The 110,654-nt window shown below is 38.1% G+C and overlaps 1 protein-coding gene and 2 pseudogenes across 5 annotated transcripts; 1 reads left to right on the top strand and 2 right to left on the bottom strand.

The window, feature by feature from the left end:
* Window positions 1–51,262: 51,262 nt before the first annotated feature.
* On the bottom strand, window positions 51,263–100,146 carry AGTR1 (angiotensin II receptor type 1). 5 transcript variants are annotated; one of them, XM_045852034.1, is made up of 3 exons: window positions 99,870–100,146; window positions 69,655–69,835; window positions 51,263–53,273 (listed from the first exon to the last, which is right to left on the bottom strand). In XM_045852034.1, the coding sequence occupies exon 3, from the start codon at window positions 53,224–53,226 to the stop codon at window positions 52,147–52,149; it is 1,080 nt and encodes a 359-aa protein (XP_045707990.1). In that variant the 5' UTR covers window positions 53,227–53,273; window positions 69,655–69,835; window positions 99,870–100,146; the 3' UTR covers window positions 51,263–52,146. The 5 variants fall into 5 exon arrangements, with proteins under 5 accessions (XP_045707990.1, XP_045707989.1, XP_045707991.1 ...); XM_045852033.1 differs by lacking the exon at window positions 69,655–69,835 and having other exon boundaries at window positions 99,870–100,143; XM_045852035.1 differs by lacking the exons at window positions 69,655–69,835; window positions 99,870–100,146 and adding an exon at window positions 99,697–99,842.
* On the top strand, window positions 65,882–66,740 carry LOC123827517 (annotated as a pseudogene).
* Window positions 100,147–103,400: 3,254 nt separating the features above from the next.
* On the bottom strand, window positions 103,401–104,160 carry LOC123827367 (annotated as a pseudogene).
* Between the last annotated feature and the right edge of the window lie 6,494 nt (window positions 104,161–110,654).

Genomic DNA, 110,654 nt, shown 5'->3' with positions numbered 1-110,654 from the left:
ATTTCTTCTGATTGTGTGTCTTTACGTAACAGTGTTTTTTTAAGAAATATATTTTCCCAGTGTTTCTGAGTGAATGTTCTATTATTTCAAAACTTGAATTCTAAAAAGTTTCTGTTTTCAAAGAGACAGTAGGTCTGTTTTCTTTGAGCAGTTTAATGTAAAGTGTGAAATCACATTTTGGTGCTATCGTTTGGAGGCATTTTTATGTTTCAATGTCTGTTGCCAATCTGGTTCTTTAGTAGCATCTGCTCAGATGCAGTGGTTACCAGGACTGGTAAGAACTGCACTTCAAGGACTTTCTGTAGATTTTTAGCTAACACCATAAAATGAGGTCTCTATTTCTGAGGCTAATAAAAGTCTTAATGATATGTGCATCCAACAGATGGGACAGAGGGCTATTTTGGCAGTGGGCAGTTGAAATCTGCCCTCAGTTGTTTGTATAAGGCTCTCACTAAAGTCAATAAAAGGTAATTTTCACACACAATTTAGTTCAGAGTATAAAATGTGGGGAAGAGTAGCTGGTTTAAGTCCAATGGGCATAAGGGTAGCAGTTGGTAAAAGTTTTGTTTGATGGCAAATTGTAACTGGCAGACTGACAAGTTGATCAAGAGAAATACAGTACCAAGTCACATTCTGTGGACAATGGCCGGGCTTTAGAGGCAGAGCAAAGGACGCAGCTGAAGTAGTTATCCCCAATATTGCTGGCATAAGCCTTGGTGTTAAAGAAAGAAACAAAAAAGAAAAAAAAGTCTCTTTTTGTTCCCAATTTCTTCCTTTATCACTTCCTCACTCATGCCCATTTTTGAAACCATTCAGTTATTTGTGTTCCTACTTAGTATTTTAGCAAATAAACAAAATGTTCACGTAAATCAGTACTGTGTTTTAGGAACATCATCTTGGGCATCAGTTACATGCAGAATCTACACTCTGGCCATACAGTGTCAAGTATGCAGCTCAGATCTGACATGAAAGAGGACTCCATAGATTCTTCCTGGTTATGGTGAGGGGATGTCATGATTAATGGATATCAGGCTTCTTGCGACTGAGAAACAATGTGGATAGTAGGTTCATAAGTGCAAATTTTGTGTAGAAACCACCAGTGACTTTGCTCTTTCATGTACTTTTTAAATGATTTGTGAATGATTTATACAGGTTAATAATAGCTTACATGCATTCTGGGAATTAAAAAAAGGTCAGCAAGGTTTCTGACATGCAGTATTTTATCTCATGCTGGTGGTTTCTGAATATGGAAATGTATGTATGGTGACTGTGCAGAACAGCTTCGTGTTCTGGCTCTGATCGTTACATCTTTGAAGGCAGGCACTGTAACTCTGTATGCCAAGGAGACATGACAAATGAGAAATGAGTGGATAGTCATGGAATTAGTGATATTTTGTTAGACTACCACAGGTTTTCTCAATCTTAACACTATTAACACTTTGGGCGGGGCGATTCTTTGTTGTGGGGGCCATTCTGTTCAGTGTAATGTGTTTAGCAGCGTCCCTGGACTCTGCCAGTCAGGCACCAGTGGTTACCCCCCTTGCCCTGACTGAATTGTGATAGCCAAAAATATTTTTAGACATTACCAAATGTCCCCTAGGGGCCTCCAAATCCAACTTAGGCCTCCATGAACTTGAGTAAGGCTGTGGACACAGGTGGCAAAGCAAATCAGAAAAAAGGTATACATGTAGTATGTTTAGATTAGACATTGGCAGTGGTTTTTCATGGCTCTATCGGCATCCCTAAGAACCTATTACAGCATAAATCACAAGACAACATCAGCCACTATGAGATACTTCCTACATGGCAGCATGAAGCCGATGCTCACTCCAACAGATGATTCTCTGGACTGTGCAGAGCAAAGAGTTTGGTGGCCAGGTAGGCAGCTGTGGTTTTGTGAGGTGAGGTGAAACAATTGTAGCCAGGGCAGCAGTAACCTTGAAGCTGGGCCTAAGGAGTGGAAGCTGAGATGTGACAAGCTGGACAGAGATAACAATTGCTTACCAAGAGGGTGGCTATTACTGAGTGGGAGGTTTTCCTTGAATAGAGGTAATTTTATTTCTTTAAAGTTCCTTGTTATTTTTTCCTCTGAACATCTGCAAGTGCTTCCAGTCCCCCAGGGAAACTGGGTTCCTGCACAGTCCACCTGAGCCTACAGGCTGTGGCCACAGCAAGTGGGCCTGGGTGTGCTCCTGCTCTTCCGTGTCCTTCTAGGTGAAGACAGACTGGGGCAGCCAGGAGCTGTACCTTTATTTCCATTTTTTTGTTTTAGTGTTTGATACTATTTTCCCAAAGTGAAGTGAAGAAGAGGAACCCATTTCTTGCTAATTCTTGTGCCTTTGTGCTCCAATTGATTTGGATTAAAAAATCCAAAATGATATTTTTTTATCCTTAGCATCTTTCCATAGATCATAGCATATGATCTGTGGACTTCTGGACTTTGGCCTGCCTGTTAGTAAAAATCTGTGCAAGCACCAGATATTCTTCATGTGTTTCTTTTTCTTTCACCTTTAACACACTTTAAAAAGAAAACTATTCTTTTTAGAATTCTAAAAAACCAATATAATTTACTAATTTCTGAGTTATAGAATTCTTAAAAATATGTAACTGCTCACAGGGTGATTTAAAATAAAGTGTTTCAAGACAAAAGTGAACGGTGTGTTTTCATTTGAAGTGGGACTGCGCTGCAGTGAGGGGGTGAATGTGGGTGCTGAAGTACGTTTCAGAGCTAGGGGGTTGCAGGTGGTTGTTGAGAGGCTGATTAATTGCTCAGATCTTTTTGGTAACAGACTGTCTCCAGTTGGCTTTGGTCTTTCCAGATGCCATAGTTGCCCAAACAGACCAGGTATTTTCAAACATCCATATCTTTGCTCATGCTCTGCCAGCAGCTTGAAATACCTTCCTTTCTGAAATTCCCCTGAGGAAACCCTTCCTCTTCACTGAACCCAAGGCACAGTGTCCCCTATACCCCCAACATATTTTAATGTGCCTCAATTTTTTATGGTTTTTACAATGAACAACGTATCATAATAAACTGGTGACTTTTAAAATTAATTAGTGGTGTGCAAAATAATGGTTTATTGTATAATTGAGGTCAATTTAGATTTGATGAAATGCAGTATAAGAAACTGTACTGTCAATACATTATTCAGTGGAAAGGTGCAGTAGGAGTTGGAAGGAATGGTCTAGGTCTTTAGAGAGGTAAAGGTGTGAAACACATTCACCCACCCCAGCATTCCCGAGTCTCAATTCATTACAGCATCAATAATAATGCCCAAAAGCATACTGTTGAGAAATCATGTAAAATAAGGATTGATGAGTAACCAATGAGGAAGTAAATTTACAGAGCTGTGCAACTATCACCCAAGTCTAATTTTGGAACTACTTTATCACCCCAAATAGATCTCTCATGCCCCTTTGCAGTCAGTCCTTGATCCTATCCCCATTTCTAGGTAATCACTGATCTGCTTTCTATTTCTATACATTTTTATTTTCTGGGCATTTCATATATGTGGAATTTTATGTTATATTATAGAAATGGATTTTTGTATGATTTTATATTATAATTAATATGAACTGGAATTTTATATTATTATGTTATGTTAATGGAATATTATATTTTTCTAACTCTTTTGTACCTGGCTTACTTCATTTAGTATAATGTTTTTGAGGTTCATCCATGTTGTAGCATTTATCAGTAGTTCATTCTTTTTTTTTAGTGCTGAATGCATTTCATTATCTAGATGGACCACATTTTGTTTATGCATTCACCACTTCATGAGCAATTTGTATTTTATTTAATTCATGAACATCCACCTGTAAATCTTTGTGTGGACATATGTTTTCATTCTCTTGGGTAGATACTGAATGATTTCTTTATCAAACTATGAATACCTGTCTCAAAGACATCTTTGAAATTGTCTTTTTTATGTGAGGCTGTATTAAAATTTGGTATTGAGTTATAGACCTAAAAATTAAAAAAACTAATGAGTATGTGAATATGAGAAGTGCAGCTAAAAGGCTGTTCAAATTACTGGTACAATTTACTGTCCTTCACTAGTAATTACCTCCAGTCTTCCTGTCTTAAATAAAAATGGCATACATTATACTAACTACTCTGGTAGTATCAACAAACAGCTTACCAATTGTCATTTCCAGACTGTCTGCTATGAGGTGATATAGCAATCTAATTCTTTAAAACTGTGTCCTTGAGTGTATCATTTTATCTCCTCCCTCTCTGTCCTTTTATGGTAAAAGGACATCTTATATTTGAAAACTAGGATTTAGATTGATTCTTAAAGGGTCAAGGTAAAAAAGTAATTGTTTTAAAACCTTTTCAAATTCTGAACATGCAGGATCATTTATTAATTTATCAGAGAGGTTAAAGAGATAGGAAAATTTCCCTAACCCTGATTTTCTCTGTTTCCTGGCTTCTTATAAAATCTAGAGACCAATTCTATATTTGCCCATTTTTGATAGTAGGAATATAGAAAATGTGATGATGATGAATGTTACTATAACATTAACAATGAAACTTTTCAGGACACTTCTGCTAAATTGGTAGTGATAGGTTAAGACAGAATAACTCACCTATAAGTAGAATCTAATCAACAGAACAAACAAGCAAGCAAAATATAACCAGAGACATTGAAATTAAGAACAAACTGACAGTAACCAGAGGGGAGGTGGGGGGGATATTGGAGTGATTAGGAAGGGTTGTCAAGGAACATGTATAAAGGACACATGGACAAAGTGAAAGGGGGGTAGGATTGAGGGTAGGAGGTGGGGATGGCTGGAGGGGGGAAGTAGTTGGGGGAAAATGGAGACGACTGTACTTGAATAACAATAAAAAAAGGACAGAGTATAGTCCAGTGAACAGAAGTCCTACATCTAAGGGTAAAAAGAAGGCACATCAAGCCTAGTAGAAGGGATGAAGACCTGAAACAGCTGGTCCCACACCAATATGTGGCAGATAAAAATCAAGAGGGATATCTCTACTGTGAATGTTCCCTCCCCACCCTCCGAGGAATGAGGGGTCCTGGCCCTACACCAAGCCCCCCAACCCAGGGTTCCAATGTCAGGAAGATAAATTTCCATAAGTTCTGACTGTAAAAACCAGCAGAGAGTGTGGCTGAGTGAGACAGAAGGCTTTCAGAGTCCCAGGTATTCGTTCCTCTTAAAGGGCCCACGGAGGGATTTGGATTCACTTGCTCTGAGCTCCAGCACTGGGGCATAGAAGCTGGAAAAACATCAAGGGCATAAAAGGATAAACTAAATTGTCTGGCTTTAGGGTGAGAGCTGGAGAGGCAGCTTTCTTTCAAATCGAAGAGCTGGCAGAGGTCATTGTTACTTTTCTGAGCCCCCCCCCCCCACAAAGCCAGCAGGTGGGCACCATTTATGAGTCTCCATCAACCTGGCTAACAGGGTTCACCTGCCCTGGTGAGTCCTTGAAATCCTGCCCCACCCAAATTTCAGGCCCGCCCAAGCTGTTTCCAGTGACTTTTCCATACAAAAAGTGTTGACTTGGCTCATTCTTTGGACTTTCCTGAAATCTCACAAACAAGCAGCATGTGGGATTCAAATGCCCTGTACCTCTCACTAAGTGGCCCCAGGCATGGCACTAGTGGCAGCCAGTTTCACTTCATAGCCTAGCCTCTTTTGGGCACCTCCAAGTCCAGCACAAGTAGCAGTCATCTGCAGATTGCATTGTGGCTTATTCTGGGTGGCCCCAGTTGGGGCACAGGCAGCGGTTGACCTTGACATGCATCTCCCAGGAATGTTCCAGAGCCAGTACACTTGGTGGAAAGTTTCAGACCACTTTGAAGCACCACCCAACCACTTCCACAAGCAACAAATACAAGAGGTAAAGTCAGTAGTCACTAGAGCACTGCAAAATAAGTCCTCTATGAGGTTGGCCTCTGCACAGCTGATCCGTTGTGGTGGTTGGTGGTCACAGCCAGTCTTAGCAATAGGCCTAATGGTTAATTCCTTCCATTGAGGTGCCAGCAGTAGAAAGGTATACACAGCCCACATGAGGGCGTACCTGGGATGCCCAGCTCTGGACACTGTGCCACTGGGTCTTACAGGACATCTATTACAGAAGGCCACCCTGCCAAGCCCAGGAAATGTAGCAGCCCTACTTAATATATTGGACACATGCAGGGAGGCTGCTAAAATGAGGAGACAAAGAAACATGTCCCAAATGAAAGGACAGAGCAAAATTCCAGAAAAAGAAAATTGAGACAAGCAGTCTTCCAGTTGCAGAGTTCAGAACAGTGGTTATACAGATGCTCAATGAATTTAGGGGAAGAGTAGATGAACTTATTGAGAACTTCAACAAAGGGACAGGAAACATAAAATCATATTAGAAAAACATAAAGAACAACCAGTCAGAAGTGAAGAATACACTAACTAAAATGAAGAATGAATTATAGGGAATCAACAGTGGAGTAGATGAAGTAGAATAAGATCAAATCAGAGATTTGGAAGGTAAAGAAGCACAAAACACCCAATCATAACAGAAGAAAAAAGAATACAAAAAAAATGAGGATAGCATAAAGAGCCTCTGGGACAACTTCAAGTTTACCAACATTCACAAAATGAGAGTGCCAGAAGGAGAAGAGAAAGAGCAAAGAATGAAAAAGCTGTGTGAAAAAATGATGATGGAAATCTTCCCTAACATGGTGAAGGAATACAGGTCCAGGAAACCTGTTGCGCGTGGGTCACCGGCCAGCAGTGACCACGGAACGCTGTGGATGGCTCGACGATAAACACGCGAGAAAAAACGACACATGCACAGAGACAAACTAGTTTCTGTGGGGAAGTAGGGACGAGATGGCCACCCCCCCTAGTGGGGAGCGTGCTGATTTACCGTCCATACCTGCTTTTATTGGGCTCATTTTGCATAATAATTCAGGCAAAGTACAGTACTCATTAGGGGGAAGTAAGGAACTATAGAAAACAAAGAACTCTGCCGGTCTATTGAGTTGGGGTCAAAGAGCTGTAAGACTGAGGAACAAAACTAACTTCCTCCTAAGACCCTTCTCATTCAACTGAGAGCATTCTAAACAAAGGAGGTTTCACAGTAATTTACATATTCTTTCTTAGGCCTGATCACCCTGGGGAATCCGCACTTCTCAGTACCGAGCTGCACCACCCTGTCATTGTTTCAGGCTTAGGTGGAGCAAGGGAAATAAGGCAACTGAGAGATAAGGAGATTTTCTTCCAGACACTGAGAACTCAGGCTATGTCAGAGCCAAGGAGCGAGGGTCCATCACCCCCTTTTGCTGCAGCCCCCCAAGTCCTTCTTTTGGGGGGGCCTCCCAAAGTGATTGTGCCTGTCTTAGGTCGTTCCCTCCCGTGGGGAATCTTACCCGTTTTTGGCTAACCGACCAAGCTTTTGGGGGTTCAGTCATGAATAAAGCAGCAGAAGCAGCATTCCTGCCAGGAAGATAAGCTTTTGTCTCCTTGCCGGCTTACGGTTCCAAGGGCGTTCCCTTAGCCTTAGCTAGGTGGGGGTTTCAGCCTCTGATACCAGTCAGGGCGGTTCCCAACAGAAACCCAGAGAGTTTCAAACCCAAATCAAGACATGTCATAACTAAAATGCCAAAAGTTAAAGAGAAAATATTTAAAAACAGCAAGGGAGCTCCCATAAGGCCTTTAACTGATTTCTTACCAGAAACTTTGAAGGCCAGAAGAGATTGGCATGAAATATTCAAAGTGATGAAAAAAACAAGGACCTAAAATCGAGATTACTTTACACAGCAAAGTTATTATTTAGACTTGAAGGACAGATAAAGAGCTTCCCAGAACGGAAGATGCTAAAGGAGTTCACTACCACCAAACCAGTATTATAAGAAATGTTAAGCTGTCTTTTTTAAAAAGAAGGAAAAATAGATAAAATTTTTGAACAATAAAATGACAATAAATACATATCTATTAATAATTACTGTAAATGCCAATGGATAAATGCTCTAGTCAAAAGATATGAAAGCTGAATGAATAACATAATAAAACCAGTACACATGCTGTCTACAAGGGATTCACTTCAGATCAAAAGACATGCACAGACTAAAAATAAAGGGACAGAAAAAGATATTTCATGAAAATGGAAACAAACAAACAAACAGACAAGCAAACAAAAGCTGGGGTAGCAATACTTATACCAGACAAATTAGACTTGAAAACAAAAGCTATAACAAGAGACAATGAAGGACCCAGCAATTCTATTTCTTGGTATTTATCCAAAGAAACCCCAAAAACTAAACCAAAAAACCCATATACATCCACGTGTTCATTGCAGCATTATTTACAATAGCCAAGATATGGAAGCAATAGATGAATGGATAAAAAAAAGAGGTGGTGCATCTATACAATGGAACATGACTCAGCCATTCAAAAAATGAAATCTTGTCATCTGCACAACATGGATGGACCTAAAGGGTTTTATGCTAAATGAAATAAGTCAGACAGAGGAAGACGAATGCTATATGTATGATTTCTCTTATATATGGAACCTCAAAAACAAAATAAACAATTAAGCAGAACAGAAATGAACTTATAGGTAGAACATTTTGGTGGTTGTCAGATGGAAGGGGAATTTTGGGGATGGGTCAATTAGGTGAAGGGATTAAGAAGTACAAATTGGTAGTTACAGAATAGTCATGGGAATGTAAAGTACAGCAAAGAGAATATAGTCAATAATGTTATAACAACTGTGTGTGGTGTCAGATGGGTACTAGATCTGTTGGGGTGTTCACTATATAAGTTTATAATATCTAATGACTGTGTTGTACACCTGCAACTAATATAATACTGTCAACTGTAATGGAAAAATAAAAATTCTTTTAAAAAAACATGGTCTTCATTCATTCATTCAATTAGGTATTCACTAAATTAGCTTTTTATTATTTCTAAAGATACTTATGTGGCATCTTCCATGTGCTAGGCTCTGAGCTAGGCACCTAGACTACAACTTTGAATGGCTGTTCAAATTGTACACAGTAAAGAAAGAAGCTATTTAGCAGATGGTTTTCCCAACTAATTTTTTAAAAATTACTGGTAAGTTGCTTTAGAAGAAGAAATTTACAACTTTGGTTACTTGATTTGAAGCTCTTTGGGGCTTCCCTTCAACTCTGTGGTGTAATTGTTCATTTGGCCTTTTCCTTGAATGACCTGTGGGTTTGGTATTTAGCAGCTTGGAAGACCAGGAGAAACATGACCAAGGACAAGAAGCATCACTCTCTAGGTTGCAAATTCCAGGTCTTTTGAATCCTGCATCTCTTACTGAAACCTAAGAATAAAGATATAAATATTGTTCAAAAATAAAAAAGGTTAGTTACAAGCATTTCAAATAGAAATATTTTCTACCAGCTTGACCTCTGGGAGCAGAAAAGAGTGAAGGGTTGAATCAATTGCTGATGGCTAAGGATCTTAATCAATTATCCCTATGTACTGAAGCCTTCATAAAAGCCCAAAAGGAGAGCTTCTGGGTTGGGGAACACACACCGTTTTGGGGAGAGTGGTGCATCTAGAGAAGCTTTGGCCCCTTCTCACATACATTGCTTTTCCATCTGGCTGTTCCTGAGATATCTTTTATAGTAAACCAGTAATCTAGTAAGCAAAATATTTTTCTGAGTTCTTTCAGCAGCTATAGCAAATTAATCAAACTCAAGGAGGAGGTAATGGGAACCTTCAGTCTACAGCTGGTGGGTCTGAAGCCCAGGTGACAACCAGGACTTGCAATTGGCATCTGAAGCAGGGGAGGGGTCACGTCTTGTAGGACTGAGTCCTTAATCTGCGGAATCTGATACTATCGTCAGGTAGATAGTGTCCGAATTAAGGTAAATGTTAAGATAAGCAGCTGGTGTCACAGAAAATTTCTTAGTTGTGTTAAAACACACACACAAACATCAGAACTATTAACCAATGCCAAATGCATAAGTGCACTTTAAAGAGTCCTTTTCAATGAAATCGTTTTTAAATAGAAACAAACAAATAAACACAGTGGTACTGAAATATGAGCATAGAAATATAACTGTGTTCATTGTCTGCCAGGAATAGGATCAGAGATTATCTGAGTTTCATAAATATGCCTCCACTACCACAGACCCAGCAGAGAAAGTGGGGATTTTAAATATCACAGGAAACAGGCCCTAAGGAACACTCAGCCTCCTGTTTTCTCCTGGTGCTGTGCATATGCTGATGGTGGCCAGGTGGAGGATTTGGCTAGCCCAGCTAATTGCTTCTATCCAGAGGAATAGCGAATAGCGCTGCACCAGTGTGCTGCCCTAGATACAAATTAAACTGCACTGAAGTGTACTTAGAAGAAATTAACAAAGCTTCAGAATGGAAAGTGACTTTAAAAAATTCATTCTCTTTTTATTTCAATTTTACGATTAATGGGAAATGAATAAATGAAAAGACCAAGGAGAGAGAGGAAATAGTAAAGGATTATTACCACAATACAAAGCTTTTACAGATATTATATTTGAGTGTACTAAAGAAAGGAGATGGATTTTTAATCATTTCCCTAGTTTTAAAGATCAATAGTACTTAAAAATATTATTTTGGAAATATGTAGGCTGAACCAATGTACTTTGGATTTTGAAGTACAGAAATGACAAAAATTTAATTTATTCTCCTTCAGAGAAACAGTGCTATAGCAGTCCTCTCTCTCCAGGTGGATGAGTTTTTTCTTTATGTGGTATCAAGGCAGATGATGTAGTCCTAGGCATAATATGAGCTGCTTATACTTGGTGTTAAAATTATACTTCTATCAACTTTGGTGTATAAAAAGTGGCACAGCATTGGGTCACCATTGGCATATATTTTTACCAAATATAAGGAGAACAGAACATATTACTAAACAGGTAAAAGGCATCCCACATTATACAAAATTTAACTATGCTTTCTTCTCATAGTTTGAAATATTATCTGGTCAGTTGGATGGATCAAGTAAACACGATCAACCATTTGTTTATTGAGAACCTAGCCTGTGCCAGGCTCAGTGCTAACAACTTAACATGGATGGTCTATCTTGACTTTCATAACCCCTCTCTTACATTTGGAGAAACTGGGACTTAGAAGAAAGTAAATGCTTATGCTCACACAGTTAGGGGAGCCAAGATTTGAATCAGAGACATCATGTTTATTGTACTTGAAACAACCGGAAGGGAGACCTATGTAGTCTGGAAAGAGATGAATCATCTGGAAAAAGAAGTGTGAATTCAGGTGTGACTTTCACACTTATACTTCTGCCTTCCTCCTGATTTGGTCTTCTTTGTGATGAATTAAGAATAAAATAACACGAAAGACTTCATGTCAGAGTCATGAAGTGATTGGAATAGATCTCATGGGGGGGGCTAGATAGCATAGTATTAAGTGCTTTTCCTCTATTGACGATCTTATAAATTTTCATTTTTTTCTACACAGTTTTCTACCTAGGTGGCTGAATTTTTGTTGCAAAAATAGTTTGGATAGTTTTACACAAAGTTACATTAAGTGCTGTTAACACATGCTTTATTGAAATAAAATATTTAAAATGACATGAATTCCTTTTCCTTATTGATAAGTCTAATCTACCCAGCACAATTAAAAAAAATCATTTATGAATCTCTTGTTTTTGTGTTTATTCAGTATATTTCTTTTAAAAATATTTTATTTATTTATTTTAGACAGAGGGGAAGGGAGGGAGAAAGAGGGAGAGAAACACCAATGCGCGGTTGTCTCTCACACGCCCCCTACAGGGGACCTGACCCGGCCCAGCAACCCAGGCATGTGTCCTGACTGGGAATCAAACTGACGATCCTTTGGTTCATAGGCTTGTGCTCAATCCACTGAACCTCACCACCCAGGAAGAGATACTTATTTCTTTCAGCATATTTCTTTCGCGTGTTACTGAGGGATTTATTAAGGTTGGGCAAAAAGTTCATTTAGTTTTTTTCCATATGAAGACTCTAGTAGTGCTTAGTTGTCTTTAACTTCATTTGAAACAATTTGGTTAGACTGTATTGTGACAGTTTTTTGATAAAAAATCTTATCAAAATTGGTGAATTTTTTGTGCAACCATTTTAATATTGAAGATGGAAGAAAACACACAATATTTTTAGGTGTATTATGCTTCAAGAAAGGTACAAATTCAACTGAAATGCAGAAAAAGATTTGTACAGTGTGCGGAGAGGGTGCTGTGACTGGTTGAACATGTCAGGAGTGGTTTGCAAAGGTTCTTGGTGCTATTGACATTTTGGCCAAATGATTCTCGGCTGTGGGGCTGTCTTATGCATGGGAAGATGTTTAGCAGCACCCCTATCCTCTACCCACTAGAAGCCAATAGTGGGAGAGAGCCGACATCTGCAAAATATCCAAATTAATAAAGTTATTGGTGAAAAATGTGTTTTTTATTTTACAGAAAAACTAAATGACTTTTTGGCCAACCCAATAATAGTCTTCTGGATTACCCAGCATGGTCCAGAGGCCAACCAGAGGATCCAGTGGCCCCTAAGAGAATAATCATATAAGACACTTCTAGAATATTATTTGAGGAGGAGGGTGGTAAGTGTGTGTGTGTAAAGTATTATTACACTTTTGAATGCCAGTGTATGGTTGGGTATTTAAGTTATGTGAATAATAATTTTAAATGTTTAATTTTTCTTACAGTCTTTTTGACTGTCCAGAAATGTTTTTAGGATTTGCTAATACTAATTCCTATTATGATAAGGGATTAGCTAATGTAGCCTTAATTTCTGTAGGAAGAGCTTGATATTTAAATGATAAAAATAATGTCTACAAATATCCTACTTTGGAAACTGGATGACTTTACTGACTGAATATTGACTAAAGATTGCAAGCAATTGTCCATTTTCATTCTGAGCTGTGGAAGCTGCTTTCTTTCTTTTCCTTATAACAAAGAGACCTGGTCTGGAGCAAGCTATATCCATCTCACAACCTGACTGCATTTGAAGGTGCATCTCCCTCTTTGCCCAAACCTTCACTGCTTGCCAGGGAAGACCAATTCAAGGGCCTGTCCCCATGGGCCTCCTCTTGTGCTGAGTGTTTCAAGAAGTGGATTATGGGAAATAAGGAAAGAAAATGAAGTGAAGGAAGGCAGTAGGGGGTGGAAGTAAGGAAAGAATGAAGGGAAGGCAAGTACGAATAAGAATAGCAAGAAACTGCAGGAAAAAGGGGCAGGAAAGGGTGTAAGAGACAGGACACACCTGGGAAATAGAAGAATAGAAAGCAACAAGGAAGACTCTTTTTACTGTAACTTTCTCCTTTTAATTCAGGGTTCTCAACCTGAGATCCATGGAGAAAATATAGGGTCCATGAATTGGGATATGGAAAAAATTACATCCTTATTTTCTCTCACTTCTCATTGAAAGATAGAATTTTCCTCAACTATGAATATAGGCCACATACCACTTTAGTACTAACAACTCTAATGATTTTGTAGAAATAACAAATATTTTTCATGTTACAATTTAATTGTTGCAGATATCTTAAAATATTACTTATAAGTACTTTGAAATCATAGTAGTTACTAGACTTTGTTACTAGATCTCATTTAATACTTTAATGAAAAGCAAATGTACTATATCATGCATTTGGTTTTAAAATATTTTATAACTGTATTCCAATATAATTAGCTCCTTTTCAATCCTATGACATATTTTATGTATTTAAAAATATTCTGAGAATGCACTCATAGGTGCTACCAGATACTTGAAGGGGTCCCTGGTGCACAAAAAATTGGGAGCCTCTGCTGGACAGCAAAGCTGCCATGTGAATGACTTACAGGTTGCCTGAGATATTTCTGCTTTCAGTCCTCAGGGTGGCAGGTTGCAACCCAGGCAGCCTGCCTGACCTCAAACAGCCCTCTGTGTACAAATAGTAACTTTTTGTGTTCTGCAACGTGAGAAAGGTTGGAAATCATTCTTTAAATTACTAGTGATTTGACTCTTTTAACATTGGTCTTCAAAGTAAACCATGCTTTTTCAAATTATACATGGCATTGTTATCTTTTTAAAAAAATTGTTGTTAATTACAGTTGTCCCAATTTCCCCTGTTGCTCTCCTCTGCCTGGTCTCCCTCCCCCACCAGTCAGTCCCTATCCTGTTGTCCATGTCCACGGGCCTTTATACTTGTTCTTTAAGTAGACCCTTCCCCTTCTTTCCTCCCTTATCCCCTTCTACCCTCCCCTCTGGCCCCTGTCAGTCCGTTCCTTGTTTCCATGCCTCTGGTTCTATTTTGCTCATTCGTTTGTTTTGTTCATTAGGTTCCTGTTATAGGTGAGATCATATGGTATTTGTTTTTTGCTGCCTGGCTTATACTTAGTATAATACTCTCCAGTTCCATCCATACTGTTGGCTAATATTCCCTTTATCTTAGGGAGAGAGAAGCTTTATTGCAAAAAGAGGAACAAGGAGCTAGAGCAACAGAAGCTCTCTGGCCGAGGAGGCTCAAGAATTCCTGGGGAGAGTCCCTGGGATAAGAGCAAGAGCACTCACTGCCCAGGGAAAATGCAGGTGCATTAAAGGGGCACTTTTTGGCTTCTTTCATGGGACAGGGTAGATGGTGCACTGATTCTTCCTAAGAAAAGTCCTTCCCTTGAGTCCCAGAGATTCTTTTCTATTTGTTTGGGCATAAAGTCCAAATGACTTCAACTACCCATATTCATATCTGACCTGTAAAATGTTCAGTGTATTAAGTTTCATCTCATAGAGCATAATGGTGACATCATCTTTAAACTTAGGTGGGTATAAAAGGGCTAATTCCTTTTCGATGCCCAAAACTTCTTGTGAGAGTTTCAACTGACGACTTTCTCTTCATGTAGACTTTCCCCTTTTTATGTAATATATAAGCTCAAATTTTAATAAACTCAGAGTCATACTCCACTTGTCATTTGGTAGGCTCTAGTCTAGAATATATATATTCATGCAAATTTTGCCTCAGTCTTTGAAAAATAAAATTATTCTAAAATACGGGCCCATGTATTTGATTGGATTATTGGTTCTTTTTATAGCCATGTAAAGTATTCTTTGTGACACTTGATGTCTGAGTTCCCAACTTTGCAGTAAAAATCTTTCAAAGAAAATGGAACCCTTTTCTCTTTAACTTGTGACGAGCAGTGGCAGTCCAAGGACTATATGGGAAGCGTTATACTCTGAAGTGCAGAACTGGGGTGCAGAGCAGCATCGCTAACTGGCCATCGATGACGTGTTCTGTTTTTCGGTGTCCAGGGGACGAAAACATTTGGTTTCCTTTATCTAGGCCACAGCTGTCTGGGGCCTGATTCCAATTATTTTGATCTGGTGAGGCTTCTTGTTGGCAACGTAAATGCAGTTGAGGAGGGGCTGTAATGACATGGTAGTGACAGCTGAAATGCATCCTCATTGTGATCTAGGTGAATGTTCTCAGTAGTATTGCTGGGGACCATATGCTTATTCTTCTCACACATCTAGGAGAAGCTCTTTTAAAGAGACTGAAAGGTATTTTTTTCTCTATTAAATTCTGGACAAAGAGCAATTATGAGCCAGCGTTTGCTAATCCATCATATTATAAAGTATGAAAATCAATAAACTGAAAAATGCAAAGTACCCCTATGTGCCCACCAAGCCCTCCATCTCCAAGGAATTTGTTCATCAGGAGAGGAAGCGTCACAATAGATTTGTTAGCCTAATTATGATGTATTTCTTTTTAACCAGTTTGCATGCAATAATTGATCAAAAGTCTTCATAACAGGCTTCCCAGAGCAATTCATTAGTTCAGTAAAACAGTGTGAGTAATAGTTGGAGCACGCTTGCTTCATAATCATTTTGTTAGGGAAAAAAGCACAGCAGCTGTGGTTCAGTGTAGATGGCCATCAGAAACAGTTGATTTATCAAAATGAATTGATCTTGGCAGTTTCCATTCTGGGGCTTAGATAGAGCAACACAATTAGAGTTCAGTGCTGCTCACATAGCCAGAACAAAGTAATGTTGGCTCATTTTCCACTAACATAATGGGTTGCACCATGGATAAATAGAAAATTCAGAATTTACCCAGCCATACAGATTAAGCCACACATCTAAGTGATCAAAAAATGGAGTAAAAACATTCCCTGTTTTCCTTCCACAGGAAATTCACAGCTCAATACCTTCTTTTAAACCTGGACCTGCTGTCTTATTCTAAAACACAGAGAGAGCACTGTCAGTAATAGAGCACATTTTGGCATACCAGGAGAACAATGGATGGAGAGAGTTCAAGGTGAGCTTGCACAGTGACCCCCCAGTGAAATGGATTATCACTCTGACTCTCCATAGGGCCATACTTTGGGAAAACCCTCAGTAAATTAGTGCATATAATTCTGATTTTTAACCATCAATCATAGCCCTGCACAGCTGCATATTCAAAAATTCTATCCTTTCCAGTCCACACTGGCTCTCTTCTTGAAAACTGTGGCTTGATTCAATTGGTTTAGCAGCTGCCTCCTTAAGCCACATGCCTCGCAGATACACAGATTACATCAATAACCAGCCATCTGTGCTTGACAGTCACCCTCACCAGCTCCAAATCTTTCTGGCTTCTCTCTCCAAGCTTTCAGTGGGATACTTGACCCTCAGGTATTGGGAGACAGTCAGAAATGCAAAGAGCTTTGGATCATACACAAGGGCTGCAGAGCTGAATGACTCCATGACAGTGGCCTGTATGGCAGTGTGACTTTTTTTTTAATGCAGAGAGAGGCTGCAAGTACCTCAAATTTATTTTCACATTACCTACCTTGTCTTATCTAAGAGGACCAGCCAGTGTTCATTTGTTGTTGCCACTGAACCTTTAAGGTCCAAATCAGGCTCTCCCTTCCACTGCCAGGAAGAATGCTCAGCTGAGTATATTTTGTGCTTCCATCATTTTCTCATTCTGGAGACTCTGTGGACTGTCTAACTAAGTCGTCTTGGGTGCCAAGTCTGTTCTGTGGGGACCAATAGAGGAGCTCAGCAGAGACAATGACCTTGCTCACGTGTTAGAAAAGCCATGGTCACAGGGCTAAGGGAAAACAAACCAAATCCCCAAATCCCGCAGTGAAAAGTCTGTGGTTTGCTGCTGAATTCAGGAGTAAAAGAACCACACTTGGACTCCACTTAGAGGATGGTGTAGCTGAAAGGAATTTCTTGAAGTCCAAGTCTGCTCAGCAGCTCTAGCTTTGGCATTTATTCTACTCCGGGTTAAACAACATTGACCCCCAAGAACTGCCAAGTTTTTATGATCAAGTGTATTCATGAACCACAGTGCAGTGGAGGTGTTAGTGTCTGGCATGAACAGAGAAAAGACTGGAGATTTGATTTGTACACAGTTACTTTGCTCTCTGTAAGAAATGACCATTATTGCACTCTTAGATGTGCAGAAGCCAGTCTCATGACACACATGATTATGAGGACTAAGCCTAGGATTGGAGTCGCAGCCCGCTTCCAGACCTAATCTGGGTTTCCAAACTCCTCTTTGACCAAGAATAAGAGGTAAACTGGGATTTGTGATTACTGAGCAATAATGAGTTTCTCTACTTGAATGTTTTTAGATCATGTGATTTTGGGGTGTTCTTAACATTTCACCCAAATCCTCTGCAGTTGATTAGTAGCTCTTTCTTGCCAATTGATCTCCTCCACTGATGCCCTCCCCCAAAGTAAAATGTCTTCCTGAATGTTTTCCACATATATGAGGGTATCAGTAGTGCCCACCAGAGGAAGGGCAGAGGAAGATGGCATGGCTTGGGGACAGGACAATAATCTAGGGACAAGGTGCACTGGGTATCTGTATGTTGTTGGATGAGCTACTTAACTTTTCTGAACACAGTGTTCTCTGAAAAATGACAGAATTCACTTGGCAGATCTTATTGTGACACTTAGACAGAAAAATCAAACAATGCCTAATACTTTTAGCACATATGACAGAACTACATTAAAGTTTCTAAATATGAGGTACATGTGTTAGCATCAATATAGTATATATAGAAAATAAATATTCTGTCTTGTTATAAAAAGTCAATGTCCTTTTTTGTTTTCATTGTCTTCACATTCTATTTCAATTTTTAGCTCTACTATTTCCCAGGAATTCTGAAGATACTGTTATTGAATATTAGCAAGAATTGGACATAATCAAATATTTCATGGTGTAGTTGTCTTTAGCAGTTTATGAGAAAGGTTATCCTTGGTGATGTGCTTATGGCTTTGCATTCTCATCGTAGTTTAGGGCTATTTCTCACTTCGTCTCTTTCCTTCTCTTCCAGAGCCCCATGTCAGAAGCAATGAATGCTTAAGTAGGCTCTGTCAGAAAAACTCTTGGTGACCCTGGAAACGGTGTTTAACCTTTCCAGGGATCAGCATCCAAATTGCAAAGCAAAAATGACAGGAGCTGCCTCCTTCACAAGTCTCTGAGTTATGACTGAGAAAAGAGATTGTATAACATTCTGAAAATCCTAAATGCTACAGACAGGTCTAGTAATGTTAATAATTCATCAACTTGTGCCTGGCAGCCATCACTAGACTCTTAAAGCCAGTTGTTTTGTGGTAGTCCAGGTCATTTCCTATTGGAAATGGCAAAAACTCCAATGACAGAAACTTTCACCAGCATTAGATGCTTGTTATCAGGAACACCGGATTTCCTGATGTGTATGTGAGGCATGCCAATGCTGTGAGAAAGTGTTTCTCCTGTGGTTAAGCCAAGGTCACGAACACTGTTAGAGTGGCTCCTTTCACCAGCACAAAGTTCGCAAGAGTCTCTTTATAACAAGGTTTTCTTTTCTTTTCTTTTTTTTAGAAGGAGAAGAAAACAGATTTGGCATAAGCTATATGACAACCACAATGAGGCTTTCTTACATGTGAAAGACATTGACAATCAGCCCCACGGGGTTTATGTAATTTGAGAGTATAGCTTTAAAAATCATATTACAGGTGACAGTACTTAAGATTAATACAGAGGCCATTTACCTTTTTATTATATGTCTTATTAGCACTTAGCAGCTTGATTTGTGAAAGAAAAAATTGAATAAGTGTGTCAAAAGATAAAGACCGTACTATAAAAATTAACATAAGAATGTGACACTATACTACTCAGTTTTAGAAGAGAAAGTTGTTGAAAGTTTTCTGCAGAGTGTGGCTGTGTGTTAGGTGGAAGGTGACCTTCCAGGAAGGGCTATTTAAGGAAGAATGTAAGAGAGGACTTCCTTGGGGAGGTGGTGACTGTGGGAAGACCAAAAGGAGCATGTTTGCAGTGGGGTGTGGGAGAAAGTGGAAGCCCAGTACAGAGAAAACATCATATGGAAAGGTCCTAAGGGGAGAAAGAGGTTGGTGTGTTTTGGGAGCAGGTGGAAGAATAGTGTGGTTGGAGCATCAGCAGTAGTGTGGAGCATGGCAAAGTGAAGTTTAAGAGATATGCAGTTAGTGTTTTTATTAAAAATATAGTTTGTAAAGTAAAACCTTACTTTACTTGTGATACACCAAAAATATTGTGTCTATTCAAATTGTCTACATAAATACATAGATTTTAACACAGGATTCCATTTGTAGAGAGATATATACAAGGATGTTATTTTGGTGGTGCTAACTTTAATTTTTGATTATTTTTTGTTTTTTAATAGTTTATTTTTATTGTATTTTCCCCATTACCATCTGTCCCCCTTATACTCTCTTCCACCTCCACCCTCCCCACAACCCTGAAATCACCCCACTGTTGTCCATGTCCATGAGTCCTTTTTCCTTTTCTGCTCGATCTCTCCACCCTTCACCCGCCACCCCACAGCTGGTTAAGTTCTATTTTTTTAATCATGTTTTTTAATACCATATTCTTTCCATTGCATTCTATCAGGTGGCATGTGGTTTAGATTTGTTCCATTACTTAACCATGATTAAAGTGGTATCTGTCAAGATTGTCCACTATAAAAGTACTCTTTATCCCTTTCTACTTAATATGGGTTTTGTAAAGTACTTTGAAACTGTACAAATACCCACCCAATTCCTCTTTAAACTTTCTCCAAGTAGCTTTAGCATTCATTGATGTTTCTTGGCTGAATTAAGCGTTACTGTGATGGTGTCAAATTGTGATTTCTGATTTCTTTATTCTATCTCCATTTAATCATTGACAGTCTACAGTAAGGAAAAGCTTTCCTCACACTTAGATATTCACTTATTATTTACATCATTGTGGACTCATGAATTCATACTTTATTCAGTGGGTTATAATCTGTTGCAGTCATTATTTATTTTGATGCTCAAAGTGTCCAAAATTTGTCTAAGGCTTTATACTGGTGCTTGCTTCTTTGATATTTAACCATGATTCTTTGATCATTTTCTTACTTTCTGTTCCAAAGGTGTTCCAGACTCACCTTATACTTCCCCTACCCCAGCCCTGAAAGCAGTCTTTTCTCCAAGGAGTCCTGGTTCCTCTTTTAGTGGAGAGTGGTTATTTAGAAACAGATCTGAGTATTAAGCGTAACCATTGCTATAATTCTCAGGCCTCACTCACATGTTTATACTTCTACATTTACTTCCCAAACTGTTCATAATCACAACCATGAGTTCTACCAGTACCTTCAATTCCAATCCATCTTATTTTTTCTTTTCATATTTGCCACTCCTTTCTCTGACAATGGGGAAACTGACTCCTATTATCCTCAACATATTGGTTTATTGCATCAGTCCCACCTGTACGTGGCCCAGTTCTCACTGGACACCTGTCTTGTTGAACTCCACCTAATGATTTTTGAATGGGAACATTTATGTTTTTAAAAATTACATTGATTAAATATTTTTATTTCTAGAATTTCTCTTTAGAAAGCACATTTATAGCTAATTTGTTCTTGGCACAGAGTTCTATTTGTTTCTTTATTTCTTAAGTCATTTAACACTTCTATATTTAAAATTTTATTTTGCAATGCTTTATTATCTTCCTTCTTAGGGTTCAAATGGTCCCATTAGTAGCATCTTCCTGCTCCCCTTCAATGGGGCTCATTTCTGTGGGAAGTGCTTGTAATCTTAAACTGTGAGCAATACTTCAGTGGGGGTTGTTTACCTCAGAAGTCCACGTGTCCTGGGTTGTGGAATTGTCCCTGTGGAGTCATTCCTGTGGAATGATTTTGTTTTTCCAAGGATTTATGAGTTTTACTGGTTTGGACAAACTATTCTATTAATTTTTCATGTGGAGCTATCCACACCCTGGGAACATGACCTTCACACCCATGACAAGCACAGGTTTGTGGTTCTGTTTTTCTTTTTCTAATTTTTAAAATTTATTGATGAGAGAAAAAGAGACAGACAGACAGACAGACAAATTGATTTTGATTTGTTGTTCCACTTATTTATGTATTCATTGGTTGATTCTTGTATGTGCCTTGACCTGGGACCGAACCCCCAACCTTGGACTATGATCCAACCTACTGAGTTACACAGCCAGGGCTGTTCTGATCTTCTACTGGTGATTATTTTCCAACCTTATCCCTGTATACACAACCAGCTTCTTTCAGCTTTCCTAGGCTGGCAAGCAGAACTCATAGAATAGAATGCACAGCCCTCCATGGCTCCTGGTTTCAAGCAAAGTTTAGTTCTGACTCTAACGGGTATGGCTTCTCTTCTCCTCTTTCCTAACACCTGTTAAATTTTAGCCTCTAGCCCCTGTAGTCTATATATGATTCTTATACCACTGGTGAGTGGTCTCATCTCCAACATGTCCTTAAGGTTTTTAGTTTTCTCTTGGTTTTTGGAACCTAGAAATTTCCCTATCTTATTTTACAGTGGGCTGCATATTAAAATTTTAAAATTTATTTTTTGTTATACATCAGTGCACATTTTAATGTTTTGACTAGGGAAGTCTGTAATGTTTCTAGTAATGAAATATAGTAAATGACTTAAATATTTAACAACAGTGGACTGCTGAAGTAAATTATAATGTAGTTGTTAGATGGAATAATATATAACTATTACATATAATGTGGTTTAACTATAATCAATTAGATAGGAAATGCTTGTTCTATGCTAGGTTAGAAACCATGATACAAAATTGTAGGATGTTAGTTATATAAAAAAATAACACTAACGTGTAAAAAACGTCTATGAGTATATACTAGAATAGGGGCCCCGAACCCCTGGGCCACAGACTGGTTGGGGCCACAGCCTGGTGGGAACCAGGCTGCAACTGAAGCTGGCCTGAGCACCATTCCCTGTCTCCCCCACTCTCTTTCTCCCCTGCTTCATCCACAGTGGGGGACTGAAACTCACCTGAGCTCTGCCCCCTGTCCCCTTACCACTTGTTCCATGAAACTGGTCCATGGTGCCAAAAAGGTTGGGGACTGCTATACTAGAATAACTGTGTATGGTATCAGGTGGGTATCAGATGTATTGGGGTGTCATTTCATAAGTTATGTGAGGCCTGTCCAGAAAGTATCCATCCATGTAATATGAAACAACAGAGACATTTGTTAAAGATGCAAGATACAAGAAACATTGTACATAGGACAATGATGCCACAGTCCCCTTCAAAGTAGGCACCTTGGGACCTCACACTGTTCTCCTGATCATCATTAGCTGCTCCATCATATTCCTGAATTTCACTAACAGTTACAAGTCTCTTCCCTTTTAAAGATGATTTTAGTTTTGGAAAAAGCCAGAAGTTGCAGGGTACCTAATCAGGGCTGTAGGGGGCTGAGTCACTGGGGTGATTTGATGTTTTGCTAAAAAAATGCTGCAGGAGATGTGATGCATGAGTAGGTACCTTGTCGTGATGAAGCTGCCAATCACTAGCTGCCCACAGCTGTGGCCTTTTGAGTCATCTGAACAGTTTCTGGGGAGGAATGTTCAAGCTTAATGAAAAATTTGATGCAGATTTTTTGCTTTACTTGCTCAGTCATTTTGACTATGACAGCCACTCAGTACACATGCTCATTCAATGGCGTCTCCTGCACTCACTGACTAGTACAGTGAAGTCATCATTGTTCACACATGTGCATTCCAGTCCACTCTCCTTGGCTTCCAGGTTACATGGATGTCATACAAATTGTTATATTAACAATGGTTGGATTTTTCTGGACAGGCTTCGTATAAATGTCTAACTATTATGCTGTTATATCTGAAACTAATATAATATTGCATGCCAATTATAATTGAAAAATTAAAAAATTTATACTGATACCTTCCCAATTACAAAAATAAAGAGAATATACTAAAGTGTTAAGAGTAGCTATAGTTTATGGGGTTATTATCGAATTTTTTTTTCTGTAGGGATAATAGAAAAGTAACCTTGCTGAACATTCCCAAACCAGACTTTCTTGAGTAATAACAGTCACAATACCTGTAGTGATTTATAACTCTAGTATAAGCTAATTATCTGTATATTGGTTGAAATAAAATAAAATAAGGCTGAGGATGAGGGAAAACTAAGAAATTAAATTTGTGATTTGTGAAGTAACTAATCTCATTCTTTCAGTTTTTAACATTATTTTAAAAATAAACAATGAAAAATGCAAAGAATCTTCAAGGACTGTAAAAACTTTATATCTTGAGTAGCTATTTCTTCAAAGTAAAAAAAAAATATTCTAGGAGGTTTAATTGTAAGATTTTACCCGTATTTTGGATTGAAAAAAAATTTTGAAAATGAAGAAGGCATTTTAATTTCAAACCATCGTGAGTATTCTTAAAGGCATTTTATCACTTGAATTTGAATTGAATGTTAATAAGAAATAATCTTTATATGATTATCTAAATTAAGTTTGAATACAAGTCTGTAACTTGGCCAATTTTTTGATTTTCTTAGTGCCCCAGGACAAAAATTTAAATTTTATACTCATTGAAATAAGAAATACTACTAATGATCAGTTCATGAAATAGCATATATATTAGTACTCAAGAGGATTTTTATAGTTACTAATAAAATAATGCATTTTAAAATCTAGCAGTGTAATTAAAAGCTGAATAACTGTGTCCAGTTGGTGATTTCATCTCAGAGTACACTGTAGGGAATGCAATTTTGAGTTGTATAGCTCAAAACCAACCCAACCCCCAAATTTATTTATTTTCCTGTGCATGTATGCTAGAAGCAGATTTGATAATAAAGTAGTTGTTTTAGATACTTTACCATTATTACAGCATTTAAGGTATTTATTTGCTTGTTAAACTCTTAACCCTATTATCTTGCCTGGCAATGCTCACCACTGTAACTCCTATTTCTAATTATTATCCTCTTTTAAATTGCCTCAGTGTTTAAAATCATAGGCAACTGTCTGTTCAGTGACTTTTCTGTCTTCTATTTTAAATTATTCCTCTTATCAACGTTCTGTCCCTGTTGTTTCACAGCCTCTTTGGGTGCTTCCCCACCCTTCTTCATATGTAGGAAATACTACTTGTACACTCTGGGGTCAATGGCAAGGCTGCTTGCTCCAGGAGCCTGAAGCTGAGAGACACTATTTCGGATCACCTGTCGCCTGCTGGCACACCCACACCCTTGGCAGTGGTGTACGGATGGGGAAGCTCAGAATTACTCCATCTTGCCTCTATTTCATTAGGATTTCATCTATGGAGCCTTAAGGTTTTCATTTTTGTACTTGTTAAAATTTTGGAATAAATAAACCAACATTTAAAATGAATAAAAGTATTTAATGAACTAACTATTCAAAGCCTCAAATGCTTATAGCTCTTAAGGTTGGTCAGCACCTATTAATTCATGTCAGTAGTACTCATCCATGTTTATAAGTGAATGGGCGTGGCTTTCCTGGAGTCACTGGGTGTTTGTGGGTGAGGTGTCTTGAGTGATTACAGGAAAAATATTGTCAGCTGAATCTTGAGATCTTGAAGAAATTTACTTTTTAATAAACATGCACACATATTAGATGCTGGTTTTATATGATTATGCTCCCCTTCTCTACTTCCATTTCTTCCCTTCCCTTTACTCTCTCTCTTTTAAATCTAGTTGTTTCAGATATTTAAGGATATGAATAATTTATTTTTTAAATTTTATAATATAGGATTTATTTATTTATTTATTAAGAAAGAACTGTGTCCAGGAACAATTTACAGGAGAAAATAAATTCAAAACCATGTTATTTCACAAAGGAATGCTATGCCCTAATCTAGAATTCATGTGAAATAAAGAAAAAAAAAAGGCTCTTTTAAAGGGAGGCAGGCAGAAGTAAACACTTATTGAGCAACTTTGTCTAGGCACCATCTCAGCTTTTCTTACACAGGGTCTGGCACAAACAATGCCCCTTTTTCATTACAAAATCTTTTATTACAAAATCATAAGCACGTAATTCTGTAACATAACAATACCACACTCCAGCACACCATATGACATTTTAGGTGAAATGTTCAAATTAAAACTATAAATTATTACACTCACATTATTACCCTACCAACCACACTCAAGCAGGCCTTACTTCTGCCAGACCCTGTATATCTTAGCTGTTCCCATTATTACATAATATCAATTATGTACAAATAACATTTTCCATTTTTGCCTGTCAACAAACCACAAATGGAACTGATACCCAAGTTCAATTATGATTTCCCTTTAGTTTCCTTTGTCTATAAGGTTTTTATTTATCTACTTACTTTAAATGTTCCAGTTCATCTGTATTTTTATTATATGTTTCTTCAAATTCTTTTTCTGAAAAAAAATCTAAATAAATAAAATGAGGATTATGATAGATGCTATTGAAGGTAGATTTGGACCAGGAATATTCTATTACTTTATAATGAGAGCATAAAAAGTTACCAGATATTCAAAATTCTCTTTTCAAGCTAGAGAAAACATAATTTAAGGTTTTGGCTCTTCACGAGCATTTTGTAAATTCTAAGATTTGCAGGGGCATTTTCCTCTGAGGGTAAAATATAATAATTTATAACAAATAAGGCTAGACATAATTTGATAAAGGAAAAAAATCTTGGAAAAGATCTTTGTCCTTAGAATGTCTTTGTTTCATCTTAAAAACACCTGTGCAAACTTTGTGAAATAAGGTCTTGAGAAACAAATTCTTTCATTTTGAGTAGAAGCAAGAAATTATAGAGTAATGGAGAGAACAGTAGACTGAGGCTCAGGGGAATAATCTGGAGTGTTTGACAAAAGCACAGACTTTGAAGATAGAAGAACACGGGTTAGAATCCTGAATTTGCTGGTTTACTGGCCACCTGGCCTCATGTAATTTCCATAACTACTGACTCCAATTTTCTTAACTAGGAAAAGAAGAAAATTGTAATTTACTTGGCTGGATTGTTCTGAGATATTAAGTACCTAATTCAGTGCCTTGTCCTTGGTAGGCTCCCCATAAATAGTAGGTGTTATTATTCATTATCAACGAAGCGCTGGTTTAAGTTCTGGTTTTGCCACTGTGTGATCTTGGCCAAATCTGTTTGCTTCTCTGATGAGTTTTATAATTCTGTTTTTAAAAAATATTTTATTTACTTATTTTTAGAAAGTGGGAAAGGGAAGGAAAGGAAAACACATCAATGTGTGGTTGCTTCTCACACAACCCCTACTGGGGACCTGGCCTGTAACCCAGGCATGTGCCCTGACTAGGAATCAAATTGGTGACCCTTTGGTTTGCAGGCTGTCACTCAATCCACTAGGCCACACCAGGAGCTTAAAATTCTTGGCCACGCCTCCCTGGGAAGAATTTTGTGAGGTGAATGTTGAGAATCATGACTGTCTTTTATACATCCGTCTCATGTGTCAAGCGCACCATGGGTAAATCTTGGCTCTGTGGATTTGTGTCCAAGCTCTGACACTCACCAGCCATTTGACGTTGGGCAAGTTGCTTCGCTCTGTGGGTCTCAGTTTCCAAATCTGTGTTATAAGAATAATAACAGCACCTACCTCACAGCATTGTTGTAAAAATTATGTAAGTTCATTTATGAAAGTGGCTAGCACATTATCAATATTTAATAAATCTTAGGCATTAGTGATACTTGAGTCACTTTCAGAGGAATTATTAATGATGGTATTGGAAATCGATGCTGTTATAGAGGAGAGGGCATGAGCTTTGGCATAAGCAGAGTAAGGCTCAAGTTTTTGTGCTATTTTCCAACCTTTCATCAGTTGTCTGTTAAACAGCAATACTATTATTTACTTCTTACAGTGGTTGTGACGGTAACCTCTTGACTTCCTATCACAGTCGTGAAGAAACATACTAGGGGGTAATTCCATTTTCCTGGAACTGGAAAAGTACAATGGGGACAGTAATTCAAACTCAGAGTGACTGAGGCTGTTTGTAATCCAGGATTCATCCTTAAACTCTTTAAGACTGTCCAGGTATGGACATCTTGTTCTCTCACTTTATCAAGTTGAGGCACTAGAAAGGGGGTCCCCTTTGAATTTCTCCTCTGGCTCTCGTGCTTGAAACAGACAGCTATTAATATTACTAACATTCATTAAGGGTCTGGTATCTACCACACATTCTGCCGTATCTTGCTACACTCTATCTTCCTAATAGCCTTGATGATGAGCAGTATCCCTGTTTGACAAATGATTAAACTGAGGCTCAGAGATGAAGTGACTAGCTTTAAGGTTACATGACTCATGGGCAATTGGACAAAGACTTAAATGGAACAGTACTTTGCACCCTGATTCCTTTCTGTGAACCAAACATGAACCTCTCACTGTATCTGCAGGGGCTGTGTCCATCAGTGGGGCCTGCCAGGATAGAAAAATGGAACTCCTGGTATGGACTCTAGATTGAAATAGGCACACTTGCTGTAGAAACTTGAATCCGAGTGGGGCAGCACAAGCTGACTTCTTGCCAGGCAAGAGGATATTTAGCTCAGACAGCAGGTTTGCATCTGCAGACCCCTGTTCTGATGGCACTTTTTATTTTGACCCACTTGAATCTGTTCCCATGTGGTTTTGGAACTCACAGAACCAATGGCAAAAGTGGTTACTTTGGGGGCTGCTCGCCTCCAAAGCAATCAGTGGCAGATGAGATATTGGAAGTAGACCATATAAATTTCTGCTTTATACAGTCAGATGCCCTGGGTTTCCCTCCAGGACAATTCTGTTAGGTTCTACCACAGTACAGTTGTGATGTTATTTTCACATTCAAAACCTGCATTTTGTGCATTCATATTGGGTAATTGGGTGTTTATCTGTTCAATTTGCATAACAGGCATTCTGACATTTTTATGTGTAACAGACGTGACTGTCGTACTCAAGAAAACTGATGCAATTTCAGAATATGGCTTTATGATAATACCACAAATGGTAGACCCTTTTGGCTGTGTGCAGAGTTTTGTGAATACTCAATTAGTAACAAAGGAATGGCTTATTGGCTGAGACATTTTCCACAGAAATATTAGAGTAGAATAATTGGTGGTTCATATTATGTTTTAACATCTGCAGATTTTTAAGTGCAGGTTTATAATATTATTTCTTAATTCAACTATAGGTATAGTCACATGTACCAAGACAGGTTTAATGAAGGATACACTCTATTGTACAGGTTCACTTTTTTGTCCCAGCACTGGACCCTTTGAAGTAGACTCTAAAGTTATATGTTTGTAAATTGTCACTATCTTGTGAATAATACAACTACTGCATTTTTTTTTGTCTTATAAGGATCCATTTACTAAATGTAAAGCTTTAAAATATACCACAATATCAAAAACCCTGTTTTGGCATTCTTTGTGTTTTAGAACACTGGGAGCCTCAAAAATAGAAGAGGCCTGGATCCTTCTTGACCTTGATAAGCTCTGGCTCTCCATTGTTTTGTGTTGTGTATAAATATTATCTCTCTAAATAGAAGCTATATACTTCTGGAAAGCTGGGGCTTTATTTTTATTTGTTTTTGCTCTTTATTATTTTCTTCCTTGTATATGCTTTGGGTTTTTTTACTTTTTTTCATAGTTCATGAAGAGGGAGTATAGATTATTGATTTGAGAGTTTTCCTTTTTATTAATGTATGCACTTAGTGTTATAAATTTGTCTCTTGACACTATTTTACCTATACCCTGCAGATTTTTATATACTTTCATTATTATTCAGTTTAAAGTATTTTTTAAAAATTGTTTCCCTTGAGACTTCTCCTTTGACCCATGGATTATTTAGAAGAATGTTGTTTAGTTACCAAGAGATTGGAGATTTTCCTTCTACCTTTTTGTTACTGATTTCTAGTGTGATTCCACTGTGGTCAGAGACCACGCTGTGTTAGTTTACTAGCACTGCCCAACAAAATACCACAGGCTGCGTGGCTTAACAGAAATTTATTCTCACAGTTCAGGAGGCTGCAAGTCCAATGTCACAGCGCTAGCAGGTTTAGTTCCTTCCGAAGCTTCTCTCCATGGCTTGCAGATAGCCACCCTCTAGTGATCCTCGCATGGACTTGCCTCTGTCAAAACACACATTTGGCACCTCTTTCTCATAAGGATACCAGTCATATTGGGTTAGGGCCTCACTCTTATGATCTCATTTAATGTAATTATTTCTTTAAAGGCCCAATCTCCAAATACAGTCATGTCGGAGGGGATTAGGGCTTCAACATATGAATTTCCAGAGATATGATTAAGTCCATAACACACACTATGTATGATTTCAATTCTTTTAAATTTGTTAAGGTTTATTTTATCGTCCAAGATATGGTTTATCTTGCTACATGTCCTGTGGGCACTGGAGAAGAACGTGTGCTTTCTGCTGTTGTTGAATGGTGTATTCTGTGAACATCAGAATCTTTTGGTTGATGGTGTTGTTTTATACTGTTACTGATTTTCTACCTGTTTTTTTGTTGTTGTTGAAAGAAGGGTGTTGGAATCTCCAGTTATGGTTATGAATTTGTGAATTTCTCCTTTCCATTTTATCAGTTTTGTTTCACATATTTTGCAGCTCTGTTGTTTGGTGTATATACACTTGAGATTGCTACATCTTCTTGGTGGATCAATTCTTTGTTATCTAATATCTTTCACTGTCTCTGGTTATTTTCTATGCTTGTAAGTCTACTTTATCTGATACTAACATAGCCACACTTACTTTCTTGTTTTTTGTTTTAATACCTGAGGATACATTTATTAATTTGAGAGGGAGAGGGAGAGGGAGAGGGAGAGGGGGAGAGAGAGAGAGAGAGAGAGAGAGAGACATCACTAGGTTGCCTCCCATAGGGTCAACACCTGGGTCAACACCTCAACCTAGGTATGTGCCCTGGCTGGGGATTGAACCCGCAACCTTTTTGGTGCATGGAACAGTGCTCCAACAAACTGAGCCACCTGGCCAGGGCTTACTTTGTTTTTATTAATGTTTGCATATATTTTTCCATCCTTTTACTTCTATCTTGCCATATCATTATATTTGAAATGAGTTTCTTATAGACAGCATACAGTTGGTCATACTTTTTTTAAAGAAACCACTCTGTCATTTTCTGTCTTTTATTTGGAACATCTGGACCATTTATATTTGAAGTAGGAACAATAATGCCTCCACATAGATTTCCACATACTAATCCCGAGAACCTGTGAATTCATTATTTTACGTGGCAAAGGGAATTAAGGTAGCAGATGGATTTAATTAAGGTTGTTAATCAGCTGACCTTGATAAGGGATACCTCATTTATCTGAGTGGTAACAATGTAATTACATGGGTCCTTAAAAGTGGAAGACAAAGGCAGAGAGTTCAGAGTGATGCAAAGGGAGAAAGATGTGATTCACCTTGACGATGGAGGACTGAACCACAATGAATGCAAGCAGCCTCTGGAAGCTGGAAAAGGCAAGGAAGTGGATCCTTCACAGCCTACAGAAAAGAATGAAGACTTGCTGACTCCTTGATTTCAGCCCAGTGAAACCTGTCCTGGCTTCTTACCTATAAAATTGCAACATAATGAATTTGTGTTGTTAATGCTGCCAAGTTTGTGGTAACTTTTTACAGCAGCAATAGAAAATCAATACATTTACTATAATTATTCATATGTTAGGGTTTGTTTTTATTTTTTTCTGTTTGTTCTCTCTGTTTTCATTTGTATTATTTCCCCTGAATTCTGTGCATTATTAAACATTTTTAGGAATTACTTTTATTTGTGTAGAGTGTTTATGAGTGTGTCATTGTCTACCTGTTTTTAGTGATCGCTCTAGGTGTTTGTCTGTAACCTAATTTCTCACAGTCCACTACTGTTGTCATTTTATCCTCCCCCAATTACAATTGTCTTGAAAATTTCCTCTACATACATTTGGAGCCACATCAGATAGTGTAATGATATTTCCTTCAGGCTGCCTTAACTTTCCCTTCATTTTTGAAGGACATTGCACTGGGGATAGGATTCAAAACTGACAGTTCTTTTCTTTCAGCACTTGAAAAATGCTGTGCCTTTTCCTTTGGATCTGTGGTTTCCAATGAGAAATCTGCTGTCATTGTAATTATTTTTTCCCATAAGCAAGGTATTGTTTTCCTCTGGCTACTTTCAAGATTTTTAGTTTGTCATCAATTTTCAGAAGTTTGATGCTGTGTTTCTGCACAGATTTCATTAGGTTTATCCTGTTTGCATTTTGCTAGTTTCTTGAATCTGTAAGTTTATGACTCGTGCCAAATATGGAATGTTTTAATCCCTTATTTCTTTGGGTATTTTTCCAGCTCTGCCCTCTTTCTCCTCTCCTTTTGGGGCTCTGGTGACTCAAATGTTAAATCTTCTATAATAGTCCCCTAGTCCTGAGGTTCTATTTACTTAATTTTTATAGTTATTTTTTCACTGTTTTTCAGATTGGGTAAGTTCTATTGTTCTATCTTTCCCTTGTTCTCTCCATTCTGCTGTTGAGATCATCCACTTTTTAAATTTTGATTATTTTTTGGTTGTAAAATTTTCATTTGGTTCTTCTTTATATCTTCTACTTCTTTACTGAAGCTTTAACTTTAAACAATTATTTTAAGGGTATTCAAAATTGCTTTTTAAAACATTCCTATCAAGGCTGCTTTGAAATGATTGTCAGATAATTCTGACATCTTTGTCATCTCAGTGGTGGCAACTATTAATTTGCTTTTTCATTCAATTTCAAATTTCCTGGTTCTTGGTGTGATGAGTAATTTTTGATGGGAACCTGGCCATTTTGCACGTTATATTATGAGGCTCTAAATCTTATTAACCCTCCTGGTCTATCTGGCTTTCTCTGACACTGCTGTGACAGGGAGAGGAAGAATGCTACCTCATTGCTACCAGATGGAGTTAGTCTGGTTCCTATTTTGCCTCTTGACACCTGAGTGGGGAGGCTCTGTCTTACTGCTAAGCCAAGGATGGGATTTCTGGCTCATTGTGTGGAAATGGCCTTGCTATAGTGAAGTTCCTGACTTTCTATTAGGCTTTCACTAATACTACCCCCATGGGGAGGAGTAGGGGTGTCTTATTACTGCTGGGAATGGTGAAATCCCAAGTTCCCCAGTGATCTCTACTGATACTGTGGGAGGACCTTATTCCTGGCTGGTGGGGATTAAAGTCCTAGTTCTTTCAGCTCTCTGACTCTACCCTGGTGGGGTGTGGGGACACTTGGCCCTTGCTGGTGGGTAGGGGTGAGGCCATAGTTTTTTTTTCTGTAGTATTTGGAGTAGAGGTGTTTTTATTTAAAAGTGTTCTGTCTTCCTGTGTTGTGCTTTTCTTAGTCCTTTGGCAAGAGAGAGCAGGGTTTTGGGGGCATATTTTTTTCTGTGCCCATTGCCATTTCTGGGTTGTCATATTATTCAACTCTAAGAGGCAGAAAGAAAACCCAGGATTTATCAGGATGTCTTTTCTAGGGTCCTGAATTCCCTAGCTAGTCTGCCACCTTCTCTCTACTTTTCAGAGTATTTTTGTTTTTATTTATGTATATTATTCAAGGTTTCAGTTTTACTTAGTGGGAAGAAGAGAGAAAAGTACCTCTATAACATCTTCCCAGAAGTGAAAATCATGAGGGGCTATTTTTAAAATTATGTTGGTATATCCAACTATTCCAAATGCATATGCAAAATGCCAAACACTTTTTGAGAAACACTATTTTTATTTAACTTTTTTAAGAAAATTTTTATTGATGTCAGTTAATAAAATTATATAGGTTTCAAGTATACAGTCCTATAACACATCATCTATATATTGTATTGCGCATTTACCATCCAAAGTCAAGTCTCCTTCATCACCATTTATCTCTTCCTTTATCCTCTTCTATCTCCTCCCCTCCCTGCTTTCCCCTCTGGTAATCACCATACTGTTGTCTGTGTCCTGGAGATTTTTTTTTCTTAATCCTCTCACTTTTTCCACCTAGACCCCCTTCCATCTGCTCTCCCCTGACAGCTGCCAGTCTATTCACTGTATCTATGAGTTTGTTTCTATTTTGTTAGTTTATTTTGTTCATTAAATTTCTCATATGAGTGAAATCATATAGTACATATAGTATTTGTCTTTCTCTGACTGGCTTATTTCACTGAGCAAAATTCTCCCCAGTTCCATGCATCCTATAACAAAAGGTAAAACTTTCTTTTTTTTTTTTTAACAACTGAGTAGTATTCCATTGTTTAATTGTACCACTGCTTTTTTATCCACTCATCTACTGATGGGCGCTTGGACTGCTTCCAAATCTTGCCTATTGTAAATAATGCTGCAATGAACATAGGGGTGCATATTCTTTTGAATCAGTGTTTCAGGTTTCTTTGGATATATTTCCAGAAGTGGAATCACTGGGTCATAAGGGAGTTCCATTTTTAATTTTATGAAGTAACTCCATACTACTTTCCACAGTGATTGCACCAATCTGCACTCCCACCAACAATGCACGAGGGTTCCCTTTTCTCCACATCCTTGTCAGCTCTTGTTGTTTGTTGATTTATTGATGATAGTCATTCTACAGGTGTGAAGTGATCTCACTGTGCTTTTAATTTTAATCTCTTTGATGATCCGTGACATTGAGTATGTTTTCATATGTCTATTGGCTCTCTATACATCCTCTTTGGAGAAGTGTCTACTCAGGTCCTTTGCCCATTTTTTAACTCAATTGTTTATTTGGTGTTGACTTGTATAAGTTCTTTATAAAATTTAGATATTAACTTCTTATTAAACGTATCATTGGTGAATATATTTTCCCATTCAGTGGGTTGTATTTTCTTTTTGTTGAGGATTTTCTTTGCTGGTAAAAACATTTTAGTTTGACATAGTCCCATTTGTTTGTTTTTTCTTTTGTTTTCCTTGCCTGCAGGAAATGATAATTTCCCTAGCCAGTCTTTTTCTGACCTAAAAATGAGGGAGTTTGGTAAGTCATCCTGAGCTCACCATTCTCCCTTGTATTCTATAAAGATAACAGACATGAAATCTTATGTACTATACATCAAATATTTTATATTTGTGTACAAGTATAAATCTCTTTGTCTCTGAATGAATCCAGATAATTATCTACAATGATGCTACCTATAGTACAGGCCTTACACTATAAAATCTTCACATTCTCCACATTTTTTGTTTGACATTCTTTTTGTCTGGGATGCTCTTCTCCCAGATATTTCTGTGGCTGACTTCTCATCCCCTTTGCTCAAGGGCACGGTCACAAAGAGCCCTTTGCTGATATTCCCTTATTTTCAACTGAATATTTGCCCCTTCCTCTAAACCAGGGAATTACTATCCTTTTCCCGGTTTTATTTTTCTCCACATAGCACCTATCATTTAGATGTTCTGTGTATTTTATTTCTTATATTCTACCTATTTTACTTATCTCTTATTCATTATCTTCTTTTTCTAGAATGTAATTTCTGTGATTGTAGAAGTTGAAACATTTTTAAATGTTTCTTAGAAGCTGTGCATCCAACAATTTTAACAGTGTCGGGTGCTCAAAAATGTTTGTTGAATGTGTGCACCCTAGAAGGAATTGATCTAATGTGAACCCCAAGAAGGATTTAATATTAAGACAGACTTCTTGTGGTTAACTGGTCTGATTTCAAAATTAGAGTCTAAAGGCTGTTTATTGACCAGGGCCTCTCATGTACTCTGCATACCAAGAAAAACCAGACTGAACTCCCAGCTTTCTGCACTGTGCCTTTCATGTTTGCCTCATCTGAGTCCACCAACTGCAGGGAAGTTCCCTGTTTAGTCATCATCATACTACCTACCACTCAACCAGTAGACTGTAACTTGCCCTGACCAACAAAAGTGCACAGAATGTACCTGTATTTGCATATTCATCAACAGATCCCAACTGTTTGTAGTTGAAGACTACATTTGCATTAAGTGGACCTTGGTGGGAAAATTTGGGTGGAAACTTTTTCTGTAAAAGATGGTCTCCCTTTTTTCTCAGAAAAGCACTCTTCTGGTTTCCCTAGTTGGAAACTGTTTTCTTGAATAAAGTCTCTCTCTCCAATGCCTTTTAGTGAATTTGTTAACAAGGAATGAATAAATTCATGTCTACTTCCCCAATCTAACTTACTTTGTCATCGACAAAGAGAGAGGAAGGGCTGAAGTTCTGAGAGCCTTCTTTTCTTCAGCCTGCAGCTTTGTTTGCCTATATCAGTCACCCTGAACATTGAAGCAGGCTTTGAAGGTGTGATTCATTTAACTGCAATATCAACTTAACATGAGGAAAAAAATTCAAGTGGCTCTTGAGGCACATGAGAACAATATTTATGCCAACAAAATGGACAATATGACAACTATCCACTGAAGCTACAAGATTTTTTATGTCGGACTATGATCTTATGCAAAATGAAAGCACTGATTTACTCAGCACAGAGGATTGTTAGCAGAACTGGCTGTTTTACATGTATATTTCAGCCCTTGGCTACTTCCCTAAAAGTAGGTGCTGAGTAATGGCTGGAGATGTGAAGTGGGCAAGCAGAGTCCTTCTCGGTGTGTGCACAAACATATTTTTATGGACCTAGACACATTACCTGGTGTCCTACCTGCTCATTTGCATCATGCCTTAAAAATGAATTGCTAATCTGTGAACTGCAAATGGCTCAAAGGGAGAGTTGGAACTATGATCTTCTTAATTTGTTTTGAAGTGGGATTTATCTTGTTAATAGTTCTAAACTGTCACATGAATGATGCACTTTGTTTAAAAAAAATGCTGAAGACATAAATGTTCAGGTTTTTAGTCTGGCCACCAACTCTGAGTCTGGTGAACATCTACCTTAAGTGTGTAAGAAAAAAATGTTTTATAAAATAATAAACCTTGATTCCTTTTATGCCAATTTTTCTGATGAGCTCAACATTCTTACTTAGCAGTGCCTAGTCAAATCCTAGGCCTTAACTATGAAATGTGCAGAAAAAAAAAAGAAAGAAAAGAAAGAAACAGAAGCCTAAAGGAGAATCTCCAGTTTATTCTGCATCTGTGCCTTTGGCCTCCTTCCAATTATTCTATGTAAGTTTCTGCTGAGTTTTCAGTAACAAGCAGGGCCTGACACTTCCTTAGCCTCTCCATGAGGTCAGTTTTATTTCTCGTGTAGACTGTTTATCTCATTCATTGCATTAACAAACCATTGGGATGAGAAACAAACTGGTCTGCCCAGAGGAAACTTTTCTAATTCATGTTAGCATATGAGACTAGGTTGCAACATTGCCCTTCTTTACAAAAAAGACCAGTACAACAAAAAACAAAACAAAAAAAACCCAAACCAACCAAACAACAAAACAAAGTCTTCTTGTAAGGATTTTTCAGAATCTCAGTTGTCTTGTGCTGTCCCTCAGTTAGAATGATTTTTGCTTAGCGAGCATTGTACACAGTGAAGCTGTTGGCAGTATTTTCCTTCTGTTTTCATTTCATGGGAAACCAGAGCTTGCAAAAAATAGCATACATCATTCAAAGAAAGACAAATTAGAAATGGAAGCCATCACTAAGTCCTGAAACATGAAATCCTCAGCCTGAACGGTGGCTTAAAAATTTATCATATTCCCTCCTAGGTAATATGACTTGATAAAGCTGGACTGGTAAGCACCTCAGGTCCAAAATGGTGTGTTTATAATTTAACAGGTCATTTCCTTTACTTTCCTAAATATGTTTTCAAATTGGTTTCAAGTTGATCCAGCTGCCTCTAGCTGAGTCTACTGAAAGCATAAATGTCCTGAATATGACAGATAGCTAGCAGCTGTTGTTGAAAACTGACACTCCATTGAAATGATCTTCACAGTGAAGTTGTGCTTTGCAAAGGCTACACACTGAAATATTTGCCGTTGTGATAAGCTTTCACATGAAATCTGTCCTGATGGTAACACAGAGAAGGTACATCCTACCATCTTCAGTTTGTGAGTTATAAATCTTTCCAAGAAAACAAAGTAAACCAAGAGATGTCATATACATTTATCAATTCAGGTTCAACATCTTCTATACTGATTTCACAGATATCTTTGTTTCCTACTCCATATGGCACAATGTGGACTCTATCCCCATTAGCATTAACTACATACATTTGATTTTATGATTTTTGGCTTGATGAATGATTATTTCCATGTGGATAGATGGATGATATGACAATATATAATGCTAAGTGGGTATCTGAGAAAGAAATGGAATTTATAAAAATAATCTGATCCATGTGGATATATTCCAGTTTGTCATGGTGCTCTTTTAATCCAAGCTTTTTCTTAAATGCTGCATTTGCAATTTCACCACCGCCACATGCTGCCACTGCCGTTATAAAGATACATTAGATTGATAGAATGATGCTGCATTCTTCATGACTGGAGAAAATAATGACTTCCTCTGTTCTCTCTAATCATGTTTTTATGGTTTGTTTTCCGAAATACTGCATACTTGACCTTAAAAGGGGGAAAAGACTGCACATTTTATTTAATGAGTAATAAAAAGTTGGGTTCTTATTTTGCATTTAAACCTATGGGGAAAACAATTTACTACAAGATATTTTCATTATGATCCCAGGTCTCAGACAATTCTGGCTGACTCTGGCTGCTTGAGGACTGTATGTCTCAATAATTGAAAATAAATGCAGTGGACATGGGCCTATTTTACTTTTGGTGTCTTCAACTTGAAATCTACTTTCTAGTCTTTCATGAGATTATATGAAGCCACTATTTCAACTAAAAGGAAAACAAAACAAATCTCATGCTTTACTTCACCCCACATCATTATTTACCTTTAATGGTTCTCACTTTAAAATATTATGATAAAGGGTGATAATGGTACTGTCTGTCATACCTTGTTTAAAGAGTTATTTCAATAGCTTTCTGCTTTCAAGTATACATGTATACTTGAAAAGCTGGCTCTCTTCAAACCTTCAAATCTCTTGCATTAGGTAATTTGTGAGTCCGACATCATTCATAAAAATGGGAAAACTCCAAACAGAAATCTTTTAACCAAAATAAAAAGCATAACTACCCCCTTCCTTTGAAAATGAAATAACATTGTAGATAAGACAATAACCTATTTGGAATTTCCCCTTTAGTTATTAAGAACATGGATTCTCTCAATTTTGGCTATGTAGACCTTCTTTTTAAGCTATGAGGTTGAGGGATAGGATAAGGGTTTTTTTTTTCTTTTAATAAAAACACATTCAAAGAATTTTGTACCTGTCAGTTTGGGGCCACAGACTTTTAATAGTACATTACATTTGTGTACTGCACTAAGTTAATTAACTTAGAATCTGTAAAATTAATGTTGATTAACTTAGTATCTACAAAATTTACATATGACTGATAACCCACGTAGTTTAGAATTCTTACCTTAGTTATTGAAGATTGTACAGTAGTCATCCTTGAGAAGTTTTCAGAAAATTGAAGTAATATATTTTAGAAGCCATGTTTAACAGAATCTGTATGTTTTATTTCATTCTGGCTAGCAACAGATTAGTTGCAATTTGATAAATCTATTTGTGTGCTTCTCAAGCTGATGGTAGAAGGGCTCTTCGAGGTTTTGTTACTCTCATTATGCTTCTCTTTGCTTCAGTGCAGTATTGCATCCATGTTCTGTAGCCTCTTTTCAGAATGAATTATCCATTTTAATGAGACGTAAAATATTCATAATTTAGCTAGTTCATTTAATGATCATTCAAGAATTTGATGATTATTTTTACTTTCTAACACTGTAGAAAACATATTTCATTTATCATTAGGATTTATCTGATAAATGCCAACTAATTTTCAAAATATCTAAGTAGTTCAGCCTTAAAATTTAATCAGAAATTAGTGACTAAATTGTCACTCATCTATACATAATCTAGGCAATGCACTTCCACTTTCCAAATAAGTTTTTCAGATTTGTTATGTTAAGTCTTCATAATTGACACTCAATTACAGAAGCTCACTCCATAAAGGAGGGCAAACAGCAAAACATGTTTGGAGGTTTATGTGTGTACGGGAAGGGCAGAAATGGGGAGTGATTTTTTGCTGAGTGTCCGCTATGCTCTTAGCACACTAAATAATTACACAGGTCTCATTTTGTAACATGAAGTTGTATATTTGGAAAGCCTCGACAATTGTAGCTTACCTAATTTTTTTTTCTCAGCTCTGACTGCTGGTTTTCTTACAATAAAATGACAGATTAGGAAGTCATGAGGATTTGTAGATCGAAGGAAGCATTTAGTTATAGTTTCTTGGAGCTGTTAGGAGAAAACCGGGACTCAAGGAGGCTAAGCAACTTGCTCAAGCTTCCACAGTCACTGAGTTGTGGGTTCATTGTACTTCTGGACCATTTCTATGCACTGCAAATGTTACTTCTGTGGTGTGAAGATGGACTTCCCCAGGCCTCGTATCTTGAATTGGATGGAGCCCCGTTCCTCGTTTTGTTTTTAGATGTCCACCTTTGCTTTCAGTGCCAGCCTGTTCTATTTCCTTTGGTAGCAGCTGGGTCTTTGCATAGCTCTCTTGCTGTAGCTATGCTGGGTTGAGAGATTTTGAGAAGTCAAAGTAGAAGTTTTATATTTTCAGACTCTGGTGAAAGTAAATCAGAACTTTTCGAAATGTATACCAGGAGGCTCATTCACAAAGCTGATGGAAAGGCTAAGTCTGAACATACAAGTTTTCCCATGTGTTTCACAATGCATTCTTTTGTGCCTTCATTGCCTATTAAACGTTTATAGGCAATTTTTATTCAGGCCAGAGCTGGAAGAATGAAGAGTTTATGAAAGGATCAAAACATTTATTTCTTAATTTCCTTGAGCCGTAGTTTGAATCCCTTGACATTGGTGAATCTGTTCATAGAAACATGTGTTTGTCAGAGGAAATCACCCAGCATCCAGTCAGCAGAACATTGCTTCTCTGTGTTTATGTGTGTTTGAGTGTATCGAGGAATGATAAATTACTGTTTCCACAAACTCATGCTTTTGGGGGGCTGCCTGAGAGATATAGCTTAACCAGCTACCTTGAATTCATTTTGAAAATAATTTCCCCTGTACTCTTTAACAACTGTATGTTGTAATTTTTATTTCAATAAGTATAAACATTGAAGATATCTTTAAATAGCTCTCTAAGGTATTTGCTACAATACATGAAAACCTTTCTGGTTTTCAGCTTCTATTTCCATGAGGTCCTTTCCTTAGTGGTAGTCGGAGGCATGTCTGTCCTATGGCAGGGCTCTGTGTTTCCACCTTCATATCACATAGTAGGGGGCTGCCCTCTCAAGTGTGTGTGGGTGCGCTCAGAACGGGCCTAGGTTGACACAAATTAATTAGAATTGTAAATTATTACATAACTTTCTGTTTTTCACTGGGAGCTGTAGTTAAATGCTGGCACTGCCTAATTACCAGGCTGGATTCTGCCTTCTGAGTGAGGCTGGGCCATCAAGGATTCGATGCTTTCTTTCCTGAAACAAACAAAAACAGCTTTGGAACTGTCAGGAAGTAACAGCCTCTCTTGAAGGCTAATCATTACCAGCTTTTGTCATATGGTTGTAATTGTTGCATGAATTCTGCTTCAATCAGGGAAAAATATTCTTAAGTGCCAGTAAAAGTTTTTATGCTGCTATGAAATTTTGCAATTTATGGCTTTGTGCAGATCTGCCTGTGTTACTAGGCAACACTGTATGTGTCGTTCACTCAAATTATTCCTTAATCCCCCAGCATTGCGACAAATTCTAGGTGAAAAAAAAATCGCCACCAACAACAAAACCATAATAAAATTTTTTAACACGGGGCTAAATCTGATGACAAAAGTGAAATGGAAGTTGTGATGCTTCAAAAAAGAAGCAGTATTTAAAAAAAAATACACTGGATAGAAAACAAAAAGAATATTAAGAGCTTAACTGTATTCACCTCAGGAAAAAAAAATGTAGCTCCAAATGGATTTAATGATAATGTAGTTCTCTGATTGGCCATTAAGCGGGCCAGGTTTTTGGCACTTAAGCAATCATGTCTGCGATGCTGGTGTTAATTAAGAAGCACACTGCAGGATATTCAATGACCAGGGAAGTGTGGTATTGTTGCTTGCTTGCTGTGTACTCATATGCATTTGAGAGAAGATAAAACCCTGAAACAGATATAAAGGCTCTCTCTCTCCATCTTTAAATAGACAGTCTGCCCGAGATTGTGCATTGCTGCACGGACGCCGTCTTAGAATCTACATGAAGTCTGAGTGTTGTCATTTAAAAGGCCAAGAAATTGCCGTTTGTTTCTCAGAGCAATACCAAATTAAATGACAAGGTTGGAGCCACAGGCCTTTCAGAGAGGTTTGGTGACTGAGCAGTATTAGAGAAACCCTAGAATCAATGTGGGAGCAATTGTAGCAACCTTGATTTGTGGTCTGGAAGTGCTTTCCAGTTTGAATGGTTTTAGTGTTTTGAATTTCTGTTATTCTTCTCAAACAGCCTAAATGATATTTCATAGTCACCATGTCAAAAGTAAAAAACTCAAGTTTCGAGCAGAAGCTCCCCAAGGTTCATTTTAACACAGGTCTCACATGGAGGACATGCTTCTCAGGTGAAAGCACGTGGCTCACATTCCTAAGACATGGGAGATTGGAGTTCAAACTCTAGCTGAACTCTGACCTTCTGTACTGGATCCCCACCTTTAAGTGTGAGAAGCACTGCTCTAGAATCTGACACTTGTAAAGCAGGGCAGGATTCCTCTCTGCCCCTGGCCCTTCGCTTTGCAGGCTGAGTGTCTCAGGAGCTGGGAGTTGTGATTCCTGGGGGCACGTGGAAGTTGTCTCTATCAACTAATGAGGACAGACTGCTACGGAGATGGGTTTGGCTTATTAGAGCAGCTTCCACATGAACCTAGACTTCTTCTTCCTAATTACCTGCAAACCTCCCTTCCCTTCTCCCCTTTCCCAGATTCCCTGGGGAGTGACATATCCTTTCCTTTAATTGCCTGTTCTATTATCAGAGTTGACCTGTGGTGTGATTTTAACAGTCCTAAGAAACATCTTTTGCTCCAAAGTTCTCTCCTCACTTTCTGATATTTAAGAGTCAAAATTCCACTCCTGAAGTTTCTTCCTTGTGAGGCATTGTCCTGTGTGAAGGCAGAAACCCTCAAGGAGGATTTAGTTCACCCTTCAGGGCCTTCGTGTCGTCGTCTGTAAAATGAGGGGGTTGCAGGAGATCATTATCCAATGACATTTTCTTTCCTAAAACTGGTAACACATGAAACTTTATGAGAGTCTTCCTGAAGGAACTGAAACCCACCTAGATAATGGCCAGGAGAAGACAAATTTATAAAAGTAAAGAATTTGGTAAGTAAGTGATCAGCCAAGAAGATTATGAAAAGAATGTAGGGTTCAAGTGAACAAAAATTAATCTTTACCTTCAGGAAGATTAATCACCTGTCACTTCTTTTAAAATGTGAAGTTACATTAACATCAATAATTTTTATGCTTTCATGTGGCAGATAGAGAAAATGATTACTTAGAATGTATACTTACAGGTATTAACTACATGATGATTTATATTTTAAAATAAAAATAGTATTGTCTTAAAACTTTCAAATAACTACAGAATATGAGAACTTCTTAAAAACTAAGGCCAATGAAATGTAAAATGAATATAAGGAGAAAAAACGTTGAGAGGTGGTCCCACTCAAAAATCCATCAGATGAACCCCATGAGAGTGCCTTCATGAATGGATGTTCACAGAGATCATGGGGCCCTCCCATACACAAAGCAGTGGGGAGCAGGCAAGAAGGAACAGCAGGAAGTGACAGATCAGACTGGCAGAAAAACATGAGGATTGATAGAGTATGACTCCTGAATATAAATCAAATTATGAGACCCTCCATTCCCTGATAAATTTTTCTGCTTTCCACTATTAGAACTGGTACTACAGTTCAAGAACAATTAAACTGTCAGTAACAGGGTGAATGTTTCTTTTCTTTTTTTATTATTATTATCATTATTATTTTATTTATTCACTTTTAGAGAGGGAAGGGAGGGAGCATGTACCCTGGCTGGGAATTGAACCTGCGACACTTTGGTTCACAGCCCGCGCTCAATCCACTGAGCTACGCCAGCCAGGGCTGAATGTCTCTTTATATCAGTAATGTGTGCACTGGAATTTCTCCAAGGAAATATCCTGACAATCTGCATGGGGAAGGAGATGAGTCCCTGCCTCAGGTATGGTTGATATTCAGCAGTGGGGAAGTAATGAGATAAATGGCTGGGCTGCTTTATAAGAGAATCTGGGTTTACTTCCCTAAGGAAGGTTGTGATGAAAGAAGAAGAGGTCCAAAGAAGGAGGGGGTGATGTGTGAATGGGGTGCAACTGGGGACTGCCTGGAGTCTAGAGAGGCATCCAGAGGAATGGAGAACTTTTTGGTTCAAAGGTATCCCTGAATGCTTATGAATGTGGTGTGTGCATGAGTGTGTGATGTTTCGCACTAGTATCACATGGAACAGGGATACTCTGCAGCCTGTGTGGAATGGTAGATAGTCTCTAGGCTGAACTGGGAAAAGCAGATGGATGGCTAGAATTAGACCATGGGAATGTGAACCTGCAGGAAATTCTGGAGGTCTTGGACTTCCTCAGGGAGTTTGAGTCAATCTCATTTAGGCTCTAATGGACCCAGAGGTCCCCATTAACATCACAAATATGTCACTCCTCTTATCAAGTACACCATTGGATGATGCTCATATCAGAGTACTGAACACCCTCACATCACCACCTTTGTTGAATTGGTGGTCCCATGCCCTTGGCATTTACAGAAGAACGCTTACAGAAGATGGGTCATAAAGTAACCAGAAAAGAATCAGGCCTAAATGAAAAATGTTGCTTAAAAATGACCCATCATGGGACTCTACATCTCCATCTACAATCCTATGTGAGAACTTCCTTTAGGAATAGAGTGTAAAGAAGGCTGCTCCATTTGGGATCCTGGTTTGCTGTTGCTTTGATAGAAACAGGATATGTGGTGATGTGTTTTCTCATTCCAGCTGCAACAACTTTTAGCGGGCATTATTAGCAGTTTGCTTCTTCTTTTCTGCTGACCTTTTAAAAATTTCTATTATTTTACCTTGTTTAATGTGTTCTTCATTGGAAGCTGCTCATATCCTCTATGGAAATATTTAGAATAAAAATAAAATATATTTTTTATTTTGTTCAATCAAAATTTTTATTAGAATTGAATCAAATGCTAGAAATAGTATAGAGTGTGCTGATTGGAGTGGCCCACTGCACCGTCATGCCCACGTGGTCCATTTCTGCCCTTAGTGTTTTCTCAGGATTAGCTGCTCAGTGTGACTCTCACCTTTACCTCATCTCCCATGGAAGCTGGGGTGCAATAATTCGGCATTACATCGTGCTACCAGCTGTTTTTTCACCTAACACTTATGAGTGAATTTAAATATGCAACTTTTCGCATAACCTTAACAGATTTGCCAACTTTGTCCTGGAAATGACACTGCTCTTTTTCATACAATTTTCCCATGGAATAGATAATTTGAATGAAGTTCACATGCAGTGCAATTTGAGAAGGTGAATGGGAGCACAGAACAAAGAGGGGAGGAAGAGGAATTTAATAGGACATAAAAACCAGAAAAGCCACACTTCTTTATTTCCCACTATGCATGGTCCTATCTCACACTGCTTAAATGGTGCCCTTACCTTCCTTCTCAACCTCAGGTATCCTCAACCTTGGCACTAATGACATGTTGGACTAGCTAATTCTTTTCTGTGTGGAATGTCCTGTGCATTGTATGATGTTTAGCAGTATCCTGGCCTCTACCCATAGGATACCAGTAGTGTGCTCCTCCCCAAAGATATGACAACAAGAAAATGTCTCCAGACATTGCCATGTAACCCCCCAGGGGCAAAATTGTCCCCAGCTGAGAATCACTGAGGTACTTTGCCCAACTTTCTTGTCCGGATAGGCCTCATCACTAGTTTCTGATTCATTTTGGTTGCTGGAACTTTCACAATGTCATGGTCATTCTCTCAGCTTGTGGCTGAATCATCTCATTTTTTCATGTCGCATGGACAGCCACTCTTTTCTACCTGTTCAGAAGCCAGAAGCTAAAGGTGTGGTGGTGGCGTGTTTTGCCTGTGTTGCCACAACACTTCTAACTTTCATGGTCTTGAACAGCAGCACCCGTTTTCTGGAGATTAGTAATGATGCTGCTGGAACTGTCCTCAGAACTCTTGGCTGTGATCTTACCACCTTTATCCTTCTGGTCTCTGGGCACAATTGAAATAAATCACACTTCTGTTTTCCTTATTCCAGGTATATTCTTCATTTAAATTTATTACCAAATCTTAATCACATACCTTAACAATGAATGAGTCTCAGAATGTAATGTAGCTTCTCCACACTATTTTTCAAAAGAACACCACCCCATTAGGTTGTAGGAAGCTAAAATTTGACATGAAAATTAACTTAGTAATTTCCTGCCTCCTTTCATTTAGTAAGTGCTATCTGAATTCTTGGCTGTGGAAAGGACCAGAGTATTGAACTAATTACTGTGACAGTTAGCGATTGTAGCCTGTTTATTTGCTAGACCCAATATAAGCTCATCCAAAATCAAATTACAATAAATGTAAAATTCAGTGCTATGCTGTGTGAGGTCAATTAGTACTTTCTATTAAAGAGATCAATTTTGAAGGACAAAGACTATTGAAATTCTATCTTGAAACTTTGTAAGTATGAGTTTAAGACAAAGTAAAATATTACTCATGTGGATTTTGAATAAATAAACATAGACAACATATTGGAAGGTACCCGCATGATTCATAGTTTGTGATGTTGTGTTTTTTGTGGAGGCAGGGACAACAGAATTAAACAAGAGCACAGGTTGTGGAGTTAGAATGCATGGGTTCAAATTTCAGCTCTAGCATTTGCCCATTATGTTGGGCCAATTATGTAGACTTTCAAAGCTTCTTTTTGTATCATTGAATAATAATAGAACTGACAAGACTGGTCATTGTGAGGATTAAATAATATAATTCGTAGAAGCAGAGAAGTGGGTGGCTGTACTATAGTGAGAATTTGATAAATGGTCACTATAATGATTTGGTAAAGGTGGGAGTTTAGTGGATGATTTTGACAGGAAACCCATCCTCGACTGGCATAAGTAAAAAGAGAAGTGTGGAGGGTTGTGTTCGCTCCAGGCACAAAGTCAGATCTCACCCAATGTCATAAGGACTCGGCCCTCTCCATTTCTTGGTTCAACCTTTTACTATGTTGGTTTCATATGTTGGTTTATTCTTACACTTCCTGTAAAAATGCCAGAAAATTCCTGCTTCTCCCTTTGGAGTAACCAAAGGCCTGCAACTGCTTTCATATCCACTCATGTTCTGTGTAATGAGAAAGAATAAACTTTTTGTCCGATAGTTCTTGGCAAAATCAGAAAACTTATTTTAATTGGGTCCATTTAGGTTTTGTGCCCATCTCCTTGTAGTCAGAGGAATACAATGGGTCAATTTGCTTAGGTCTTCCCATATCCCCTGTTGGATGTGGTGGCAAGGGGGGTTGAGCCCTACCCAGACTGTGCACTAAATGTGGGAAGGGTGGGCACCCAAATGGAAATAAGGGGGCTATTTCTGGAAGAAGATGGAACAGATAGGGGGACTGAAGGAATAGCTATACAGGTGATCTCATCAGTGACAGGGTTTTTTTTGGGGGGGGGGGGTGGTGGTGGTCCTCTATCATCTACTGAATAAATGCAAAAGGGCGCTTATTTATAAGGGCATCATCAGATTATTTCCTTAGAGATTCTTTCTCTGCGTATGTGTGTTGAATATCTCTGATGATTGATATTGAGATGCAGATTTAGAGAAGCGCTCTAATATCCTCTAGCTAATATACTTTGGTTTGTACCCATTGAGTACTACTTAGAAACTTCTCTGTAACAGCAATAGCTAGGAGAAGGCATCAGCCAAAATGACTGGGGGTTCTTCCCTCATGTGGTGCTAGCAGATTCACAGCTCATCTCCTCAGGAGTCTGCATATATGAAGGTCTCTTTTCAGTGATGAACTCTATGAGGGCTACTCCCTGTTGGTTAACACCACCCATCCTGCTTTCTATCTGCCATTCTGGAGAATTGAAGATTATTTTGTGAAAATTATCATTTAGCAACTGTGTGTACCAATATGGCATAGCAGAAGTTTATCAGGCTTGGAAAGAAAGTTCTGTGAAATATATTCCTATTTTTCATCTTGTTCAGTTTTTCAAAAGCAGCTTTAAAAGATATGAAAAGAATCAAGAAATGGGCCCAGGGGCATGTATGGCTCATCATCATTTTGAGTTCAAAGCAAAGTAATCATAATAGTAAACTGGCTTTTAATAGTTTCAAAATGAACATCATTATTAATCAAATTTCATCTCTTGTGCACAAAGATAAATATTTTCTGATCACACTACTCAAAGGGTAAATTTCAGGGTGTTTGAATTCTTAAAGGGTTATAATATAAAGCTTCTTTGTATATGAATGATTTAGAATTAAACATTAAGCTAAATTCTCTCATTCTAAGCTATGGTCTTGAAAAAAGCCAATCATCTAATTCTGGTTTTTCTGATTGTCCAAATTCATTTGGACTTCAGTTACCTCATTTCTCAAGTAGGGTGGGTGGACTTCTTGAACAAAGGACTTTTCCACTGGATTTAGGCAGGGTAGGATGCTATGTTGGCACACTCTGTGAGATCTAAACAACATCCAGGTCATGGGGAGTGGGGAGGGTTTGGGCAGCTGTGGCTATGTATTTGGGCTCCTAGATGGCATGGAGTGCTCATTTCCTCTACTGAGTATTTCATGGTCCAAATCATATTTATTATAATTTCTTGGGCAAGAAAAGAGTGTTTTTATGAGTGCATCACCTCAGGGGGAAATCCCAGTGTATAATAATTTACAATAGCGGATACTGAGGTCCCTACTCTTAGACCCATCCATCTATAGGTCCTTCTGTATCATTATAACTCTTCTCCTCTAACACATACATTACTGGACGTCCTGGTCATCAGCCTCTCATCATGAAAGATGGACAGTCCATGGGGCTTCTTACCAAGATAAAAGCCAAGATATTTTAGGCCCTAGACCAGTATTGTTCCTGCTGGATGGCCCATGGGTGATGTGCTGGCCACTTCAGAAGGGAAATTCTCCTTGGTTAAGCAGGAAGGAATACATGCAGATCTCAGGTATAGATCAGTATATTCTGTCCCTTGATTAGAGTGAGACATAGATGCTGGTTTCAAGGTATGAGGTGGGCAGGGATACAGCTGGATATCAGCCATAAGTAAAATGAAGGAAGCAAACATTCCTAGGGTTTTCTTGCCTTTAGTGTAAATTTCACTCTCACTAGTATCTGTTTAAAAAATACTTAGGGAAAACTGATTGCTTCACTTCAAGCCCGGATGAATTAACTGACATGGGGATAAGGTTACACAAGAAAATGGCAGTCCTTTCCTTGGGTAAAGTAGGAAGTTCCCAACTTCAATATTCATCTTGCAAAATTAATCACTGAGATTATAAATATGTATTCCATAAAATGGGATGGGGGAAAATCACAATATAATTTGATGAAATAAAAATGAAAACAAGGCTTGGGACATGTAATTTTCACACCAGATGGAAGGTATCTGAATACCATCACTTACCAGAAATCCTATAACTTACCAAATGGTTCAGTAAGTTTATAGTACTTGTAATAAACTATTATAAAGTATTCAATGATAATCAAGTATTAGCATTGGATTAAGAAGACAACTGAATAATAATGAACTGTCATAAAGCTGACTTGGCGGGATTTCAAATAGGATAAGTTTACTATAACTTGGGAGAAGGTAGAATTTGTATTTTAGAGGCAATCTTTAGTGAAAATTGTAAAGGGCCCTTGGAGTTAGTGGTGGGCATTATATTAGGGAAATACAAAAAATATATGAAAGGAAGTAATACAAGGCATATGTAATCACATTTGTTGGGAACCGCCCTGACTGGTATCAGGAGCTGAAACCCCCACCTAGGCTAAGGCTAAGGGAACGCCCTTGGAACCGTAAGCCGGCAAGGAGACAAAAGCTTATCTCCTTGGCAGGAATGCTGCTTCTGCTGCTTTATTCATGACTGAACCCCCAAAACCTTAGTCGGTTAGCCAAAGATGGGTAAGATTCCCCACGGAAGGAACGACCTAAGACAGGCACGATCACTTTGGGAGGCCCCCCAAAAGAAGGACTTGGGGGGCTGCAGCAAAAAGGGGTGATGGACCCTTGCTCCTCGGCTTCGACATAGCCTGAGTTCTCAGCGTCTAGGAGAAAACTTCCTTGTCTCTCGGTTGCCTTAGTTCCCTTGCTCCACCTAAGCCTGAAACAATGACAGGGTGGTGCAGCTCTGTGCTGAAAAGGGCGGATTCCCCGGGTGATCAGGCCTAAGAAAGAACATGTAAATTACTGTGAAACCTTCTTTGTTTAGAATGCTCTCAGTTGAATGAGAAGGGTCTTAGGAGGGAGTTATTTTGTTCCTCAGTCTTACAGCTCTTTGACCCTGACTCAATAGACCGGCAGAGTTCTTTGTTGTCTATGGTTCCTTACTTCCCCGTAATGAGTACTGTACTTTACCTGAATTATTATGCAGAATGAGCCCAATAAAAGCAGGTATGGATGGTAAATCGGTGCGCTCCCCACTAGGGGGGGTGGCCATTTTGTCCCTACTTCCCCACAGAAACTAGTTTGTCTTTGTGCATGTGTGTTTTCTCTCGCGTGTTTTTCATCGAGCCATCCACAGCGTTCCGTGGTCACTGCTGGCCGGGGACCCACACAACAACATTTATTCTCAAAATAACTCTATCCTTGAGGAAGTGAATGTGATAGGCTGCCTTGTGCAGATTCTGCCCAGCCCACCAAGGCTTCTCTGAATGGCCCCATTGCCCCCATCCCCTGTCAGGTACTTTATACACCATCCCCATCCTTTGGCCACTGGTGAGTCTGATGAACACAGCCTGGCTTGTGTGGACTCCAGGAGAGCAATGGCCTCGAGGGAGAACAATGAGGCAACTGCCCACAGGGAGCAGAAATGTGACAGTACTTTCCTCAGGCAAGTTTCCTCCCTGTTTGTGGCACCTGGATCTTTACAGTAAAATTTCCTTTTCTGCTGAAATCTAGCAAATATTCCATGCTGCTGAGGCTGAGGTGAGATGTGTTCATGCATAGTTGCTGGTATTGTAAACGGCTTCAAGCTTCCTGAAAAATATTTGGCAATATGTGTTAAAACATTAAAAAGTTTATATCTATGTACTCAGTTGTACCACTTCTAGGAGTGTACATATTATGAGTAATTTATCAGATTTATGCACTTGAGTGTTCATCATGGTAATTTATGATACCAAAAAAAAAAAAAAAAAAAAGCTAAGTGATTCAATTTGGGGACTAGCTAACTATATTAGGATGTGTCATTATTTTGTAATGTTATAAAATTATTTACATGTTTTAGAAAAATATGTAATGGTGTAGCAATCTACTGCGTTATGACATTGAGTGGAAAATCTGTATACAGAGTGCCACACACATTATGGCTCCAATGCCATGATTTGCGTATGCACGTGTACATGATGGATGCAAAGAAAGTAAAAGAAAATGCACGTAAGTGTTAAAAATGGTGATTTTTGAGTGAAAAGTCTATATATGACTTATTTTTATGCTTTTCTATATCTTATCAATGTTCTACATAATCATTGATATAATTAGAAAATTCCTACTATTAAAAAATGAGTAAGATAATGTATTATTTTAGTGTTATAAGGAATGACTTTTTGTTACATGAACAACTTCGGAAAATTCAAAGTGAGGTATTTATTCCATGTTGTGCAGGAGAATAAACTGTATTCTTTGTCATTTCAGTGGCAGGATATATAACTTCTATAACTCACAGTAGTAAACCATCAGTTGTATCAAAATTTAAATGGAAATATGTTCATACTTATTCACAGTTTCCTTGTGTTAAAAATAAATCAACATCTTTTTTAAGTAATGAAGATGAAATATACTGCAATAAAATTATTTTATTTTAATGTAAATATAACTTTACCAGATTTTAATCAACTAATAACAGTTTAGAGATATAGATATACATACACATATATATGTAGAATATATACTTTTTAAAACAGTAAGGCATACTTTATGATATATAATCTTTTTACCACAAAATATATGTACTTCTCTGATATGAAATGAAACTAATGGCTAGGAAGACCCTATAACCTGGGACCAGAGTTAACATCTCTATAGTAAGTAGTTTAACTTTTATAATATGACTTTAGTAAGATCATTATACAAATATGCCATTTAGCTGGCATGTTTAGCAGTGTAAATCAATAAGACACTGGTGGAATTTCACTAGTTTCTGAAACTTGACAAGCACTGCTTAGCAAGCCTTTGTACAAAATGGGATGTGCAGTAGCAGGTAGAAATGGACCACAGTTACTAATGGCTAAATAGGCACAAAAGCTTCACTGCCCTTTGGAAACTGGGGAGAGCAATCTTGACCTCCTGGTGCTTCTCTAAAGGTTTTACATATTCTAAATACTTTTAGGTGGAAATTATAAATAGCAGAACAAGAGTAGACTGGGGAGATGGCATTCCTGCCAGTAAAATTTTCCCAAATCAGCACAGGCATCCAGTACCTGACACTGTTCTTTGAGCAGCCATCATCTATCTAATACAAAATGTGGCTGAATGCAGCTTTGCTTAGTTTTGTTGCAAAGGAAAAGCTTTTGTTCAGAGCTTTGGATAAGTCAGTTCAGTCTACATAATTCACTTTCTTCTTAAATTCCTGAAAAGTAGTTGATGCTTATTCGGTAGGGAAGTACTGTCGAGGAATGTGTCCTTCTCCTTTTCCCACAAGATTACATCATAGATAGGTTTCGAGCATGTTACTCAACCTCAACACATGGGGGAGGCTTCTTGGTGGATGAGTTTCCGTTATCCGAGGGGCGGTAAGAAAGCGTGCTCATTTTTGTTGATAAACTTGAGTGAGATTTGGCCTTTGGGGGGATGTACTTCAGAAGCTGGAGAAAATATTTTTTAAATTTTTTCCCAAGAAAACCATAGAAGAGAGGATTAAGGCAATTGTTAAAATAAGCTATGCAAATAGTGATGGGCATGGCGGTGTCAACAATATCTGTGATTTTACAGTCATGTATGATGCCCAGCTGAATCAGGACATCCAGGAAAGTGAATATTTGATGGGGAACCCAGGAAAAGAAAAAGAAAAGCACAATTGCCAAAATTATCTTGAAAATATCATCATTTCTTGGCTTGTTCTTCTGAATTTCATAAGCCTTCTTCAAGGCCTTCCAAATGAGAGTATAACTTGTAAGAATGATCAGAAAAGGAAATAGGAAACCCAGTATATTCTTGGTTAGGCCCAGCCCTATGGGGATGGTTGAATTTTGGGACTCGTAATGGAAAGCACAAACTGTGATATTGGTGTTCTCAATGAAAAATACATTTCGGTGGATTACAGTTGGCAAACTGGCCAAGCCAGCCAGTAGCCAAATAATGATGCAGGTGACTTTGGCCACAAGCATTGTGCGCCGGAGGCGGGACTTCATTGGGTGAACAATAGCCAGGTAGCGATCAATGCTTAGACATGTGAGTAGAAACACACTGGCATAGAGGTTGAAACTGACACTGGCTGAAGCGATCTTACATAGGTAATTGCCAAAAGGCCAGCGGTATTCCATAGCAGTGTAGACGGCCCATAGCGGCAAAGTCAGTAAAAAGCATAAGTCAGCCAGTGCTAAATTCAAAAGAAAAACACTGGCTACGGTCTTCATTTTCATGTAAAAGTAAATGACAATCACTACCAAGCTGTTTCCAAATATTCCCACCACAAAGATGATGCTGTATAAGGTAGGGATCATGACAAATATGTAATTGTGCCTTCCAGCTTTGGGACAGTCATCTTGGATTCTTTTAATACCATCTTCAGTAGTAGAGTTGAGGATCATATTGACCTCCTGAGTTAATTAATCTCAGACACCAATGCCAAATGCACCTGGAGAAAATAAAAATGGAAAGGAAAAAATTAACTTTCAATTATAAATGAAGTTTTATTTCTCAGTCATAAGTAGAGTAACTCAAATTTAATTTTAGAAAAAAAACTAGATCATATTTTCTGGAGAAAAACTGAACTAATGAAGTCTAGATTATACCTTTAATTTTTAGAGCATACTGCTTTTCTGGGAAGTGATAATATCCTCCAGATAAATAAAAGTAGAGTCCTATGTGAATAAAATTATGTAGGTCCTTTATGTTTTTTCTAGAAGTAAATTCTAGCTTCCAGATTGATAAAAAACATAATCTAAATATCAAAAGACATTACAAAATTAATTAGTTACTCAGAAAGCTTGAGTTTTTCCTGAGGTAAGCAAGGCCAATTAATTTATCTTTAATCTCAGAAGTGTGATGCATCGGTATCTTATTTTTAAAATCATTTCTTTCATCTCACAATCTTTACTTAGTATACACATTATTAGCATTCCCCCTTAAGTGGTCAGAAGAGCTGTCTCTAGCTTACTGAGGGATTGGTCATTGTGGGAACTGTTTTAAGAGGGAGTAAGAGTGAGGGCTTGAGGCTTTGGGGAGCAGCATTCTTTCCAGGAGTTTTCAGGCCACTACAGGCAATAACCACATTCATTAACTTCCAACTCCGCCTAGCAAAAGGGTCTGAAGCTCCTAACTTTTGTGCCTGCCAGCCATTTCTGGAGTTAACTTTAAGATTAACTATCTGTATATCAAGGATGTCAAATGATTAAATTAAGTCAGGGTTATCAACATGTTTTGAGTGGGGGTTTGAGATAGCAGCAGTTCTTTAGGATTCTGGGAAGAATCAGATGTTTACAAAAGAGCTCCATAAAGACTTCTGCAAATATTTGCTCCAATATTTTACATAATCTGTAATTAAGTTCTTCATTTATGTGATTTAGAAGATCATCATATTCTGCTCTAGATTAAGAGTCCATCAGGAAACGCTTGGGAGGGAGGCTGAAAATGCTGTGAGGGTCCCATCACCAGAGGTGGCACAGGCACCCTCTGTGGTGAAGGTCAGCTTTAGGCACAGGCAAGGCTGGCCAGGGAGAGCAGCAGTGCTGGGTGAGGATCTATTCCTATACCAGGAACAGGACCCTAGGTGAGCGGCTGTGCATTCTCCTTGTAGCAAAGTGTTCTGGTCAAGAAGAGAAACAGGAATAAAACACTGCTTGTCTGCCCAGGAAAGCTGTGTAGCTGTGTGTGGCATCCTTGAGGGCTGGATGAACACACATACCTAACTAAGGCAGTATCCATCTTGGCGCAAAGTGTTGCTGTGAAAAAGATGAGATTGAAGTAGCCAAATTTTAAGAGGTAACACTGGGAAGGAAGAGGTTCTTCGGTGGCTATTTTGCCTCCCTTACAAAGGCAGTTATTCTCCCCATCCAAGTTTTCGGTTCTCCTTTTGTACTTAGCCTTACATAAGCTAAATCTCTTTCTTCTCATTTCATTCATGGGGGCATTGGCATTCACCAACAAGCAAATGTCACATCCTCTGTAGAGCCTTCCTCACTTTTCTGGGCAATTGGCTATTCCATTTTCTGAGTGGCTTTGGCATTTGGGGTGCAGGTTTTGATACTATATTATAACAGTCTGTTGATATAACTGCCTTCTCCAGTGGTTTGTCAGCTGCTTGGGTGCAGGGCCTGTTTACTAGTGTAGGCCCGGCACATTCCAGGAGGCATGTGATAAATGAGGAAGAGAGTGAGTGGACCAATGAATGGATGAATAGCATATAACCTAAAAGCTAATAGTATAGACAATTGACTAATTTCTATGCGGCTAATAAAATCAATTTACATTCTGCTTCTGAAACCAAACCAAACCAAACCAAAACAGACAAAAAAAAAAACAAACCCTTAGCACTTTAAGAAATCTGTTGTTTACCAAAATATAAGATAAAAAGAAGGAATAATTTAATAGAAGCTCTCAGAAAGGTATGACCTATTTCCTCCTCACCAAGCATTTTCCTACACTTTGCTGATTTTTCAGTTCATTTTATTATAATTACTAAAATTACACCAAATTAGAAGTATAAATTCATTTAGGTAAACAAATATTCTCTATTAAAATTAAATGCTACATTAAAGGTTTATGTGCTAGCAATCATTTATACCTTAATGTGGGTTAATTTACTTCACTGTTCTAATATCTAGTTGAGATTAGTTGGATTTTGCCTAGGAAAAAAATGGAAATGTCAAGGTTAAAGAAATCTCAAAGATTAAAAGCAGCCTGGGTGAACTCCATAAGTGAAAACTAGGGCAGAGGTAAATATTTGTTTCAGCTTGGGCACAAGGGCACTAAAAGATAGGAATAAAATTGATGCATTGGGATCCCTTGGGTGCCCTAAGCTTGGGTGCAGGGAGGAAATTCTCCTCTTTCTTTTTTTCTCTCTTGCCCCTACTTTGAGGACATACACTAAGGCTGGGTTCATTAATCCTGTGTCTAGAGTATGTGGAACATTATTGACTAGGCTGGAACCCTAACCATCATTCATAAAAGAACTTCTATGCGAAAAGGTTTGTCTCTGAGGACCAATTTATAAACACAGTTTTGGACCGCAATTCCTTCACAACCTGAGGTCAGCCTCTCCTTCAGTTCCTATTAATACAGATGGACAAATATTTAATATGCGAAAGGTTGTTCGGAACAGCTAGGGGAGCATCCCTGGAAACTGTAGTGAGGTATTTATTATTTTAGTGAGTTTATCACTTGAGGAACTCTGGACATAGCACTGAATATACTAATTAGAAGAGAAATTTACATAAATGTTTACATAAGTAATGACCAAGACTTCTTACCTAGTAAGGAAACAAGTTTGCTCATACTTGAGGGTAGCAAAAGAGGGAGAATAATTTAGTGATGGAAACAGCAGGAAGAAAATGCAGGGAAGCAGAAATGCAATTAGCGCATTCAGTGGGCAGGTATCTGTTCATCATCCCATATTCACCGAACACCTTACTATGTGCTGGGGTCTGGGACGTAGAGTGAATAAAGTCACACTCCTTTATTTGAGTCTGGCTGGAGGCAGAGGAGCTTTAGTGTGTTGAACACTTAACCATATAAGAGGCATGTGGAATATTCTGTGTTTATTTTACCACTATCCCAGCCTGGTGGTGGGGTGTGGGGGAGTGATTAGGGATGCTCCCAGAGAAGATGGGATTTGGACTTTGGAGCTTATACGGTGAATGGAGTGGTTAGAACTTAAAGGCAGCTAGCTGACCAGCCAAGGTGGGGTAGAAGTTGTGTCATCACTTGAAATTTTATTTCTTACAAACGCCTCTAGCGTCCTCTACGGGAAAGTACCCTTGTAAATTTGCAGATGTCGCATGGTCCTCTGGGAAGAGCTGTGGGGTCTGACGTGCACTGGACGGGAGGGGGACCTGGGCCCTACTGGTGTGTAAGAAGCAAGAAATCATACTCTCTGGTCTGCACTGTTTTTCTGTTGTGGGTTTTTTGTTTGCTTTTTTGCATAAGCATTTGTTAATGATTTCTTACTTTTTTTTTCCCTTTTGGCCCCCTTCACCCATTTCTCCCACTGATTGGCTTCCCAACCTGAGGGTTCTCAGGAAAGAGGGAAAGCGGAGCTCACAATTGGCAGCCACCTTAGTGGGCATCTTTTCTCTTTGAAGCAGAAAGTTGGCTATTTTGGTGAGCTGAAGGAGAGAGAAATGTGTTGTATTAGGAACCAAATTCGTGAGTGCTAGGAAGCAGCTATACTTCAGTTTCATCCTGTTTCTTCTCCCAGAATGGGACAGGCAGGGGAATACTGACAACACAGGAGGATCCACTTCTCCCTCTTCCTGGGTTTCACCATAGCTTTTACTGAGGCAGCCTCTGCGGCTCACATGAATTCTACAGCACTGTTCTCTCTTGGAGGAAAGAAGACAGGATTTGGAGTCAAAGTACTTGTAATGGAATCTTCCTTTGCCACTTACAAATCTGTGTGGCTCTGGCAGAGTCACCCCATTTCTCTGAACATGAGCCTCATTGTTTTCCTCATCTGTAAGAAATAGGACAAATGATCCCACTGCACATGATTGTTGTGGGGATTAAATGAGATAATGTGAAACCATTCGGCATATCTTTCAAATACTGTTTAATAAATGTGTTTTATTGAAATTGTTGCCACTATTTTTTGAATGCAAGGCAAATGCTGTCCCAGTCATGGCTCAAAAAATTGTGAGAGTTAAAAAAAAGGGTAGTTTATTATCGATAAGCTCTTTTTCTTGCCATTAAAAGACTAAAAATATCAAGCTATTGTTTTTTCAAAGTATGAGTAAAATATAATCATAAGCAGCTGAATAAATCTGCCAAGAGTTAGGTGGGAACTTTCAGTCTGCGGCAAACACAAGGTTGGCTCATTGTGGCCACATCACTTTAATCTATTGCTTGCTTTTGTAGGAGTTACCTTGTATTCCTTGATGGTTTCTCTGGCTCTTAAAAACAAGCAAAAGAAAGAAGTTTTTTTTTTTAATTCTAAGAATATTTCCCCAAGACTTTTGATTAGAATATTAATAACTTCTTAAGTTTCTAGGCAAGCCAAAACCAATCTAATTAAATTGTTCATTACAAGCTCCTTTTTTTAATTAGTTTGCAATCTAAAGGAAAAAATACCCCATAGTGTCCTATGATAATAAAGAGAGAACTAAAAGACCAAGTAATTATATTTTAGAATAATCTCCTATCAAAGTATCTTTCTCAAGTTCAAAAAAGAGTAGGTCAGTGTTTGTAAGTCATTTGCTTATAGAGCTGGACAGTTCAATAAGCCCTCCTGCTCAAAAGTCACTCTCTTTATTGCTCCTGTATTACAACTCTGACTCAAGAAAGCAACTGCTTCTGCTCCTATGTGTGTTTCTCCCAGAAATGAATGAGGCATTCTATAGGGGATAACTGTTAGCCGCTATCCATTTGTGAATTCATTGAATTATAGAAGTTAGCACTAAAATATGTAGGGTTTCTACTTCTCCCCTGAATCTACTCGGTCTTATTTCTTAACCTTCTATTCTTATTTTATAGTGTCTATTTCTACCCTTACTTACTTAAGCATTTTGAACATCAGTATGGTAAGAGTCCCTATCCAACTGCTTTACTATCTGCAGTCTCTTTAGGTACAAATTCTATTTGTTTCTCTTTTCTTTTTTGTAGTCTTTGACTGTGAGGTGATATGTGGTGGGAATTAACTTCCTTAGGAGGCCTGAGTGGCTGGATGATGGTGAGCTCTGAAATTTCTGCTTAGGCATGGAAAAGTTTTTAATGCCAATTTTCAGCCTAGCCTCCCACCTAATACTTTTGTCTGCAGATACTACAGATGAGGCCCTCCACCCGTTCTCATATTTTGTTGGTATACAAAAGTTTTGTAGTCTTTGGTCACAATAGGCAGTAATTTTCCCATTTCTGGCTTTAACCAGAAAACCTAATTTCAATGGTTTTCAGTATATGAGTCTAGTTGTCTTGACTTTCATCCTCATACAGTCATTAGTACTTTATCTCAGCTGTGTATCTGGTGTGGGTTCTTCTCTGGCCCATGTGTCTCTATTTAGAGACATGATGTGATATTTCATGTGTCTAGAGAAAGAAGGGGAACGTCCATGACTGCTTAATCCCCTGTCTTCATCTTGACTGCAAGTTTTCCTGCACATCGTTTGGAGATGATAGTTAAACTGCTTGGACCCAATGAGTTTAGGAGTATAGTCTTGTTTATCTTCACATCCTCCCAACCCCATCATGCCCTTTGATGAACTATACGTCGTCTGGGTGGCACTCTCCTCAATGCTGGCAGTCATGAAGAACAGAGCTGGGCAGAGAGCCTGCCACTTGGGACAAGTGACCTGAACTGCTTTATTATGTACTCAAGTCCAGGGCACAGGAGAAAGCCATGCTTAGTCGGCAATCCTTGCCTTACTTTTCTATATTAAATACTTTCCTTGGACATGATTTTTTCCAACTTTGATAGTCATGGATAAATATTTCTATTAATACAAAACATTTCATTAAAAGTATTAATGCAATGTTCATTAAATACTTGAGAGTCAATCTCCTCAGACTTAATGAGTGGCTGTGTGACATGTCTAAGAGGTAAACAGTGGTTTCTAGCCCTCTTCCCAAGTCAGTGTCATCCACTGTGGCCTGCCCTCTCGAGAAATGAAAACAACGCATGCTGCTTTTGTATTTCTGCACATAACCAACTGTAACCAGCTGTGGTAACGGTGGTTAAATGTTCCATCATCTTCAACGAGCCCTCCCACCTTTGCTTCACTGCAACTAACCCCAGATTTTAAAGAGCTCAGGTTTGTGAAAGGATATTCAGATGTTCCTTCCAAGTTACAGTACAATTTTTTTTTCACTTTTTATTGTTGTTCTATTACAGTTGTCCCAATTTTCCCTTGTTACTCTTCTATAGTACAAATTTTAAGGAAAGTAAAATGTTAATCCCAAATTTTAGCTTCTCGGTACCCTAATATCTAATAACGTAACACTAAACTACAATTAAATCTCTCTCCAATCCAGAAACTCCTACTTATAAATTATCATTTACCCAACTCAGTTGTGCTGAATGTCCCAAGCCTCCTAACAATACCCTTTATTTCTCTGATATTTCCTCTTACACTTTTGTATTCTAAGTGCTTGGTTGTTTTTGTTGTATGATTTTTTTTTCTCTTTGATTTAAAAAAGAAAAGAGAAACAGGTAGGGATAAAAATATGTAATCAAGTTTATCATGTCCTTAAAAATCTTCCTCTGACATGTTGGTTTTAGCAGAAAATATTCTTGTTATGTTAAACATAGAGGGCCACAGAAAGCTTTCTAGTGAGCGTAGAGAGTGGGGCTCCAGAGATTAGGAGAGAAGGACATTAAAATCTAACTGGGAAGGAAGCTCATATATAAAGGAATCCCTGTCCTCTTATACTCCCAAATTCTTCAAATGTATGGACTCATAGAATTTCCCTGAGGGAATCATAAATACATTTCCAGGGATCAGCATCTAGGTCACCAAGGGGGAGGCAACGCCATTTTTAATAATTTGGCTTTTGGAGACTCTTCACAGCTTTTTTACAAGTGGAAAAGGTAGCACTGTGTAGGCCCCTCAGTCAACAGCAGCTGCTTGATCCAACTTCTGAAGCTACTCCAGTTCGCTTGCTTGAGACTAAATCAGCAGCAGAAACTGCTCATCTCATTTCAGTTTCCATTATAAGGGGTATGAGGAAAATTACTGAGCAGAAAAGGGAGCACCAACTGATTTATACCCTTAGAAAAATATAATGATATTACAGAATTTATATGCATTATGAGTTTTATGTTAGACATTATTGGTCACATGGTAATTTATTTCAGATTAAGGTTTTTAACATCATACAAATCACATAATAAATTTTAAATGAAGCTGGAAGATTAAATGTTCAATATATTGTATATGTTTCCCCAAATTGCCCAATTTCCTGATTGCAGTAGGTCTTGAATAATAGCCTACTAATTAGTCCTACACAATGTGTAAGGAGACTAGTTCTAATTTTGTTTTTTCTGCTCACTAGCTATGTGACTTTGAACTAGTCACTTAGCTTCTTTAGACTTCTATATCCTCAAGGAGCTGGGACACAATTAAAGAAATCTCCTGAAACACTGAAATTTCATAAACTTTCTTTTATATAGGCATACATCTTTTGAAGACAAAGGCAATAATAGCTTGACAAGTAGAAATAACCTAATAAATCATGAAATTAGCCAATTATCTGTTTATTATCAATATAAATATTATTAATGCAACAATGATTTAATAACATTCCATAATTAAATGCAGAAACTCTTTTTATTAAAAACAAAATGAAAAGAATTTTACTTTTTAATGAACATAAATAAAAAACTTCATATAATTATATTATAGTGACAGTGTTCCCCTGAGCCCTCTTCCTTCCATTTTTTTAAATTAACTATCTACTCAAAGGAATGTTTCCCTGGCACAGCATTTGGATAGCTGCTCGTGACCGTTGGTTAATGAGGTCAAGGTTACAGGTTTTGACCCTATCTACACTAGCTGGTTTCACTCCATTTATGGCCAAAGACTGTGAGCCTCTTAGGCATCCCCTGTGTTATTCCTTGGCAATACCAAGTGAAAGATAAAGACAGATTGACTCATGGTAGTAAATCAAAATTAAATGCATGCACTGCAGTTATATAATGAAGATGACAGCATCCTCTGAAAAAGGTGGCACAATGTATTATTGTTAGTATAACTCAGACAGAATGAATCTCCTCTCAGAGTCTTTGGGGGGGAAATCCAACGTTTTAAAGTTCAGCAATTAGTTAAGGTGGTTCAGTTGCCCAGATAAGAACATAGACATGAAAGTAGAGAATTGTAAACCTTACAGTAGTATTATTTAGGAAAATATTTTGACGTATTATATTAAGTCAATGTTTTGAAAAGTTAAGTGGAGTTTTGTCATAAGAAAATGAACTCTATAAGGGTAATTTTTTTTAATTTATCCGAAGTCACATTTTCTCAAACAGTTTTTATATTTTACATTAAAATGCTGTAAAAACAGACACAGCAGGCCAGTCTGACAGAGGATGCACTGGACTAGAATCATGTTGAAATGTCTGCTCTGAGCAGCGACGACATAGTCAATGCAGGAAACTTAATCTCTTACTTTGTTATTCTTTAAATATTAAAAAAAAACATTTAGAGTGAGAATACCAACACCTGTTCTTTCTTCTGATTCAAAGATTGTTAAGGGTAAAAAGTGAGGTCTTTGAAAAACATAAAAGCACTTTGAAAATATAAACTTTCTAAAATGCAAGGGTAAGTATAATGAATTTAATGAAAAAAAAAAAAAAAGCACCTCAGAACTTCCAAAGACTAATACAATTCTTTCATGTAAAAACTCAGAATTTTAAAAAAATGATAGTGTAACTGACACACAACATTACCATAAACTCAGGTGTGTGACACAGCGATTCGATATTCATACACTGTGAAACGACCACCACAAGAAGCCTGGTTGACCTCCACCACCATATATAGTTAGATTTTTTCTTGTAATGAAAACACTTAAGATCTACTTTCTTAGCAATACTCAAACACACAATACAGTATTACTAACTACAGTCACCATGCTGTTCATTACATCCCCAGGACATATTTATTTTATAACCGGAAGTTCATGCCTTTTGACTCCCCTTTGCACTTTTGACCCATCCATTTTGCCTGCTACCCCACTCCCTGCCTAGAGAACAGATTAGTGAGCACTAATCTGTTCTTGATATTTATGAACAGCTTACTTTCATTATTATAATCTACTGCCTTTACTTCAGAATTATAATGAGGCACTGGATTAAAACTAAAAGAAAGGTAAAATTATAGATACTGGATAGCTTTTACATTTAATATCCGTGACAGCAAATGTTCGGGTACAAAGTGGGGCACTCAGGCTAAATCTAGCCAACAGATGTATTTCCTTTGGCCCAGATGCATTTCCAGTTTTTGGAAGTTTAATCCTCCGTAGTTCACTAATCCCCACCACTGTATGTTTTCTGATGCTTTAGGTCAGTTTTGTTCAAAAGAAATATACTGTGAGCCACATATGCAATTTAAATTGCCCTAGTAGCAACATCAAAAGTTAAAAGAAGTAGGTAAAATTAGCTTTAACAATATATTTTATTTAAACCCATGTTTCAACATGTAGTCAATATAAAAATTATTGATATTTTTCCATTTTTTAATACCAAGTCCTCAAAATCCAGAGTATAATTTATGTTTCCAGCACATCTCAGTTAAAACTAGCCATACTTCAAGTGCTCAGTGAACACTTGGGCCACCTAATTGGACACTGCAGCCTTAGGTGCTTCTCTCCCTTAAGTCACCTACACAGCCCCTCTAGCAATGGTTCTGAAAATGTCCCTGCAACAAAAGCATTGCCATCACCTGGGACTTCCTTAGAAATGCAAGTCTCAGGCCCCACCTCCAACCTATGGAATCGGAAACTCTGTGGGTCAGGCCCAGCAATCTGGGTTTTAATTAGCTCTCCAGGTACCCTATTGGCACCTTAATTTGTAATATGGTTTATATCCTGATAGTCATGATTAATGGGCAAAACCAAACCAACAAACAACAAAAGTGCCCCAGCTAAAATGTTTTATTTGGCTCTTCTGAGACTTCCGAACCTGACATAAGTACAACAAATGTCTAAGTGCAACTTGAGAATTACTCATTAAACTGTGTATCACGTTTCTTTTAAACATTCAGGACTGGTGTGGCTAAGGGCCAACAGAATATCATTTGGTGAAATACCCCTTGCACCCACTCACAGAGGTCTGAAATTTCTTTAGAGTGAGGTGGGTGATACCCACCTCCATACATCCATTAGGGTTAAGATCCACTTGGGGGAAGAAGACACACTGACTCAGGTGAGAGCCAGACAAAAAGTGGTGGAAGAGCATGAGTATGGGGTCTAAGAGATCTGTACCAGGTACATGCACACCTCAGGGATATTCCAGACCACCACACTAAAGCAAGTGTCACACCGAAGCAAGTCAACCTTTTGCTGGTGGAGGGTTTTGCCTTCAGTAAAAAAATGCAACAACTGTGATGGGCAATAAAAAAAAGGTGTGCCTATACATGATTTACCTCTTATGAACTATGAGGTCTTCAGCTTTATGCTTCACCAGTAACTCATTTTTTTATCTGGAAATGATGATACTGATAATGAAGTTCATGAAAATGATGAAGTAAAAAATATATGTCCATTCTGGCTCACAATATTGTTTGGAACATCAAATGATGTCATGTATGTGAAGATACTATGAGATACCATAGCTTTGAGATCTTGTTAGTTACTTAATTCAAACTATGGTGTAAATGGCTAATTTTCCAGCTGCAAACAAATTTGGGTAAGAAGGATTGGAAACTGCTGGAAGTGGAAGAAGCTAAAATGCCAGAAAGAGGTGGAGAAGCTCAGAGAAGGGGGCTGACAGGCATTGCTGATAACTACTTAGACCCAACAATTTTGTCAGCTCTACTGATTCTCTTGAATGCCTATATAATTTTAAAAATTAAACTAAAATGATACCATACCAATGATTGTAATAAAAAGTTTCAGAAGTGCCTAACTCGCAGCCTGTGGGCTGCATATGGCCCAGGATGGCTATGAGTGCGGCCCAACACAAAATCATAAATTTACTTAAAACCTTTTTTTTTTGCTCATCTGTTTTCATTAGTATTTGTATATCTAATGTGTGGCCCAAGACAATTCTTCTTCCAGTGTGGCCCAGAGACACCAAAAGGTTTGATACCTCTAGAACTTCAGACCATTCTATCTCCTATTATTTAGCCTTCTATTTTCTATGTGGGGCTACTTATGTTTTCTAACTAAACAGCCTGTGATAAGAGGCTTGGATGCTGGGCCTATAAAAGGTAAACAACACTTTGACAACTGAAAAATATGATGAGATACCGGTGACTGCTGCTTCCTGTGAAAACTTCATTAGCAATAAATGAGTTACCAGATGTCACACATCAGATTTGAAATTAAAATATATTCCCATATTAGTGTGCAGTCTGAGCAGGAGGGAAAAATGTACTTTCTCTAAGGGAGCTGCACAAGATAATGCACCACTTCTGCCTTTGATCGTTGTTGTAAAATAAAATGTGCCCCTTGGTTAGGAAAGTGGAAATAGAGCCTTTCTGTACAGAAGGGCTATGTAGTGAAGTGGCACATTACTCATACAGCAGCAACTCTGTAATGACAGGAATATTTTTGAGCACTCTGTGCCACACCAAGACTACCATCTCCTCTTCTTTTTAACTTTGCTATAGCAATTTCTCCTTTTCACATCTTCACTTTCAGCAAGCGATTTCTACTTTTATTATCTACAACAAGACCGTTCAATCCAGCAACTGTTGACATCAACTTCACTCTTCCTGAACTTGCTGTAACAACCCTGTTAGCACTTGGCTTCCCCGTGAGATGTTAACTCTCCCCTTCTGTTGCTCCAGCTAGCTGAGCCGACTCTGCTCTTGTCCTTAGCCACATACCTCCAATCTGAAAGCAATGGTGGCTGGGAAGGGAACCCTGCAGTAGGAAATAGGACAGCATAATTTCACTTGAGACAGCAGAAATTTCAAATGATAAACTGGTGTGTTAGAAATATGTAACATTCTTTAGCTTTTCTGAACAAATAGTTTCGGCTGAAGAAGGCTCATGTTCCTTTGCAATTTCAAAATCTCCACAGTTACTCAGTTCCAGCTGGAAACCATGGCTGTTTGAAAAGTTTTTTTTTCCTTGCCAGTTTTTTTTGTTTTTAGGTGAAACTTGTAAATAAAATTAAGAGGGTGAGAGTGAATTGTTACTGTCAAGCCTCCTTTTGGAGAGTATTTGTACAGAATTTCTTTACACTCAGAAATTGCCCAAAGCACTTAAAAGTTTATTTCTGGATCATTAACAACTCATCAGATGCTGAGGATGCAGAAGCTACTGCCCTTTGCCTCAAATAAAGGAAACGGCATCCTTGAAGTGGTTAGCTGTGTTAATGTGGAAAATGTCAATTTAAAATTCTCAGCTATGCGCTTTTTCCCATCTTGCAAGATGGCGGGTGAAAAAACCGAGAAGCCAGATACTAAGGAGAAGAAACCCCAAACCAAGAAGGCTGATGCTGGTGGCAAGGTTAAGGGGAAACTCAAGGCTAAGACGCCGAAGAAGGGGAAGCCCCACTGCAGCCGAAACCCTGTCCTCGTCAGAGGGATTGGCAGGTATTCCCGGTCAGCCATGTATTCCCGAAAAGCCATGTACAAGAGGAAATACTCCGCAGCTAAATCCAGGATTGAAAAGAAAAAGAAAAAGAAAGTTATGGCTACTGTCATTAACCAGTTGGTGGCGACAAGAATGGTGGTACCAGGGTGGTTAAACTTCGCAAAATGCCTAGATACTATCCCACTGAAGACGTGCCTAGAAAGCTGCTGAGCCACGGCAAGAAGCCCTTCAGTCAGCACAAGAGAAAACTGCGGGCCAGCATCACTCCTGGGACCATTCTGATCATCCTCACTGGGTGCCACAGGGGCAAGAGGGTGATTTTCCTGAAGCAGCTGGGCAGTGGCTTGCTACTTGTGACTGGACTTCTGTCCTATAATCGAGTTCCTCTGCGTAGAACACACCAGAAATTTGTCATCGCCACCTCCACCAAAATTGACATCAGTGGTGTGAAAATCCCCAAGCATCTCACTGACGCTTACTTCAAGAAGAAGAAGCTGCGCAAGCCCAGACACCAGGAGGGGGAGATCTTCGACACCAAGAGAAATACGAGGTTACAGAGCAACTCAGGCTCGATCAGAAAGCCGGGGACTCGCAAATTCTGCCAAAAATCAAAGCCATTCCCCAGCTCCAGGGCTACCTCTGCTCGGTGTTTGCTCTCACAAATGGCCTCTCTCCTCACAAAATGAAGTTCTGAATTTCTTTTGAAAAACCTAATGAAATAACTGATCTGTTAAAAAAAATAAAATTCTTAGCTATGCAACTTCAGCACAGGGTGACAAACAAGTGTTCAAATAAGCTTACTTAATGTACCATTGTTTTATACTCTTCTGTGTATTTGCTGGTATTTAATTCACAGGGAGGACTTAAAATAATGAGTTAATATGAACACTGGTAACATTTGATTAACTGAATGTTTACTATGTGCCAAGTACTGTGATAATTGCTTTTATCTCAAAAGCACTGTTATGGACTATGTACCCGCTCAACTCATAGGTTGAAGCCTCAGTCCCCAATGTGACTGTATTTAGCAAAAGGGTCTTTAAAGTGGTAATTAAGGTTGAACAAGTTCCTAAGGTTGGAGCCCTAATCCAACGTGATTGGTGTCCTTCTCAGAGGAAGGCACAATGACTGTGCTTGCACAGAGGAAAAACCATGTGAGCACAGTGAGAAGGGGGCCATCTGCAAAGTGAGGAAAAGAGGTTTCACAGAAACCAACCCTGCCAGCACCCTCATCTTGAACATCTACCTTCCAGACCTGTGAGAAAATAAATTTCTGTTGATTGAAGCCACCCAGTGTCTGGTGTTTTGTTACGGCAGCTGGAGCAGACTAATACGAAGCCTCCAAGGGGAGGCACCATTATTTCCACTCGTCATCAAATGGGGAAACAGGCTGAGAGAGCAGTCCTCACATCTTGACACGCCGAAGTTTCAGGGGTCTGGTTTTTTGGCGGGGAGTAAGGTAATTTCTTTAGACTGTAGTCCAATGTTTCTTAATTGGGGGTAATTTTGCCCTTCAGGGGCTTCTGGCAATGTCTGGAGACATTTTTCTTTCTCACAACAGGCAGGGAGAGGGGCAGTTACTAGCATCTGGTGGGCAGACACCGGAGATAATCAGACAGCACCAGACAGAGCACCAGGCAGTACCCCACAACACAGAATTATTTAGCCTAAGATGTTAGTAGTGCTGCTACTGAGAAACCTAGCTCTAGCTCCTCCTTTTTTCCCCAATGCTTGATAATTTGTAGTTTTTATCTTTTAGGAAATAAATTAATTGTATACTATATTTTGTTGGTGACTTTTTTCATGCATTGTATTCATATCTTCCCTAGGAAAATATAGACACCTCAAAAGATAAAATCTTGTCAGGTAACCTTCAAATATCCGAGGTCTAGTTGAATATTTAGGAGGAGTTCTGAAATTAAGTTAACTAGATATCTGTTGTGTCAGATATTCTAGAAATTACCCTCTCTAACCATTTTCCAGAACTCCAGTACTGTGAACAATACACTAGGAAAGAGAATTTGAGCTTATAAGGTCTTTAAGGGATTTGATGGCTGTTATAGTGGTCCCAAGGTCACCTCTGGAGGGAGGAAGCCACCATGACTGAAGTCAAACCCTGCCCTCTGGTGGCATCACCACCAACCACTCTGACTGAGCCCCAGAGGGAGTCAATCTGCAGTCAGGATCTAAAGTGAGTTTGCAATATCCGAATGTAAATTCAACTTTGCATTTACATTAGGTTCCCCCTCAACTCCCCCCCCCCTTGTAGATCAATGCATTAAATGTAGCCTGTTATTAAGGCTCTTGTTAGAATTAAGCCAAGTAGAGAAAAGTGAGAAACAGGATAAACATTCCTAGTTATAAATGATAATTTCTGCAAGTTTGGCAACCAGAGCAAGTGTGGCAGAGCTGCAGTTACTTAGTTTGAGTCTCTTACTTGCTTCCTGTACCTGCTGCTTCACTGACCCACAAAGACATGAAATAGTGTTTTTTTGTAGCCAAATAACATATCTGGGGAAAAGGGCTCTAAAGCAGCAATAGCAATAAAGTTCTATAACCAAATTTTGAACTGCTTATTGGTTTTTGTGGTATTTTCCCTACAACATTTTTATAGTGCTTATTCTAGAAGAAAAGCACTGTTGTGTTTGAAATAGCAGCTGAATCTGAGGAAATTATCCTTCCCCCTTTTCCTCATTAGAACATTCTTCTCTTACTAGGGAAACAACACTGTACTTCTTATCACAGAGTACAGCCTCTTCTGTATACTGATGCCAAAGGGGTAACATTTTAGTGAGGCATTGAAGTTGTCATATGCAACTCCATGGGAGACAAACAAGGTCATTTAGAAGGTCGTTTCAGTGAGGATGCCTGAGCTTTCAAAAGATGTAGGCAGCCTTTCCTGGATAATTGAGGTAAAAGAGAAATAAAGAAAAAAGCCCATGGAGCACAAAAATAAGCCATCAGCTGGAACCACTCAGAATTAAGAGTGAAAGATATGGTGAATGCTGATGTCGAATCTTAATATATAAAACCAAAAGCAATGAGTAAGAAAGTAACATAATTTAAGAAGTCAAAGAATAGGAATAAGCTGATTGCAGGATTTATTGGGAAAAATGACTTAGAACAAACACTAGTCTAGAACTTGGAGTGGAGGACTTGGGCTTTTTCTGTCTCTCTAGAAACTGAGACCTTAGGCAAGTCATTTAACCATCTCTGAACTCTGACCTGACAAACAGGAATGAAACTCACAGCCTCTACCTTGTCCTTGGAAGAATGTTGTGAGATTACACATTTAAAATAATTTCCTTAAAAGATAGCATATTATACTCATTCAATATGAATAGACTACATACAATAAAAATAACTTTAATACATGGTTGAAGTGGAAAGCTGAACTACATGTTAAGAAGTGTATATTTAGCACTTACAATCTTAAACAGGAACATTGATTTAATCAGTGTTAGAGTCTATTGGCAGGTAGATAAACTTTATAAGAAACTAACAATAAGCTTTGAATTCACAAAGATCAGTTAAGATCCCGGCTCCACCTCTGACTAATCTTGTAACTGGCTAATCTGTTCACCCAGTTTGAGCATCAGTCTCCTTACCTTAAAATGGGTTAAAACTTATTGTATACTCTGACTGGTGTAGCTCAGTGGATTGAGCGTGGGCTGCAAACCAAAGTGTCGCAGGTTCGATTCCCAGTCAGGGTACATGCCTGGGTTGCATGCCATGACTCCCAGCAACCGCACATTGATGTTTCTCTCTTTATCTCCCTCCCTTCTCTCTCTAAAAAGAAATAAATAAAATATTTTTTAAAAAACTTATTGTATACTGTGGACATGAGGGTTAAATAAAACAAGGGGAAAAAAGATTGACATATATTAAACACTCAGTAAACCTAACATCTACTATTACTGTTATCTGTTATTACTGTCATTATATATATTCTCAATATATGTTTCTATGTCCCTGTACAAATACTAAGTGAATTACATCATCATTTACTTTACTTATGTGTCACGTGGCCAAGAAACAGATTGGAATGATGTAAAGAGCCCTGTCAGTGCGGCGCTACAGTGTGTGATTAATCCTATAAAGCAAGGGAAAAAGGATCCATGAAGAATACATTTCTAAGAAGTGAAAGTATGAATATCTAAAGCTTAGATGATTTGAAGATTAAATTGGGGGAGAAAAAATATCACACTAAGGCTTTTGGTTGGTGATCATACTTCAACTAGTTAAATGGCAAAATTTTTCTTCAAAATGTAGTATTCAGAGGAAAAAAATTTTTGCCAACAGTTCCCCTAGTATTCATATAAGTCTCTTCCTTGAATTATCTGAGTTAACATGTGTTAATTGTTGTTCTTTAATATGACTTCATAAGATTCACTTTGTAATAATTATACAACACTGTATTGTTTCTGGTAATAACATTTTTGATATTACTTTGTTGCCATAAAAATAATAGAAAAACAAATTAGGCTAAATATTTTTGTACTCAGAATAGAGCAGGCAGATTTGTGAAGTTCATTAGAACTTTGTGAGAATAACATAATATGCTAATAATTTTGAATATCATGAAATTAAGAGGTTCCAGTTTCACAGAAAACATGGTTTACGTATCAGTCTATTTCAGTAGTCATAGTATAGATGTCAATGATAAGCTTAAAGCTATTCTCTAGATAAATCACATGCCGGTTTTGTGTTACACCAACAAATTATGATGTTCTCTTTACATAAAAAGTCATTCTGCAATTATGGACTTTCAGTGTAGGTTTGGAATATAGCTTTATCTTAATGTGAATCAGAAAGGCACACAAATTTCTGCCATAGAAGGACATATATGGGTCAAATTTATTGCTTTTCTTCAGCAAAATATGGGAATACATATGTATGCCCTTTGCCCTGTAAACATACACTATTACTGTCCTGCAAATGGTTTGTTGGTTGTCTGGTTATCCCTGCAAAGTCTATTTTAATCTATGATATAGTTGAATTGTTATTCTGCGCACTATTTTGCTTTTATTGAAACAACTTATGTGAGAGAGTCATAACATCTTATTGCTGGAATGGTCCCTAGAAATTACATTCTCTAGAGTTCACATATTCAAATATGTGTAGGGGCTGGGAGTCGCAGGGAGGGGTGAAGCAGGCATGGTGGTGGATGGAGGGCCCTTTCCCTTTCTCAGAGGAAGTGGGAGTGGGGTGAGTCACTCCTCAGCTACAGCCAATTGTGGCAACTGTGATACAGGCTATTTTAAACTTTATGTGAAATATCTTATTTTAAAGTGCTTTCAACCAAAACGTGAAAATAAAAAAAAAATTTTAGAAAAAGCAACACTGTTGAAGTAAACAGAACTCTTCCACAGATCAAATCTTGTCTGAGGGCTGCCAATTCACAACTTAGGATGTAGGCCAACCACCCCTTTTCACCACTGAGAAAACAGAGCCTAAGCTCCATCAAGATGCTGCAGAATTGCATCTCAAAGTTGTCATACTACACTAAATCTTTGAAGTACATATACCTGGGTTAGACATCCCCTCCTTCCAACACAACAATCCACAGGGGAGAAGGTGGAGGTGGTGGGAAAACAGAGGAGTCACGGGATGTGGTCATTGCCCACCCCTGCTGCCACACAGCTGTGCTGCCCCTCCTGCGTGTGCGTGAGCCTGGGAACTCTCAGAACGGCAGCCTGGATGTCACCTCTCCACTTAATTGTTCCTGCCAGCAACTTCATTTTCTCTTCATTTTCTGTATTGTTAAAGATACCATTATGTCTTTTAGAGCTGTGGCTGCATTTCACTGAAGTGATTCTTCACATGGGTGAATATAGCACAGAATTTGTGATATTTGGGGATTCTTGTGTATTATCTCAACATTTATTTAAAAATATTATCTAGTGCCCCAGTGACTTTCTAAAGTGAAAGGGACAGACACTCTGTCTCAGAACTGCACTGACCCAGGGGTTCTGACCATATAACTACTGATGAGGTTAAATTTTAAAATAAGTTTAGTAATTGCTAGAAGGTACTTATTTTTGAAAGCTTCACTGTCAAGAAAAATGTGTTTAAAGTGTACTGTGATGCTCTAAGCATGAGATTATCTACACATTTGTGTCACAAGCTCACATTTGTGTTTTTATACTAATGTATTTCTGAAATTCATTCACTGAAGGCTTAAGAACACACAAAATAAATGAATAAAAAGAATATATCTGCTATTGATTAGGAGAATACATTGACTGAGGGAGTTTCACAGAATTAATTCTAGATGAATATGGAACGTTTCTGATGAGCAGTAACATTTGGCTAGCACATATTTACGTGTCTTGGGACTCTAGCCTTAATAAAACTTCCTGGACAAGTAAGCTGACTTTTCTTGGAAGGAAAAGTAATTTAATTCTCATGAGTATTTGAATTCTGTAAGACAAACAACAAACAAAAAATATACATTTTGACTAATTGCTTGGTTAGCTGGAAGATTCATGATTTTATGCATAATACCTTGGATGAGAAGGGTGGGGAGCTGCAAAAGTACTAATTTCCATTTTAATTTTATATAAAGAGATGACACTTTATGCCTTTTCAAATTACAGTAGGTTCTCCTTATCCAATTTCACTTTCTATGGTTTCAGTTACCCATAGTCAACTGTGGTCTGAAAATATTAAATTTCTTCAAGCAGTCACCTCATCTGCCCCTCACATTCAACCACTGACATCATCCTGGCTTGATGACACAGGATCACCTGAAGCAGAGGGTCCTCCTTCTGACATACAGTTAGGTCACTAGTAGCCTAATACCACATCACAATGCCTGTGTCATTCACCTCATTTCAGCTCATCACGTAGGCATTTTGCCATCTTACATCATCACATGAAGAAGAGTGAACATAGTATAAGATATGTTTAAAGGGAGACACCAGATTCACATAACTGCTATAATTGTTCTATTTTATTATTATTGTTGTTAATGTGTTAGTGTTCCTAATTTATAAATTAAACTTCATCATAGGTATTTATGTATAGAAAAAACACATATAGGATTTGGCACTGTCCCCAATTTCAGGTGTCCACTGAGGGTGTTGGAATATATCTTCTGTGAATAAGGAGGCTACTGTATAGAGTTCTCATGGTGAGACAGAAAACGAAGATGGCAAATGGTGATCTGATAATGTTAATTTTCTTGTAACTCAGAAAGAGCCATGTTGAGGACTGCTAGCAGCTCTGTTCCTAAGCTGCCTTTACGCTAAACAGAAGGACTGTCAGTTCATGGGGGGCAGTAACACATGCTCCATGAGCCAGAGACAGGCCAGGCTGGGGGTATGGACCAAAGTGAGATGGAAAGGGCACCCATGGTGGCCTGAGAGACTCTGTTACCTTTGACTGGTGACCCCCTCCTATGCTCTTAAGGGGAGCATTCACTTTGGACTTTTAGTATTAGCAGGTATTAGGCTCCTGGGATCAAACTCAGGATCCAGGGAAGAAGGAACATGTCTTGGTATCTGAAGTCCTGATGAGAGTTTTCATTTCAAACATTGTTGTTTTCATCTCTAGAAGTTCAATTTCATTCTTTTTGTGTCTTCTATGTCTCTACTTAACATGTTCAAACTTTCCTCTAGCTTCTTGAACATATGGAATACAGTAATGTCCTTGCGTGCTAATTCTATCATCTGTATCATTACTGGGTCTGTTTCCATTGATTGATTTTTTTCTTCTCTTTACAGATGGTCCTTTCCTGGCATTTTGCAAGCTTGGTAATTTTTGAATGGAGGCTAAACACTGAATTTTGCCTTGTTTGATATTGGATATTTTCGTATTTCTATAAAAATTCCCCAGCTTTGTTCTGGGAAGCAGTTACCTGCAAACTTTTTAATTTCTCTAGGTCTGGCTTTTAGGCTTTGTTTGGTGGGACCAGAACAGCATTTAGTCTAGGGTTGATATATATATTTTCCCATTCCTGAGACCAATCCTTCAAAGTATGCTATCTGATGCCCATGAATTATGAGGTTTTTGCACTTCAGCTGGTGGGAACAGGAACTATTTTCTGACTCTGGATGATCCCTGGAGATTGTTCTTTCTGATCCTGTTGGGTGATCACTCACACGCATGCACCAAAACACAAGGGGTCCCTTTGCAAATCTCTGGGCTCTTTCTTGTAAAAGCTCTCTACTCTCTGGTACTCTGCCCTGTGGACTCTAGCTCCTTGCCTCTGGACTCCCAGCTCCATCTTCTCAACCCGGGGAGATGCTACAGCTCCTTCTGGATTCTCCTTCCTTGTGCTTTGCTGGAAACTCCTATGCAGTGAGCTGGGCAAGCACAGGGCTCACCTCATTTGTTTCCCATCCCTGAGGTCACTGACCTTTGCTATCCTATGTCTACCATCTTGAAAACAATTGTTTCAGATTTCCCTATTGTCTGTCTATCTAGCTCCTTTTTTTTTAAGTTGTCATTTTAGGTGAGAAGGTAATCCTTGTTACTCTGTCCTGGTTGGCTAGAAGCAGTTTCTGGGTTTCATTTTTGACCACACATCTTGTGTGCTGCTTGTTTTGGGAAGAATTAGTCAGCCTCATTCTCTTTGCCCACTTATGAAATGGAGATGACAATACAATGATTAATCAGTGGAATCATACAGGGGAGAGAATGTCATGGTTTGTGAGATTAGGCAAAGCAGTGTTCGTTCATACACAGAGTAGACTTGCAAAATAACAAAAACAAAACCTGAGTGGGATGAAGCTCTCTGCCTAGCAGGAATCACCTGAGCCTGTTTCTATTGCCAAAACAGGGATACTTGTCTTAGTTGTTGCCCTCATCCCAAATGACGACCCTGCCCTTTACATCGTGAACCTGCTGGTAAAGGGACTATAGACCAAAAGGCAACTTGTCCCCTTCTAGAACCACAGGGGACAAACCAAGTTTACCTGAAACATTTTGCCGAAGCTACACCACTACAAAATTGTGGTATGATCCACAGGATCTATGTGATTTGCAGTTAAAAAAATCAAACTTTTTTCTTCTTTATACCTTATTTAAAATAGACAATCATTTTTTACTAAACTCCTGTGAGGCAGACTGCACAGAACTATTAATTTAGAACATCTACCCACCATTATAAATATATGGAACTCGTTAGCTTATAATCAGTATATTAACATTTGAAAATAGTTATTTTTAAGGGAAAGACATATTAAAATTACAACTTACTAAAGTAGTAGCCAGAGTGAGGAAATAATAAAATCATACGACTTTTTTAATTGAATGTTTATTTAGGCCAAACCAGTATGAGGCAGCTAGATTAATTACTTTGATACTGTTAAGCACTGTACATAGTTAATTATTCCGTCTAAGTTGTGTCTGAGCCAAACCTGTGAATTACTGTTCATGCAGGGCAATGATGATAATTTATGGACTCCCTCCATCCTATGGCTTCTTAATATATTAGTTTTGATTTGAAACTAGATGTTAAAAGTTTGTAAGAGGCTTTTAAAGGCTACCCTGTGACATAAATTCTAAAATTATGTATTTATTGCAAAATTAAGGCTGACAACATGCTATGATAGTTATTTAGATGGTGGAATTGCAACAGATTCTGTCTGAAAAATGTATTTTCCCACACTTCACTTTGATCTGTTCACTCTCACGGTTTCAGCTTGTGCTTTCTATTCTGTGCGATTTTGCAACGTGGATGTGACTGTGGGCCCTTAGCAGGTTTTCAACATGCACAAAACCACATCTTACCCACTCTCCCACTATGGCTAACTGGACATGTAATTGTGGTTACAAGTGCCATGACCTCAAGTGCTGGGAGAGGTGCTCGAGACCACCATGAACTCACCAAGCCAAGCAGGTGACAAGAAAAGAAAGAGCAACTTTACATAACTGGAATAACCGGTTCCCAGAGATCTTTGTGCTCACAGTCAGGTGAAAGAGAACTTCAAAAGTTTTATGAATTCAAAAATTAAATTTTAATAGATGCCATTGAAATAAAAACAGAAAAGATGAAGAAGAGATCGGTAAACACCAAAAGTGTAGTTATCAAAATAAACAGGTGTGGGAGTCTCCTGGGACTCCCAGTGCCGTCCTGGAGGAGCAGCATCAGCGCCCTCTGGGCACTTCCTAGCAAAGCAGTCTCAGGCCCCACCCCACACCCCCTGAGTCGTAATCTGCATTTCAACAAGATTCTCCAGGTGACGTGTGTATCTGTTCAAGTTTGAAAAGGGCTGGTCTAGAGAGACGTTTAGTAAGCACTTCAGCTTGCACAGGGATCTAAGAGTTTGTTCCTCCCGTAGACTGGAGAGCCGCCCAGATCCCTGAGCCCCTCCATTGGAAGAAGGGTCCTGGTGAGGCAAAACTGTGTACAAAGAAAATTAAATCTATTTCACATAACACAGATATCTGTCAACTCCATTCATATAATAAATGAATTGAATGTTATCTTTTAGAGGGAACTCAATAGCAGATTTCTTGCTGGGACTTTGGTGGGAAGGTCCTTGCTTATTTTAGAAGAATAAAGGAGTATTAAGAAAGGCCGGGAAGTACTCCACCTTCCCGTGAACCACATTCTTTTTGTTTGTTTGTTTGTTTGTTTGTGTGAAATGTGTGAATTTTGCAATGTGAGTAATTTTAACTAACAACTGTTTTTTTTTCTCCTTAAAATGCAGGCACTTGCCTCACAATCTCCTTTCCTCACAGAGGCTTTCAAACTGTTCAACCACTAGAGGTCTGTATTACCTATTTAAAAACATCATACCCATCAGGCTGAGAGTTACAGCTCTCAGTTTCAACACCCATTTCTAAGTTTTAAGATTGAAAATCTTTTAAAGACACAACACCACAGAATAAAAAACACAGCACTTTAGGGAATGGAGGAGAAAAACTAATATGTGGAAGAAAAGGGGTCACAGTAAACTCAACAAGCTTAGAGGAGATCTGAGAGGCAGCCTTACAAACTCAGGCTAAAGTAACCACAAAGGATGGTCTGAAATTAACACTTACTAAAAGCCCTTCATGGCAGGTAGTCATGTCCTAGGCCTGCCCTGACAGACGTTGATCTTTACCTTAACTGAACCTGTCTATTGTCTTTTTGTATCAACAATAATATACCTTTGGAATGTCAGTCTAATCCCCTTTGCCCAGACCCCTCAGAACACAATCTCCCACCAGAACAGGAGACCACAGAACCCCTTATTGCTACCTTGTTCTCCCAAATATCATTTCTTTGTGCTGTAAATGTTCATTGTTAACTATCCCGTACCCACCAGTGTAAAAGAAGTATATGTCTTTCCATTTCACTTTTTATCCAATCCCAGAGGTTTCCCCTCTTTGCTTGCTCCTGCCTCCCTAATCCATCACCAATGGATTTCATATAACCCCCTTCTGTCTGTCTACTCTGATTGTAGTGTATAAAATAAGGTGTTAAACTGCCATTCTTAGAAGGAACATTCCCCAATCCATTGAGATTTTGCTTCCTGGCTCAAATAATTTAACTCACAAAAATTGTTTACAGGTTTGAATATTTCTTACATTGACAAATAGGAACCTTTCCATTTGGAAGGGGACTGAATCTCCACTACTACTAGGCAGCTGAGAACAACTTCATACTCTGAAACTCAGAAATCAACGTCCAGTCACAATTAGAGGAACAAAATTTATTTTCTGCAAAATAGTTTTCCCCAATGTATTTTAAGACCTCTATGTTTTTTTAAGACCTCCATGTTTTAACTTTAAACTTTAAAGCATTTATTTTCCCATTGCAACAAAAAAGTTAGAGTAATTTTATTAATTCTCAGTTTAGTTCATTTAAAACACCAATTTTACAACCTTTATGAATGTTTTTAAATAAGATTTACTTTTATTGGTCATCCAAGATTAGATTAAAATTTAATGTTCTTTCAGACTTACTTGTTAAGGGTCTGCTGAAATTTTATAAACAAATGTGTGAGCCTGGTTAAAGCTATAACAGAAACGATTGTTGGTGGCATTCACAATTCCTGGGCCTCCCAAGTTCTCACTGTGTTCCATGTTCGCCCGGCATTTCCACTAGAGCAGCCCATTTGGGTTGGCCCTCTGCCAGCGACAGTGTGGGCTTGGAGCCCTCCAGAAATGTAAACATGAGGTGTTCCATTTACTGGCCAGCTGATTAATAATGATGAAAACTTTCTTTCCATAGCCTTATAGAGCAGGACTTCTAAAACATTGCACACTTATAAATTCAGATATTTAAATGCAATGGTTGAAAATATTACAGACATAAAAGCTATAATTTACTGAGTGTTGCACCAGGGGTTTGGGATTCTGATGCTAGATTTTCAGATTCTAATTATGCCTGCATTTGGAGTTAAGTGGCTACATTTGTTGCCAGGCAAGGTGTAAGCTAAGAGGCTCCCTTCTTTTAAAAGGCATGATTGCATAATGTTTCTGGCCTGTAACGCCTCCAGAAACATAAGCAGGTCTAGTGTGGCTTCTCTCTCAGTCTGTCACTTTATTAAAACACAACGATTTGCAAGTGTTATTTAGCAGATCAGCTGGGTTCATTTCAAAGGCTAATATTTAACAGAGGAGAAAATAACCCATCCCTATCCTTTTGAAAAGTGTTTTTGATGTATTCACAGGCAAATTACCTAATGTTTTATATAGCTCTCCAATCTAGGATTCAAGATAATTTTAGTAATGTCTTACCCTGCTTGTCTACATAATCCGAATGATCAATTCTACAACAGAAGGAAACTAATTCCCAGTGCAATCATTTATACTACCGACCACATTATTTAAAGTAGTTACGTTTTTCTTCATTTCCTGTTGCATTTCTGAGTATGGCTGGTGGTATATGAATTAATAATTTTCTTACTGAAATGTGACAAAAAATACCTGCTTTATCCAATCCTGAATATACCTTTCAGAGCTCTTGATCTTCTATTATTGAAAATAAGTATAGCTTATACTGGCATCCAATATCAGTCTAAACCTATCATTAAATATTAATAGGGGAAACTTATATACATATGAATATGTTAAAAGCAATACTGATAGTATAGCACTTAATGAAAAACAGCAACAGGAAGATCCCAGGCTCTGGAGAATTTGAAGGGTTACCTCTGGGAAAGAAATGGTCACATAGGGCGCTGGAGTCAGTCTCAAAGTCTAGATCTAGACCTGGCATTGGTTAGCAATGTGGCCCCTTAGGCTCTGTGTCTGAGAAAAAAAATGAAGCCAATAAGAGAACTTGGCCTGTAGGGTTTTTGTTTCTTTGTTTTTGTTTTTATGGTCGATTAAGTAAGAAAAGGCAGATGAAGTGACTGACCCAAGTGCTTGACCTAGTAAATGTCCACTCAATAATGTTAGCTGTGGTTTTCTCTGATCCTTTGTGTCTATACTTATAAAATAACAATATAATACAATGCCAATAGTATAGAGGCACACTTAGTTGCCTCTAAGTGTGATTGTGAGACGTAAATAAGACTATGTGTACGAGATAGTACCTGGCACTGGTTGCTTCCCAAACTTGTCTCCCAGTGTTTTCACCCATAAAACTAGACCGAAAGTTGGGAGGGTTTCAAGGATGATTCATTCCTGGATTTGAGATTATTTATTTATTACTGAAGGAGAAGATTTGCCGTTTACTTTAAGTCTCATTTATTTCTTTCTGATCTGGATGATGACTTAAATTTGTGACTCTACTAGATTAAGATAAAATATTACATTGAAATAAGAGTCAACTAGAAAGAAATTATTTTCAGTGCAGTTAAAAAACTGAAGTTAACAATCTGTTCAACCTCAGGAAATTGAAAGAAATAACATGATTGTGCTTAAAATGCTATTTTCAACCCTTTCATTAACGCTAGCAATTGTTTTCCCTGTATAGTATCTCTTTTCAGGAGATTTCTGTGGGAGAGGGATTTGAAGGAAGCTGTGACTAGCTTTTTACTAGGGACAGAATACTGATTCAATTTCAGTTATTATTTTAACTAATTTGTCTTTCCAATACTACTGAGATTTAGAATTAGAATTGCTGTATTTTGCAATGAGCACCAAAGAGAACAAAGACCAGCTACTGACATATAACTAAAGAGGTTTTGCTTGGAGGAGGACTAGATTTGGCAGCTTGGCCTTTATACAGCAATTTCCAAGGACGCCCTGGAGTTATAAGAGGTACATGCTTCCTGAAATTAGACGCACTTGCCTGGACAGAAGTCCACACCAACTCAAACTAACTTTCATGTTTCTCTGTGAGAAAAGGAAAACCTTTCCTTTAATGTTATCTATTCCATATTCTCAAAATGTTCTAGCTCCCTGCAAGGCTGATTTTATGGGATGTCAGTGATATGAGGGGTACTGGGAAATAAGTTCCTGTCTAGTTATAAATAAATAACTGTATCATTAAGTAGCCCTTTGACCTGGAATTACACCAGAAGTTCTTCTGCGGTTATGTTTCAGTTTTTTTTTAATTTTTATTTTTTAAAATACCCAATGATATGTCTTTTTTAAAAAAATTGATTTGAGAGAGAGAGACTGATGTGAGAAACATCAATCAGTTGCTTCCTGTATGTGCACTGACTGGGGATCGAACCCACAACCTAAGTATGTGCCCTGACCTGGGATTAAACATGCAAATTTTTGGTGTATGGGGTGATGCTCTAACTAACTGAGCTACTCGGCCAGGGCTAATGTTTCAGTTTAAAAGCCAGCCACACACTGGCAGTTAAGGACTGAACCTATTCCTTCTGTCAAGTCAGCACAACCCAGCTTCTAGGAGCCTCCTTATATCACCACCTCTTTGGAAACCAAATCAGCAATTCCACTAAAATTGTCCACATGTGCAAAAGAAATGTACACAGTTTACTGTAGCATTGTTACCAGTCATTGTGTATTTTTTTCAGAATAAAGTTGCAATTTTTTTTTTCTAGAATGAAGAAAGTTACACGTGTGCCCCTCCCCCCCCCCCACACTCCACCCTTCATGATCACTTCTCATTTGTTACTCTCAGGAAAGTCTCTAATGGAGGCCTGAAAAGCAGTTAAAACACTGGCCCATTTGGGGGAAGCATGACATCACAGATAGTTGTCTTCGCCTGGGCCCCATCTGTTAGAAATAGCAACGATGGCCTTTGCCTAAGCTGGTAGGAAAGGAGCTTCAAAAATCAAATTATCAGGACAGAAACTATTAGTCTTCATTTTCTTGTTTCCAACCTGCAAATACAAATTGTTAAATATGCCTGTTACCTAATCCTCATTAGGAAATCTTGAAGAATAGCAGGACAGGAAAAATAAGCATGGCGATTATGAGAAAACACCAACACTAAAAAATAACACAAAATCAGGATTGTTCTTCTCACTCACACTATCTTATATGTATAGAGTTGGTGAATTTGGAATCTTCCATTAAATAATTTTATTTTTAGTTATATGTGGATGAATGACACATGTAGCACCCCAACTATATCTTTTTGTTTAGAATTCTCTTTTTTTTGGATGTGAGAACAAAATAATTTAAATGGAATAATCAGTGTATGAAATCATTTTACATTCAGTGGTATCCCTAGGACTTATAAAGTTCATTGATGTATTTGTTTAAGAATAAGAATTATTCAAAATAATTTAATAGCAGGCTCATGTACCCTAACTCTTTATTACTTGAGCTTTATTTTAAGGCCCAAAGACCTGGGATTCCAGGTGATAGGCAAAGTGTTTTTAAAATATACTAAAAGCACTAAGCAAAGCAGTTGGGTGTTCAGGAGAAACTGACATCAAATAAAGATTTCTAATGATTGGAGTTTGAGGTATAGCCACAGAACTATGGCCACTGGTGATTGAATCATAGGCCTGACTTTAAAAATCCCTAATTTTGGAAACATTTCACTATATTTCAAAGTATTTTAAGTTTTTAAAGCATTTAGGTTTCAAAATTCTATTTGGTTCCTTTCTTCCAGCATCCATTCTAAATGTCTAGTTTATCTACCTGTTTACCTGTTTGTTCATTCCCCTCAATATCTAGTCACTCTTATCTGTCCTTTTTGGTGGAAAAATGGGGACAACTGTAATTGAACAACAGAATAATAAAATAAAAACTGCCCCTTCCCCTGTCACTGCTTCTGCATTCTATTCCCACCCACCATGCCATCCAATATACTTTGTTGAATATTTTACTTGCTGGTTTTTCTGTATATGTGCACTAGAACATAAGTTGTGAGACATGGTTTTTTGTCTGCTCTTCTCACACCTTGCTTGTCCTCAGTGCCGAGCACAGTGACTGGCGTTTAGGTGCCTAACAAAAATACTTACTGAATCACAGTAGAATTTGTTGCAAACTGCAGCTCTAGATAGGAGTAACTTGTATTTAATACAATTCTCATTCAGGATTCTTACTCTCATGACTTTCTTTGATATTCCTGTTTTAGAGTAAAAGAAACTTTAAGATTACCCACACCCTTTCAATAGAAAACTTCTAGGTTATGCAAGTTGCACACTGGAATGTCATCAGGATTTGGGCAGGTAAAGAAAAGTATGAAACACCCATACAAGGTATTAGGGAATGGTGGGGTCTGTGAGAAATAGGAAGTTCATAAACAACCCTACTTAGAGGTGTTCAGATGAAAAACGAAATTTAAATTACAGGCCTGTCAGAAGAAAACCTGTGTACCTGTGGTTTCAAAGGCCTGCTTTAGCTGTCGGTTTGTGGCTAGTAGGTCCATGGAGACATTTTCTAAGTCACGATGTTTTTTCTACCTCTTTTCAACTATATACGCAGGCTTGGGTATATGTGCATGACTCCCCATCAGGACAGAAATACTCAGCTGATCAAATCTAATTACATTTGCTTTCCAACTAAATTGTGTATCACCCTCCCCTCTTGTGAGAGATATGGCCCCTCTTGGGTCCCCAGCATCTGATTATTGGAAACCTAATTAATTTGCGACATTTCATTAATAAAGTTAACTAAAACTAATTATACATATTGAATAAAAGTTTCCTCTGAAATGAATTATTCTATTTAGCTTAAGGGTTCTTAACTGTTTAGAATGAATTGCTGAGGAGGAATTACTTTCTCTTGGGATGTTCAGCTATATAGCTATATAAATTCAACCAATATGGATTGATGGATGAGGACACCACAGAAACAAAAAAGAAATTGATTAAATATAAAAGGTAAAGATATCAAAACATCTTCCTAAGAAGATAAAAATCACAAAATTGGCTACATAGATCTCTTCATTTTAAGATGTCAAATTAGGTCTGTTAAATCTGTCATACCTTAAGAAAGCTAAATTAAGTTTTTAAATATGTTGACATTTATTGTTTTATTTATAGGATATGTTTTCTTTTACTTAATTGGTACATATTTAATTTCTCATTTTTAATTCAGATGATATGTTTTCTCTAATTTATATATCCAATTAACTCTACATTCTAGCAGAAATGCAGGAAGAGCTACTAATACTTCAGCTGCCCCAAAGCAAGCTGAAGCAGTGTGGGCTAAAACTTCCACAGGGCCAATTCCAATGCTCTCTTTTTGTTCAGTTGTATATAAATAAACATGCCATAAGGAAAATAAAGACTAGCATTCATTAATGGCTCAGAGTTAAATAAAAGACAGCTAGTCCATTAGTGTTACATATATCACATGAGAAACTGTGGTAATCAATAATTCTAACTTGCATTGCCTGTACATTGCCAGAACAGGCTGGACTTCTTGCATTGCATTGTTAAGGAAAACACTTGTTTTATCCTTTTGCTCTGTATACTGACCCCACTAGAGAAACCTGGAGGCAGCAAAACACCCACGTTTTTCTTCCTTTTTGACCTGGGACCGTCACTGAGGAATCGAGGTTCAGTCTCCAGGTCAAGAGATAGCCTTTAGTTACTGCCAGGTCTTATCTACAGCAGCTGTTTGCTTCCTATGGTGGCCCATGCTGTGTGCACAAGTATTTTGGCTTTGCATGGCTGAGAGGAGGAGGAAGGCTGCTCCTGATTGGATGTTGGACTTGCGGTATGATATTGTTCCTGTTGCCCCAGGGCCCCCGGCTGAGTCTAGCATTTGTTTAAATTTTGGAAAGGTACTGAAGACCTAGTTCTAGATAACTGGTTACCTTCTGCCGTTATGCACGGTATTATTGCATTTCTAAGATATCTTAGACCTTTCTGGAATTTAAAAAATTATTCCTAAATGTCTAAATTTTCTCAAACATTTTAAAGAGAATGACTAACTAGTTGAAGGGACAGGATGACAACACTTTTGGTACTAGTCAAAAGTTCTTTCTGCCAACAAAGCAGAGTCTCTAAATTTAGAGGCTAATTCTCTGAGCTCCTTTAATTGTTAAAATATTAACGGTAATATAATTTAAATTAGTCTCCTACATAGTTATGTGCTAAGCATATTTACTTATATTATTCAAAGCTAGGGACAAGGTTTATGTAGAATAACAGGTTATTTGGAGTATATTCTATAAAAAATATATAATTTTGTGTATTATATTGTATATTATATTATATCCACAAATTGCTAATGTTTATTTTGCCTTGTTTTTCATTGCCAAAACTTTAAGATTCGTATTTGACAATTACAAATTGGGTTCAAACTTATTTATGATTTCGTTGAAAAGTGATACTTTTAAATGTGCAAGTGGAATATTGGATGAATATTTATATACCTTTCACACAGCAAGTTATATAGCTGTTTCAAATCCTTGATGCTTCAGTGACTCAAAGACAAATGTATTTTTAATTTTTTGCCTTGTGCAACATACAACTATTAGTCCAGGAGCCAAATGTAATTGAACTAGTAGGTATAAATGAGTGGAAAGTAATTGAGATTGACGGTTTAAAAATGGGATCAGATTAGTGGAAAATGGTGATGGAGCACTTTAAGAATATACTGTAACAAGAGGTGCCCTGGCTGGTGTAGCTCAGTGCATTGAGTGCTGGCTGCGAACCAAAGGGTCACCAGTTTGATTCCCAGTTAGAGCACATGCCTGAGTTTCGGGCCAGATGACCAGTGGGGGCCATGTGAGAGGCAACCACCCATTGATGTTTCTCTCTCTCTCCCTCCCTCCCTTCCCCTCTCTCTAAAAATAAATAAATAAAATCTAAAAAAATAAAAATAAAAAAGAATATACTATAATAAGGAGGTGATTATATTAATTAATATTAAAAACAAACTACTGTTAGCTGTGATATACATACTTGGGAAATAAAAATGGAGACTTCTAATACCTTGTACATTTCTTTTCAAAAAGAAAAAATAAGTGGTCTAAGATTTGTTTAGAGCTCAAATTGTCTAAAAAACATAAATCAGCTTTAGCTTCTACAATGGAAACATACCTATAATTGTAGAAAAATAATACTTTACAGAAAATAAGTAGTAGTAAAGAAATATTCGCCTTTGAAAATGATCCTAAATCTTTTTTTTAGTGTTTCTTACTTGGAGATGTCAGTGATATAGGTTAAAAAAAAAGCCAGTAGCCATATATTAGCTCAATATGATTGTGTATACCCCTTTTCACAAGTTTTAAGAAAACAAAATCCTATGATTTTAGGAAAGTATATAAAATATTATCTTTTAAGTAAGATTTTTTGAAGTATAATCTATATATAGTAAAATTCACCCCTTTAAGGTATATGGTGTGATGAGTTTTGATAAATGCACCCAACTGTAATGACCACTACAGTCAGTATTTTCATCACCCCCAAAATTTCCTTGTACCCCTCTCCTCTCCTCTCAACCCCAGTCCTTGGCCCTCATCACTTGATTTCTGTCCCACTAGCTTTGCCTTTTCCAGAGTGTCATATAAAGGGAATCACACAGTATATAGCATATTCTGTCTGCGTCTTTCACCTGGTATCATCCTAGTTTGCTCCTTTTCAGTGCTGAGTGGCATTTTATTGTATGGACGGAGCACAGTTTTTTTTCCCATTTTCCCATTTCCCAGTGTAATCAATCAGAATCGGTGGGGGCTTGGATTGTTCCTAGTTTTTGGTGATTATGAAAGAAGCTATTATAAACATTCACGTTCAGGTCTTTGTGTGAACATGTATTTTCATATTTCCTAGGTAAATACCTGAAAGTAGGGAAGGTGGGTAATATGCATTTATTTAAGTTTATAAGAAATTGCCAAACTTTCCCCAATTGGCTGTACCTGAGGAAGGCTTTTAGGAAGCTAGAACTATACCAAAGTGTATGAAGGTGAAGGAACCTGATTCTCATTGAGCACAGATTTATTTTTATCTTATATCCTATTTTAATAGGTTTAGTTAGCAGATTTTTTAAAAGCTCACAATGGGTTAGAAATAGTAAGCTAGAAGGCGTTAGGGATGTGTTACAATTGGAAGCAGCCCAAAATGATACTTGCTAATATGACTGAACTTACTGATTAAAAAAAAAAAAGGCAGGAACTTAACAGGGCTGAAATTTTTCTATGTAAGTTCTATCTGACAAGTTCCCAAACATATCTATATGTTAGAATCACTTGGGAATATTTCAAAAGTTTCAGAGCCCAGGTTATCCCCTCAAATGAATAAATCACAAATCTGGGGGAGAGCACAGGCATCAGTACTATTTTTAAAGCTCCTGGATGATGTCAGTGTACAGACAAGTTTGGAACCACATCCGAGAAGCAAACAAGGATGCAGTCGAATTAGCATGGACTTGGAGCTGCCCGAATGGCTCTGGTTAAGCCCCAGCTGTCCTGGCTTCAGGACTGTCTTCTCCACAATCAGACGTTCCAGGTGGGTGAAGTCCAACATGGTTCCACATTAAAATTAGGTGGTTCTGGATGTCATTAGACTGATAACAGTCATGCTGAGGAGACTCCATTTCCCAAGGAATGGCTGGCTCTATTCTGAATGGTTATTTCAGGGACTTTTTGAAAAGAATTTTGTTCACATGATGACATTTTTATTCTGTATATTTAGATAATTATATTTGTTTTCTCTTAGATGGGGTTGATGTATGTTTCTAAAAAAAGTTTCAAGCCTATTGAGCAGTTTTTTGATTGCCGAGGGTAACTTCTTTCTATTAGCCTGATTACAAAAAACAACTTCAAGTACTTCTTAAAAAGAATTCTTTGTATAGCAGTTGTGATACTTCTCAGCTAAATTTAGAGCTGGTCTAAGGAACTAAGGCATCTAGGTTATATTTTCAAAATGTTGCTCTATTTGACAAATGTATAGGAGATCTGGACTCTTGGAGGGAATTCAAAGCTGAGCAGGTTCCATACAAGTCAGAGTTTTTAATGTTCTGGTCTTAGTAAACCAGTGCCATTGTTACTGACCGAATTATAAGAAAATTTGACATTGAAGACCCTTAGGTATCATTTCACAAAATACTTAACTTTATGTACTGGCACATGCCAGTACATAATACACAGGAAATACACAGGAAAAAGAAAAGGGGGCCTGTGTGAACTATATACCAGATAACTTACCACTGAGAAAACTAAAATGTAGAAATGATTTTAAATTTCCAAATAAATTTAAGACAGTATACAACCTTCTTACTAACAGAAGTTTGCTGCTTTATTAATAAATATGTTGCCCTGGCTTGTGTGGCTCAGTGGATTGAGTGCTGGCTGGCGAACCAAAGGGTCACGGGTTTGATTCCCAGTCAGGGCACATGCCTGGGTTGCAGGCCAGGTCCCCAGTGGGGGGCCAGTGAGAGGCAACCACACATTGATGTTTCTCTCCCTCTCTCCCACCCTTCCCCTCTGTCTAAAAATAAATAAATAAATCTTTAAAAAATTAAAAAAATAAATTTGTTTATAGTACTGTCCAACAGAAGTTTCTATGATGATAGAAATGCTCTATATTTGTGCTGCCCATTATGTAGCCATTAACTACATGTGTCTATTGAGCACTTGAATGTGGCTAATATTGGGTTGGCCAAAAAGCCCATTTAGTTTTTTTTGTAAAATAAAAGATATGTTTTTCATTTTCATTAGTAACCTTATTGATTTGAATATTTTGAGTATGTCAGCTATCTCCTGCTGTTGGCTTCTAGTATGTGGAGGCCAGGGGTGCTGCTAAACATCTTTTGATGCATAAGACAGTGCCACAGCAAAGAATTATTTGGTCAAAATGTCAACAGTACCAAGAAACTCTGCAAATTACTTCTGACATGTTTGATCAACCACAGAACCTTCTCTATACACTGCACAATTTTTTTTTAAATTTCAGTTGTGTTTTTACCTTTCTTTAAGTAATAAAGCATAATACACCAAAAATAATGTGTATTTTCTTCCATCTTCAATATTAAAATGACTGCACACAAATTTACCAATTTTAATAAATTTTTAAAAAATGCACACTGACCCTGGCTGGTTTGGCTCAGTGGACTGAGCACCAGACTGGGAAGCAAAGGGTCATTGGATTGATTCCTAGTCAGGGCACATGCCTGGGTTGCAGGTCCGGTCCACAGTAGGAGGCACACGAGAGGCAACCACACACTGATGTTTCTCTCCCTCTCTTTCTCCCTCCTTTCCCCTCTCTCTAAAAATAAATAAATAAAATCTTTTAAAATAATGCATACTAATATGACAGCTGTCACAATACAATCTAACAAAATTGTTTTGAAAGAAGTTAAAGATAACAAAGCACTACTAGAGCCATTGTATGGAAAAAACCAACCCAGTAAAAGTGAGGAACTGAATTTATAATTTCATCCAGTTATAATTAATTCATATTTAAATTAAAATAGCCATATGTGGCAAATGACAACCATATTGGACCATGCCGGTCTATAGATTTTAAGTCCCTGAATATGGTCTTGATTCTCTTAACTGTCCTAATCAGGTTTTCCCCATTTTCATAAATAGGTATCAGCCTAAATTCTTTTGGTCTTGTAAAACAAGGTTTGCAATGCTATTTACACATTACTGGTTTAAATCAATAAGAGATCAGAGTTCTGTAGTCATTTAGAGGGACGTTACAAAGTTCAAAATGCCCTCCCAAAAACACTTTTTGTGTTTCAATATAATGCCTATGGATTGGGATGGGGCCTTGGAGATTATCTAACAGGAAACAGAAGGCAAAGTTGGTAGTTAGTGGCAGGATTGGTATAGCATCAATCTTTAACAAACAAAAGTAATTTAGCCCTGACTGGTGTGGCTCATTTGGTTGAGTGTCATCCTGCAAAGCAAAAGGTTACTCGTCAGGGCATGTGCCTGGGTTGCAGTCCAGGTCAGGGCTCAAACATGAGGCAACCGATCCATGTTTCTTTTTCATAAGGATGTTTCTCTCCCACTCTTTCTCCCTCCCTTTACCTCTTTCTAAAATAAATAATAAATAAATATAATAAATGATAAATGATAAATAAATAAATAAAATAACCTTTTAAAAAACCTTAGAATTAACCACGTTTTGCTTTTTCATCTGAAACTTAAAAGTTTGAAAATGTTTAAAATTTTACATAATGATTTGTTCTGTGTTTTGCTGTTTGTAAGCAAAATATCATAGTTATTTTGGAATTTTTGCTACAAATTTGTGGTTGTTAGAAGTTGAGGGCTTCCAAAATATATGAAAAGGGTGGATGGTCCAAGGATCATTTCCGGCAGGAAGCCCCACATTATCGTCCAGCTTCTTCCACTGCAAGGCTGAGAGCCTATTACGGATTAAAAGCACCTTTTATTCAGTCTCCTAGCAGGTAAAATCAAGCTTCCTGTCTTAGTGTCTTCCTAACTAGGACATATATTTTAAGAACTTTTTCCAAAGCTGATTTTTTTTTTTGCTAAAAACATGAGTAGTCTAGCTTCCTAGGCTTAACTACACCTCAAAGAAAGAAAGAAAGAAAGAAAGAGAAAAAGAAAAACCCTCTAAAGATTTATGGTGACAGAACTCTGTGGAATGTTACTACATTTATCTCCAAGATTAAAGCAGTACTAAATAGTTTCCTAACACCACCATGGAGTACCATGCAACAAGTGTTTCCTACTTGCCAATTGAACAAATAATCAAGTCCCCTCAACATTAGTCTACTCACCCACCAGCTATCTTCTACTTTGATAAAATGCAATCACACAAATTCAGAAGGGGGAAGTCACTCTTTCCATTCTACCCGGAGGGATTAGGGAGTGTCTCTCCCTAGTGGCAGGAGCTGGACCAACAAGGAGTCACAGCTGCCCTTTCAGGTTCTCAGTCAATGCCCTGTTGTGCCTCTAGGGGGCTAGAGCGTGGGGATTAAAGGTGCCTCTCTCTCCAATTTCATAGTGCCATTTTTCCTCTATCTTTTTCCTATATCTTAATGCAGTAAGGGAGATGTTTGTAGGAATGAGACTGAGCGCAGGTCAAGTTTTAAGGTTTTTGAGCTTCTGGAAGTAAGTGGTGGGGCAAATCTCCTACCTCATGGCTGTGAGAGAGCACATCATTCTCCTCTGGGCTCTTCTGAAGCCCTTGACTGTGGAGAGCACTGTGCAGAGCCGTCACCCACACCACAGGGAGACCCTTGTCACAGGGACTGCAAATCTCTCACATGGCTCACATCCATTTATACAGGGATATCTTGGTAATCTTGACACCATTTACATTTAAACTCCTATAAATGTATCCATGTGCTTAAGCTGTTTATTGGTTGGCATGGGGTAAGACTGGAATTTCCTTCTCTGCTTCCTCTCTTTCTGTCACTGGACAAGGGCATGTGTGGCTTCTTCTGCCACCTCCCCTGTTGACACATTACAAGAGACTCCTGATGGATACAGTGCTACAGGTGTAAGGCATTTACTTGGATGCAGAGCTTCTGGAATGATGTCAGTAACTTATTTAGATAAAAAGTCAGCCATTTCAGACCAATTTATGATGTATCGAATCTGGAAAGAAAAAGATTAGTGTGATTCACTGAATATGGTTAGGTTTTTATTTTTTTAGTTTACAGAGTAAGCATTAGCACTACATCTCATGAATGTGTTTGGAGGGAATGAAATCATCTGGTCCCCATCAAGGACACATTTTTCCTTGTACAGAGTCAGGCTGCACTGTCAGGGGGCCTCATCCTCCTCTGCTTCTAGTCAGCACCTTCCCCTACACCCAGTAGATAAACACGAGAAGAAATAGAATATTGTGGGGTAAAAAGTGTAATTTTATGTGTAGACACTTCTGTAGACATAGCTACTAAATATAAGAAATATAATAGATGAGATTTTTACTTGTGAATCTAGTAAAACTTTGACAAATGATTAATTTTAACATAAAGCTTATACAAGTGTTATGGAACCATAGTTTCAAAAATATAATTTTAAAAATCTCTGTTTTTATATTTCAGAGAAGTAATACCTGCATGTGATATAAGAGTCAAGTTACAGGTAAGTAGAATATAAAAGTACATGTCTCCTAGCCCTCTCTATTTGTCTCTCTGGATCCACTTCCCAGAGATACTTCTTACTAATAGTTTCTTATATGTCTTTTTAGGACTTTTAAAAAATGTATTTACATGCACCCTGGCTGGTGTGGCTCAGTGGACTGAGTGCTAGCCTGCAAACCAAAGTGTTGCCGGTTCAATTCCCAGGCACATGCCCGGGTTGCAAGCCAGGAACAGTCGGGGTGCATGAGAGGCAACCACACATTGATGTTTCTCTCCCTCTCCTTCTCCCTCCCTTCCCCTCTCTTTAAAAATAAATAAAATATTTAAAAAATGTATTTACATGAATATAAATGTGTATATTAATGCTTTTTTCATTTTACATATCATACTAACATCATACTATTCTACTCTGTTTTATTTTTTTTAACTTAACATGGCTAGCAGAACTTTCTACATCAACATATGTAAATCTACCTCATTCATTTTGATGAGTATACTCATCATTGCACTGATACTCGGTGTTACACTGATAAATGGTAACTTACTTAACCAGCCCTCTATTAATAGACCTTAAGTTTTTTCTTTTGCTTTTCAATTTCCATTTTTGGCTGCTTAAAAAATTGCCTCAATGATTATATCTATACATATACATTTTTGTACTTATTTGAATATATATTGTATTTATTTGTACTTATTTGAATAATTATTGAATTATTACACTAAATTAGTTTTACATTAAGATTTTGAAAGATACTTACAAAATGCTTTCTATAAAAGTTAATTTATGATATCAAAAATCTGGCTTTCCTCAAATCTTAGATTTTTTTCTCCTCAGGATAAGTAAAAAAGTAGGTATTTGCTTGATTTGCATTTCTTTAGTTATGAAATAGACTGAGTTCCTTTTTCCTTTCTTATTTTATGTAGTTATTCTCCTACAAGTTTGCCCAGTCATGGCTTTTGCTCATTTTTCAAGCTGGTTGTTCATTGTTTCTTATTTTAAAGAGCTCATGTTATGTTAAGGAAACTGGCATTTTACATGTAATATGTGGCAAATTGCTTTTCCAAGTTCCTGTTTATCTTTTACTTTATGGTGTTTTTACTATACAGCCATTAATTTTTTTTATGTAGGCAACTTTATCAATTTTTTCCTTGTGGATTTGGGGTTATTTTATGTAAGAAATTTTTTAAAGCTGAATAGGCTATATATATTTTTAAAGAACACATATCAACGTTACCAAAGCATTGTTGTATAGGAGAATTTTGGCATTAGAAGGATCTATTTTCAGATTCCTATTTCATGGTGGTTTTGTTGTTATAGCAAAAGAACTTTCCCATAAGATGATTTATCCTATAAAATGTTACTATGGTGTGAATTCTGTGGAATCTTGTAAGGGGCCAGTGTACCCTTCAGGGGTAAAAATTAGAGACAGGGTCAGATGTATCAGTATCATCCTTCAGAGAGTTAATAGTGGTCGTCTAAGATCTGAAGTCTAGAGTGGGCTAGAAGGCAAGTAATGGAAATTCCGAGACAAACAGGAAGTAAAAAGTATAAAAGTAATAGAGGTTATTATTGGAAATTTTGAAAGCATATAAAAAAGGAACGAAAAAAGTCACTTTTGATCTTAGCCTTGATCTTAATAACCCTCAAAAGCTTTTAAGATTTGTTATATATTTTTCCTAATCTTTGTTATCTGTTCTACAAAGATGCAGGCATTTAAAAATGTATCAGAGATTATGACTCACAATTTGTGCTAATATACCTCAATTACTTTCATTATAACACCAGTGACCGAAATGAGACCTTAATGGCACCTTGACAAGCATCTACCAAATACACACACACGCTGGATCGCACTCAGGATTGTGTTTCACACATTGCTTTTTCACTTACAATGGCCTTTCTTTGTCATTAAATATTTTAAAATACATTATATCAAATATATCTTTATATAAATATTTTATGGCTTTATAATGCTCTATCACGTGGCTTAACCTAATGGAAATTTAAAAAAATAGAGATAGATTTGTGTTTCTCTCGAAAATTCATTCTGTTAACTTAGCAGATCAAACACATTCAAGAAATTATTATGTAGTGATCACATCAGATTCTTTTTCATTCCTGACAAAGTGGCTGCTATTAATTGTGTGCAGGTTAAAAGCTGGAGAGAACATGGTATAATGCCTTTTATGTGAAGTGACATCATTTGATTTGAAAGAGTTAGAATATTAAAGCTGGGCTAATGGAACACTCTCATTGTAAGCGTATACCATGTAGATTTAGAATCTTTTACAACACATTTGAATTGGGTAACAAGAAGAATTTGTTCAAAATGTGAAGAAAGTATATGTGATGATAAACTTGCAAATGTATGAAGTTTAGTAGAAGAATTGTTGTGAGGTTTTTTCCCCCAATTTGTCTAGAAAAAACCTGCTGCATATTATACTCAGCCACAGTCACGAATATTTGGCTTTAATGAGACTAGCAGGATTCTAAAGAGCCATAAGAGGATTACTGGCATTGTGTAATGTATCAGCGGTAAGAAACACTACCTGCCCCCTGCAGCAGTCTCCTGGACGCTCCTTCCCCTTGGTTTTGACTTAACTGGTCACTTACAAGTTAGATGACTTACTGTTTGTGCTGCCTGTGTATCTAAAGTTCTAGATCCAAGCAGCTAATGAAATTGTCTCCCGAGGATGTGTCCCTTTATTACTGAGAAAACTGTATCTGCTCAGTACTGGTGACACATCTCACCTCTCAAATATGATCACAAGGAACCCAGAGTCACCTCAGTCTCTTGAGCAACATCAGCAAGCCCCTGGCGAAACGACAGACATTTGCCCAGATCCGGCTGCTAACTGCCAGACAATCTACGTGCCCTGGGAGAAACCATTCAGAGACTGAAGCATTCGTGGAGTTGCTGGCTTAAAATAAGTTACCTCTTGCTTGCAGACTGACTGGTTAGCAACTATATTCAATTACAGTTTGTAAATAATTGCTTATATATTTTTTAAAAGTTAAAAATATGATCTATAATTTGAGTTGGAATGAAGAGTTTATATATGTAAGGAATGTACTGTTCAAGAAAGAACTTTTTTTTATAACATCAGAACACCAAAAGTAAAAGAAAAGTTTAGTTAAGGTAGGGAAAATCTAGAGAAAGCAGACCTTAAATATTAAATAATGGGCTGGCATAATTTTAGTATTTATTTCCCAACTAAAGAAGGAATTTCTCGAATTCTTCATTATTGTACTTAAATGTAAGATGGCAGACAAATGTTATAATTAAAATGGAAAGATCTTCTTTTTCCCACGAGGGAAATAGAACTTGATTTCAAATTAAAACTTTAAATGGATTCTCGAATAACCCGTTGGCCTTAAAAAGCAGGCAGCATAGTGTAGAGCCAATAGTGGGGTGGCGGCCAAGAGCGCAGCAATCAGTTTTCCTGTGTTTAAAACATTACCAGTTACTGCACTGGGGTGGGCTATTTATCTTCTCATTACTCAGTGTCCTAATCTACAAAATCAGGAACAAGCAGTGAATATCTTATACAGATGCTGTCAGGATTAAATAAAACATGTTTAAAGGCTGGACATTGTGTTTGACACATTTTATGTGCGGTTGGCTTTATTTAAAAATCCAAGAAAATAAGCTCTAGAAACATTCTCAACAAGGCATAGGTTGTTGTACTTCTCTAACTTTAATGTGCATTCGAGTCCCCTGGGGATCTTGTTAAAATGCAGATTCTTATTCAATGGGTCTAAGTGGGGTCTCAGATTCTGTACCCTTAGAAAGCCCCTAGGTGATGTCCATGATGCTGGTCTGGGGACCTTGATACCCAAGGTAATTGTGGATGGCTGCTCTTAATTTGTGGTCCAGTGGGGGAAGGAGCAGAAAGAAAAGTGCAGATAACATGTATTAGATTTAAAATATTCCTCACATGATTGTAATATGCTTGCCTTACTTGTTCCCTAATACCTTAAGAATTACTGACTTCCTATATCAACATTTTATTCTTTTTCATTTCTCTTTTTCTTACTCTTTCCTCTACTTGACCTTTGCCATTACCAGTTTAGATAAAAAACTGGTATTAATTTAACTTAGCTCCCCAATTAGTAAGGCTAAAGCATCAATTTTAAGTCATTGTATTATACCAGAATAATATACTTAAATAAGATTAGAAAAATGTTTTCTAAAATTTCTCATCTAAAATGCAGGGATCTGAAAATGTATTTAGCATTTTAGCTTTAGCAGAAAACAATGAAATGACAAAAAGGCAAGCGACTTGTGAAGCATTTAGTAATAGAATGCAAGGAGGCATGGGATGTGGTCCATGCCATCGAAGGAGTTATACAATCCCATGAGGAGGGAAAAGCTTTTGTGGTTATTGTGGAAGTGGCTGGAATCAAACAATGTGACCACACTAGACATTCCACCTGGTCTGACAGTTGTTTTTAAATGGTTCCCCACCCCAGTGGCATTGAAATGATTGGAGAAACCTTATCTAAATATGTACTTAGCTTGACCAACATTTTTCTAGGACAAAGATCATTTTCTACTTTGGTGTGTCTGCAGGGCTTAATATCTCTTAGCTCCATAGTATTCCCTCTGTAAGTATCTTCTGCTATTGTTGATACTATAACTGATATATTCCATCAATATAATTCTCCATTTTCCAAGAAGACTTTGATTAATATAAAATGGAAAATATCTAAAGAAAACTTAGAGAGCAAATTTGGCTCTCATAGACTCTCTTAAAAAGTGTACACCCTATGTGTAATTCTCTAATATTTTACTCTGAAGTTAACCATTCAAAGTTTTTAAATCTATTGATCTAAATAAGATTTTAACATTATTTGGTGAAAAAACAAAGCAGCTTACATATGTATAAAATGAACAAGGAATCCCGTAAAAGTTGACTCAAACTGAATGATTATTAATTCTATGATTTAAAAATTTAAGAACATTTAGAGTTGGGACTTGAAATATAAAGGCATAATGAGATTATGAAAAACAAGCATACCCATTTCTTACCCATTTTCCAAATTTGTAAATGTTAGAAAATTAAATGTGAGACTAACAACACGATTTAAAGTATTCTTGGGTATAGGAAGGAAACTCTAACAAGAGCTGGCCGATTCTAGATATTTATTTCTATGATGCATTTATTTTAGAAACCAAACAGAAGAAAAAAATCTAAATTGAGCTATAAGAATAATGTAAAATAAAGCAACCATACAGTATAGTATATAGTGAATTCTTTGTTAATGAAATATCTTGAAAGGATATTTTGGTTTTCACACTCAAGGGAATTTTTCCCCTATGGTCATCCACTGTGAAGAGAATCGAAGTCAAATAGCAAAACTTTAATGTGAATACAACCAGAGCTAAGAGCAAGATTCACCTGTCATTTTCATGACTATTCTAAATACGCACTTTGTTTTCTATTTTCAGTTGTCAAATTTGACATTAAAGTAATCACTAACTAATGAAACATCTGGCAAATACACAGGTCTCTAGATTTTTTTTTACTGTGATTGAAGCATTATATTTTAGAGCTTTAATAAGATAACAGCACTTACCAAATCAGTTCAATATTACCTTAAATCCCTATAGATACTACTTAACTTAAAATGGCTTTATATATTAAGTCTTTGAAAAGTTGATTTTTGGTAGAAAAATTCATATCATGAGTAAAATGGAAAGTATAAAGTGACTGTTAAATTTACACTAGAAATGAAATAAAATTTACTTTTGCTTATGGGAGTTTCAGCAGACTTTCAATAGGTAACTATGTGAAAAGAAACACGAACCATGTAATCCAATGACTTTAGGCAATTCTGAAACAGAAGTCTATTTTGAATAAAAATTACAAGCATTTTCCAAAGCAAGAGTTTAAAGGTTGGTATGTCCAGTTTGGGAGAACAAGGGAGAAAAGTGTTCCTAACCTGGCCTTGGATACTTGGTCATATTTTGTTGCTCTGGCTTTCTATTTGTTTATTTCCAGTGTCTTTAAGACAGCATTTGAATCTTTACAACACTTGGATTTACTTTAAACTTCTAAATAAAATTCTTAATTTTCTCACCTACTTGGGAGGCTCTCTGGCATTCCCTAGTCATGACTGAGTGGGAAAAGGATGAGGTCCACCATTGAGCATGGGGAGAAAGGCTGAAGCCGGCATTGGGCAGCCCAAGCATACAAGTGTGATAGGAATCACTCTTGGTCCCTGTAACAAATTTGAAAGCAAGATACAGCAACTCTCAGGCAGTTGCTTGAAAAGGACACTGTGACAGCACAGACAAAGCTATAGGAGACATGCATCATGCATTTAAACTGAGTTTGAAATGGTATTTTACCTTGCCTTTGGGTAAGCAGCAAATTAAATTTTCTTTCATTATTTTCCTTCTAGCACAGGGCAAATAATTAGTCATAGTAATAACAACAACAGTATAAACAGCAACAAAAAAAGAATATCATAAACACAAACACCATTCTTACCTCAAACTAGAAAAACACCCCAAATAAGAAAACTGAAAAATCCACACTTCTGTCCTTTTTGAACACTGAGCCAGGGTTTAAGAGTGATGGGAAAGATTTAAGCTCAGAGCTTTTGGGATGCAGAGCACTTCTGAAGCAATAGTGAATGAAAGACACTTTCTAAATCTCAAAGATGAGTCTTCTTTGGCATCAGTGGAACCATTGGAAGAAAACCAATTTTCTTCTGAGTTGGATGATGGAACGAACAGTTGATTCATTTTAAGGTCAAAGAAGAGTCAAGCCAGAAATCAAGGCCAAGTAACGGGCGCAAAGACCAATGATGTCAGGACAAAAACGGGAAGGCAGAGTAGACAACAGACTTAACACTAATAATCAGGAAACTTGAGCAAATGTTGAGACTTAGCAGCTTGGGGCCATTCCCCGACTCTCAAGCTGGGTTTTAGGAACTGCAAACCCCAAGTTGTGGGATGGACACTTGGAGGCAGCTCTGGAAAACCTACTGATTTTCCAGAGCAGATAATTTACCAGGAGAGTTATTTTGACAGTTTTTAAAATGCCACACATGGGCTGAAAGGTTAATTATTTTAGACTTATTTTCAAGCAATAATTAAGAAACAAAAGGAATCAAAGAATTTTATCACTGAAGGGAACTTTATGGGCAGGACTTGAGGTTCAGATCCAAACACCACACAACTAGTTAAGGTGGGAGCCTCTTCCCTGCCCCGGCTACTGCCTGCCAGGAAGGATGGTGGGATCCATCACACTTGAGGAGGGTTTATCCATGGGAGCCATTAGAGCTAAGGAAACACTACAAGAGACAAGGGAAACAGGTGATTTCTTTTTTAGAGAACACTTATAGGGGGTTATAGCTCATGCTCAGGGGAATAGATGTCTGGAAAGCCAGGCCTCTCAGGTGGTAATAACCACCAAGAGAAGCATGTTGGGGATGAGGCTCCTTCCTGGGGAGATACGAGTTGTTCTGCAAAGTTAAAAACATGAAACAGCAAGGTGCCAGATTGCTTGACCTCTCACTGTTCTTCTCCTTCTGGAATGACACTAGAAATAAACGCAGCCGAATCCCAAAAGTGCTCCCAGGGGAGACAGCACCCAGACTTTTGCCATGAGAGAGGGCTCCCGAGTGTAGTAGTGGGTTTTGATACTTATGACGCCATCAGCAAACCAAGATTTGGTAAAGATGCCCCGGGTGGATTCTACAGTCAGGTGTCTAACCCCGCCCAGAAACAACGGGGCAGGAGACACTCTGGGAAAGACTTGGTGAGGTCTGTCAGAGACTTTAGCAGCTGGCCCTGTGGAGTCCAGGACTGGAAGGTTAAGAGAACTGGAAAACAGGGTGCTAGATAGAGAGGCTAGATAGAGAGATAAAATCCTGACCCTGTTACAAATATGCACTGGCCAAGGCGGTGGAGATAAAGGTGTGGAAATGTCCGGGCTTCTCTCTTCTCCAATGTGATGAATTAAAGGGCACCCTAAGGTGGGAAAGTTTGCCCCAGGCGGGGGCGGGGTCAGTGCCAAAGGCCCACTGCTAAGGTTTGCAGGGAGGGGGAGGGAAGATGAGCAGGTTAAGGCCATCGCCTGGGAAGCAGAGGGGGCGTATGGGGATCCCTGTATCTTCGCCTGAGATATAGCATAACTGAAATAAGTGGACGCCCGGCAGTCATGCTGGTTGCCGCTCAGGTCACGGTTAAAAGACAGGAGTTAGCTAAAAGCCTCCGGAAGAAAGTTTACTTGGTGCCATCCCACTTAGAGATTTCTTGCCTGTAGCTGGAAGTGTCTGACCGAACAGGAATGAAATTTGGGGGTCACGCGGCAAACAAGCTCAAATTCAACCCTCTCAACTCAGATGCGCCCCTCACCTGATATGGGGATGCGCGGCCAGGTCCGGGTGGGCGCCGACCCGAACTACACTCGCTCTCCGTGGTCCTCGAGCCTCTCTAGGCACAGCGCCCACCGTTAGGGCTCCTTAGTGAGAAACAGACCACGCCCGCCCCACCGCCCCAAGCCTGTCCGGCAGTCCGCACCCACTCACCGGCGCCTGGGGCGCTGCGCGCACGTCGGGCCGCGAGCGAGTGGCACTGGTGCGGGGCTTTTGCGCGCCGCTTCGGCGTCGGGACTGCTCTCGGTCAGTCGGACTGGTACTCAGCAATCGCCGCCGCCGGCCGGGTAGAGCTGCCAGCTCTGCGCCCTCTCGGACACTCAGCCTCCAATGCTTGGGGGCCTGGCTGACAGGCGCTGGAATCTTCCGAGACAAGGAAGCTCCGAATTTATAGGGTGGGGCGTTGCTGCGCCGTGGGTTCCCGGGGCGAGGCTCTGTTTTGCATTCCCTCCTCCTCCAACCCGCCCCAGGAGACCCTCTCGGCCCAACCCCCTTCCTCTCTAGATGCTGACGGAAGAGGGATAATGTCACAGCTATCCCCAGAGTCACCTTTAGGTCTGTGCCCACCTGGCCCAGAATCCGCATAGGGGAAAGGTCGAGAAAAGGAAAAGAGATGGGGGGATAAGAGCAGCCGTTCACGCTGAGATTAATATTCTTCTACTTAAAACAACAACAACAAACTTCGAAAACTTTTAAGGCTGCATTAGGGAACTTCTATCTCTCTCCTGTAACTAAAACTTTGGCATTGCCGTTGTGGATCGTAGACCCAGCCCAGTGATTTATTTCAGAGTCACAGAGTGAAAGGGTGGAATTTTTTCTCCTATTGGCCATACTATCAGAATTGCATTACAAATGTGTGTGTATATATAAAAATTAAAAATATAAAATATGATCAAAATTCTTCATGAACTCTTATTTTTTCAGTTTTGTCTGGAAACTTTAATTAGAGATCATTTACTCTATTACAGTACAGGATCTCGACAAAGTAAAAATAGTTGTTTAAACTTTTTATTTATGTTGATCTAGCACATTTCATTTCTCTTCAAGTTCCAAAGATGGCCTTCTCAAATCTTGTATCTTGACTGACCAGTTTAAAAATAAAGAATCAAGGACCTTAGTCTACTTTTTAAGAAGGTCAATCACGTTTATGGGAAATTTATTTAGTGTGCACTTCTTTTCTCATTTCCACCCAGATACACCCAATGGCTTTGCTGGTAGGGCTGATACCCTGTTTGACTACCTCACTTCCTTCAAATTAAAGGATCTGCCATCACAAATAAGAACCTAACACACAACATAAAAAGTAGGAACAGGAGTAAGTGGCCTCTACTTAATTTAGAGATGACCCCTTCAAACCAGCCCCTATAGCTCTTTCTACCTTCCCAACTACCCTACACATATGAGGTCTGAATTACCATAGAAAATTGCAACCCTCCCACATTCACAGTATTGGTGAAACTTAGTTGTGTGCCCAGAAGCACATCTGGCTGCCTGCTGCTATGAAAGCCAGTACTCAAGGAGCTGGTGCTGATGTAAAGAAGAGTGGTTTATCCGCAGATGCCAGAGTCTGGAAGATGGGGACTCATGGCACAGAGTCCATCTCCTGGGAAGATGGGGGACTCACATATCAAAGATCATCTCCACCTCTCAGTGGGGGGCAGAGGTTTTTATAAGGAGGGGGAGGGGAACAGAAGAGACCAAGGGAGGGAGTTGCAAAGTTCTCTACATGCAGATGAGCACAGTCCATTCCTATAAGGCAAGTGATGGTCCAGTGTAAAGCATCCTGGTTTAGTCATCCTGGCTTCACATCATCTCAGCTACACATCGTCCTGGCCCCATGGTTGAAGGTCAGCAAAACTCCCAGAGCTATGTCTTTTGAAGTTAGTTCCTAGGCTTCTTATACAAACATGCTGTTCCCCTCTATAAGCTACATTTAGTCAGAGTCAGCCCTTATAGAAATGATGTCAAAAGAATGGTAGGGTGGGTTACAATTTTCCACTGTTACAATTTTCCACTGTTATGATTGCACAAATTGTGATGAACATTAATATGGGAATGCCCAAATTGTTATATAGCTTTACATAAAACAATCTAGCTGATACGTCTAAATAGAGTTTTAATTTTTGTAGAAAATAGAAACCACTAATCAACAGGTTCTCAAAGAGGCTTCTTGCACAGAAATTCTGGAGAGTCCTCTGCTCCCACTCCACCAAAAAGGCAGTGAAATATCACAGAAGGAACGCTGGACTGAGAATCAGAGGAATGAGATTCTGGCCCCAGTGGTGTTTTTTTTTAATTTTTATTATTATTTAATTATAGTTGTCCCCACTATTTCCCTCATTACTCTTCCCTGCCATACCCACCATTCAGTCCTCTCTCCCCTGCCCGTTGTCTTTGTCCATGAGTCCTTTATACATGTTCCTTGATTTGACCCTTCCCCTTCTTTCTCCCACTATCCCCTTTCTTTCTCCCCTCTGGTCAAACTGTCAGTTTGTTCTTTATTTCCACGTCTCTGGTTCTATTTTGCTTACTTGTTTGTTTTGTTGATTGGTTCCACTTATAGGGAGATCATATGGTATTTGTCTTTCACTGCCTGGCTTATTTCATTTAGCATAACACTCTCCAGTTCCATCCATGCTGTCATGAAGGCTAGGAGTTCCTTCTTTCTTTCTGCTGCGTAGTATTCCATTGTGTAAATGCAACAGTTTTTTGTTTCACTCATTTACTATTGGGCACTTAGGCAGTTTCCAGCACTTGGCTATTGTAAATAATACTGCTATGAATATTGGGGTGCATAGGTCCTTGTTTTTAAACTTCAGTTTCCTCATCACAGGCTACCCATGGGTACCCATTGTGACCTTCCACATTATTTTTATCTCAAGTTCTTTCTAACTGCTTTTGATTTTTGGCTTAGTCATTGCATTAACTAAAGACACAAGTTATACTTAAAGGTGCCTGATGAGTTTCTGATCCCACCTCCAGACAGAGGAAAGACAGGAGTGCAGTGATGTTAGGGCAAGCAATTTAAGAGGCTTTAGGCCCATCTCCCAGATCCCAGCAGTAGCCTCTGTGGAGGAAGCGGCCTCTACTGGATCTGAGTGCTGTGAATCAAACCTGCTGTAATCGTGCAAAACAATGAGGCACACAGCTCAAAGGTTTCTGTATTTATTGTGCACTTGTCATTTTAAGCCTTTAAATTTTTTTTTTCACCCTGGCTGGTGTAGCTCAGTGGACTGAGTGTGGGCTGTGAACCAAAGGGTTGCCAGTTCCATTCCCAGTCAGGGTACATGCCTGGGTTGCAGGGCAGGTCCCCAGTGGGGGCCACTGAAGAAGCAACCACATATTGATGTTTGTCTCCCTCTTTTTCTCCTTCCCTTCCCCTCTCTCTAAAAATAAAAAATAAATAAAATCTTTAAAAATCTTTTTTCTTTCAATTTTTATTCATTCAGCAAACATTAAGCTCTTACTATGTGCATAAGAAAGCTCAATGAATGTTAAATGAAAGGAAAGTACTCAGAAATTCAGAAGTTACCCCAGCACTACAAAATATATATGTAAATCTTCATGCTTTCCTTGTCTCCATTCTTGGCCTGACCTCTGCTCATATACCAGGCCCTACATGCTCTCCTGAACAAGTCTTTAGCATAGTATGACTGTGGTCTGTGCCCAGTGCAAACATCTGTTTCACAAAGAGGTAGGAGTCTTCAGCCTCATGTGAGGCTAGGCCATGGTGATGGTGTCTGCTACGGAGGACACAAGACCTCCAAGTCCAATGATGCCAGGTTTGGACTTACAGATCCCCAGCTGGTCCAAGGGATTCAGAATATCACAGAGGTTCTTCACTGTGTCCAGGAGCAAGGGAGGATGACTACTCAGAGATTGGAATAAAGTAGGAGAAAGGATTGGAGCCATTCCGTTTCCTCATGGGCTGTACCATATCCCAGATGATCCTTGGAGGGTGACTTCTTCCTCTTTGCCCTGGCCTATGTGACCTGTTCCATCTTCAGGGAGTTTTCATACAGATCCCCCCACCAGGCTCAGCAAGAGAGAATGGTAAGTAATGGCTTGTGGCCCACATTCGTCTTTTCTCTTTGTTAATGCTGGAGGCCAGCCCTATGCTCCTCATCCAGAGGAGGGCATCGCAGATGAAATAAACCACAGGGTTCAGGTTCAGGTTGGCAAATGTTAGGCATAAGCGGAACACCAGGTCCATGGCATGAATGCTCTGCTGAGTAGCCTGTACAGCTCATACCAAATTACTGAGTCCGAATCACTTAACGGCCAGTGCTCAGACTATACTCCCATTTCTAGAGCTTCATTACCACCTTTTCTTTGTCTGCTTTGGCTCTAACACATATCTAAGCAATACACATGTGTACTGAGTGGCTCTGAAGTGCCAGTCCCAGCCCTAGGTCTGCTTGGTGAAGTGGGTAAGGGCCTCCATGGTGCCCAGCCCACCGCCTAACCTCCAACCTGCTCAGGGGCAAGTCCTTAGGGACACAACTGGGTCCCTGCTGGAGGGTGGACCTTGGGATACCAGAGGGGCTCAGTCTCTCAGCCCATGGGGTGGGTGCATGTCCATAAACTCCAAGAAAAAAAGAAGCAGCATTAGTTCCAAGTCATGCTGTCAGTCACCCTCAGGAGAAAGAAAACTACAGCCAAATATTTCTTATGAATGTATATAAAATCCTCAACAAAATGATAGAAAGTCAATCCAGTTACATGTAAAAAAGGATTATATACCACCACCAAATGAGATTTTTCACAGAAATGCAAAATTATTTTACCAAAATCAATTGGTGTAATATACCATTTCAATAGAACCAAGGCAAAAAACTACAGGATCATCTTAATAAATCAGAAAAACATATTTGACAAAAATCCAATGCCCTTTCATGATAAAAACACTCAAGAACTTGTAAAGATTATCTATGAAAAACCTACTAACATCACACTTAATAGTGAAAGACAATGTTTCTGCATTAAGATCAGGAACAAGGCAAAGATGTCCGCTCTCCACACCACAATTCAATATTGTAATTGTATTAGAGGTCCTAGCCAGGGCAATCAGACAAGAAACAGAAAGAAAAAGCATCCAGATTTTATTTTTTATAGCAACACAAATAAAATAAAGTGGACTTCATTAATATTAAAAACTTTTATGCTTCAAAGGACAATATTAACAAAGTTAAAAAAACAATCCACAGAATTAAAGAATATATTTGCAAATCATATACTTGATAAAGACTGGTATACAGAGGATATAAAGAACTTTTTTCAGTCAGTAATAAAAACAAAAATAACCTAATTTAAAAATGGACACAGGATCCAAATAGATATTTCTTCAAAGAAGATGGGTGAATGACCAATAAGCACATGAAAAACTGCTCAACATTATTAGTAATCAGGGAAATAAAAGTCAAAATCACAATGAGATATTACTTCATACCTACTGGGATAGCTAGAATAAAAAAGTCAGATAATAGCAAGTATCGGTGAGGATGGGAGAAATTGGGGCCCTCAGACAATGTTGGTAGGAATGTAAAATGGTACAGCCATTTTGGAAACTACTCTGTTCAAAATGTTAAGATAGAGTTACCATTTAGTAACACATTTTTTGAATTTTCACAAAATTAAAAACACCAACTTTTCTATGATGTAACTAAATATGTAGTAAGCATGGGTTTCTATAGGAGCACATGGTGGGAATGCAAAGCTGAGGAAGACATGGAGCCCTGCATGTGCTCACCCAGGAAGGAGACAGCATCCCTCTGCCCCACTAGATTGTGCCTTTGGGGCAGGGCCCTAGTCCAGTTCATTACATGCACAGGGCGCCTGGCATGTGTTAAGAATTCCCACAAATGCAAATGAGATATAAGACTGACTTTGAGCCTATATGAGCAATATATTTTAGCAGAAGTATTGTTTAAGATGGGTGTTGATGGATAGAATGTTAGAACTGGGAGTCAAGGGAACAGCATGTGTAAAAGTACTTTGGCAAAACATTTATTATTTGTATGGGAAGGAGGATTGAAAGAATTTTGTAGAGCATATTAATAATAACAACAATAGCTATCACTTATTGAATACTTACTGTACTTCAGAACCCATTAAGCTCTTCATATCTATTAACCTAATTCATTACACAGAAAACTCATCAATAAATAGGTACATTATTATACCCACTTACATATGAGAAGCCTGAGGTAGAGAAGTTAAACAAGTTGCTCAAGGTTACATGATTTGTAAGGGACAGAGCCAAGATTCCAGCTTCTCTGGCATAAGAGCTTATGCATTCATAGTGGTAAGCAAGAACAGTGGTAGAAAGAACAGGAAAGATGGGGCTAGCATGAATGTGGAGTTCAGAAATTAGTAAAGCGCTTTCAGTTTAATTAGGTGACTGAGGAGTGACTCAGGCCTTTGAGGAGGAGCATGATGCACAGGGTAGATCAGAGTATAAAGATGCTAGAAGCAAAGGCAACAGTGGACCAGACCAGAAGTAAAAGGACCTGCACTACATTAGGATGAGAAACAATGCCAAGACAGATTAGAGGGGACTTAAAAAAATAAGTGGAGTGGGGGTGTGGTGAGGGAGGCAGAGATGTATTGAGCTGGTTATGAGAGGCAGCAGATCAGATTTATTAATTTAAGGGCTTTGCACAGATGTCCCACTGGCAATTGTAACTGGGAGAGAGATGGCCTTTGAAGAGAAGTGGGTGACGACTACATTCCAGACTCTGCGAGTGAAATTAGGAAATGTTCCTTTGATTATTGCTGAAGATTTACAAGAGCTTTATATTTTTAAATCAATTTAATGCTATAAATTATTAAACATAGCCATGTCTGTACTAAATTTTAACTTAGTTTTAGAAATGATCATAATTTTGAAGACTGTAGGTTTCTTAGAGAATCAGCTCTTTTGGGTGAAACCTTTTAAAAGGGTGGGGTTTGCTCCTGGGGATGTTATATTATCAGACATCAGCAGATGAGAAGAAAGAATTTCCAAGAAATTAATGGCATCATTATTATTGTGGAGAGTGATGGTTCAGTTTAAATGCAACACTAAAGGGAAAACCCAGCTTTGCTGCTCATTAGCCCCATGCGCCTACACATTACCCCTCGGATGTGGATATTTTATTTTTTATTTAGCCTTGATTGTATTTTTTTCATTACCATTTAGTTCCCTTATACCTCCTCCCTTCCAGCAACTACCACACTGTTGTCATGTCCATGAGTCCTTTTTCCTTTGGATGTTTTAATATGTAATATAATGATGTTCCCTAAGCTTTTGTCAGGGTTAAAGAGTCTATATGAAAGCTTTGGACACTGTGCCTGGCACATCATGGATGCTTTAATAAATGGCAGTCATTTGTAGTGAAAAGCAGGCACTTTTGCATGCTGCTCAGGGATGTGCTAGCTTTTTGATATTTTAAAAAAAGAGATAAACCTACTGATATCTTCCTGATTATTTATTTTTTTTGTACTATTTAAAATTTGAAATTTTTGTGTAAATTAAGTCTTCTTTTTCCCTTTCCTCTCTGTGTGTGCCTTATAAGGCAGGATCAGTCTGAACCATCACCGTGAAGCTGGAAGTGGGAACATGGAACTACAGAGCAGCGGGCACTGGATTGCTGGGTGAATAAGGCAGCGTGCCTCACTTCCGCTGAGGCCAGGCCTTGGCTTGTGTCAGGTTCTAGGTCATCTATGAAAGATGCAACCCTGAAAATTCGACTGGAGTAAAAATTTGACAGGGTATACAAAAGAAGTGCAATGCCTAATTAATGTGAAAAGGTAATAAAAATGCAATTTAAAACAAAGTGCACTTTTTCACCTATAAAATTATCAATGGTTAAATACAAAAGATGATAATACCAGAATTCAATTGTTGCAAGGATGTAGGAAAGCTGGTATTCTCACAAGTAGAAAAAACTGATATTATAGAATTGTTGCATAACCTCATCAACCAGGAATTTATTTTAAATAATAATCATGAATATATACAAAGATTTATATACAAGGATGTTATGCATAATAGCACATAATTGGAAAAAACCTTACTGTTTCTGAAATAGAGGGTTGGTTAAATAAATTGTAATACATCTGAAATAAAACTTATCCACTCAGAGAAATGTAGAAGGATATTTAATATGGATAATGTTCATGATATGTAAATTAGTGAAAACCAGTTTATGGAACAGTGTGTATGTAGTTATTCAAAATATCTAAAACATAGACCCAAACATATATATATATACACATATACATACAGAAACATAGAAAGATTAGATATATATTCACTAAAAGGAATAAAGGGATTACTTCTGAATGTAATAATTATGGGTATTTTAAAATTATTTTTTATGTTTGTCGATATTACCCAAAGTTTATATAACAGTTACTTCACTATAAAAAATAAGCAGAATGAACAAAAAGTGAGGGAACTTTGCACAGGAACTGTTTGGAGAACGAGGGTATCAGGGGCACCATTTGTGGGCAGTTTTTGCTGGCACTAAACCACAAGCCCAAAGACTTCCACCTGTGAGTGTGCCTGTGCTTGGACTGTTCTTGAAGATAAAATGTAGCCTGGTTTTATGGTAAGAGATGTTAACTAGGAGTTCAGAAACCTGGAGTCTGTTGTCCATTCTCTCACGAGGCATCAGTGGAGCTTGGCCAAGCTATTATAGTTGACATTTGGATCTTTCCTTAAAATAAAGAGTTTTGAATATCCTGTTTACTAGTTGTGTGAACTTGGAAAAGTTATTTGGCATCCTATACTTTAGTTTACTCATCAGCAAAATGTAGGAACTAATAGTACTGAATTCAGTGTGAATGAGGATTAAATGAATTAATACATGTAAAGCAAATAGAGGGTGCCTGGTCTGTAGTTAATGCTCAATAAATGTTAACTTATTTTATTAACCACAATAATTCTAAATATTATGTTGTGAAAATATTCAAATACACAGTCACTATTCTAAGAAATCCTAAGAGATCTATTTTACTCAAAATATTTAAACAGAATTAATATCCTGTTTTAAATAGTTTTATAGGAATATAGAGAAAGAGATTACTAAGACAACAAAACAGCACTATTGAACACCCTTGACTGGGGCATATAGATAGCCTCATTAACTATAACCAAGATTTACAGTGCTATGTATTATAATGAGGGTCTATATCTCAGGTAATTTATTTCAATTGTCTGTAAAGTGTACTGTCAGAAATGAGTATGCAGAGTGAGTAAACAACTGCTTCATCATTCTTACTTTTTATCTTTCACAAATGTAACCTCTTAAAAAAAGTTACAAACCTCATAGGTTATTTATCAGGCAAGATTTCTATTATTTCTTGTCACCTTAATTTATGAAGATAGAGAAGGAATGTTTGCCAAGTTTGTACCCCACCAAAGCATAAGGATATTATCCAATAAGTTGTTGAATATAATTAGAATTTGTGAAGGCTGGAAAAAATCTAAAAAAAGTAAAGATATTATTCTAAGTTATATTTTGCTTTAACTATGAGTTAAACATTTAAAAATTAAATGTTCATGAGGAAAGAGGAGAAAGCTAATAGGAATAAAGCTACTCTTAACTTCAATAGTTGAAGATATCATAAATTGAACATATATCAATTTAATGTTGAATTAACTTCACTTTTTAAAAAAAGCAAGGTAACCATATTCACCAACAAAAATGTTGATAAATGATAAGAAAGAATGAAAAAATACTACAGAAATAAAATTCCCAACAAGAGAGTTGTAATGTGTGACTGTTTTAAATCTATGAATATTAGTTTTAATACTAATTATTGTTAATATATCATGCTCTGTACTGACATAAGAATTGTATCAATTTCTTAACTATTTAACTTAAAAAATGAAGTTTTATATAATAAATGATAAAAATTGAAGGTGCTGAGAAATGAAGTATCTGGAAGTACCAAGGCAGGTATTTAGGATGGCAAATAATATATATTTTGACCTATATAGAGAGCTCAACAGACTTTCAAATTAAACATTCTAGAAAAATGTTGACATTTGCAAAATTTTGTTTGAATTTAATTAGCTGAGGAAAGATGAGGTGAGGCTGTTCCAGTTTTAGTCAAATTCCCTTTATCTTCAGAATGCAATCCAAATATTTCCTACCATATTTATTATGTTGGCTCAGTTATGGTGGGTGGCTCCTTCTTTATTGCCATCAGAAAGTTCATTCACACAATCATGCTGGCCCTCCTTTACTTACTACAGAGGTCATGATATCAGGCTGCCCACTTGGCTGATGCTGCTCCCCGGCCACTTTGAGAATGCTCCTGCTGGCCCAGAGCACACTCCCACCTGCTGACTGAGCTGCATCATTCCTGGTCCAAGCAGGTGGTTCCTGTCTAACCAGTGAAAGGCACGTCTTTGACAAAGGGGAGATGTTATAGCTGATTTGATCTCCTTTAGGCTAGCAAAAACTCCTAATGAATAAAGCTTCCTGTGGCCCATTTAGAATATTTAACTTGAGCCTGCAGGCCAAATACTTCCTTATACATTAAGAAATTATCTTTTAAAAAAGTAAAATTTGATGCACTCACCTGCAGCCTTTGGACTGCTAATAGCTATTATCTTGTCAGAATTTTATCTGTACTGGTTTTTATGCTGGAGGCGTTCACATAGACAGCCTACATAAACAGTCCATATTTGGCTGGCTTGAAAATCACTTATTAGGAAGATCTGAGCAGTTGTTTGTTGGGAGATGGAGTAAGAGCATTGAAGTAATACCACTGGCACACACATACACCGCTGGGAGTCCTGTGGTGAAGGTGTGGTTGGGTGGAGGGTATCTTGTGAATAGCAAGTTTTTTAAAATTAACTGCTGTCTTTATATCAATCAAAAGGTAATTTTATATTTATTCTTACAGGATTATCTTAATTTAAAACACCTTTTTTTTTTAACA

Source organism: Phyllostomus hastatus, unplaced genomic scaffold, assembly GCF_019186645.2.
Source record: "Phyllostomus hastatus isolate PE091 unplaced genomic scaffold, TTU_PhHast_1.1 phas_contig_86, whole genome shotgun sequence".
NCBI lineage: Eukaryota > Metazoa > Chordata > Mammalia > Chiroptera > Phyllostomidae > Phyllostomus > Phyllostomus hastatus.
This window is presented reverse-complemented; position numbering and strand designations above follow the sequence as displayed.

Excerpts from the sequence above, each read along its gene's own strand:
- AGTR1 (XM_045852034.1), bottom strand. The coding sequence starts at position 53,226 with ATGATCCTCAACTCTACTACTGAAGATGGTATTAAAAGAATCCAAGAT.